Here is a 144,179-nt window from a genome sequence, read left to right on the forward strand (position 1 = left end):
CTTAATGTGCCAGGGACATAGAACTCATTACAACCTAGCTAGTTCTGCCGACCTCTTTGTTCCTCGGCAGAAAGTCAAAGAAAAAAGGAAAAGCCCTGCCAGTTGCCAGCTTTCTGAAATGCTAAAGCATGCGTCATTTTTCACCAGGTCTGGTCTTGATATCCTCAAAAGACAAACTATGAAACCGGCCTCAGCCCTTTCTGGCATTAATTACATTGCTGTCCAGCCGATCTGTTTTTCCTATTATATGCATTTCTCAGCAGGGATTTTTTTTTTTTTTTTTTTGGCAAGACTAATGCAGCTGCGAGTTAAACTATGAATGCATTTTTTATCACTATGGAAAAAAAATGAGTGAAAAGGCTGCAAAGCATACAGCACAAACTTTTGAAAGCATTCTGGTGGGTAGCAGATTTAGGACTGGCCTTGGGAGGGGGCTGCAAGGTCTCCAAATCTGAAGTTGACCAGAGTCTCTGACATTTGCAATGCACTCAGCATCTGTAGTGACACTTATTGTGCCATTTGAAATTCCACTTTGGTAGCCAGATAACTCTTAAAGGTTAAGGCTGTCCAGTAAAATTCTGAAATGGAAGGTCTTACTACATCCAAACAGGAGACACTTCCATGGAATTTTGGGCCAGGATAATGACACAGAGAATCTAAATTTTATGGAGTCTCCTTCGTTTCTTGTAGGGTTGATTGGTTGGTGGGAATGGCTGGCAGCCAGTTCTGGGAAAGATTCCAGACCTGACTCCGATTAACCCTCTCTGGTGAAACTCTGCTGGAAACCAACTCACCAGCAATTGCCATTAATCTACTTACTAATTAAGCCAATTCATTCCTAAAGGAGAAAAATTCCTTTCTTTAGCCAAACTGATGGGAGGAAATTTGAAAGAAGCGCCAAACTGTGTAACTGTAATTCAGCCAAGCACTGCTAAAACAAGGTGTTGATATATAGCAGCAGATTTAAAACAAGTTTCTAGGGCAACACTTCTTTGGAGGCGGTGGTATATAGTGTGTAGGAGATGAGGCTCGAATAATGCTCCACGGCGCCATGCCATCCCAAGCACTAGCTTTCAAAAAACAGGTCTCTCTCCAGTTAAATCTTGTGCCTTTTACGCACAAATAAATCGCCTCTCCAGCTTTCTTTTGGACCAGCCTATGCCAGCTTTATGTGACAGCTACTCTAAATATATCGCTTGCGACTTAAGAAGTAGCCTTAGAGATTTGTTGCCCAGAGCCTAGCATCAGGTACAAGGCAGACAGCCTTGAAGTTCAGGCAATAGAAAGCACAAAGCTGAACGTTACGCATGGAGAGAAGCAGCCTGGCTCTGCGGTAAGTGGCACCTGGCTTGCAGACAGAGCGATTAGACATTGATCTTGGTCTTCATCCTTATCAAGAAGCAAAACTCCAAAGAGTTTCCTTACTAAAGAATCATGCCTTGCCTTTAGGACACAGAGCCCTGTGCGGAAATGAGAGGAAAAGTGCACCTCCCCACAGGAAATGCAAAATACTCTTGCCTCTTCAGGGTTCACGTTCAGGAAGCAGGGTTGATTTGGCTTTGCATAAGAGACTGGATGTATGTGGGGTGGGGCGCGAGGGAAGGATGAGTTAAACAAGTTTAAGGCCTCAATTTTTATTTTATTATTATTATTATTGATATCCATTCTTTCTCACCCCTAGGCACTGGGGCAGGTCTCTAAATCCCAGAAAGGAAGCCCCAGAGTTTCATTCTGGAGGGTTTCAGCAGGGCTTGAGAAAGTGCGCAAAGGAGCGCACAGGTCTGGAGCTCGCTTCCGGTACGCGATGAGGAGAAGCTGAACTGCCAGTTTAAAAACGTCTTGGAGACAGTACTTGTCAAGGGTGGGCAAGTCTTACGCCCGCCAATACGAGGAGGAGCATCTTCATCTGAGGCCAGCTCTGCAGAGCCCAGATTGCTATGTCTTTAATCATGTGGGTCTCCTGGTCATGTGCTGGGGCATGAACTCTTTCTCCAAATAATCTTGCGCAGATGCCCACGACTTTGCTAGAAATGAGGAAAAGATGAACAGACTTGAACTTTCCTTTTACTAGGGGCTCTCCACCCTACCCCCAGTCTCCCTGTAATCCACAGTATTTTGAAATGGCCCTTGCCCAGCTGGGGGCTTCTTAAATCACCAGGATGGTTAAGTTGTGGGGTAGGTAGGCTAGGGGGTCAGATCATCCTTGGGCTTCAAAATAGGCTGTGCCAGCCAAATTTTCCTCAGTGACAGCTTTCCTGCGGCCACAGGCTGTAGAGATAGATGGTCTTAGGTGTCTGTGACCGAGGCCAGGTCTTCTGCTTAGAATTATGAGGCATTATAAAAGAATGGAAAAACGGGGTGGGGGAGGTGGGACAGTTCTCTGGATCTAGAGATTCAGCACTGAAATTTACCTAAAGTAATTTGACATTTGCGCTCCAATCCCCCTCTGTGTGAGATAGAAAGTTAGGAACGGTGAGGAAAGGAAACTAAGGAAAATCCACTGAGGCAGGGAAACTGGAAGATGCCACTCCCTCCCCTAGGCTAGATTCTGCCTTGTAGGGAGGGATGTTCACCTGGTGTGTAAATTGTGAGCCAAGCTCTGGGGGTCTGAAACAGGAAAGCCACAACAGGAGATGTGATGTTGCAGCCTTTGAAGGGGAACAAAGGTCTGGAACTGAGCTCAGTGAAAGCCAGGAGTGTGGAGGAGGCAACAAAGACTTTCAGCCTATGATCACCAGTAGGTGTCAATGTGGACACTTCCAGGCTGGGCAGTAGGAGAGGGGAACAGAGAGCGCAGCTGTCACTCCAAGGCTCAACGTGAACAAAGATAAAAACGTGACAACCTCTATTTTCAATAGTGGTGAGGTTCAAAGTGGAGTGCTTTAGAGTCTGTGTGGGTCAAGTCTCTTCTGGAAAAAAAGGGGGAGGGCTTTCTTTTTCTAGCCACCTACTAAGGAGGGGAGTCCTAAGGCCCTTTCCCAAAGTAACTTTTCTGTCTCAAAGATTTCTTCAAAGGAATTGCACACTCTAAGATGCAAAGATGGAACTCTCTAGATTTGTGAGGACAATATAAAAAGGACCAGGGTCTGCACCCAGAGGCCTCCGGAAGCTGCAATAGTGTTTATGAACTTGAACAACCTATCTATTTTTTCGTTAGCATACTCTGTCACACCCATTACATTTTGTCAAACTATGAGTGGAAGAAGAGGATGAATCTACATGTCTACATCCATGGGTACCACCTCATAGAGAAGACTTAAAATGTTGACAGAATGATGGAAACTGGGAGAGCCAAGCAAACCAGAGATTTCAGCCTCTCTGTTAGAAATCAGCAGTCAAGGCATTTACCCACAATGAATCTCTCCTACTTTCTGTGAAAGATAATTGGGGATTTTTCTCATTAGCAAAGCTTATGTCCTGGGATTAGTAAATGGGCTTGATAAGAAGTCCTGTTTACCCTAAGAACTCCAACACAGACGCATTCCCCCTCCCCCTAAATTCTACTAGTAAGACAAAAATGTAAGTTAAGAAAACCCACAATATTCTGATTTTCTTTAATCAATGCAGGTCTCTCAAATAATAAAAAAAAGGGATGTAAATATCCTTAAAAGACTAATGACATTTCACAGGTAATGCAATTTAGAAAGAAACACTTCCATGTTTTCTTTTCCAACAATGTGCATTTTTGTAAACTGCTATAAATTGCAATTCAAAAGCAGTGATCTCACCATCCCCAATCATTTTTTATACTGATCAAATGAATGCAGATACTCCCATTTGGGAGGGGCGACATGACATTTCACTTGGCAGTTCTAAACAGGTCACAGACCTTTCACAGACCCTAAGGCAGTGGGAGGGAGCTCTTTACTAAACCGTGTAACCAAATCAAACCAATGGTTACCCCTTTTCAAAACCATTGGAATGGTTTGCACAATGCTATTCACATAGCAGCACAGAAACTGAAAGGATAGTCATCCAATGGAGATTTCTTTCCTTTTGTTTAAACTTGCAGAGCTCAAAAAGTGATACTCCAAGGCAGACAATTACATTTGCCATGATAAAAAAATCATATACAGTCCACATGCATTTTTGTTGGAACTGCACAGCACAGCTGGAACTGTCCATACGTATGTATATATATATGCACACGTATGTATATGTATGTCTATTTATTGGAGATGTTGCTTTGTTTGAAACCATAGGCACAAAGACACAACATGGCTGCCCTGGAGATGACCTATTGCTTTCAAGTTGCTTGAACACATCAGAATTTCCATTGTTAAGGTTGATTAATTGAAACTGATAAGTTACCATGGATAAAGATTGTTTTTCTGTTTAATGTGGTGGGCCTGATTTGGTAAATGCCTCATTCATGTAGCTTTGCAGTGGAGCATATGGGCAAGAGTCATTCAGTATCACAAACATATACAATTTATTATGCTTGTATGGACACAACTAAAAGGCCTTTCTGTTTTAATGACAAAGTTTCAATGCGAAATTTCATTTAAAGAGTCACTAGTAACATGAAACATGATTTTATAATTTATTCTTAGAGTTTCTGTGGGTGATTTAAAAGATAATATTTAAACACCACACACACACACACACACACACACACACACACACACACACACACACACTACCTTAGCATTAGTTATTGGGGATAAAGCATCTCCTATCTTAAATGTGACTAGACACATAAGGAGAGGAAATGTTGCCATACCATGGTACCTTGCCTACATAGTGTCGTTAGGGATTGCCGAGGATATGCCCCCAGTGAGAGTTCATGCTGCCCAGTTATCATAGGAAGGGAAATGGTCTGGTGAATAATAAGTCCATGTCAGGAAGCCTGTTTTTCTTATTGAAAAAACAGAAGACATTTTAAAATTCATCCAGAGAGTGGCACATTCAACAGTGAATATATCCATATTTTTATCAACTAATTCCTTCTTGTACTTGAAAACACTTTTTAAAAGAGTTAATTACATAAAAATGTGAATATTTACCACAAAATATAAGGTTGCTATTATTTTTTAACTATTGTACATAAACTTTTTTTTGTCTTTGCCATTTCATTTAGGTTGCTATGTAATTACCAGAAAAGAGTAATAACCAAAACGATGAAAGATATGTTAATGAACGAAAGAACTGATTATACCAAACCATCAAAGAGACAGTTACCATATTTAGCCTTTAATGTTTCATCAAATAAATTCTCTGGTCATTCATGTCCAAGAAGCAGTTCAAGTTCACTCCACATTCCTCATTTACATTAGATGGGTAGCCACAGTGCAGTTCGGAGAGTAATAAACCACATTTGTCACAGTTGACCACCGCTAGTACGCTTTTTTAGAAAGGGCTGGATGTCCATTGCAAAGCTAATCCACAAACCATCACTTGTAAGATTCCCCCCTGCATTTTGAAGTGATAATCTGTATCTAATTTTTAAGGAAAAATTTTCCTTTCCTTTCACTTTTTGAAGCCCGGTTTCTTTGCAGGACCTGAATAGAGATCATGGGGGAAGCAGTGCCCAACAGCTCTGGGGTGTGGATAACAAAAACCCACCTCTTTGTAGAACATAACAAATTATGCAGTGTTCACAGATGCGCTTCACATTGCGCCTTTTGTGAGAAAATGAAGCCCCACTCTGTACCCCCTCCCCCGAAGAGAGGCCAGGCTCCTAATGTGATCTGTCCTCATTGAAGAGAACAAGGAATCTCCTTAATAGGGAGACTTTCCAGGAGTTCTTTTGAGAAGGTTTTCATTGGACTTTTGGTCTATGTAATTTCTGCACGTATGAATTCGAAGTCACAAGCAGCTATTTCTATAAACAAGCGAACAGTTTGGGGGCTTCAGCATTATGTTGTTGCCATTCCCATGGGGGTGGGGTGGGGCTCAGGATCACACTATTGCCATTCCCACCTGGCTCCTACCTTTGACTTTGAGATATTTAGTGGAAATGCTGACATTACATAATTATATGTTTGAACTATATATGAGGAAACAAATGTGATGTTTTCTCCTAGTTAAAATGTTAAAAAATATATTCTTAAAAACTTTTGACTTTTGTCTTCTGTATTTCAGTTCTGGGTTGCTCTTAGGGGGGAGAAGCTATTGATAGGCAATCCTAGGTATCCAGGGATGTTGATAAGCAATCCTGAGCAACCAGAAAGCAACTTCTGTGGAAATGATGCTGAATGCAGAGAATGCTAGCCTACCTCCTGGGACCTTTGTAATCCTGACTTCTACTGAATGTGCTGGTCTTGATGACTGTCACAGAATATAAATTCCAAGCCCCAGAAAATTCTCTGTGTCCTTAGTACCTAGCCACCAGCTTTGATTACAGTAGATGTTCCTAAAGTCTGTGGGATAAAGGAATGAATGAATGAATGAATGAATGAATGAATGAATGGAGAAGGAGAAGGTGAAAGCTAGAAGGTAATGTGGCACCTTAGAACCCACAGCATTGGTGGTTTTCTCCCACATTAACCTTAGTCTTGGCCACATAATCTTATTTGACTGATCTGACAAGAGAGCAAAGGGTGAGGCCAATAGAAATTTGAACAAACCTTTCACGCAGAGTTGACTCTCGCCTGTTCTTGAGAACCCCAAGTCCATCTTGAACAAGCCTGAATTAGCCTACTTGATGATGAGTAGCTCATTAGCTCTGCAGACTGCCTAAGTGAGGCTGCTCATAGTCAACTGAATACTAATGAATTCAGCAGCCATGGAGAAGACCAGCCACTTGGGTAAAGACATCTACAAAAGGTCAGAAGGCCAGCATTGCCCCAAATAGCAGAAAACTGCACATTATTTGCTGGGACCAGCTAGAGAGCCCATGCAGGGGAGAGGCAGGGGCTGTGAATAGCCCTTCCTGCTTAACTAGAACTTGATTTCAGCCTGAAAGCCATAGAGATCTATTAAAGGTTCAAAGAAGAAATAACAAAGTATTAAGTGGGGGAGCCAAAGAGTGAGATCCTTGGTGACTCTGACATCTGATGCTCAACTCAAAGCAAGGGCAGTTCAGAGAGTAATAGGCAGTCCAGAGTCTGTAGGCATGTACACGCTGAGTGAGGGGAGACAGCAGGTATTTCTCCCAGGTTGATTTCCACAGAAAGGAAAGGGGAACATCAGCAGTAGCTTGATGGGAGAGGAGAGAATGGTGCCTGGTCACATTTTCAGGAAGAATCCACCATGGATGCTTTCTTTAGTGAGACGACAGTTAGGGATACTAAGAGAACATAACCTTGCTGTATCAAATAGAACCTCAAGGTAATGAACTTGAGACTCAATTTTCTTGTGTATGTGTGTGTCCTTGTGTGTGGGTACACAGGCAAACAAGTATATACATGTGTTGTTTTTAGTAATGCCACCCACCTACTTTGAGAGGGGTCTGTTTGGAGCTCACCAAGTAGGGTAAGCTGTTTGGCCAGTGAGTCTGAAGATCCTCCCATCTCCATTTCTCCAGCTCTGGGTGGACAAGTGAAAGCCATAATGCCTAACACTTTTTCATGCTTTCTGGGATTAAATCAAGGTGCTCATTCTTGCCAGGCAAGCACTACTAACTGAGCCAACTCCCCAGGCACTGCAGTCCAATTTTGTCAAGCATTTGTTAATGTATTAACTGCCAGGGATGCAGCAAATACATTCACGTTGGAGTCTTACTCCCTTTGAATTCTAATTGCTTAAGAAAGTCTCGAAGCTGGGGATCAGTAGTGTTCTAAGCAAGCAAGAAGCAATTGTTTCATCATGGCAGGTAGCAAATGGTGGGACTCCTTACTATCTCTTTGTGAGGCAAAATGGAAATATTAGATCCCTCACCTTGGTTGGCAGAGTATAATCTATCTAACATGGGTGTCTTACATTGTTATAGAGTTATCCTGGGCTTGTTTCATGTATCTGTTACTTTTCTGTTGTTGTAATACATTCTGACAAAAGAGACTGAAGGAAGAAAGTGTTCATTTTTGCTTAGGGTTCCAGAGGGATGGAGTCCATCTTGGTGGGGAAGGCATGACATTTTCATTCACACACGGGAAGCAGAAAGAGAGAGGAGACAGGGAGAGGGAGGGGGGAAGAGAGAGAGGGGGGGAAGTGAGGAGAGGCTGCAAGCTTCAGCCCCCCACCCAGTTATTTAACTCCTCCAGCAAGATTCTACCTAAGGTTTCTGTAACCTCTCCAATAAACACCTCCAGTGGGGGACCAAGCCAGTAGGGGATGTTTCTCATTCAAACCACCATATTCCACCCCAGGTCCCCAAAGGCTCATGGTCATTGTCATATCATCATATCATACTGCAAAATACATTTAATCTAACTTCAAAAGTTCCCATAGTTTTTAACAGTCTCAATACTATTCAAAAGTTCAAAGTCTCTTCTAAGACTGAAGGTAATTTTTTAACCATGACCCTCCCAGTTAAACAGGACAATTTACATACTCCCAGCATACAATGACATATTAGATACATTAACATTCAAAAAAAAAAAAAAAAAAAGAGGAATGGAAGCATAATGAGGAAAGAGTAGAGCACAGGATGGTGGGCAAACACTGAATCCTGTAGTTCCATGTTCAGCATCTGCGGCTTTGATTTCAAAGGGCTTAGGTGGTTCTCTCCCCCAAGTTTTGCTGCCTGAGATATAAACATCTACCTTGGACTGCTCCCACTCCCTGTATGCAACTCTCCTTGGTAGAGGATGTCTCATGATTCTGGCATCTCCAAAAATTTGAGGTCTCTACCACAAGTATAACAGCTTTGTTCAATGGCTTCTCGGGGTATCTTTGAAAGAACTGTGACCCTGTCACACGTTTCTTGGCTCTAGCAGCTTCCTGAAACTACAGAGGAAGAATCCAGAACTCCCTCAACCGTACATTTTTCTTGTCTCCAAAACTAGTACCTCATGGATAACACTGCTACGTTTGGCTGCCAGCATGGGCTGTACCTGGGCCTTGTAGACCACAGTTGCACCAACACTGGGATACTGAAGCAACTGCTTTCTACGAATAAGCAACCCCCTAGCTCTCTTTCATAAGGTGGAGGCTTAACCAAGTGTTGTTTTTCCTGGAAGGTACTTTCCTATCTTCTCAATGAAGAGCAGAAGGCTTCCCTTTAATTGTGCTAGTCTCCTTAAGAACCACAGCCTCTCTTTAAACACAACTGTAGTTGGAATTTTCTTTGGGCCACCAACCAGCTCCCAAATAAAGACACGGAGACTTATTATTAATTATGAATGCTCACCTTTAGCCTAGGTTTGTCCCACCAGCTCTTTTAACTTAATTTAACCGGTTTCTATTCATCTATATTTTGCCTTGGGGCTTTTTACCTTTCTTTCCTTCTGTATGTCCTACTTTTCTGCTTCCTCTGTGTCTGTCTGTCTGACCCCTAGCATCTCCCTGGTGTCTCCCCCCCCCTCTCTTTCTCTTTCTCCTCTCTTTCCTCCTTCTACTTACTCTCCCTGCCCCAAAGTCTGGCCTATACCTCCTCCCTTGTTATTGGCCATTCAGTTTTTTATTAGATCAATCGGGTGCCATAGGCAGGCAAGGTAAAAGAGCAACGTATCTTTATACAATTAAACAAATGCAACACATCTTTACATAGTTAAACAAATGCAACATATCTTTACACAAATAAATCAACACATCTTTGTATATTTAAACAAATATTCCATAACACACAGCTGTGATTGCAATGCTTCCTAATGTTCTTTTCTTCTCCACACAGCAGTTTTCATTTATTTTTGCCCTGCTTATTGCTCTTTTTCATTGTATGTCTGCGTAAGGTAATCAGTAATAACCACATCACAGACTCAATGCTATGCAGTTGTAAAATTTCTTCCACAAGATAAATTAGTTCATTGTTTTTAAATTTATCTTCAGGTAACTTTTCAGGGCATGGGCAGGAAATAGCCAGATTCTTTGCCAAAATATCACATGAATGGCCTCTATCTCAGTTGCCAATAGAGTTCTTCTGCCCTTCTGAAACCTCATTATCTGAGATTCCTGCAAGTGAATTTGTTGCATCTCTGTGCGTTTGGTCCCAGATTTCTGCACCAAAATGTGAGCTTTGCAACTCTGGGCAAAGGTGTCCTGACTACCTGGGGAGTCAGTTAACACCTTGAGCTGCTTAGGACAGCTCTGATGGCTGAACTGCAAGGAGACCCTGGAAGGTGAGGTGTCCTGGATACCTCGAGCTGCTCAGAACAACAGCTCTGCCCCGAAAGTATCCTGGACTCCTGGAGCTGTTTAGCACAGTTCTGATGGATGAAACTGCAAAGAAGCAGCCCAACCCTGGAAAGGAAATTTTTCTGACTTCTTGGGAAAGTCAGGCCTGGAATTGCTTCAGTAGGGAAGGTTATCCTGACTGTTCGGGAAAGTCAGGGTATACCTGGTGTGATGGGGGATGGTCTCCCTGCAGGATATAGCAATTCTGCTCCTTTCCTGGAGAGCCACTACAGCTGAGCTTTGCTCAGCCCTCACTTAAGGGGGCTTCCTAGCAGAGCTCAGCTTCTCCAGCCTAAGATGCTGCTTCTTTTGCTTCACTCTGCAAAAGGGAAAACCCCTACAGAAATGTAGCAATCTCCTCAGGCTCCGGAGAAAAGTGTTACTTTTTCAGCTCTCTCTTGCTCTGTCCACTGAGAGTCTTCTCAGCAAAGATCTTCTTCTGTTCAGCTCCTCCTTGCTCTGCTCTTTCAGCTTTCCCTTGTTTTGTTTACTGAGGGATGTCTCAGCAAGGATCTTCACACCCAAAACTCTTGAGAAAGAGATTTATTTGGGAAGGAGGAATCCAGGAGAGTAGCTCCCTCTACCAGGGTGGAGAGAACAGCCTTTTTAAACACTGAACTGGTAGGACAGTTTACATAGGATGTCTTGGGGGTGGAGGCAACCAGGGGTGGACTTGGGGCCCAGGGTTTTACTGTCCTTCTCTGTGATTGGTTGGTTTCACAAGTCCATTGACCAGGGGAAGAGATGGCTCTGATCTGACTGAGCCAAACTGTTTTTTTCTGCCCTGATCTGAGCCATCTTTCCCTAGTTCTGGGCTCCAGGGTCAGGGTGGGTTTCTTTAGCCAGCCCCCTTTCCCTACAATTCCACTGTTCACATAGCTCTCAGCATTACAGTCTTCAAGGCTCCTACTAGAATGACCAGGAAAGCTCAGCTCACAACATTCAATGGTTTTCTGGTCCAACATTATAAAGTCTTCTTTGTTTCTAAAGTCTTCCTCATTCCTCTTAAAACTAACATGTCAGATTCTGCACAGTAACTTTACTTTCCTGGTTCCAATTTCTGTCTTAGTCACCTTTCTGTTGCAATAAAATATTCTAAGAGGAGCAACTTAAGGAAGAGTTTATTTTGTTTCATGAGTCCAGAGGAATGGAGTCCATCATGGCGGGGAAGGCCTGAACAGATAGCTGGCTGATCAAAGTTTTATCCGCACACAGGAAGGAGAGGGAGGGATGGAACACAGGAAGGAAAGGGTGAGTCTACAAACCCTCAAGACCTATCCCACCCCCTGTGATGTACATTCTCCAATAGAGCTTCTCCTTCCAAAGGCTCTATAACCTCCCTAAGCTGCCACCAGATGTCTTGTATAATATTAGAAGAACCAGCCTCAATATTATACATCCCAGGGGCTCAGGAGAGAGAACTACTGACGGCGAGGACTATTAATCAAGAAATATAATCGCAGCACACCGAGTTCTATAGTCCACTTGCTTTAATTCCTCTGGCATAACATCCTTTATACACAGCTTCAGTTCTGTTCTCATGTCTAGCTCCTTTCTTGCCTGATTTCTCTCTGTATTTATCTACTGTCCCCTCTAGGTTCTATCTTAATTCCTTCATCTAGTTCTGTCCCTTCTAGGTTCTCATTTATCTAGTTCTTTCCCCCATCCGCTTCTCTCCCATCTCCTTCTCTCGCATCTGGCTCTTCCTCATCTTGTTCTTCCCCATCTGGCTCTTCCTCATCTTCCATCTCGTTCCTCTAGTCCTCTCTTTTTGCTCTTCAATCTAGTTCTTCCCCATCTCAGCTCGTTCCTCTCAAGTTCTTACCCATCTCGTTCTTCCATTCTCTTCTCTTCTCTGTCCTCTCCTGCCCTGGGAGTTCTGGTATATATACACTTACAAGCAGTATTTCCTTAGCAGTGCAGAGCCAGGCTTCCAGGGTCAAATGGAGGGGTGATAAGAATAGGCTTAATTGACACATCCGCCAGCCCTTCTCAAACAGGTAACCTGGATGCTTAAGTCTGTTCTTAGAGAGTACAGAGGTAACTCTGATAAGGTACTTTCCTCCATCCGGTGATGGACCTGGCCGGATGCTACCAATAATGATAATTACAGGGAGACTTGAACTGGGAGTTCTGGCTGAGCATAGCTGTTAGCACAGAAGTTTATCTAAATATTCCTAGAAGTGGTTAGGTAAGTAGCTAGAGGTCTATAAAGTTAGTAAGGCTGTAAGAAAGGAGGGGTCTGAGCTAAATTGTGTAAAGCTGTTACTTAATGTCTACCTGACTTGGGCAGTGTCTCCTTGTGGAATTTACCTTAAGTCAGGAGACTCGCCTGTGGGCTGTTATCACTGTTAATCCTCGGAAATTGGGTGACCACCTGGGTGATGTCTCCTTGTGGAATTTAAGTCAGGAAACTTTCAGGTGGGCTGTTATCATTGTTAGTCCTTGGCAGTTGGGCGTCCACCTGGGTGGTGTTTCCTGTAGTCCTTGAAAGTGGCCAAGGGAGATATCTGATTCCAGAGAAAGCCTTTCCCTGAGGCTGTTCTCCAAATTACCTGGAATGTGTATGTCCAGAGAGTGCTCAGTCTACACTGTTAGTCCTTCTTAGGGAAAAGTCAATTGGGAAAGCTATGAAGGCACACATGATTTTCATAACAGAATACAGCTGATATATAACAAGCCAAGTAACACCAAAAACTCCTTGGGATTTGGCTTCCTCTGGAGGAATTCCATGATCCCTCCAGGTAGTGACTTTGCCATAACCAGCTGAGTTCTTATGATATATTCCTGCGGCCCGCAACACAGATGGGGTACAAAATACTCAATACATGAACCTGTGAAGGATACTTACTAAGACCCCCATATTTCCCAAGTTGGTTGGCTTAATAGAAATGTATTATTTTATAGTTCTATAGACTGTAAGTCTAAAACCCAAGCATCTGATGTCAGAAAGCCATGTTTCCTTTGAGACGGGGTGCATGCCCTCTTTGCCTCTCTACTACTGCTGATGATGGCTACCAACCATGTATTTCTTACTTGCAGTTGAATCATGCCAATCTCCCTCTTCTGACTTCCTTTTCTCTCCCTGCCCCTTCCTTTCTTCCCTTTCTCCACCCTCTCTTTTCTTTCTCTTCTCTCCCTCAGCCCAATTTGTCATAACTCAGTGCTTTCCCTGGGAGTGCTGAGTGTTTATAGAGTGTTTTTCTCTAATACTGACACCAGATATACTGATTTGGTATAACCAGAGATTTTAGGGTAAAAGCCAGAGTCTGGAAGCATCAACAAGCTGGGTTCTATCAGCTGTCTCCTATATACCAATTGAAGGGACAGGTAATTGGGAAAAACAGAGGAAGGAGATTTATTCAATATGGCCACACTGGGAAGAACAAGTAAAGGGGTCGATTGACTCCAAGTTTATCTTCAGGTTATAGACACAACCTTTAAGTTTAAATGGAGGAAAATGTGTGCCAAGGGGCAAGAAGTATACATGATTAAGCAGTCTCGAAAAAGGTGCAGTCTCCTTGAATGCTGTCTTAGTTCTAGTACTTCAGTGTGGTCCAAAGAAGTCATTATTGCTTGAAGGGATAAGGCAGAGGTTCTTAGATGATTACTTCTGCTCCAAGATGCAACCTTGCCCTCACTGCTAATCATTGTCATTGGTTTCAGGGCTCGTTCTGTTCCGTGAAACGTCGCTGTACCTAGATCCAAAGGTCACTCAAGAGGGAAAGTTAAGGGCAGTGACTTAACTCTGTGCCATCAGCTAAAGTAAGACAGACACAAATAAAGGAAGATGTGTTATGCTTTCAATCTGTTTTAGTTGCCTGTGGACCCAAATGAGAGGTCAGCAGCTTTTAGAAAAAGCAGAAAAGTATCGATTTCATTGCTGCCCAGCTAATAACTTCATCTCAACTTGAGTATACGTAGAAGACCCTATTATAGCTAAGAAGATATAATTCACAAGAAACAAGTTTGGAGTTTTATTGGGTTTTGTTGTTTTGTATTGGTGGAGGGGTAGGATTGGGCATAATTCAATCCATACACATGCTCTTTTTGAAATAGGAATCATGTTTCAGACAGAATGGGTACAAAGTCCTTTAAAACTGCAATAGACTAATTGTGAACAGGCGCGGGTTGTGTTTGTCTATGAGTGTGTTTGTGTGTGTGTTCCTGTGTGTATATTGTGTGTGTTCTCTCTCTCTCTCTCTCTCTCTCTCTCTCTCTCTCTCTCTCTCTCTTTCTCTCTCTCTCTGTATATGTGCGTGTGTCTTTGTGGTACTGAGTACTGAACACATACAAGGTGAATGATCTTATACTAACCTATGCTCCCAGCCTGGAAATGTTCATTAAAAAATTCTTTTTAAAAACATATATTCAAGGTATAATTTTGATGCAGAAGACAACAATGACTATGACTATCAACATCCTTAGGACAGACTGTATAAATAAAGCTTAAATCAAATGACGTGCCCTTGGTCTACAATGTAAGGAAAACTAATTTGAATATATAGAATTGTTTTGGGGTGAAGGAGGGAGCTTAATGCTGTAGTGAGACCCCTTGTGTTTGTAAGTTTTTTTCTTACAACACTATATGTTACCTACTGCACAATACCCGAGGAAGCTCACCAAGGAGGAAGGTAAGCTTATTCTGTAATGTGGTTTCAGAGTCACCCCACCATCCACTGACCCTACTCTTTGAAGATATGGCAGTATCAGGAAAAGGTATGTCTAGTGGAGCAAAGCGGCCCTCCTTCTAGTCAGAGTGGATTAAGAATGCTGGAGGCCAGTGGTTCACAATGTCCCCTAAGGACATGTCACCAATAAAGCTAAACCTCCCACTAAGTCTAGTCTCACTTCTCAATACATAATAGGCCTTTAACACTGGACTTTGGGGGACTTTCAAAATCTAAATTATAGCACCCCAGTGCTTCCATGTGACCCTATTGGAGATAGAATCATTGTAGATGATCAAGTTAAAATGAGGTTACTATGGAGAGAGAGAGGAAGATAGAGAAAAAAGGGAGGCTAGAGAGGGATAGGTGGAGAGAGACATTTATAACTACAAACCAAAATTTCAAAATAAACACTGGTTTATAATACAAAACAAGAACAATAGTAAGATAATAGTTGTCAGAACTATATCCACTGCAGATAAATTCAAGGTAATGAAATAGCCTGAAAATGACTTAAAATGTGTATTTATGTTCAATGAGATAATTGATATTGTCCATTAAAAACAAAAACAAAATTATGTCCAAATTATGACACGACAGCATATGAAAGAATAGATACAACAAAAAGCCAATTGAAAATCAAATGTCTTGGAAATATGAAAGTAAAGTTAGGGACTGAAACATGGTTTAAATTGGTACAGCTGAAGAGAGAATTAGAAAACTGGAAAACAGTATTGAAGCATACACTTATGTTTACAATAGTGAAACATAAAAATCATGTGGATTTGGAGACTGGAGAATAGATTGAGAGATGTTTCAGGGTAAAATAACTTAGAGTATGTTGCATGTTGAAAAAGCAATATTTGAAAAACAGCTGAGAATTTTCTATAAGTAAACAAACACATACATCATCTCATCTCAACCCCATTGTCTATAGTGACAGCAACTAATACAGAGCTGAATAGATCGTAGAGGTAATAAACACAGAGAATAATGAGTAAACCATAAAGAAGTGGAGAAAGCCCACAAACTATTGACAAATTGCCACCTAACTTCCCAGAACCCTGTGCAGTGGCTCAAAGGCACTGATAAAATGGCAAAGTATGGAGGGAAAATAGCTGCCTGGGATGGCTAATATCGCTTGTCAACACGAAAGAGTCTAGAGTTTCCTAGGAGATATGCCTCCAAGCACACCTGAGACCGACTGGAGATTTGGTGAACTGAGGTGTGTCACCCCCTCCCCCTTACCTACAGTGATACCATCGCATGGACTGAGTCAAGCGGAAGTGAGCTGATACCATTGTGTGGACCGAGTAAAGCGGAAGTGAGCTGATACCATTGTGTGGACCGAGTAAAGCGGAAGTGAGCCAAACACTGTTAGCACTCCTTTCTCCTTCAGCTCCCGTCAGCCCCGGCTTCCCTGACTTCCTTGCTGTGGTGAACTGTATGCCCAAACTGTGAGCCAAATAAACCCTTTGGCTCTTAAGTTTGCATCTTTCTGGGGGGAGGCATACTTTGTCACAGCAACAAGAGGAAACTAATACATTGCCAACCTAGGATTTCACATCTTGTTAAACTCCCACCAATAATGAGTTAAAAAATGCACATAGAATCTGCCATCACTAGACTCCCACTAAACAGGTTTTGAAGCAATGGCACTTTCAGCAGGCACAGATATTAAAATATACACATATGCCAATGTATTTATTTAAAGAAAATAAAGAGTACCTCAAGTTTTAAAAAGCAGAAAATGTTGTCAATTCAAAGGAAATAGTGAAAAGCACACTAGGAAGTAATATAAATTTCAGGAAATATAAAAGTAAGATGATAGAAGTATATACATGTCTGCTGTGGGATGTCTCTGTATGCTGTGAATACGTGTTGCTCCCATTGACTAATAAATAAAGCTGTTTTGGCCTATGACAAGAAAGCTTACAGTCAGGTAGGAAAATCCAAGAGAGAGAGAGAGAGAGAGAGAGAGAGAGAGAGAGAGAGAGAGAGAGAAAGGCAGAGTGAGAGGAAGACGTGATCCAGCCACCCAAGAAGCAAGATGTGAAAGCACCGCTAATCCACGACGCCACGTGGCAAGACACAGACTAATAGGAATGGGTTGAATTAAGTTGAAAGAGCTAGTTAATAGAAGCCGGAGCCATAGGCCACGTAGTTTGAAATTAATATAAGCCTCTGTGTAATTATTTTATAAGCAGCTATAGGACCACAGGTGGGAGAGATCTGTCCCGACTGTGGGGCCTGGCGGGACCGAGAAACTTCCATCTCCACACGTCTATAAAAAAATCGCACTTCTAAACATAACATTCACCTATTGGAAAGTAGTCCTGAGGGCTGGGAAGACAGCTCATTGGTGGAGTACTTGCCTTATGAGCCCGAGGACAAGAGTTGGATGCAAACAACTCATGTGAGACACTGAGTTTTTTTTTTTTTTTTTTTTTGGTTTTTCGAGACAGGGTTTCTCTGTGTAGCTTTGCGCCTTTTCCTGGAACTCACTTGGTAGTCCAGGCTGGCCTCGAACTCACAGAGATCCACCTGGCTCTGCCTTCCGAGTGCTGGGATTAAAGGCGTGCGCCACCACCGCCCGGCTTAACACTCTAAAGTTTATGGTCTCAAGCAGAAAAGATCTCTCAGAATAAATGCATGAAAAACAAGGAAAATTCTCAAAGAAAGAGAATCCGCTTAAATCTCTAAGACAAAGATGACATGTAATTTACTAATTTAGTGTTTCAATAATCGAGGAAACACTATAAAAGTTGGTAGCATCAACATTGTCAACATTTATAGCCTCTTTGTACTCTAGACCTAGAAAAGTAGGTTAGTACTGGTGTTAATTATAATTCACTGGCTAATTCCATCTAAATTTGTTGTTGCTTGAGACAGGGTCTCACTTTATACCCAAGGCTGTACCTCAAACTCACAGTGATTCTCCCATCTCACCTCCCAAGTGCTGGGATTATAGGTGTGTGCCCTTGCCCAGCCTATATAAACATGATGTTTATAGCCGTTAGTTAGAAACTAAAAGATGTTCTGTATCAGTTTTACATGCAGTTATATTTTAAAATACAAATTTGAGTGTGAATTTGACTAATCTTTAAAATTCTATTAACTATAGTTGAGAGTCTAGAATTGATATGTAAACTAACACCAACTTGCTGGATTTTAATTTTACATAGCTTAAAATTGCTTATCTTTTGTCTTAAGTTCCAATTTTTTTTTGTTCTTTTAAGCACATGTCTGACTTATTTTTATTTTATGTGCATTAGTGTTTTGCCTGCATGTGTGTCTGTGTGAGGGTGTTGAATCTCCTGGAACTAGAGTTACAGACACTTGTGAACTGTTATGTGGGTGCTGGGAATTAAACACAGGTCCTCTGGAAGAGCATAAGTGCTTTTAACTGCTGAGGCATCTCTCCAGCTCTTTGTGTGATTTAAATAACAAACAAACCATTTTTGTATTTAAAACAGATTCAGGTGCAACTAAACTAAACTTTTAATTGACATTTAGTCTTGCCAAGTGGTGGGAAAAAGACTTTGAAGAAACTGTCCTCAGGCCCCAAGTTTTAAAGGGTGAAAAGATCCTAATTTTTTTTTTTTATCAAATATATTATGGTTATTCTACTATTCTTCAAAAGCTTTCAAGAAACCTATTGGGTATTTCTTTCCCAGAAATCCCAGAAAATCAACTCTACAAGGTAATCTAGACTCCAGTATGGGTCTCCCCTGATGCAGATACTGATGTTTGAGCCTTCTCTTCCTGACAAGGTGCGTACACAGCCAGTTACTTTGAGGTTTTATCTATGGGATTCGTGTCTTTTGGGCTCATTAAGAACATTTCCAGAGATTACAATGTCAATAACACCTAATTACTGGGCTGTGAGAAAGGTCTGCTTGAGTACATAAGACCCGGAGGCTGTGTGGGGCACACAATGGGAGACTCACATCCCACATTTTATCACAGGGAAGTAGCAAACAAATTAATAATCTTACTTGTGCTCTCTTGGGATAATTACTACCATGTAAAAAACTGCTTTGAGATTTTGCAGATAGTGTGGTGTCCTGTTTTTTATTCCCCTTCTACTAGTCAGATTTTTTTTTCTCTTAAAACTAGCTATTGCATGACTGAAACCCTGTGGCTCTCTTTAGAACTCTCAGGACTTCATAACAAAGAAGTCACATGCAGCCTGCTTAGGCAGGTCTTCCTTGATCTAACATTGGTTTGATTATATGTTATTATTTTAATTCTCTTTCTCAAAGTCTTGTATGCACTAGCCTCGGTTTTACTTCAGTAAAACTTCAGTTTTACCCATGCCTGATGGAAAACTAGTTATTAGAGAAACAAAGGTGAAATCATTTTAATTTATGCACTTACTGCTTAGAGCCTTGTTCCTTTCACAAGGTAAATTAAAATATGGATCTGCCAGACTTGAGTCTCGGGTCATATCAGAAATGGCTTGTGAAGAGAAGCTAATGGGAGGATCAGCTCCATAGGTCTTCTAGGAGATTATTCTATTTAATCCTCTTAGTGAGTGCACCAGGTAGGGTTGTCTCTGCTCTTACACAGCAGAGGAAAGCCAGAGGAAGCTGCCCAGGGATTAAGGAGCAGAACTGAGATTGGAGCCTGAGTCTGTCAGCCTCCAAAGCACTGGCTCTTCCTGATGCATCACAAAATGTCTCCTGTATCTTGTCAAAACAAGACTGTACCTGGTCCTGTATGCATTTTTGGGTCAGAACCCAGCCTAGGGGTGCCTGGCACATGCTCTTGGGTCCCTTGATTGAATCCCCCAGTTCCACTGTCGGTATAACCATAAGAGTTTGCCAACCTTTGATGTACTCACGTGAGCCACTTGTTAAGTGAAGGAAATTGATAAGGAAAATCCTACCTCTGGGGTGCTTGTGAGAATTAGAGTTAACACCTGAAAAGCATCTAGAATATTACCTCTTCCTACTATATGTCAGCTGTATATACTTTTAACGAGTCTCCTGTGGTGTGAAAGTACAGCCTAGGAACTTAAATCTTTGATGTGGCTTAGAACGCTGTAACGGAGACGGTTATTGTTTTCATGTTCAATGGGGCACTTTAGATCTTAATATTGATTTGAATATTTTGAACAATAACAAAAAATATAAACCAGTGACTTCAAAGAGTCTAATTTCCAGGGGCTGCAGACTTGAGTGACTGGTTAAGAGCCCTTGCTCAGCACACACAAAGATCTGAGTTCAGATCCAAAGCATCAGGCAAAAAACTAGGCATGGCTGCATGTGCCTGTAATGCCAGCATTAGTAGAGACAGGTGGATCCTGAGAAATTACTGACCATCCAGCATAGCCCAAAAGACAAGCCTCCAGTCCCATGAGACACCCTGTCTCACTGCAATAAATCAGAGTGAGAGGGAAAGACATTTGATGCCCTGCTCTGGCCTCTGAGTGTCCATACATATATCATACACTCACGTGCATGCAACACACACACACACACACACACACACACACACACACACACACACACACACAAAGGGAGAGAGGAGAGAGAGAGAGAGAGAGAGAGAGAGAGAGAGAGAGAGAGAGAGAGAGAGGCAGACAGAGAGACAGAGACAGATAGAGACAGAGGGACACAGAGAGAGTTCCATTTATAATCCACTGCCAGATACATGACTGTGAACACCTCTCTTCATGGTATAGAAAGTGATAAAAATTTGCTTATAGTTTAGACACATTAACTTTATATCTAACACCACATTAATATTTGTGAATTAGTGCTTTAAAATACTAGTAACATATTAAATTATTTTCTAGGAGCCACAAAGGTTATTTCCTTAACCCTACAAAGTAGATGGGGAGCTTGGAATGATTTGCTTGGTGGTGACAATGTGGTCCTTTGACATTTTGTCAAGGATACTATCCATCCACAAGCTACTGCCTCTAAAATCTGCATTCTATTGAGGAGACTTATCCACTTCTCAAATTATTAAATTAGTTATTTAGCTTTCTTTCTTACGTTCATTTGTTTGTCTTCATTCATTAAAAGCGGGAATTTTGATTTTAGTAAATTTTGGCTCATCTGGAACTAACTAGCCAGAAATGTTGGTTAACTGAGTTATTTCCCAGCATTATCTTCAGAGAGAGGAAGAGTATAACGTGTGAATGCTTTGTCAGAGATCTGCTTCTTTTCCTTTTGTACAGCGGCATTATGGTGCAAACATTTTTCATGGTGTAGATTAATAGCTAGAATCATCAGCTTTATGGTTATCTGAAAACTGATAGTCATATAAAGCATTTATATTTAGTCTGATTTGTATGACAAAAAGTGAAATAATGACTCTGGAGGACTTGTGGCAGACTAGGTGGAGATAATTCTGCATTTTGCATTTCCAAGATGAGGAAGGCACGGGTCTTTGTTTCAGCTGCTTTACCATGTACAGTCATTTGTGCTATTAATACTTTAAGTGGGCCCTTGAAAAATATTTTTTTTTTTTGGTCTCTGGAAAGTCAATTAAGATTACATAGAGGCTGGGTGGTGGTGGCACACACCTTTAATCCCAGCACTTGGGAGGCAGAGGCAGGCGGATCTCTGTGAGTTCGAGGCCAGCCTGGTCTACCAAGTGAGTTCCAGGAAAGGCGCAAAGCTACACAGAGAAACCCTGTCTTGAAAAACCAAAAAAAAAAAAAAAAAAAGAAAAAGATTACATAGAGATGTGTGTGTGTGTGTGTGTGTGTGTGTGTGTGTGTGTGTGATCTAGCACCTTGAGAATGCAAGGCAGAGGCTCTCTACTGAGCTTTAGCTCCAGACCTGGAAAGTCACTGTGGATGCAATGTCCTCAACTGGATTATTTGGGAATGCACTGCTGAGCCTACAGTTTCCTAATTCAAACTTCAGGTCAACAACAAACTCTAAATTTACCAATCCATATTTTTTTTGATAAGCCACAAGCACATTTAGTTATTTTAGAAATAACTTACCATATAAGGTGGGATTTGCAATTTAACAGATCTAATTCATTATTTAAATTCTGACATCTTTAACCATTGCTGTTTCCTAATCTATGGAGTCCAATCTGAGCATGGCTGTAATCTACTGTCAGTCCTGAGGAGGTGTCCATCACTGTGATTGCTCAAGGATTCCTTTGTCCCTAGGAAGACAACCACTAACCCGATATCAGAGGTGGAAACAACCACAGGAAGCTTCCCCACCGCACAGATGCCCAGGAAAAGACACCCTTCACACTTTCTGCAGAGGCCAGGATTTAAGCTCTAACCACATGCTTTCCCCTTGCAGAAAGTTTCATTAAAGTTTTATAGTCTACTTTTTTTTTTGTGTGTGTGATATGTATTTTTTATTTTACAATACCATTCAATTCTACATATCAGCCATGGGTTCCCCTATTCTCCCCCCTCCCACGCCCTCCCCTTACCCCCAGCCCACCGTCCATTCCCACCTCCTCCAGGACAAGTCCTCCCCCGAGGACTGTGATCAACTTGGTAGACTCAGTCCAGGGAGGTCCAGTCCCTTCCTCCCAGACTAAGCCAAGTGTCCCTGCATAAGTTCCTGGTTTCAAACAGCCAATTCATGCATTGAGCACAGGACTTGGTCCCACTGCCTAGATGCCTCCCAAACTGATCAAGCCAATCAACTGTCTCACCTATTCAGAGGGCCTGATCCAGCTGGGAGCCCCTCAGCCTTTGGTTCATAGTTCATGTGTTTCTATTCATTTGGCTATTTTTTTTCAATAATTGAGTAAAACTGAAATTTATTATAAGCCACAGTCGTCCTAGGGACCTGCATGCTATATATATATATATATATATATATATATATATATATATATATAGCCTTTATGGTTCTATGGGTTGTGGTCTGATTGTTCATTTTATATCTAGAATCCACCAATGAGTGAGTACATACCATAACTGTCTTTCTGGGTTTGGGTTACCTCACTCAGGATGATTTTTTCTAGTTCCATCCATTTGCCTGCAAATTTCATGCTTTCATTGTTTTTCTCTGCTGAGTAGTACTCCATTGTGTATATGTACCACATTTTTTTCATCCATTCTTCCGTTGATGGGCATCTAGGCTGTTTCCAGGTTCTGGCTATTACAAATAGTGCTGCTATGAACATAGATGAGCATGTATCTTTATGGTATGTATCAGCATTCTTTGGGTATATGCCAAGAGTGGTATGGCTGGGTCTTGAGGTAGTTCGATTCCTAATTTTCTGAGAAACCGCCATACTGATTTCCACAGTGGTTGTACAAGTTTACATTCCCACCAACAGTGGAGGAGTGTTCCCTTTGCTCCACATCCTCTCCAACATTGGTTGTCATTGGTGTTTTTGATCTTAGCCATTCTAACAGGTGTAAGGTGGTATCTCAGAGTCGTTTTGATTTGCATTTCTCTGATGATTAAGGATGTTGAGCATTTCTTTAAATGTCTTTCAGCCATTTGTAGTTCTTGTTTTGTGAATTCTCTGTTTAGCTCTTTAGCCCATTTTTTAATTGGACTGTTCAGTGCTTTGATGTCTAGTTTCTTGAGTTCTTTATATATTGTGGAGATCAATCCTCTGTCAGATGTGGGGTTGGTGAAGATCTTTTCCCAATCTGTTGGCTGTCTTTTTGTCTTATTGACTGTGTCTTTTGCCCTGCAAAAGCTTCTCAGTTTTGAGAGGTCCCATTTATTAATGGTTGTGCTCAGGGTCTGTGCTGTCGGTATTTTATTTAGGAAATGGTCTCCAGTGCCAATGCGTTCAAGAGTGCTTCCTATTTTCTTTTCTATTAAGTTTAGTGTAACTGGATTTATGTTTAGGTCTTTGATCCACTTGGACTTGAGTTTTGTGCATGGTGACAGATATGGATCTATTTGTAATCTTTTACATATTGACATCCAGTTATGCCAGCACCATTTGTTGAAGATACTTTCTTTGTTCCATTGTATAGTTTTGGCTCCTTTGTCAAAAACCAGGTGTTCATATGTGCATGGATTAATGTCAGGGTCTTCAATTCGATTCCATTGGTCCGTATGTCTGTTTTTATACCAGTACCAAGCTGTTTTTATTACTATGGCTCTATAGTAGAGTTTGAGGTCCGGGATGGTGATGCCTCCAAGGGTTGCTTTATCATATAGGATTCTTTTAGCTATCCTGGGTCTTTTGTTTTTCCATATAAAGTTGAGTATTTTTCTTTCCAAGTCTGTGAAGAATTGTGTTGGGATTTTGATGGGGATTGCATTGAATCTGTAGATTGCTTTTGGTAAGATTGCCATTTTTACTATGTTAATCCTACCTACCCATGAGCATGGGAGATCCTTCCATTTTCTGATATCTTCTTCAATTTCTTTCTTTAGAGATTTAAAGTTCTTATCAAAAAGGTCTTTCACTTGTTTAGTTAGTGTTATCCCAAGGTATTTTATATTATTTGTGGCTATTGTAAAGGGTGATGTTTCTCTGACTTCTTTCTCAGCCCTTTTATCATTTGTGTATAGGAGGGCTACTGATTTTTTTGAGTTGATCTTGTATCCTGCCACTTTACTGAAGGAGTTTATCAGCTGTAGAAGTTCCCTGGTAGAGTTTTTGGGGTCACTTATGTATACTATCATATCATCTGCAAATAGTGAAAGTTTGACTTCTTCCTTGCCAATTTGTATCCCTTTGATCTCCTTTTCTTGTCTTATTGCTCTAGCTAGAACTTCTAGTACTATATTGAATAAATATGGGGAGAGTGGACAGCCTTGTCTTGTTCCTGAATTTAGTGGTATCGCTTTGAGTTTCTCTCCATTTAATTTGATGTTTGCTGTTGGCTTGCTATAAATTGCTTTTATTATGTTTAGAAATGTTCCTTGTATTCCTATTCTTTCTAAGACCTTTATCATGAAGGGGTGTTGGATTTTGTCAAAGGCTTTTTCAGCATCTAGGGAGATGATCATGTGGTTTTTTTTCTTTCAGTTTGTTTATATGGTGTATTACATTGACTGATTTCCGTATGTTGAACCATCCTTGCATCCCTGGGATGAATCCTACTTGGTCGTGATGGATGATTGTTTTGATGTATTCTTGGATTCGGTTTGCCAATATTTTGTTGAGTATTTTTGCATCAATGTTCATGAGGGAGATTGGTCTGTAGTTCTCTTTCTTTGTTGCATCTTTGTGTGGTTTGGGTATCAGGGTAATTGTAGCCTCATAAAAAGAGTTTGGTAGTGTTCCTTCTGTTTCTATTGTGTGGAACACTTTGAAGAGGATTGGTATTAGTTCTACTTTGAAAGTCTGGTAGAATTTTGCACTGAAACCATCTGGTCCTGGGCTTTTTTTAGTTGGGAGACTTTTGATGACTGTTTCTATTTCTTTAGGGGTTATTGGTCTATTTAAATGGTTTATCTGGTCTTGATTTAATTTTGGTATTTGGTATTTATCCAGAAAATTGTCCATTTCTTCCTGGTTTTCCATTTTTGTGGAGTACAGGTTTTTGAAGTATGATCTGATGATTCTCTGGATTTCCTCATTGTCTGTTGTTATGTCTCCCTTTTCATTTCTGATTTTGTGAATTTGGGTGCTCTCTCTTTGCCTTTTGGTTAATTTGGCTAGTGGTTTGTCTATCTTGTTGATTTTTTCAAAGAACCAACTCTTTGTTTCATTGATTTTTTGTATTGTTCTCTTGTTTTCTATTTCGTTGATTTCAGCCCTCAATTTGATTATTTCCTGGCGTCTATTTCTCCTGGGTGAGTTTGTTTCTTTTTGTTCTAGAGCTTTCAGTTGTGCTGTTAATTCCTTGGTATGGGATTGCTCCATCTTCTTTATGTGTGCATTTAGAGCTATGAATTTTCCTCTTAGCACTGCTTTCATAGTGTCCCATAAGTTTGGGTATGTTGTACTTTCATTTTCATTGAATTCTAGGAACTCTTTAATTTCTGTCTTTATTTCTTCCTTGACCCATTGATGTTTCAGGTGGGCATTATTCAGTTTCCATGAGTTTGTGGGTTTTCTATAATTTTTGTTGTTATTGAGTTCTAATTTTAAGGCATGGTGGTCTGATAAGATACAGGAGGTTATTCCAATTTTTTTGTATCTGTTGAGATTTGTTTTGTGTCCAAGCATGTGGTCAATTTTTGAGAAGGTTCCATGGGGTGCTGAGAAGAAGGTATATTCTTTTGTGTTAGGATGGAATATTCTGTAGATATCTATTAGGTCCATTTGAGTCATAACATCTGTTAGGTCCTTTATTTCTTTGTTAAGTTTCAGTCTGGTAGATCTATCTTTTGGTGAGAGTGGTGTGTTAAAATCTCCCACTACTAATGTGTGGGGTTTGATGTGCGTTTTAAACTTTAGTAGTGTTTCTTTTATGAATGTGGGTGCTTTTGTATTTGGAGCATAAATGTTTAGAATCGAGACTTCATCTTGGTGGATTTTTCCCGTGATGAATATGTAATGTCCATCCTGGTCTCTTTTGATTGATTTTAGTTTGAAGTCTATTTTATTAGATATTAGGATAGCTACACCAGCTTGTTTCTTAGGTCCATTTGCTTGGAAAACATTTTCCCAGCCCTTTACTCGGAGGTAGTGTCTGTCTTTGGAGTTAAGGTGTGTTTCTTGTATGCAGCATATGGATGGGTCCTGTTTTCTTATCCATTCTGTTAGCCTGTGTCTTTTTATAGGTGAGTTGAGACCATTGATATTGATGGATATTAATGACCAGTGATTGTTAATTCCTGTTATTTTTTTGGTTGTGTTGTGTTGTCCTTCTGTGGTGTATGTTGGTGTAGGATTATCTATTGCTTGATTTTTCATGGATGTGTTTAGCTTCTTTGGGTTGAATTTTCCCTTCTAGTGCTTTCTGTAGGGCTGGGTTTGTGGACAGGTATTGATTAAATCTGGTTTTATCCTAGAATATTTTGTTTACTCCGCCTATGGTGATTGAGAGTTTTGCTGGGTATAATAGTCTGGGTTGGCATCTGTGGTCTCTTAGTGTCTGCATGAGGTTTGTCCATGATCTTCTAGCTTTCATAGTCTCTATTGAGTAGTCTGGTGTTATTCTGATGGGTTTGCCTTTATATGTTACTTGGTCCTTTTCCTTTGCAGCTCTTAATATTTTTTCTTTATTCTGTGTGTTTAGTGTTTTGATTATTATGTGGTGAGGGGACTTTTTTTTTGGATCCAGCCTATTCGGTGTTCTGTAAGCTTCTTGTATCTTCATAGGTATTTCTTTCATTAGGTTAGGAAAGTTTTCTTCTATGATTTTGTTGAATATATTTTCTGTGCCTTTGAGTTGGTATTCTTCTCCTTCTTCTATCCCTATTATTCTTAGGTTTGGTCTTTTCATGGTGTCCCAAATTTCCTGGACGTTTTGTGTTAGGACTTTTTTGTCTTTATTGTTTTCTTTGACTGACGAATCTATTTTCTCTATCATGTCTTCAGAGTCAGAGATTCTCTGTTCCATTTCTTGCAATCGGTTGGTTATGCTTGTTTCTGTAGTTCCTGTTCGTTTTGTCAGGGTTTCTATTTCCAGCATTCCCTCAGCATGTGTTTTCTTTATTGTCTCAAATTCATTTTTCAGATCTTGGAATGTTTCTTTCATCTGTTTAATTGCTTTTTCTTGGCTTGATTTGATTTCTTCCCATTTTTTGTTCGTTTTTTCTTCCATTTCTTTAAGGGAGTTTTTTATTTCCTCTTTAATGGAGTTTTTCATTTCCTCTTTAAGGGAAGTTTTTATTTCCTCTTTAAGGGAGTTTTTTATTTCCTCTTTAAGGAAAGTTTTTATTTCCTCTTTAAGGTAGTTTTTCAATTCCTCTTTAAGGAAAGTTTTTATTTCCTCATTGAGGGAATGTTTTATTTCTTCTTTAAGGGCCTCTATCATCTTCTTAATGTCATTTTTAGGGTTGATTTCTTCTGTTTCTTCTGTCATGGTATGTTTAGGTCTTGCAGGTGTAGAATCACTAGGTTCTGATGTTGCCATATAGGTCTTTATGTTGTTGCCTGTATTTTTGCACTGGCGTCTACTCATCTCTTCCTCTGTGAGGTGCAGGTGGTGTCTGTGTCTGAGAGTGCCTCTCTTGTTCTAATTTTTAGTCTTGGTTTAGTAGTGGTTCTTGGTTAAATTGGTGCTATTGGGCTATTTCTTCAGGGGCAGCTGATTTCGATCGGTGAATTATATACTTATGATTCTGGTGATCTGGTTTGGTGTCTGGATAGCGCCTTCTTCTGTGTTCCCAGGTCACGTTTTGTTCATTTGTCAACTCCTCAGCTGATCTTGATTCCTCAGACTTTAAACTGTAGGCATCTGAATCCTCTCCCAGATGGGTTTCAGCTGAGCAGGGTAGTCTCACCAACACCTCCAAATTGTTGGGTTTCATAGGATCAGCAGCTGGGCCCTGGGTTGTTCTCAGACGGAGTGTTCAGATTCGTTCTGGTTCTGACCCACCGAGATAGCTTCTTCCCCAGATGTTGGGGTTAGGGGCGTCCCTGTTCTGCGTCTGCTTGTCTCCGTCCCTGGGCCTGTTTACCTCTGCAGTCCGCCACCGGGCCTGTATGTCCCTGTCAGCTGCCGCTGGGCCTGTCTGCCTCTGGAGGCCGCCACCGGGCCTGAATGTCTCTGCAGGCTGCAGCCGGGACTGAATGTCCCTGTCGGCCGCTGCCGCCGGGACTGAATGTCCCTGTTGGCCGCTGCCACCGGGCCCGTTTACCTCAGCGGGCCGCTGCTGGGCCCGTCTACCTCCACAGGCCGCCACCACAGGCCTACCTGCGTCTGCTTGTCTCTGCCGCTGGGCCTGTCTACCCCTGTGGGCCGCCGCTGGGCCTGAATGTCTCTGCCGGCTGCCGCCGGGCCTGAATGTCCCTGTCGGCCGCTGCCGCCGGGTCCGTTTACCTCAGAGGGCTGCTGCTGGGCCCGTCTACCTCTGTGGGCTGCCGCTGGGCCTGAATGTCTCTGCCGGCTGCCGCCGGGTCTGAGTATCCCTGTCGGCTGCCACCGCTGGGCCCGTCTACCTCCACGGGCCCCCGCCGCAGGCCTACCTGCGTCTGCTTGTCTCTGCTGCCGGGCCTGTCTACCTCTGTGGGCTGCCGCTGGGCCTGAATGTCTCTGCCGGCTGCCGCCGGGCCTGAATATCCCTGTCGGCCGCTGCCGCCGGTCCCGTTTACCTCAGAGGGCTGCTGCTGGGCCCGTCTACCTCCACAGGCCGCCGCAGGCCTACCTGCGTCTGCTTGTCTCTGCCGCCGGGCCTGTCTACCTCTGTGGGCCGCCGCTGGGCCTGAATGTCTCTGCCGGCTGCCGCCGGGCCTGAATGTCCTATAGTCTACTTTTAAAGATGTCCAGATATGCCAAATGAATCACTCATTCAATGATCAGTCATAATCAATGCTCATAATTCAAAAATAACAATGCTATATTTTGTTAATTCTACTTGCTTACTATGCTCCATAAATTTATAAGCTTTAAATAATGAATTATCTTTTCCCAATCCTGGAGATTGAGCCTGGGATCTCATATTCACTAAGAAAGCACTGTACCACTGAGATCCACCATCTGGGTACATATATCTGCCCTCACCCTGAATACTCTTACGTAGATTTATTTTGGTTTCCAAGGTCAGAGAAAAGTTTTACAGATTCATATAGACAAAATAAGTTTTAGTGTAAAAAACACATCTAATTTAGTGTAAAAAAACCCACATCTTTAGGGATCGATCAAAGAGAAATTTGCAAAAAACAGTCTTATTTTTTCTGCTAATTACTAGATTGGATAAATAGACATTTAACTAGAAATTCAGGATTTGGTTTTTAGATTTTTTTCCATTCTTTTTTTTTTTTTTTTTTTTTTTTTTTGCAGTCTAGTTAAAAGAAGTGAAATTTTAACTGAGATAGTTTCTGAGTTTGAAGAAAGACAAAATTCATTTTCAACTAGCAGCAGTCAGAATCCAGAAATGCACAAAGTTTATAAATTGGCTGAAAAGTCCCACTTTCATCCATAATACCAAATACCTTAAGCTAAACAAGAAAAGCAAGATGGAGGGGGGACTTCGGTGAGGTTTTAGGCCAGCCTGGACTACAGATTGAGGCTGAGAAGAGGAGGAGGGAAGAGGGGGAGACATGAAGGTTAATTACTTTTGTGTACTCACTCTCTGTTCAAACATCTTTTCCTTAATAAGGAGTCTTATTGCTTTCCTTCGGTGCTGTGATGGATGCTGGGCCTCAGATATGTTAGGTTGGCATTATGAGAAACACCCCTACTCCCACTCCCCAGATTCTTACCTTTGGGCAAGTGTGCAAGGGACACCTCGTCATTGGACACATCCACATACTTGTGCTCCATCTGCATGTTAATCAAAAGTTTCATTACTGAGCTTCAATAATATTAACTGACTAAATATTTAATGGAGGAAAAACAATTGACCTACCATGGATGAGTGATAAACACTTGTAGGAGATGGTGTCTCTGACAAATTCATTGCAGAGTGTACATACAAAGGCTTCACTCTCTGAAAGACACAAGCAGCAGGTACTGTGGGTCAAGAGGAAATCACAGTCAAAGCAAAGGGATGTGGACGCTCTTTGTATTAGTCAGGTTTCTCTAGAGAAGCAGGACAGATATAGTGAATCTAAGTATATAAAATTTATTTAGTTTTTTTTTTTTTTTAGAGTGGTTTACAGATTATATAGTCTGACTATTCCAACAATGGCTTTCTCCATATGGAAAGTTCAAGAATCCAGTAGTTTTTCAGTCCAAGAGGCTGGATGTCTCAGCTGGTTTTTGGTACATGCTAGAATCCAAAAGAAATAGGCTGTAATGCCAGTGAAGGAATGAGCTTGCTAGCAAGATTGAGAGCAAGCAGGTAAAGAGCAAGCATCCTCTTCTTCCATGTCCTTTATATAGACTGCCATCAGATGGTGTGGTCCAGATTTAAGGTGGATCTTCCCACCTCAGAAGATCCAGATTTAGGGTGGCTCTTTCCACTTCAATGATTCAATCAGGAATCTCACAGGTGTAACCGCTGCTCGGCTTTTCGCTTTTCGTTAATTCCAGATGTAGTCAACTTGACAACCAAGAACAGTCATCACACTCTTTAACACCTCAACTATGACATGAAAACCCTGCTTCTAATTTCTTATTTGTTCAAATACAGATGGAGAAATCCTTTCCCGAATGGTGGTGTACACCTAGAGTCTCAGATACTCAAGTGGCTAAAGCAGGATTGTTTAAACCCAGACGTTTGAGACTAGGCTGGGTAATATAGAGATGCCCCAACTCAACAACATCAGCACCATCATCACCAACAAGTAGGAGCAAAGATTCACTGCTTTACTGAGGCTGTTTTGAAAGACAATTCAAGAAAGATATTCTCCTCAGTGTCTCTTCTGACTCTACTTTCTTTTAATTATCCCTTCATCTTGGGATTTTCTACAAGTTGGCCCTCCATGGACATAGCTCTATGTTTGCAGCTTCAAGTTACAGTCGAGAAAAAAACACTAAAAAAACCCCTTCTAAATTATTTCTGTAATGAACATGTATAGACATCATTTTCCTTGTCATTATTCCCTAAGCAATACAATATGGCAACCATCTACATAATACTAATTATGTAAATTATTCAATGCATAATATATTGCATTAGGTAGTACAAGTAATCTAGAGAGATTTAAAGTCTATGGAGGATTGTAAAACATTGCACTCAAGCACTAAGTCTTTCTAAAAATAATACAGATATTGAGCATCCAAGGACCTTGGTACCTCTGTGTGGTCCTTGAACTAATGCTCTTCAGATATGGAAGGGCATCACACAGTAACAGGTCAGAAGTCACAAGGTCACTTCCAATCCCAAATAGTTGCTGTAAGCTCCAGAAGTTTGCCAAGATCGCTAAGAATGGACTGGCAAAAAGGCAAGAGAAAAAACAAGTGAGAGGCTTTCTTCCAGAATTTCTGAAGCAGAAGCACATCTACATCACTGTGACCTGCTTGTGAGTAAATCAAGATGAGAGGGAGGTGTGGGTGACACAGTGAAAGGCGCCTTATGCATGCTCACCAGAAACAGTTTGAGGTCCACGTGCACTGCTTAGAATTTAGGTTTTTTCCCTCTTATTTCCTTATTCACTTTTGGTGAGTTGAGTATCTTTATTTTTATATTCGTGCACATGTATGTATTTACATGCATTTTTTCCTATACCCATAGCCTAATCTCATAAAGGGGTGTGGGATTAAATGTTTAATGGGGGAAAACCAATTGACCTACTATAGGTGAGTGAAAAACACTTGTTAGAAAACTCTGCCAGGTTTATGGTAGAGTGTACCATAATGGGGTGTGAGACTAGGGGGATAGAAAATGCATGTACAAGGATATGTGACCTCAGGAGATGAAGGCAGAAGACACTGGAAATGAATAGACTGTGAAGAGATCCAAGAGAATCATGAACATGGCGTGGAAAAATTACAACTAGTAAAACATGAGAGAAAATTAAAACCCAAATAAGCCCATCTCTTATATTCCTCAAAGTTGTCATACCAGTGGAAAATATAATCAAGGAGCTGGTAAGATGGCTCAGTGGATAAGAGCACTAGCTACTCTTTCAGAGAACTGAGTTTGGTTCCCAGCCCCCACGTGGCAGCTTACAGTCACCTGTATCTCTAGTTCTAGGTAACTCCACAGCCTTCTTGGGCAGTAGGCACACATATGGTTCATCTACACACATGCAGACAAGGCACTCATACACATAAAATATAAAAAATAAAGTATAATCAAGAATGCTGTCAGATGGAAGTCTAAGAAAAGATGGACACCATGTCTCCCATCCTGCAGCTCCCTTTTGCTTTGGGGACATTTGCCAAACTTAACTAATACATGTAAGAGTAGTCAAAGGCTCCTTTAACCCAGAGGTAGAGGACAAATCTCAGAATCCACTTAAAATGTGTGATTTAGCAAGACCCCTTGCTTGCTGATGACTCTGGAGTCTTAGTAACGCAAAGTGGGTGTATGTATAGGGCTGAGGGGAGAAGATGGCACCATAGATATAATGCATATAAAGCAAAGCTGTAGCAAGCCTGAAGTTTTTCCAGACATCTCTATCTGCTAGCTTGCCACAGGACATAGCACTAAAAGTTAAAGGATTTTTGTCATTGATTTATTTGCAGCAGATGTGATAAACCACTGGCTAAGGTGACTTAAGAAATATGATTTAACAAATAAAAGTTCCAGCGGTACATTTTTAAGGAATAGATACATTGATGCTAAGCGCCCTCAGAAAACACTAAACATGTCTGATGGAATGACACAGCCTTCTTGTGGGACTTTCTGTTCTGTTGGTCCAGCTGGTTAAACACCGAAGATGAGGATGATGCCAAGTGAATTTGCAAACTTCAGTGAGAAGAAGAAGGAGAAAAATACTGTGCATCTTCTTCTCTGTGTAGACTAGTTTGGGAATATTTCAGGAGACAAATCATTTTTTCTTTTTCTTCCTTCCTTCCTTTCTTTTCTTTTCTTTCTTCTTTCTTTTCTTTCTTCTTTCTTTTCTTTCTCTTTCTTTCTTTCTTTCTTTCTTTCTTTCTTTCTTTCTTTCTTTCTTTCTTTCTTTCTTTCATTCTACCTCTCTTTATTTTTTTTTTTTTTTGGTTTTTGAGACAGGGTTTCTCTGTGTAACAACCCTGGATGTCCTGGAACTTGCTTTGTGGACCAGGCTGGCCTCAAACTCACAGAGATCCACCTGCCTCTGCCTCCTGAGTGCTGGGATTAAAGACTTGCACCACCACTGCTCTGCTCAGGAGACAATTCTTAAAACCCTCAGGTTTCTAAATAGGTTTAGTTAAAAAATATTATCTTGACAGAATACTTCAGAATGCTTTGTCACAACTTAGACCTAGAAAATGGTCTTAAAGTGAAAAATGTTGAGAAGAATTGGAAAGAAATTTATTTTAGACTATAAGCCTCCTAAAGCAACACCCTATGGCCTGTTTCTTACACCCTGTTCTAAAAACAAAACAAAAAAAGCTTGACTTATCCAAATAAAACAGCGTGGCATCAGCAGTTTAAAGGGGTATCATGCTGACTGACTGGCTAGTAGAAATGGACCAGATATGTTTCTGCATTGGCCATCTTTCCTCTCATTAGCAGGACTCTCTCATTGAAACAGGATAAGTAAAAGTCTATTTTAGCGTTGGACTTGATCTACAGGTGTGCTATGCTATGGTCTGAATATGGTATATTGGGCCACCAAGGTTCACATCCCTAACATTCCACTAACACATGATGAGGTGGTGCCTCGTGGGAGGTCTTTATGTCACTCTGGGGTGTGCGCTCAGGTTGTTGTTCTTGTGCAACCATTGGGTTTTCACTAGATGGTAGTTGCATGGAGTAAGCCTGGATTCTCTTGTTCTCTCTGCTTCCTGGGTCAGGATGTGACCACTTGACTCTCCTGCCATTGCTGTTTGTCATGAAATGGTGCAGTCCTTGCCACCAGCCTATACAATGTTATCTGGACTTTGAGGCTACAACTGTGAGCTAAGTGAACTGCTTTGCTTCAAAGGTCTTAGTTATTTTGTCCTAGTGATGTAAATCTGGTAAGTACAGTTTTGAGTCTGAAAATGAATGACTTGGTGCTTACCTTCTTCCCTTTAGAAGTGACTGGGGACTTGAACTTGAGCTTTGATATTCCACAACATAGAACTTGTGGTCAAAGATGAACAAATGGGCAGATCCTTCTGCCCAGGAAGAGTATCCCATCCTCTGGGATTTGCACTGACTTCTATCACTGCTCAACCACCATGCTGCTTTGTAACAGCCTTATTTTCACACATCTAACATCTATTTCACACTAACTGAGCTCTTCGGGGCCCTTCACTTTGTTCTATGCCCTCAGTAGCTAGTAGAGTGACTGTTGTGTGTTATCGCTAGAGCCTAAAATGTGATAAGAATTCAATAAATATGTCTTTCATAGACACAGACACATGTATTCAAAGTACTTACAATGTAATTGAAGGAGGTGTCAGCAATCATTGCAAATTGCCGGAAAAGTGTGTGTCTAGTAAACATTTCATCCTTTAGAATATGGAAGCTGCAACAAAAGAAGCAACATAATAAGATGTATGAACATCATAGGATAAGACCAGTACTTATCATGTGGGTAGGGACCACATTAGAAATATTTTAAATGTTGCCAAGTAAAATGTTAATTTTAGCTTATTTCTTCTTCCTTAAAACAAAACAAAACAAAACAAAACAAAACCCTACATTTCCTAGCTCTGAAAAGCATAGCAGTAACAGCAATGACTACCCCTCCAGACTGTAGGTTCTCATGGAAATGAATGAGGGTATTTTTGAGAAATGGCTGTTTCTGGCTCTAAGGCAACAAATACCCAAGGAGAGTCTGAGATATGTTATTCTACTAGAAATCAAGGAAATCATCAAAGATTGGATCAAAACAGTGCGTTCTTCATCTTTGGAAGGCTCTCACCTACTTAAGATTGGAGAAATTAAACATCAGAAATAATAAGAATCACAACTTCTCACGTAGGAAATATTTAGCTTATTTTAATTGTGGATAGTGCAATGAGGAGATTCATTGTTAGTGATACATGAGTTGGGAGTGTGGCTGGATATGATTTTTCTAGTGATTGTAAGTGAATAAAAATATTGGGGCAGTATCTCGGTGATAGAACACTTGCCTAGCATGGGCAAGGCCCTTGGTTCCATCCTCAGCATCAGGGAAAAAAAAACAAAAAACAACAACAAAAACAAAACAGCTAATGACCTTTGAAATTTCTTCCTCTGTCCTCCCTTTTTGAACACGAAGGTTTATTAGTATTATTGACAGCTGTGTCAATACAATGCCCATCTCATTTTGCACTTGGGAGCAAAAGGTCTTGTCCACAGCTTCGGGAGTCCGTAAGAATGAATTTATAGCCAGAACCTCACTGATCCTGAATTTAGACAATGAGAATTGAGATTTGAGATATGAGTCTTAGAAAGTGTTGAGACTTGAGCTGACTCTGTGATGAGTAGGGTGAGGGGAGGAAGAGTTAAAGTGCCCTGGGATAGCACTTTGCATGCAGGACAGGCATGAACATCTGGGGGACAAAAGAGTGACCGTGGTGGACTTAATATTCCTCAACACCAAATGTCTATTCCTTCTCCATTCCCTCTTTGTAATATGTGTAGGTGTGCATGCCCATGTGCTGTGGATATCATTCTGTATAAATAAAACACTGATTGGCCAGTGGCCAGGCAGGAAGTATAGGCAGGACAAGGAGAGAGGAGAAATTCTGGGAAGTGGAAGGCTGAGTGAGAGAGACACTGCCAGCCACCACCATGACAAGCAGCATGTGAAGATGCTGGTAAGCCACGAGCCACGTGGCAAGGTATAGATTTATAGAAATGGGTTAATTTAAGATATAAGAACAGTTAGCAAGAAGCCTGCCACGGCCATACTGTTTGTAAATAATATAAGTGTCTGTGTGTTTATTTTATAAGTGAGCTGTCGGACTGCTGGGACTTGGCGGGACCCAGAGAGAAAACTCCAGCTACACCCATGTGCAGGTGTGCATGCCCATGTGCAAGCCCATGTATAGGTGTGCATGCCCATGTGCAGGTGTGCTCTGCTTCCCCTGCTCACACTTGGTAGCTAGGTACTGCCTGCTCCATTTTTCCATATATTTCAAGTGCAGTACCATTTCTTGTTTTTTTTACTCTCTCTGTGCTTGTGTGTGGACATGCACATGCCACATTGTGTGGAAGTCAGGAGACAACAACTATGGAAGTCATTTCTCTTCTTCCACCAGGAGGACTGCTGTGAGTTCAAGACCTGCCTGGACTTTAGAGTAATACCTTGTATCAGACAGCCAAAAATAAAAAGGATACACATTTCACAGAGCACAAGAGTCACCAGCAGATACATGGAACTGAACAGGAGAACAAAGAAGAATTTTCACCTGAGAAGGAGACTTGTGCTCACCATCTGGAATTGTTTCTGGTATTACGTGAGATCTTGGTTGCTAGCCAGTCCTAACTATTTCGGCATTGGGTGTAGGATTTTTATACATGATGTATATCATGTGTTTATGACATGTAGGGTAAATGTAGTGTTTTATTGCCCTGCAGAGCAAATTGCAATGTATTAATGTCATACATGAGCTTTAAGCTTGGCATATACTGACCCACATCAGTCCATCACTGCCCTTCACTATTAAGTTTCTTGAATGTTATTATGTGATATAATATAATTATGTGACAGCTAAGAAAATGTGGGTGGAAATTAAGTGAGGAAACAAGTGGACAGAAAATGCATTTTTAAATGTTCAGATGATAGGACAAAGGAAAGAAGAAGCATTTACTCTGCATAGCATTTATATTCAATGCAAAAATTAGATACTGTTATTCAGGATTTTAGTTTCTTCTTTCACTCCCTCCTCACTCTCTCCTCCTGGCCTTTCCTTCCATCCTTTCTTGTTCATGTTTTCTTAGACAGTGTTTCACTTATAGAGTAAAGGCTGTCTCTGAACTCCCTATGTAGCCAAGGCTAGCCTCACACTCTTAGCAATCCTCTTGTTCCATTCTTCCAAGTGCTAGGATTACAGGTATGTGTTACAATATCTGGTCCAGAATTTCACAGTTCCACTTTTGCCATTTAAAAAAAAAAGCAAACATAATTTTGGGAGAAGAAATTAAATGATTATGTGAGTAAAGTGTGGGTGAGAGATTAAGGAATTGTGGGTAAAGAACCTAGTATATGAAGCAATTTGTGAAGATGATGTAAACCACTTTTCATGATTATGTGCAAACTGCTGCTGAAGAAGATTCCTGGATAGGTCGAACTACATTCAGGATGGAAACAAAGAACTAGAGAATGGGAGTGTTGAATTCCTCTTTCTTTCTTTCTTTTTTAAGATTTATTTATTTATTATGTATACAGCATGTATGACTGCAGGTCAGAAGAGGGCACCAGATCTCATTACAGATGGTTGTGAGCCACCATATGGTTGCTGGGAATTGAACTCAGGACCTCTGGAAGTGCAGTCAGTGCCCTTAACCTCTGAGCCATCTCTCCAGCACCGAATTCCACTTTCTTTTAAGTGACTATGAATACTTTTCTGTTTTAAACCATGTTGCAGTTCTTACTAAAAGTATGTGAGGTCATTTAACATTAATTAATATAGAACAACAACAAAAAATAACCCACAAGAGTCCCAGTTGTCCCGAAAGATGAGTGGCTGTATTTCTACAAATGGAATTTGTCTATATACCTATATCAACACTGTATACACTATACCTGTTTCTGAGGATGATAAATTTCCTCTCCCAGTTTTTGTTGATCCGATCAGCTTCTTTTCTAAACCTGGAACAAATTTGGATGTGGTTAGATAGTATCTTGGCTACAGACAGACACCATGTGAATCAATAAGCCCAGTACCTCTCCATCTTCTTCTTTTCATTCTCTAATTCAGCTTTTAATCTCTCTATCTGATTCTGTAAAGCTTTTTTGTCTTCATCCTTTTAACAGAAAACACAAAAACCCAGCACAAGCTTAAGGATATTCATGGTACCACTCCTTCCTCCTAAGTGAGAAAAGACTATTTCTGCTAAGTAGTAAGGGAATTCTGATTACCACCAACAGAAAGAAATGTTGATATTCCCTTGAGAGGATAATGAGATTGTTTTGAAAATTCCCAGAAGTCAGAAGGCTTTATGACCATACACTTCTATTTCCTGTAATGATTGACTTTGTTACTTCCTAGGTTAACAGAATCCATAAGCAATAATAAGGTTAATAATGGAGTCCCCAGTGGTCATTTTCATACCTTAAGCGCCTGTAATTTTACCAATAGTTCTTCAGGCACCAGGTGAGGTATTAGAAATGTAACCTGTGAAGAGAATAAATCATAGTAAAGACAAAATATCAGATTAATGCATCAAGACAGTTTTCCTTTCTGTCTTGTCTATCTTTGTTTGAAAAAAGGAAATAGAGACTTGAAATTTTCCAAATGTAGCCCAGAGGTCTTCACTGCCTCATTTAATCCCTAAAATCCAGTGTACAGAACACATGTGTAATTGGTCAATGGCAGCTATAGTAACAGGCCAGACTTTATAATTACACTTTTAAAAACTTAAAAAAATTATTTTTTTATGTATATGACTGTTTTGCTTGTATGTGTACCACCTGTGTGCATGGTGCTAATGGAAGTCAAAAGAAGGCATCAGACCCTGTGGAGCTGAAGTTGCAGATCATTGTGAGCCACCATGTAGATGGTGGGAATTGAACCCAGGTCCTCTGGAAGAGCAGTCAGTGCTCTTAACTACTTGAACCATCTCTTCAGCCCCATTCACCATTACACTTTTTAAAACCATGAAGGAGGAGCAGGATGTTATTTTCCTACAAAGCCATACGTTTTTTTTAAAGTACTTGAAAATTCTAAGTTTCTATTGCTAGACTTTTCTGTAGAAGGGGCAGCAGGTTATTTGGAAGTGAAACTATATTAGGTATAGGATCTTGGGAGGTAGTTGGTAAAGCGCTTGCCTTGCTAGCCCCAGGACCAGAGTTCCATTCCCAGAATCCATTTAAAAAATACAGGGCTTTGTGGCATCAGCTTGTAATCACTGTGCTGGGGAGGAGGAGACAGGTGAATCTTCAGGGCTTACTGTCAAGGCTAGTGAGAGACCCTGTCTGAAGGAGGAGGAAGAAGAAGAGGAGAGGGAAGAATAGAAGGAAAAATGGAGAGGGTGTGTGTCACATGGTTCCAGAAGAGCAATAGTTTAATGAATTCTTATGGGCATGTGCTCATAACCACCTGAATTCATCAATATAAAGTATACACTATGTTAAAACTCTTGGCTGGGCTAGAAATATGGCAGAATACTTAGCTAGTTCACATGAGGTTCCAGTAACATTCCCAGAACCATACACAGACACAGACAGACAGACAGACAGACACACACACACACACACACACACACACACACACACACACACAAATCTTGGTTAATTAACATTAAATTTCTATGCAGAAAAGTTCCTGCTTAACACTACCACCGCATTTTGCAAATAGGTTCTGATTTCTCCATAGCCCCATGGTCCAATGCCCTTCTTGGTAGAGGTGACTGCGATAAAGCAGAAGTTAGAAAGATCTGAGCAGTTCTGCATCCTAAAGAAAAACGAGTTTTTCCTGGCAACCAAAAGTAAAACCTGAGGTGAAGATGGGGCAAACCCAGGAAGTGGGAGGTACCAGTGTTTGGTGGGCAGCTAATGACCAATACCCAGACTGAAAAGTTTGGAATAACCAATTTGGAATAACATCTTGATGATACAAACTCAGTCCCTTACCTATGTAAGCCTTCTCAAACTCACCTACACCAAGGTGTAATATGTGCAGGATGTATATGGAAGTGTGCAGAGAAATTACAGCATCAGATTGCACTCAGCCCTGGATCTTTCTGGTTAATTTATATTTTAATTATTTTGTTGCATGTTATCTAGCTTATTATTATTATTATTATTATTATTATTATTATTATTATTATTTATTATGTGTGTGTAAGCAAACATGGGCTCTGGGCATATGTGGTGATCAGAAAACAGTTTGGGGGGAGTCGGTTCTCTTCCTCTGCCATGTGATCCCAGGGATTGAACCCAGGTGGTCTGGCTCGGCGGACAGCCCTTTACCTACTCCATGCCTTAATCTTGTCATTTTGACTGGATTTAGAAGTGTGTGTGTGTGTGTGTGTGTGTGTGTGTGTGTGTGTGTGTGTGTATAGAGTTCAGAGGTTGATGCTGGGTGTCTCCTTCTATCACTCTCCACCTTGTGTTTTTGAGATAGGCTCTCTCACTGAACCTGGAACTCACTGATAGGCTAGATCATCTGGCCAGTAAGCCCAAAGGATCCTCCTGTCTCTGCCTCCCAGTGCTGGGATTACAGGCACACACTACTATGTCCAGCTTTTTACATGGGTGCCAAGGATCTAAACTCAGGTTCTCATGTGTGCACAGCAAAGAACTACCACTGAGTAATCTACCTACTCCTGCCTATGGGATTGTTAAACACAGTTCTTCGTATATCTGAGAGGGCATTTCCAGAGAGGAATAACTAATTTGCGAGGCCCATCTTGAATGTGTGGCCCCATTCTATAGACCGGGGGCAAGGGCAGCTGTGGAATAAAAGGAGAAAGTGGGGAAACCAGCTAATGTAGGCATTCTCTCTCTGCTTCCAGTCAGCCATGATCGGAGTGGCTTTGATCCAGTCTACCCTCCCTGATAAGATGGACAGAAATGTCTGAAGCCATGGGCAAAACAATTTTTTCCCCTTAAGTTGTTTTCTTGGTAATAGTCATGAAAAGTGTAACAACTACATTGATTAAGCAAAATATGCAAACTAGTGTAAAAAAGCAGTCAGAATGTGATGAGATTCAGAAGTTGACTTAATTCAAGGGTAGGGTATAGCTCCATTGGTGGAGTGCTGATCTAGTATGCGTAAAGCTCTGAATCCAGACTCCAGCACACATAAACCTGGCAGGGTGATGAGTCAGGCAGGCATAGGGAATAGTTTACTGACCTAGGACTCTACTTGGTGTGGGCCCTGTGCATATCCCTCTTCTAACAATGCACTTGGCATTCTGAGACTTTTATTTGCATATACTATGGAAGCAGCTCTTGCACCTAGCAACCTGTTAATAACTGAGGACCCTGATCTGTATGGAGGTATACACCCATTCCTTCTTAATAATGGAGTAAGTTTCTCCTTTCTTTACAAAGCATCAAACTAACAAAGACCTTGTTCATCATTATTTCTGTTGCATGCAGTTGCAGTAAGTTGGAAGCCCCTCTGTCTTGAGTTAGTGTTGGGTATATTCACAATAAGGCAAACTATACCCTAAAATGGCCTTTTAGGAAGAATCCTCTGTTTATCATCTTATTCCTATGCATCATGGAACATGCATATGATTAAATTAGAAGCATTATGGAAAGGGACATGAACAGTAGAGAAAACATTTGTATAACAGTCAGTCAAAATAGAGAACTGCGGGGGTGGGGGTGGGGGTGGGGGGTGCTCCTACCTTTACTCCAGGGTACGCTTGGGGAGTGAGGGATAAGAGATTTAGATAGCAGGATAGAGGGGAGATAAAAAGACAGAAACACAGGATAGCCTCCAGAGGGCCTGGATCCTTATCCACTGGCCCCTTCTGTCTCTTCTAAAGGGCTTTTTAAAGGAATGCCAAGGGGTGGGGCAAAAGACCTCCCCCTAGCACAGCCAAGTGCAGACCCTTCCAAACAACTAGTAACCACACATGTGGTCAATCCATCCCCTTATGCAGCCCTGCTGGGTAAAGCAAGCTCAGATCTCACTAGAAAACCTTTGTGGGCTCCCACAGAGAACCACCCAAATTGCACTCTTTTAAAAACAAACTTATTTTAAACTCCATAAAAGTAAGTCCCAAAAAGTAACTGAGGCTGTTGAGACTTTTGTCCATATGGCCTGCTGTCAATATTGACCGTATATTCCATTCTAATATCTACTACTGCTTTGATTTGAAGAAAGTTGCCTTGCTCCCTTTTAAGATCTATGTGGGCTTTTATCTCAATTCTTTGAATAAGCCAAGAACACAAAACACCTGATCAAACCCTGACCACCAGGAACAGTGGTGCCCAGCACTCAAGATATGGAGGTGAAGAATTAGAAGTTCAAGGTACTTGTTGGGAGTAGGTTTGAGGTCAGCCTGAGATACATGGAGGCTCTGTCTCCGAAAATGAACAGACAAGTAAGACAACAATTAATCAAAATTACAGGTTCCCCATGCCTGGGGGCAGCCTTTTATCCCTGACTTTTAATGCATTTAGATCCTGTGTAACCATTGGAAAAGCTGGGCAAGGATTAAGAAAATGAAAAAGTCACTGAAGTGACCCAAGGCAGACACATTTAAGGATCACGCCATCTATTTGTTCTCAACAGGGACAGTCTACTTGAATGGTCTCTCCGCCAAGGTATGGGGTACAGGGTGAAGTCAGTGCCCTTTGGTCAGCTGTAGGCCATGGAGATCACTGAACAAAAGATCCAAGCACTCCAAGGCTCTCACTATTATGCTAAAGAAAAGGTATCCAAGTTATTTTATTTTATCTTTTTTTTTTTTTTTTTTTTATCTTTTTTGCTTTTCAAGACAGGGTTTCTTTGTGTAGTTCTGGTGCTTGTCCTGGATCTCGCTCTGTAGACCAGGCTGGCCTCGAACTCACAGAGATCCTCCTGGCTCTGCCTCCCAAGTGCTGGGATTAAAGGCGTGCGCCACCGTCACCCAGCCAGGTACCCAAGTTTTAAAAACTCAGACAATTAGGAACACAAGGTGCCATATTGGAAGGCATTGATGTCTTACTTCATACCATCCAAATTCATGTCAGTGATTAATGATTTATTTTAATATCCTGCTTTTGAATATGTAGTGAAATTCAGTATTGATTTCTAAGGTTCTATTTTTCTCATAAGATGATCAGCCATGGAGCTAGAGGTAAGACTGCTGCAGCATATCTTCTATAATGCAAATAATTATTCAGTCTTCCTGGAAGATAGCTCAGTTGTGATAATGGAGATAGCATTTCTTTTTGTCAGAAACAAAACAAAGCAAAGCACCTCATATTGACTACAGTATTTGTTCCTTGTCCCAAGTCAAATCTTTCACCTTGCTCCAGCACATTATTGAATCCTTGCTCTGTCCACATGAAAATGTCATTTTGTTTTACCAGCTGCTGACATTCCACTTTCTCTGGAATACACATGCTGGCCTTTCTGTGGTCACTTCATTGACAGGTGCAAACACTGGACTACCAAACAATGGATGGAAATGAAAATGAATGGTTGTGTTAATAGAACAGCACTTAGCTTCCTGTGTGGGAAAATGCAAATTAAATGACTGTACTTGTACTGCCAAACTGTGATTATGAATAATTTTTACAAGTATGCTTCTTTTTTGGATTTATAACTAAAATTTCCTAACTCAGAATATTTATTTTAGGGACTGGAGAGATGGCTCAGAGTTAAGAGCACTGGCTGCTCTTGGAGAGACCGCAAGTTCCATTTGCAGCATCTAGATGGTGGCTCACAACTATCTGTAATTCCAGTTCCAGGGAATCCAACACTCTCTTCTGGCCTCTGTGAAAACCAGGCACACAAGTGGTTCACAGACAGACACACATGCAAGCAAAACGCCCATACATATAAAATAAAATTAAAAAATAATGAAATAATTTTTGTCTTATAATAGAACTCATGCTTCTTAAATTTCTTAACATTTATATGAAATAATTTCTTAAATTTGGAATCCCTTAAAGTCTGCCCAATAACCCCAGACTATATTCTCTTTCCTGAGCTCCATACTGGGGCCCACAGCACTGGCAGTCTTACAGGAGGCCAGGCTGGTCCTAGGAACCCCAGATAAGACATTGCCCACCACCCACAAAACCTCTTTAAGCCTGCTCAACAACTCCAGACTGCACACCCCATCCCGCCCCCGCCCCCGCCCCCCGCCCCCCCCCCCCCCCCGCCCCCCGCTCTATAGTCTGGTTTAGAACTTCAGAAGAAGACTCCCATGTTACCAGAGTCCAGGTTGGATCTAGAGAGCCCTGGCCTACAACTTCAGAAGCAGACATCAGCTTTCCTGGAGCACAGGCCAGATCTAGGGATCCCAGTCCTGGCAGCTGTACTGGAGGCCAGGCTGGTGCTTGGACCCCAGAGGCCAGACTAGATCTAGGGACCCCAGACTGCAGCCCCCTTCCCATGGGATCCATATCCTGGTCTACATCTTCAGAAGGAGACTTTGGCTCTACCAGAGCCCAGGCCCAATCTAGGGATCCCTGGCCCCAAAAACCCTAGAGAGGACACTGCACTGGACCTGAAAACCTGCTAGTCATCAGAACGCTTAGCCATTTAGCCAGGAGACCAGAAAGGAAAGAGAAACTAAGGAACAAAACTCCCATCCAACAAAGACAAATGCAGGAATCAACACCTAGACCTATAATCACCCCAAATCCAGATGCCTGAACACCAGTGTAAGAACACAATCAATAACAGAAATGGCAATGTGGTATCACCAGAGCCCAGCTATTCTACAACAGCAGGACCTGAACAATCCAACATAGCTGAAGCACAAGAAAACAACCTTGAAAGTGACTTTATGAAGATAATAGATGTCCTTAAAGAAGATATAAAAAATCCATTAGAGAAATTGAGGAAAAGACAAACAAAAAAATGGAAGATATCAATAAATCCTTAAAAGAAAAACAAGAAAAACAAACAGATGAAGGAAAGTCCCCTCACCATATAATAAGCAAAGCATTAAACATACAGAACAAAGAAAGAATATTAAAAATGGCAAGGGGAAAAGGCCAAGTAATAAATAAAGGCAGACCCATTAGAATAACACCCAACTTCTCAACAGACCCTAAAAACCAAAGGGTCTGAACTAATGTCTTGCAGAAGCTAAGAGACCATGGATGCCAGCCCAGACTACTATACTCAGCAAAACTGCCAATCACCATAGATGGATAAAATAAGATATTTCATGACAAAGTCAAATTTAAACACTATCTATACATAAATCTAGCCCTAAAAAGGTACTAAAAGGAAAACTCCAACTGTAGGAAGCTAACTGCACCCACAAAAACACAGGCAATAGATAATCTCACAGCAAAACCCAAAAAAGAGAAACACACACACACACACACACACACACACACACACACACACACACACACAAAATCACCACCACCACCAAAATAACAGGAATTAACAACCATTGGTCATTAATATCCCTCAACATCAATGGACTCAATTTGCCAATAAAGACACAGGCTAATGGAATGGACACAAAGACAGGATCCATCATTCTGCTACATACAAGAAACACATCTCAACACCAAAGGTAGACATTACCTCAGAGTAAACAAAGATTTTCCAATCAAATGGACCTAAGAAGCAAGCTGGTATGCTATCCCAATTACCTAAAAAAATAGACTTCCAACCAAAATTAATTAAAAGAGATGGAGAAGGGCATTTCATATTCATCAAAGGAAAAATTCACCAAGATGATGTCTCAATTCTGAATATCTATGCCCAAAATCTAAGGGCACCCACATTCCTAAAAAAAAAATTCTAAAGCTTAAATTATGCATTGAACCCCACACATTAATAGTGGGAGACTTCAACACCACACTCTCATCAATGGACAGGTCATCTGGATAGAAACTTAACAAAGAAATAATGGAACTAACAGATGTTATGACTCAAATGGATCTAACAGATATCTACAGAATATTTCACCCAAACACAAAGGGATATACCTTCCTCTTAGCATCACATGGAACCTTCTCCAAAATTGACCACATACTCAGTCACAAAGCAAGTCTCAACAGATACAAAAAATTTTTTTGAAATAACCCCCTGTATCTTATTAGACCACCAATAATTAAAGCTGGATTTCAACAACAACAGAAACAATAGAAAGCCTACAAATTTATGGAAAATGAACAGCTCTCTACTGAGTCACCAGTGGGTCAAGGAAGAAATAAAGAAGTTAAAGAATTCCTAGAATTTAATGAAAATGAATGCACAACATACCCAAAGTTATGGGACACAATGAAAGTGGTGCTAAGAGGAAAGTTTATAACACTAAGTGCCTTGGAGATATCTCATACTAGTGACTTAACAGCAATCCTGAAAGCTCTAGAACAAAAAGAAGCAGATACACCTAAGAGGAGAAGATGGCTGGAGATAATCAAACTGAGGGCTGAAATTGATAAAATAGAAACAAAAAGGACAATACAAAGAAGCAACAAAGAGTTGGTTCTTTGAGAAGATCAACAAAATAGATTAAATCCTTATCCAAACTAGCTAAAAGGCAGAGAGAGAATATCCAAATCAACAAAATCAGAAATGATAAGGGGGACATAACAACAGACTCCGAGGAAATCCAGAGAATCATTAGGTCATACTTCAAAAACCTGTACTCCATAAAATTGGAAAATCTGAAAGAAATGAACAAATTTCTTGACAGATACCACTTACCAAAGTTAAATCAAGATCAGATAAACAATTTAAATAGACTGATAACCCCTAAGGAAATAGAAGCAGTAACTAAAAGTCTGGCAACCAAAAAAAGCCCAGGCTAGATAGTTGTTTTTTTTTTTTTTTTTTTGTTTGTTTTTGTTTTTTTTGTTTTGTTTTTTTTTTTGGAGACAGGGTTTCTCTTGTGTAGCTTTGCGCCTTTCCTGGAGCTCACTTGGTAGCCCAGGCTGGCCTCGAACTCACAGAGATCCGCCTGGCTCTGCCTCCCGAGTGCTGGGATTAAAGGCGTGCGCCACCAACGCCCGGCTTAGATAGTTTTTAAAACAGAATTGTACCAGACTTTCAAAGAACAGCTAATAAAAATATTCCTCAAATTATTCCACAAAATAGAAACAAAAGGAACAGTGATAAATTCTTTCCATGAGGCCACAGTCACTCTGATACACAAACCACACAAAGACTCAACAAACAAAAAGAATTATAGACCAATTTCACTCATGAACATTGATGTAAAAATACTCAATAAAATACTGACAAACAAAATCCAAGAACAAATCAAAAAGATCATCCACCATGACCAAGTAGGCTTCATCCCAGAGATGCAGGGATGGTTCAACATACAAAAATCTGTCAGTGTAATCCATCATATAAACAAACTGAAAAAAAACCCCACATGATCATCTCATTAGACGTTGAAAAAGCCATTGACAAAATACAACATCCCTTCATGATATAAGTCTTGGAGAGATCAGGGATACCAGGGGCATAACTAAACACAATAAAAGCAATATACAACAAACCTATTGTCCACATCAAATTAAGTGGAGAGGAACTCAAAAATTCCACTAAAATCAGGAGTAAGAAAAGGTTGTCCACTCTCTCCATACCTATTCTATATAGTAATTGAAGTTATAGCTAGAGCAATAAGATAACTGAAGGAGATCTAGGGGATACAAATTGGAAAGGAAGAAGTAAAAGTATCATTATTTGTAGATGATATGATAATATATATAATTGACCCACCAAATTGTGGAATATTTGTTTAACTATGCAAAGATGTGTTGCATTTGCTTAACTATGTAAAGATGTGTTGTATATGTTTAATTATGTAAAGATGTGTTGCTCTTTTACCTTGTCTGCCTAAGGCACCTGATTGATCTAATAAAAAGCTGAATGGCCAATAGCGGGAGGAGGGATAGATGGGACTTCAGGGCAGGGAGAGTAAGTAGGAGGAAGAATTTAGGCTTGGGAAAGGGAGAAAAAGACACACCAGGGAGATTCCAGGGGCCAGCCAGACACACAGACATGAAGGAAGCAGGAAAGTAGGACATACAGAATGAAGGAAATGTAAAAAGCTCTGAGGCAAAATGTAGATGAATAGAAACAGATTAAATTAAGATAAAAGAGCTAGTGGGACAAGCCTAAACTAAGGCTGGCATTCATAATTAGTAAGTCTCTGTGTCTTTATTTGGGAGCTGGTAGGTGGTCCAAAGAAAATTCCAACTACAAAAAGGCCTATCAGGGAATTCCTACAGCTGATAAACACCTTTAGTCAAGTGGCTAGATACAAAATTAACTAAAAAAAAAATCAGTAGCCCCCCTACATACAAATGATAAATGGGCTGAAAAGAAATCAGAGAATCAACTCCCTTTACCTAAGGCTCAAATGACATAAAATATAATGGTGTAGCTCTAACTAAGCAAGTGAAAGACCTGTATGACAAGAACTTCAAATCTCCAATGAGAGAAACTGAGGAAGATATGAGAAGATGGAAAGATTTCCCATGCTCATGGCTCAGTAGGATTAACATAGTAAAAATGGCCATCTTACCAAAATCAATCTACAGATTCAATGCAATCCCCATTAAAATCCCAAAACAATTCATTACAGACTTTGGAAGAACAATACTCAACTTTATATGGAAAAACAAAAAACCCAGGATAGCTAAACCAATCCTGTACAATGAAAGAACCTCAGGAGGTATCACTATCCCTTATTTCAAGCTCTACTACAGGGCTATAGTAATAAAACTCCCATGTTATTGGTATAAAAACAGACAGGTGCATCAATGGAATAGAACTGAAGACCCAGATGTTAATCCACACACCTATGGAAACCTGCTTTTTGACAATGAAGCCAAAACTATACAATGGAAAAAAGGAGGCGTCTTCAACAAAGGGTGCTGGCCCAACTGGATGTTGGCATGTAGAAAAATGCAAATAGATCCACATTTATCACACTGCACAAAACTCAAGTCTAAGTAGATCAAAGACTTCAGCATAAATCCAGATAACTGAACCTGATAGAAGAGAAAGTGGAAAATAATCTTGAATGCATTGGCATAAGAGACAACTTCCTGAATAGAACACCAGTAACACAAACACTGAGATCGACAATTAATAAATGGGACCTCATGAATTGAAAAGTTTCTGTAAGGCAAAGGACACTGTCTACAGAATGAGAAAAGATATTCACCAACTCCACATCTGACAGAGGGCTGGTTTCCAAAATATATAAAGAATTCTATAAACCAGACATCAACAAACCAAATAATACAATTAAAAAAGGGGATACAGATATAAACAGAGAAGTCTCAACAGAAAAATCTCAGATGGCTGAGAAACACTTAAGAAGATATTCAACATCCTTAGCCACCAGGGAAATACAAATCAAAACAACTCTGAGATGCCAACTTACACCTGTCAGAATGGCTAAGATTAAAAATACAAGTGATAGCTCATGCTGGAGAGGATGTGGAGCAAGGGGAACACTCCTCCAATGCTGGTGGGAGTGCAAACTTGTATAGCCACTATGGAAGTCAGTGTGGTGGTTTCTCAGAAAATTGGAGGTCAATCTATCACAAGACCCAGCTATCCCACTCTTGGGCATATACCCAAAGGATGCTCAATCATACCACAAGGACACTTGCTCAACTATGTTTATAGTAGCTTCATTTGTAATAGCCAGAACCTGGAAACAATCTACATGTCCCTCAACTGAGGAATGGATAAAGAAAATGGGGTACATTTACACAATGGAGTATTACCCAGCTGTTAAAAAGAAGGACACCAGGAAATTTGCAGGCAAATGGATGGAACTAGAAAAAATCATCCTAAGTGAGGTAACCCAGAGCAAGAAGGACAAACATGGTATGTACTCACTAATAAGTGGATATTAGCTGTAAGATAAAGGATAACTCTGCTATAATCCACAGACCCAGAGAGACTAGGTAACAAAGAGGGTTCATGGAGGATGCTGGCTTTCCCTCTGAGAGGGAAATAGAAGAGGTTTCAAGAGTAGACTGAGGGCAGGTGAGGATGAGAACATGAGTAATCAGGTTGGGGTGGTGGAGGGGGAGAGTACTGAAAGAGACTACTGAAAAGGGCGAGTATTTCAGGGTCATCTAAAAGCCTGGTACAAGGGCATCTTCCAGGAATCACAAGGACGACTCCAGCTAAGACTCCTAGTAATAGCAGATACATAGCCTGAACTGAACATCTCCTGTGACCAGACTGGTGCCTAGCCCAATTGTCTTCAGGGAGGCTTCATCCAGCAAATGAGGGAAACAGATGCGGACCCACAGCTAAACATTAGAAGGAGTTAGGGGAATCCTGCAGAAGAAAGGGAGAAAGGATTTCAGGAGCCAGAGGGGTTAGGGACACCCCAAGAAAACTCACAGAATCAACTTACTTGGGCTCATCAGGGCTCCCAGAGACTGAACTGATGACCAGGGAGCCTGCGTGGGACTGACCTAGGCCCTCTACATATATGTTACAGTTGTATAGCTTGGTTCTTTTGTGGGACTCCTAACAGTGGGAACAGGGGCTGTCTCTGACTCTTTTAATGGCTTTTGGGACCCTACTCCTCATACTGGGTCTCCCTGCCCACCCAGCCTTAATACATGGGAAGGTGCTTAGTCTTACTGCAACTTGATATGCTATGTTTTGCTGATACTCATGGGGGACCTGCCCTTTCCTAAACAGAAATGGAGGAGGAGTGGATTGAGGGGTTGGAATGGGGAGCAGGGCTGGAAGAAGAGGGAGGGAGGGAAAACTGAGGCTGGATTGTAAAATAAATAAATAAATAAATTTATTTTATTAAAAAAAATTGGATCCAATAAGGTTTGTAACAGAAGAAACATTATTATACTTATTAACTGCCATAAAGTTTACCATATTTCTTATAATATTCACATATTCCAATTTTCTTTTTTCTTGTCAAAAGTTCTTTTTTGATGGACAGTGGTGGTGCACACCTTTAATCCCAGTAGCCAAGAGGCAGAGGAAGGTGGAGCTCAGTGAGTCTGAGGCGAGCCTGATCTACAGAACTAGTTTCAGAACAGAACAGCCAGGGCTACAGAGAGGAACCCTGTATCAAAAAAAGCAAATATATATTTATATCTTTGGCTACTCTTACTGGACTTAGGGAAAGGCATTTCTCCCTTATTGCTTTTTTTCAAACACTTAAATATATCACTGCCAAAATCATCTTCTAACTCACTGTGATGGTTAATCTCAATTATCAACTTGAAAAGTCATAGAGCTACTGAGAAAACACACACACCTCTGAGGGATGATTTACCCTCTGGGCAAGTCTGTGAAGGATCATCTTGGTGAGGAAGATTGAGACAGGAAGGTCTACCTTGAAAGTGAGTGGTATCATTATATACTTTTGGATCTTGGACTACATGAGAAGGAGGAGGCTAGCTGAGCACCAGTGTTCACTAGTCTCAACTTCCTGGCAGTGCATGTAAAGGGACTGGCTGCCTCAAGCTCCTGATGCTCCGATTCCAGGATGGACAGGAACCAGGAACTGTGAACCAGAAGAAACCCTCCTTACCCCAAGTTGCTTTTGTCAGGGCATTTTATCACAGCAACAGGAAAGGAAACCAGCGTTTCGGAAGAAATGAATCATTTTCTATCTAAACCTTTACTAAAGGATTAATTGGCTTTTATGTCAATATTACTTATATCTTCCTAACAAACAACTACCTCCAGACACCAGTAATGCACCAGGGGGGTGGGAGCCATGGGTCAGGCAAAGGAAGAGGGTTAGGAGCACATGGAAAAGTTCAGTATTCATGGGCAGAGCATACTAGGGATCCAGAGCAGTTCAGATGGTCAAACGGACCTGTACTTAGGTGCTGCTTAACAGTTTTGTTAATGGTGGGCTGCATCTAACACACATCAAGTCATAAATCTAAGAAACCGTATAGAGGTAAATATAAATATAGAAATGAAGAGACTGCATGAGGGTTGAACAACAAACACCCAAAGGCATGTAACCTCTCCGTTGAAATGCAAAGTAAAAGGGAAACTTTTAGGGGTTCAGGATGCTGGGTATGGAACCAAGGGCCTTGCACATAGATGGTAAGCACTCTATTCTGACCTGCACTGCAGCCCAAGAAATTTATAGTAGGTTTCTCATCAGAAGCTGTAGGCCAAAGACAATGGATTCATATCTTCAGAACAATAAAAGAGAATAAAACTGTCAACCTGGTATTCCAGACTCAGGAAAGAAGGTAAAAAAAATCAAGATTTCTTCTCAACACAAACACAAACTGAGACTTCATTATCAACTGACCAAAAGAGAAAATATGATCATGGACCAAAACTTAGATCCACACAAGAAACTGAAAGCTCCAAAAATGGTGTAAATGTTGGCATCATGTGGAAATCTCATTAAGAACAATTATATAAAATTCTACATGAAAATATTTATATTAAAATATAAGGGTCAGAGAGATAGCTCAGCAGGTAAGGGTGCTTGCTACCAAGGCTCCTGGACGGACTGATCTCCAGAACCCACAGGATGGAAGGAGAGAATTGACTCCTGAAAGTTGTCCTCTGATGGCCACACACATGCTATGGAGTATGCCACCCCCCGACACACACACACACACACACACACACACACACACACACACACACACACAATGTAAGAAAAGAAAAAACAGCAACATCTTTGTCTTTTTGTAGTCTATCATATTAAGATCACTAGAAAAATTAGGCCTTCAGTGGAAAACTGGAAATGAACACCCAGAGACATTTAGAGTATGGCACCCGGACTACAGCACCCAGACAGACAGGTTCTTGGTAGCTTCCTGGAATATTATTGGCAGCACTGGCTCTAAGCTGAAGACTTAGCTATTTAATGAGAGAGCTCCTGACATTTCTACCACAGTGGCTTTTCATTAGAGTCTGGGTTCCTCTGAAATCTTTTTGTTGCTTTCTTAATTCTCCTAACCTTTTCAATGCTTTTGTAGGACCTAAATGAATTGAAATCTAATTTTAACATTAAATGTATCGAAATATACTTTTAATTTTTAACAATTATCTTTAAATATGCATCTAATCTATTCAATGTAACCAGATATAGAAATGTTATATAATTTAATCAGGACTTACATAGTTTCACTTAGAGAAAGAGATCACCAGAATTACACCCAGGTTCTGGTTCCTGCTCAATGATTCTAAAAATGTTTAGTGTGGGTTCAGTCATTGGAGTTATTGGAGTTTATAATATTCATGGTAGTTGCTGCTGTGACTGAGTTATTGATTGAGGTATGCACATACACACATATGTATACATAATATATAATATTAGCTATATATTATACATAGTATGTGTATATATAATTTATATTAACTATTGTTATATAGTTAATTATTATAATATAGTATATCTATTATGGTATAGTGTAAATATAGTTATAATATAACTATACCAATTACATGCTATACATTATATAATATATGTATGCATATGTATATATATATGTGTGTACATACATACATATACACATAAACACATGGCCCCAGTAAACTCATGGCTCCAGTTCATTCAATGACTGGAAAGATATATGTATTTATGTATGGATGAATACATATTACCAACAGAGAAATGATTCCTTTTAAGATTAGTAAAGTGGGGTTGCAAGCACTTGTAAAAAAATTTTAAAGATATTTACCCCCACCCTGTGGTGTGTGTGTGTGTGTGTGTGTGTGTGTGTGTGTGTGTGTGTGCACGTTCTCCTGGAGCTGCAGTTACAGACAGTTGTGATTCACCTAATGTGCGTGCTGGGAACCTAACTCAGATCTAACTCAGACCCTCTGCAGGAGTAGCAAGCACTCTTTCAACTGCTGACCTATCCCTCCAGCCCTCATTTTAAAAAGATTTTTTTAACCTTAAACAAAATGCTTCTTTTTGCTAGGCATAGTGGTACACATCTGCAATCTTAGCACCCAGGAGACTAAGGCAGGAGCATTGTGAGGTCAATACTAACCTCAACTACATGGTGAGACCCTGTCTCAACAACAGCGAATCAGCCTCTGGTCCCTATTTAAGCTACATAGGCTAACAAAACTAATAAAGACAATGGATTTGCCTAGCATCAAATCAATTTAGTGGAATATTACTGGCTACCTGAAGTTGTTTGGAATGAAAGTTGGAAGTAAAATGCAAGAATGGAGGAATAAACAACTTCCCTTTTTATAATTTCAGTTTTCTTTCTCCTTTAAAAACTGTTTTGTTTAGAGATGGTATTGTCTAGTAGAAACTGGCCTCACAGCTTGTGACCCTCTTGCCTCATCCTCTAAGTGCTGGAACTACACTGTGCATTCGCCTGATTAATAAGCAGATTACATTAAGGAGAAGAAAACAAAAGGCATTAATCTTAAAGAAACAAAGCTACAAAATTAAAGTCAGAGAGATGGCTAGGTAAATATACCTTCTGCACAAGCCTGAAAGCCTGAGTTCAATCCCCAGAACCAGATGTGGAGGTGCACATCTGTACCCTCAGCACTGCTAAAACAAGAGGGAGGTTGAAACAGGAGAACCTCTTGGTAGCTCCTGAGTCAACTTGCCTGGGGTAGCTCAAAAAGGCCTTACCTCACAAGGTGGAAGGTAAGAACCAGTTCCCCTAAGTTATCCTTTGATCTCCACATGAGCATTGCAGCATGCACGTGCACACACACACACACACACACACACACACACACACACACACACATACACACACACACCACACATACATACACAGCACACATGCACACACATAATAAAAATATACAGCATACATGCACACACACATACACACGTGCATAAACACACACAGCACACACACACATGCATGCACACACACCATAATAAATCAGTATCAGTGAAATCCTTTTCCATCAACATAATTATCAAAAGAGAGTTAATATCCTTTGACAGCCTGCAAGGACCACACATGTCACATCCAGGATCTCTCTCTCTGTATAACCCAGTTCTCTGGCATTCCCAGATCAATAACCAGCGAAGTTCTGGCTTCCCTCTGCTCTCTGATTTACCAGGCTCAGCCAAGGCGGAAATAAATGAAATACTGCACTATGAACAGGTATATCTCTTTCTTCCACTGTATAGTTTGTTTTAAACTTCATGCGTAATTTTGCCAAACAAAAAAGTTTAATGGTGGAGATAGCATAATTTGGTAGACAACAATAATTTGGTAACATACAATCATATTTTAAAAATTACTAGGATATTTGCAGGATGATTATAGTCCTAACCTATTAAATGTTAAATGTTAAGTATAGTATAGTTTTTATTCCTTTGTTTTGGGGAGTTTTTTTTTTTTTTTTTTTTTTTTTTGCCTATAGAAATTGCTTTGCATTGTGAGGAGAACAAGAACAAGATTGGCCTTGTCCCTTGTCCTATTTCCCACACAGAAGGGCCCTGAGCAGACCAAAGCACATGCCATATGGCTTGTCAGCATAGACCAGGCTACCCCAAAGGAGGCTCAGAAGTCTTCCAAAGAAGCATTGACTGGGTGTGACCTTAATTAACTAATTACTTGGGGTGGGGTGAGGGGGACGGGAAACCTAGGAATCCAGTTTAACCTTGATACATAAAACCTGAGTATTTAAACTGTTTTACAGCTATCAAAAAAAATAAACTTTACATAAGTATCCTGTGCAAATACAAATGTTATGTTATGAAATCGTTTTTAAACTGCTATCTGAAGGCAATGCGTGTGTCATGGTTTTTCAGACTGGCTAAACACTGCCCTTATCGCTGTGTGCCTCCCCCAGGCAGCATGTGCACCGTTCCCACCAAATGACACACATTTCAAAAATAAGTATGATTAATTAGGAAGTGAAAGGACCGCTGCAAAAGTTCCGGCAGCCAGCTTTCCATGCGGTCATTTGCACGTCGTGGGTATTAGAAAGCCTTTTAAAGGTCGTTTAAGGCGGTCCAGCGACCCTCTGAATGAAACGTTTAAAGGTAGTCCTAAGCAGAGTGGCTTTGATGGAGTTAATGTGCACTGCAAAAGGAATCCCACCGGAGGATGACCACGGGATTATGACGACTAACACAGGGGACGGCAATAACTGCAAAGCAGAAAATGTATTTAAAAATTGAATCAATGACTGTGACATCGAGGACCAGCTTAGGTCGCCATGCCTCACTCTTGTCCAATTTGTGCTTATTGTTAAACATTAACTTGAGAGTCTCACCACTTGACAGAATGTTCCCTGAAGCTCTGGAAACCTCTAGATAACAGTCATTCCGATCAGAAGAGAGTGTGATACCAGGAGAAAAGCCAACTGAAAGTGTCCTTGTCAGAGACCCTAAGTGGCCTTTCCTCTCTCTTTTTGTGTCTTCTCAGTGGGAAAGTGCTGGGGGTTGGGGGTCTTCGCCTCTCTTCACGTTGAAAGCTCAGCGTGTATCTATATTGAGGGCACAGGAGCTTCTGAGCCCGATATCTGGGATTCAGTTCCAGCCTTGGGGTCATGAAGGGGGGCAGGGAGGCTGCTAGTGCAGCTGCCCCCTGCTGCTGGGACCTCGGGATGGGAGCTCAGCTGCTGGGCCTGGCCGTGGACGCTGCTCTGCTGCCCTATAGCCAGAATCTAGGACCTCAGACCCCAGACACTTCCGAAAGGCACCCCTCCCCTGTCCTCTGACACCTTCTGGAACAAGTTGCCCAGCACCAGCTTACTGAGGAAGCCAAAGACTTGTACGAGGGCCCCTTGAATTCAGCTAAATGGCCATAAATCCTTTAAGTAACAATTTGCTTAAGTTCATTCTATGAAAAAAAAACCTCCAGAATCTACCTAAAGATGGTTCAAAACCTACTTTTCAGGGATGGAAATTCACAAAGTAAAGTTTACAAGTCAGTGGCCTTCTGAGGCCACAAGATGGTCCCTCCTTGCCATGTTAAAAACTCCAACAGTTAAAAGTAGGGAGGCATCATGGCAGCCAGAGCCTACCCCTCAAGACCCTAACACCTCCTCCCTTCATGGTCCAATAGAGCAGTCTCTCTTCTCTCCCCACAATGCTAGAGGAGGAGACAGATCTGTCCTCCTAAAAGTCTGTCTCTTCGATGTGAGCCTTCAGGGAAAAACTTCTTTGGGGAGTGCTGGGGGTGGAATCTGTGGGTCTGCGCATGGTAGGCAAGTACTCTACCACTGAGCTACATCTGCAGATGTTCCTAAAACTCTTGTTTCAGAAAAACTAGGCGGCATAGCATTGTCCCCATGATCCTCGGGCAAGAAGCCTTTGCTCTTCTATCACAGTCACCCAGGGTGGCTGACTGGTCTCTCTTCTCCTGTCACAGGTGGGTGGCACTGACCACTCAGACCAGTGCTTTAGTTATTGATTGTCAGCATGTGTGTGTGTGTGTGTGTGTGTGTGTGTGTGTGTGTGTGTGAGAGAGAGAGAGAGAGAGAGAGAGACAGACAGACAGACAGACAGACAGACAGACAGACAGACATGTGAGCCCAAGTAGTCAGAGCCCAGAGGAGGGCCTCAGATGTCTTACTCTACTCTGCCTTATTCCTTTAAAACAGGGTCCCTTACGGAGCAAGACACCTTGTTTGGCTAGGCTGGCTGGCTGGCCTGTCTCACCTGGGAATGGTGAGGGCTATGGGCATAAGAAGCCACACCTGGCTTTTTACATGAGTTCTGGGCACTCCAACTCAGAACCTCATGCGTGTACTGCAAGCATTCTTAACCAGTTATCCATCTTCCTAGCCCTTTGATCAGTTTTTGTTTGGTGGAAACTTAAAAACACCCTTCTCAATATCTGGATTATAAAATAGTCACTTTAGAATCGAGCTACTGGTCAGTCACGTGCAAAGTCTCTTCCTTGGAGGTTCATATAGCCTTCCACCTGACTCTACCTCCTAACTTTTACACTGGAAACATTTATCTTTCCTTCCTTACTTCTTTTTCTGTCTCTCTCCACCCCCCCAATCCCTTTTTTCTCTTGGCTTTCCTCTTTTTAAGGCAAGACTTGCAGTGTAGTCCTTGCTGGCCTCAGACTTACTGCTGTAGTGTGTAGTAGAATATTATTTCAAGGTGTGCTACTTTCGTTTAACTCTGCGAAGCTGTGATACTTTGCCTGTCTAACACACCTGATGGTCCAATAGCTAGGCAGGAGAAAGGATTGATGGGGCTGGCAGGCAGAGAGAATATATAGAAGGAGAAATCTGGGAGGAGGGATCAAAGAGGGAGCCAGAGAAGGAGGAGGACTCCAGGGGCCAGCCGCCCAGCTACACAGCAAGCCATGGAGTAGGAGTAAGATTTATAGAAGTAAGAGAACAGGAAAAGCCCAGAGGCAAAAGACAGATGTGTTAAGGAAAGCTGGCTAGCAACAAACCAAGCTAAGGCTGGACATTCATCAATGAGAATAAGTCTCTGTGTGTGATCTATTAGAGAGCTGGGTGGCAGGCTCCCCAAAGAACAAATGAGAAAAAACACCAGCAATAGTAGTGATCCTCCTGCCTCTGCCTCCTGAGTGCTGGGATCACACGGGCAAGCAACACTATACCTGTTGCGAATGATTTTCCTCACCTCTTGGTGCTTCCTTCCCTAGTAGACTGACTCCCTGCTAGAGCAACACCCAGTCTCCCTCTTTCTCTGTCCTTCACTTGAGAAGGGATTGATCTGTGTCTCTGCTTAAATGACTTAAGAGGCCTGTGTTCTTTCCCATCCCTTTTCAGAAGCAAGATGCACACGACTGTATAACTCTGCTCTGTTCTTACGAGTCCTGAAGATAGATAGGCAGATTCTGCCACCTGGAGGGGAGGAAGAACCCAGGAGATCTAAACATCCAAGTGGACACACTAATGTGAAGGGCTCTCCATCGGCCCAGTGAGTTACCAGTTGGATCTAAGCTCCTTGAAAGTCAGCCCAGAAAAGAATCTTGTCTGGTTACACAGTGTGTGGTGCCTGCAGACCATGTGCACCAACAACCATCAATATCTGCACAGCGAAGCACAAAGAAAATTCTCCCCGGGACCATCACAAAGGGCAGTCTTGGAGAGTACACTACCCAGTAATAAGCCGGGCCCATCTGCAACTTGTTGCTGTTGTTCAATAACCTTACAAGAGAAACTTGGGGGAGAGAGGGCTTCTTGTTTTGGCTCTTAGTTCCAGGGTATGGCCCGTCATGAAGTCAAAGCAACAAGAGGTCTCCTCATACTGTATCGACAGCCAGGAAGCAGAAGGAGAGGAATGCTTGTACTCAGCTAGCTTTCTCCTTTGTATGCAGTCTAGAACCCACGCCTAGGGAATGGTGCCGCCATAGCTGTCATAAGTCACCAATTAGCTGAGCACCAGAGGACTTGATAATAAGCTAAGAAGAGCAACAGTTTACAGCTGGTGTAGATCTGTTCCCAATAGTGTTATTTAATCTAGCTGTGAGGTATAGACACTTGTGTGACCAAGGGGACCAGATCCTTCCATGTACTTCAGGGAGACATCCGTAATATAATACTATACAGAAAGGAGTTAGAGATATGTGCCCTAACAAGCACTTAGAATCTAGCTTCTCAGTAGAGATTTACTACAGCTTACTAACTAACCTACACAATGCAGCCAGCTGTGGGTAACAGAAATATCATTCTGAGAAAACCAAGGACCCCTGGTTAGCTGCCAGAACCCTTGTCCCTGCATGAGAGTCAGGTGTGTTAGACAGTGAGCCTGGATGATGCTGGCAGGAAGTGGGAGGCGTGAGGCTGCGGCTGGAAAAGGCTAACAAGTCAGGAGCCCTGTGCACATGGAATCCGTGAAGTGCAGGCAGAGGGAGGTGAGGTACATGGTTCTTACATGTTTTTCCTTCTCGGACTTTCCAGTGAAATCGGTAACAATAGAACCAACAGGCGTGGTGACAAGAGAGACAGGGACAGCGGCTGTACCAGGAGCTGCACCAGGAATTGGAACAGCAGCAGCAGCAGCAGCTGCCTCAGGAGCAGTAGGTGCTTCAGGAGCAGGAGCGCTAGGAACGAAGGCTGCACCAACATATTTCTTTGAAATCTTCTTTTTTAGCTTCGGTGATACACTGAGGGAAGCAGAAGGTGGCCTTATAACATGTCCGTCTTCAGATAACGCCACGCTCTTGGATTGACGACTTGAAGGCCGTGAGTAAAAAGCAGAATCTCTTCCCTTGGTTGTTTTCTGCCCAAAAAGAGTCAAGAATTACTCTTATTTCACCCCTTAGAATTGCCTACCACTTGCCCTCCCCCAAGCAAGAATCCCAGAGTGAGCAGGTTCATTCTCAGCGGATGTGAATCTGCCCTTGTTCCTAGTTCCACAGCCTACCCTTGCCTGCCTTGATTAGCAGCTGGGATTGAATGTCCCTCTAACCCATTGTTCTAGGAGAAAAAAAACAACAACATAGAAACAGGTGGACATTCCCTGGCAGCACCTGTAAAGATACAGGCCTTTTGAAGCTGGTGAGGTGGCAGGCTGAGCTTTGTGTCGAGGTGGGAAAAGGGCAAGGAGGAAATGGGGAAGAAAGAAGGAGGAACTTGGGCCCTAGGGTTTGGAGCAGCCTCTCTGAGGGATGGCTTTCTGGTTCCACGGTTCAGCTTCTTCTTCCCCTCCCTACTTTCTTCATTTTCTATCTTCCACATTTCCACATACCCATCTTGTTTAACTTGCAGATGAGTCGTTTTTTTTTTTTTTTTTTTTTTTTTTTTTTTTTCCGAGACAGGGTTTCTCTGTGTAGCTTTGCGCCTTTCCTGGAACTCACTTGGTAGCCCAGGCTGGCCTCGAACTCACAGAGATCCGCCTGCCTCTGCCTCCCGAGTGCTGGGATTAAAGGCATGTGCCACCACCGCCCGGCCAGATGAGTCGTTTTTAAAGAATTATTTAAGTGTGTGTGTGTGTGTGTGTGTGTGTGTGTGTGTGTGTGTGTGTGTGTGGTATGGTGTCCTCAGAGTTCAGAAGAAGATGCTGGATCCTCTGGAGCTGGAGTTTGACATCACTGTGTGCTAGGGACCAGGCTCTTCTGCAACAAAAGTGTTGCCTACTCTTGATATCCAGCATTCTTTTAAACTCATGTATGAGAAAGCAGTGGCATGCACAGCATCTTGAATGTAGAGAGACAGCCCAATAGTAGAGATAGATAGATGATGATAGAGTCCATACAACCTTGGTGCTGATGCTGGCATACTTCCTTCTTATTTCCATGTCTTCTTTCTGCCTATTGATCTGTAAAAAACAAGGGCCATACCATCTGTTATCATTTGCAAAGATTAAAATGGAGAAATCATTATAAAACATCTTAAACAGATTATATGCTGAATGATAATTAGAAAACAAACTTGTACCTTAAAATAAGAACAGAAATACGTATAAGTGTGGCTATTTCAATTAGCATCTATTTACTGCTTTTTGTTGTTGTTGTTTGTTTTTTTGAGACAGGGTTTCTCTGTGTAGTTTTGTGTCTTTCCTGGAACTCACTTTGTAGACCAGGCTGGCCTGGAACTCACAGAGATCCGCCTGCCTCTGCCTCTGGAGTGCTGGGATTAAAGGCCTGTGCCACCACTGCCTGGCTTATTGGGCTGGAGAGATGGCTCAGCCATTAAAGGCTAGGCTCACAACCAAAAAAATTTACTGCTTTTATGTATAATTGATTATATAGATTCATGTGTTGTTTGCTTATGAAGTGATATTTTTATACATCATTATAAGCCTTGTAATTAAAAAAACAAGATAATTTAACAGCTAAATCTCAACAATATAAAGGACAAAATTTTACTTTAAAAGTTAATACTGATTTCCAGGTATAAAAATAATTGTATCAAAATATTATATTAATGCATGCTTCAATAAAACTAAAATTCATATGAATTTTAAGTAATGCCAATGATTCCAATTATGACTAAACTTATTTGAAATTAAAAGGTGATGGGAAATACATGTGACCATTTATCTCATTATATATGAAGCCTTCTCACTTTAAGCAGTAATTAGAACTCGATAGGAATGTGTCTTCTAACATCTTGGTCTCTGAGAGGACAGTCACTAGTGACTGTGAAGGTATATGTCAAGTAGTAGCCGTGGATGTGAAGTTAAACCTAATATTATAGGTAAGCCCTATTGCAACAGTGTAAGAATTGTTTTGTCCACAATCTTCAACATAGCCATTGTCAAATTCAATCCAGTTTCAAGGAATTCAAAAATTCCCTGGCATTCTTAAATAGCATTCATTCTGCTATACACAATGTGACCACGTCACAGTGGACTGCACCAGCCATTCATGATTAAGAAAATAGCTCTCAGGAAACTAGTAATAAAAGAAACAGACGGCTGCAGCTGCCGCCGCAATGACCAGAGAGGCTGCAGCCGCCGCCATGACCAGCAGCATGTGAAGACGCCAGTAAGCCACCAGCCACGTGGCAAGGTATAGACTTATGGAAATGGATTAATTTAAGCTATAAGAAGAGTTAGCAAGAAGCCTGCCACGGCCATACAGTTTGAAAGCAATATAAGTCTCTGTGTTTACTTGGTTGGGTCTGAGCGGCTGTGGGACTGGCGGGTGGCAGAGATTTGTCCTGACTGTGGGCAAGGCAGAAAAACTCGAGCTACAAATGGCGCCCGAACGTGGGGCTAAAGAAAAAAAGGGCTAAAGAAAAAAAGGGAAGGAAAAAAAAATAAAAGAGGGACTAAAGAAAAAGGACAAATGAACAGGGATAAAGGCCAGTGTTATGAAAAAAAAAATACTAAAGACAAAGTCCCTTAACCAAGAGGCGCTCCAATAAAGTGTGATCTGAGAAGAATCCTCGCGTGGTGGTAAAGAGGATTCAGAACTCAACACATGGAGCGGTGACGTCGGTAAGTTCTCCAGGAACGGTGACGTCGGTAAACGCCCCACAGTTCCTAATTCTCTCTCTCAAATGAGCGGCAGCCGCCGGTTTGAGTTACTGGCGGGTTCCTGGCATGTGTGCTTGACCTGCAGTATGGCGGGAATGAGGCCTCTGCAAGTGGCACATTAAGCTGCGTGGTGGATTTAGCCTTTGCTAGTTACAAAACAAAAAAGGTTTCTGGGCTACATGCTGCTTGGATAAAAGCATAGATTCATGATAGCTCCCAGAGCTGGCGGTAAACGTACCACCGCCATGTTGGGAAGCTGAAGGGGGCGGAGCCAGCAGCCACAGAGCTGTTTCAGGCTTAGAAGGCTACAGTTTAAAGCAATAAGTTTGCAATAAGACAGATTCAGATGGAACAAGACTTTAAATGCTTTACAATGTGTGTAAAAATGTACATAGGCTTGGAAGAGAGAGGAAAAGGAACATAGACAGTTATATAAAGAAATAGAAAGTTTAAAAAAATAAAGTCTTTAAAGAGAAAGTAAAAGTAATATAAAAAATAAGCCATGTAAAGATGGATATCACACAGAGAGTTTGGATTATATTGTCTTTGGGATTTTTAACTGCAGAAAAACATTTGATCGTAAAAGATGTTGAGTTAAACCAATATGTATATATTAAAGATACTTTGACTTTAAAATTTGGATATAAGGATGTGTTACTTTGGAAAGGAGACTCTGCTTTTGTTTCCACAGAAAGCCAGAGGCTATGGATTTGTTCCAGATTAAGACACATCAGGTTTGACCAGCCAAGACCCCCTGAAGGTCTCTGATGACACCATGGCCCAGATGATCCAACATCCAGAATCGTTTCAAGGCAACTGGCTCAGACGATACGGTCTCACGGACTACTCCATGATCCTAAAATTTTCTTTGCGTCCCCATAAGATACAGCGCCCCCCCTCCAGCAGGAAGTAGTTAAGAGAAGCTACGCCCAAATTCCAAAATATACCAAGCTGGCTTTGGAGATGTGTAAAAGTTAAAACCTTCCTTTTTAAAAAAAAAGAAAAGGGGAAGTGCTGTGGGATGTTCTGTATGTCCTGTGGGAGCCCTTCTTGGGTTCCTTGTGGCGTTACCCAGCAGGTCCGTATAGAGGATGATTAGGACCATGGGCCTGAGTGCAGGTGTTTGAGATGGTCTGCACTTGGCTGTGCTGGGGGATGGTCTGTATGTCAAGTTGCTCTGATTGGTCAATAAATAAAACCTGATCGGCCGTGGCTAGGCAGGAAAGATAGGTGGGAACTAACAGAGAGGAGAAATAAAAGGACAGAAAGGCAGAAGGAGATGCTGCAGCCGCCGCCATGACCAGAGACGCTGCAGCCGCCGCCATGACCAGCAGCATGTGAAGACGCCAGTAAGCCACCAGCCACGTGGCAAGGTATAGACTTATGGAAATGGATTAATTTAAGCTATAAGAAGAGTTAGCAAGAAGCCTGCCACGGCCATACAGTTTGAAAGAAAAAAAAAAAAAAAAAAAAAGAAACAGACAAGCTATATACTTATTGATGAAGTAATGGCCTATTCTTCCACAAATCTAGGAACAAGACATAATTGCTATTGAATGTCATACTGGCAGTCTTACCTATTGTAATAAGGTAACACTATAAGGAAAATAAAAAAGCACAAAGATAAGGACTTATAAACTTTGTTAACATACCAAAATCCAAAAGAATCTACAAAACTATGACTGTGACTAATAAATTAATCCATCAAGGCTTCAAGATACAACATTAATATAAAAGTAAACTGTACTTTTATTTTATTTGTTTATTTATTTATTTATTTTGAGATAGGATTTCTGTGTTTAGCCCTGGCTGTCCTGGAACTTGGTCTTGTAGACTAGGCTGGCTTTGAGCTGATAGAGTCCATACAACCTTGGTGCTGATGCTGGCATACTTCCTTCTTATTTCCATGTCTTCTTTCATCTCGGGGCTGGAGAGAAGGCTCAGTGTTTAAGAGCGCTTCCAGTGGACCCAGGTTCAATTCCCAGCACCCACATGGCAGCTCACAACTGTTTGTAACTCCAGTTCCAGGGGACCCGACACTCTTACACAGCAAAACACTACTAATGCAAATTAAAAAGAAAGTTTAGTCACCAAACATATTATTGGTTCCCCAGTATCCGTATTAGTTAGTGGCTCACAACTGCCTGTAACTGCAGCTCCAGAAAATTTCAGCGCCCTCTTCTGGCCTCCTTGGGCACCTGCACTCGAATGAACTCCCCCATTACAACTTATTAAAATTTTAAATAGTTTTTTTTAAAATGAATGAAAAAGTACAACTGGGTAGAAAATATCTAGATCTATATATTAGAAAGGTTGCCATTTAGGAAACAGTTTATTGGTTGTGTTGTAGTGATATGTTTGGCTTTTTATCAACTACCAGATTTTGTATGGTTATTTAGTTTGCCAGCATTTCCTCACCAATGGCCAGCTCAGTGCTTTAAAATGGACAGTCATTCTGAAATAAATTTGAAAAAAATTAGAGATTCATATGCAATATAATAAATAAGTGTGAGATCTTCTAATATGTTTTACCTAATTTCCCCAATAGAAACATTTTGCAAAGTATAGATAGTATAATATCCCTATCAGAAATTTGATGTGAACACAGTGGATATAGGCATCACTGTCCCTTCTCTGACCTGCAGATAGGGTAAAGCCAAATGCTTGAGACTCCTGATTCTCAGACCATCTGTTTCCTAATTCTCAAGTGAATGTCAACAAGGCATGAATCCACACTAGCCAAGTGGCCCACACTCCTCTGACCTTATTTAGATGTTGTGTGTGTGTGTGTGTGTGTTTACTTCTATGAAATTTGATCCCATGCATAGGTTTGGATATCCTCTACTACAGTCAACAGTACAAAACAATCCCATGATCCTGGGTTACCTTTTTAGAGCCATACCCACCTCTACCACACCCAGCCCCTCCCTCCCCCTCATCTTTAACCCTGACAAACACTGTTGTAATTTGTACTCAATTTCTAAACTGTATCTTTTCAAAATGTTATAAAAAATGGAATCGTGCAAAGGGTGTGTGCGTTACCCTAGTGGCCCTGCCTTTCTATTTAGCAGGACCCTCGTGAGGTTAATCCAAGTTGTTGCCTGTGTGACAAGTTTATTTCTGTTTTTTGTGCAATTGTCCCGTGTGATGTAGAGAGCTCACAGTTCAATCGTTCAACTGCCGAAGGGTGTAAGGGCTGCTTCCAGCCCTGAACTACTACGAGTAAAGTTAATGAATATTTTTGTGCATCAACGTAGGTGTTCATTTTCCTCTGTGGAAAATTCACGAGTATGATTTCTTGGATGGTGTAATTACATGTTTAGTTCTTAAGAAATGGCCAAACTTTCCCTTATGTTATGGAGTTTTACTTTATTCTTGCCAACTTATTTACAGTTATTGCTATTTTCCTTTCTTTTTAAAAACAAACTATTGAATAGGATTGTAGTAGTGTCTTCCTGTGTATTTAGCACAGCTTTCCCTCCTGGTTAACGAGATTGGCCATCCTTTCAAGGGAATATCTATTTATGTCTTTTGACTACCTTCTAATTGGATTTACTACTGGGTTTTGAGAAATCTTTATGTATTCTAGATCCTACACTTTTGGTGGATATATGGTTTGAGAATATTTTCTCTCTCAAGTGTACAGTTTTTCTTTCCATCTGCTTCATGTGTTCTTTCACAGAGCAAAAGCTGCTAACTGTACTGACTTGGACTTGAGCGTTATGTATTCCTAGAAAGCTGTGTTTTGATGCAGTACCAATATGGTATTGCACAAAGTGGAGACTTTAAGAGGTTACTCTCTCTCTCTCTCTCTCTCTCTCTCTCTCTCTCTCTCTCTCTCTCTCACTCACTACATATTTTAAGATTTATTAGAATGGCTTATGGGCTATCCTCCAGCTAGTCCAACAATGGCTGTCTACCAATGGAGAGTCCAAAAAATCCAGTAGTTGTTCACACCAGACTGGATGTCTCAGCTAGTCTTCAGAATACGACAGAATCCTGAAGAAGTAGGCTTTAATGCCAATGAAGAAATGGACTTGCCAGTGAAAGCTAGAGCAAACAGGCAAAGAGAGTAAGCTTCCTTCTTCCATGTCCTTTATATAGGCTGCCAGCAGAGGGTGTGACCCAGATAAAAGTGGATCTTCCCTCCTTAAAAGATCCAGATGAAAAAGGGATCTTCCCAATTCCAAAGATTTAATTAAGAAAAAAATACCTCAGGTGTACTCAGACACTCAGGTTTTAGTTAATTCCAGATGTAGTTAAATTGACAACCAAGAATAGCCACCATAATTATTTTGTAAAAGTTGAACTAGCTTACACACTAAAAATAAACCTTATTTAACCACAACTCATAAATCCTCTTATATGCAACAAATTTCCATTTACCAGTATTTGTTACCGTCTCAATTTAGATTTGTTATCGTGGGGAAACTAATCTCATAAACTCATTGGGAAGTGCTATTTCCTTTTCTGGAACACACCATGAGAAGCTACAAACGTTTGATAGAAATTTCTGGTGAAAACATTGAAACCTGGAGTTTTCTTTACACAGGAATTGCTTCAGGTTTTGTGGGTGGTGGCTTGTTTGTTGTTGATGTTGGTTTTCTTTTCTTTTGTTGTTTTGAAACAGTGTTTCACTGTGTAACCCTGACCTGACTCATTGGTCTGGAACTTCCTGTGTAGATCAAAACGGACTCAAGTTCACAGAAAACTGCCTGCCTTGGTCTCTCTATTGCTTCAGTTCTTAACATCGACAAATCTATGAACATAAAATTGTATGTTGTTGTTTTTCCTGATTGTCTTTAAAAAAACTTAGTTCTTCAAGAATTTTCTACAGTTTATTTTGATCATATTCACCCTTCTCCCCTTTTCTATCCACCCAATTTTGTGTCCCCCTTTTTTCTCCACCTATCAAGTCCAGTTTGTGCTGGTCATATTTTCTTAAAGGTGTGGCCTTCCACTGGAGCATGGTTGACTTACCAGGGTCCATATTCTTAAAGGTAACTGACTCTTCCTGTGCTAATACTTCAGCTCCTCACTTCCGGATAGGACTTCATGTCTACCTGCCCTTTCCATGCTGAGATCTGTACTGGCTTCAGTTTGCACTGGACTTGTGAATGCTATCACAATTACTGAGTTCACACGGACAGTGGCCCTTTGTTGCCTAGTCTGGAAGACACTGCTTCCTTTTACTCATCCACTGCCTCTGTCTCTTTCACTGTCTGCCTCCTCTTTTGCAGTGACTCCTGAGCCTTGGGAAGAGGGGATGTGATACAGATGTCCTGTTTTCTTGAAGGTTGCACTTATCTTGATATCTCATTTCATCCTCATTTTGGAGTTTCACCCATCTCTTTATACATGTGTTAGTCTTGGTACAGATTTATCAATTGTATTGATTTCATTGAAAGACTCATCTCTTTGTTGATTGACTTCTGTTATTTTCAGTTTTAATGATCTCCGCTATGATCTTTGTTATTTGCTTTTTTTGTGTTGATTTGAGTCTATTTTGTTCTTTTTTGAATTTCTTGGGGTAGGCAGATGATTGCTTTCTGACTTCTTTTGTCTCAGTGCTATATTCCTTTTAGTACTACTCTATCTATATGTTACATATTTGGTATGTCTTACATTTAATTCTGTTTTAAAACATTTACATCAAGTCATATTTGGAGATGTGTTGTTTAATGGCCAAGTCTTTGGAAATTTTCATCTTTTCATTGGGTTGGTAGATTAGACTCATTATGACTATAGAACATGTTGTTTTGAACACATTCTGGATGCCACAAACTCTTGAGAAAATACGTATTCTACTGTAGCTATACAGTGTCTTCTATAGAGCAATTAAACCTTTGATAGCTTGTATTTTACATGTCTCAGTTTAGCTATATTCATGGTGATTTCATCTATTAGTTCAATCATTTGCTGAGAGTTTTAAAATTTTCCCAGTCGTAGTGTGGATTTATCTATTTGCTTGCTCAGCTCTTCAGCTCCACAAATACCTCCTCCTTATGCTGTCTTATACCCCCTTTGCTTTTGGGATCATTATGTCCTCTTGGCAGACTAATATTTTTTTAAATCACTTTCCTTTACAGTAATTATTTTTTTCTCCCCTAGTCTACTTTGTCTGAAGTTGTTGAGGTCAATCTTGTTTTGTTTTTAAATTGTTTACAGACTATTTTTTCTACTTCCTTTCAACTTACTTGTGCAATTGGGTTAGTGAATTTCTTGTATACAGTATACTATTGGATTGTAATTTTTTTCCTTGATGCCCTTGGCTCTTTACACTTACAGAATTATAAATATAGAACTCCTTCTGCCATTTTATTGTTTTTTTCCTTTTGGTTTCCACCCTGTTTCTTTTCTCTTACTCTCTATGGGCTACTGAGATGATTTGAAAGATTTTACTTATTTTTTAAAACTTATTTCTTGTTTTTACTTATTTCTAGTTTTTTTTAATTGTAGTACTTTGTACAGTTTTCTTGGTGTTACAACAGGTATCCAAATCTACATATAGAATTTATAACAACATTGAGAGAAGTGTGAATTTTTTTTCTTTTTTCTTTTTTTTAGGAGGATGACCAGTCAGCCAGCCTGCTGCTCAGGCATCACACTTGCCCCTTTAAAGTATATTTGTTTTCAACATTTCTTCTGCATAGATGGAGGATAGAACATTAGATGGTATGACAATGTCTTAACAACCATGAAAGCTGTCTTCAACAACTTACAGACCAGTCTGCAGTCATGCTCACCCACACTTTTGCTCTCACACACTCTCTTAATGTTCTCCTGTTTCTGTCGTCATTATTTCTGGGTGATAACTTCCTTTAAATAAGAAATGTTATTGAATCTGTGCTCTATTATAATAAAATTCATTCAAAGTCCTATCACTTTCTTCTGGCTAAGATTCTTTTCCTCTGGCCTTTTGTCTGTAATTATAGTTATAATGTGACCCACAGTGGGTTTATTTATATATATTCTACTTTGATTTTTCTTGGTTTCTTAAAGCAGTTTATGACTCTCATCAAAGTTAGAATGGGATCACCCATTATGTGACAGGATACAAAATTAACATAATAGAAATCAATAGCCATCCAATATGTCAAAGGCAAACATATTGAGAAAGAAATCAAAGAAACAATCCCATTCACAATGGCACCATCTCCCCCAATACCTTGGAATAAAATGAACCAAGAAGTGAGAGACTTCTACAATGAAAACTTTGAAATGAAATTGGGGAAGACAGTAGAAAATGGAGAGACTTCCTATTATCCCAGATTGGTAGGGTTAACATTGTGAAAATGGCCATCCTACCAAGAGCAATCTACAGAGTTATTGTAATATACATCAACATTCTAGCTCTATTCTTCACAGAAATAGACAAAAAAAACCCAATATTAAAATTCATATAGAAGCCGGGCACACACCTTTAGTCCTAGCACTCCGGAAGCAGAGGCAGACAGATCTCTGAGTTCAAGGCCAGCCTGGTCTACAGAGTGAGTTCCAGAATAACCAGGACTGTTACATCGGGAAACTCTGCCTCAAAAAACAAAACAAAAACCAAAAAAACAAATTAAAAATTTCATATGGAAGCACAAATGACTCTAGATAGTAAAAAACAATCAGAGTAAAAGAATAATGCTAGAGATAATACCATATCTGATTTCAAGTTATACTAGAAAGCTATTGTGAAACAAATAGCATGGTCCTGTCTTAACGCGGACATATAAACCAGTGGAGTAGAACAGAGGATTGAAGTCCATGAAACTCCAGCTCCACAGTTTTTGACAAAGATGCCAAAGTACACATTGAAGAAGACATAGCGTCTTCAACAAATAGTGCCAAGGAAACTGGGTACTCACGGGAAGGATTGTGAACCTTGATCATAGGGGACAACAACAAAACCCAACTTCATAAAAGTAATCTTATACTATTTAATAGACACTAACAGGAAGGGGTGAAAAGAGGGCATTCAGGTATGAGACATAGCATAAGGTATTTGATTTCACCAATAGTTAATGAAACAGGTTAAAATCATAAACTTAAATATTATACATACCAGACTGACTGGTTAAAAAGAAAATCTTCAAAAAAATTCAAAAATACTAATTGTTTGCAAAATTGGGAGGCCATGGAACTTTCCTATGGTGATCTCAGTACTATACGTCAGTAGAGTTAATTCTGAAAATTATTTAGCAACCAAGGAATTAACATTAAATTACAATGCGTAGACTCATACAAGGGACATGGTACCAGGATACAAGCACAAAAAGGCTCAGGATAGCAAGGGCCATGAGGTGGAAACCTTCAGGATGCCTCTTCACTCTAGGAAAAATGGCATCCATTGTTGTGGGAATTGTTCTGGAATAGGCATCCTGATGACACCAATGAGAGTAGAAGAGAAGAGATGTCACCAGTGTGCAGGCCCTCATGCTTGTACAGCAAGTGCTTTACCTGCTGAGCCTTCTCTCTAGCCCCATATGTGGACCTTTCTGCCCGAGCCTAACATTAACAGCACAGTCCATTGAGGTATAGTAATGTAGCTGGGCATGATAGAACACTGTGGTCCTTTGACTTGGGAGACTGAGACGGGAGGATCACACGTTTCAGGCCCGACTGAGCTACATGGCAGGATCCTGCCTCAAAAAAACATAATAAAGAATAATGAAAAGAAGAGAGAGAGAGAGAGAGAGAGAGAGAGAGAGAGAGAGAGAGAGAGAAATGTACTAATGTAACATTCTAACAACAGTATGCTGAGGAAAAGTTATTAGTGAAAGGTTACTAGTTATTAATTAATTAGGAAAAGAAGATCAAAAGCATAAAAGAGCAGACATTTCCTTCACAACTGGCTAGGCATATTTTCAACTTATGATTAAATAGTATAGCAGATATCAAAGTATGGTCCAAGGATCCTCAGAGTCCCTGAAGCCATTTGGAAGTCTGTAAATCATAAATTATTTTTGTGACAATACGGTGCTAATTACCTTAAATCTTTCATAGCGCTCCTGAGTGTACAGTGCAGAGTTTTAGAGGCTATGTGAACACTAATTAATGGAGGGAGTTCTTCCTGTCATCGGCTTTGCCCTCTGTCCTTTTGACTGTATAATTAGATGGTACAGGGGGATCAGGACTTTCAGCTGTCTAGGATTGCAGGGGACACACTGGATTGACAAGTGGGCAGTGAGAATGTGAGAGCAGAACTCCTTTGGCAGCCTGGCATGCAGTGACCAGTCACTCACCCCCCCACCCCCCCAACCCCCCTGCTCATTTGGTGCTGGTCTTCCCAGAATGTTGGGATCACTGAGGTTTTGCTCAGATCACAGGAAACATCCATTTCCCATCTGGTTGGCCAAACACTGCCATATCACACACATAGGACTGGGGTGACTTGAAGCATGCATGAAAAGGAATTTGGACACCTGGGGCCCAGTTACAGAAGCAAGTGGACCTCAGGAGTCTGCTAGGGCTGTGTCCCCCGAATGGTGCTGGGGGACCATCTGTCTTGACTCTAGGCAGCACTGAGAAGGCAGAGAGAGATGAAGCATGTGGGTAGCAGCCTAGGGAGGGAGTTCAATCAAGTTCTTTTCTGATGGGGAACCCTCTCCTTTGCACATTCCAAGACGAATAAAAAGCATTCACTTAGGAGCTGCAGGAAGATGCAGAACTATTTCTGGAGTTTTCCCCAAGCCCCTTCTAGGGATACAATTTCTCCATATGTTACTGCAGGGATATGAAATGCCCCCCCCCCTCCAAAAAACTTGTGTGTTAAAGGCTAGGTCTGTAGAAAATGGACCCAATCATGGAGAAGCTATTGGGTCATGAGTACTCTGACCTAATCAATGGATTTGTATACTAAGGGATTAATAAGTAACCAGCATTATTAGGAGGTAGTTGAAACTTCAAGGTAACACATTCGCTAGAGAAAACATGAAGCATGCCCTCAGGGATCCTATCTTGTCCTGGGTCTCCCTGTTGGCCTCTTCCTGACATCTGAAGCTCCACCATTTCTGCCTCCCGACGTTCTACCTCATCACGGGTTTAGGAACAATGAACCCCGAGGGCCACAGTCTGGAACCTCGGAAACTGTGGGCCAAAATGAGTCTTTTCTACTTCGAGTTCTCAAATATTGGTCTTGTGACAATTCTAACATACATGTGATTGCCTGCCTGTGCTTATTGTGGTGGTGTTTTTTAAATACTCACTGACTTTTTACATGAGACTCTTAATAGGCCAGAAAAATATTTTGGGAAACAGTCACAGAAAACCAGAGAACAGAAGACCTTCCGGGAGAAATTCGATGTTTATATAATAACGGACAGTTCCTCTTTCCTCCACTCCTTTTCAACATACTCCTATACTCTGTCTGGACAAACAACAGAGCATGAAACAACAGTGCCCGAGACCCCAAAAGTCACCTCCCTCTAATGCAGCGTCAGTGCCTAGGGGAGATGGAGGGAAGCAAGTCCAACATGGCAACCTTGGTCCGGAGGACCACGCCCCTACTGAAAACCGGAACCCCCCAAACTAGTTCTAAGCATACTAAAAACTCTAGTATTGTCCTTTTTTTTTTTTTTTTTCTAGGCAGGCTCTTGCTGCTTGGCAACAAGCTTGGGGCTCAACAAACTCCTAAACAACAAAATAAAACGGGATTGGTTCCCCTATGGGTGATACAATAGCACCCGCTGAACACTTACAGTTTTTAAAAAAGAAAGGGGCACGGGGTCTACTCCCAGTACAGGCACAGATTCACTGCTGGAGGGCTGCAGGTCTTCTCCACTGCGGCTGACAAACTAACAATGTCACATTTACTTCCCACCCAATAAAAACACTCCCCTTTAATCACTATGTGTATATTTAACTTTGGGAGGCAGAGCCTGGACTTCGCTAGAAGAGCAGAGAAGACAGGCTGTGGGAATACCAGAAATCTACCAAGTGGACTCCAAGGAGGGAGGCTTTTTATATGCAGGTATTTAAAATTAAAGGACCAAGCAACTCATTTGCTAACGCGTGGTGTTTGTGAAAAGCGGGTCTTAACTTTTTCCCCCCTCGCCTGCATTCCCAAGTTGGTTTCATAGAAGGCTTCATTGTAATCCAGGACCATTGTTTTGCATTAATTTCTATGACAAGGAACCCAAAACACAGGGTGCCCGGGAGTAACAAAACAGAGTTGGGAGACAGTCACAACTTGGCACAAGTGTGACAAGCTTTGAAAAAGCAAATGTTTCACTATCTGAAGTGGTGTGGCTTTCCTGGAGCAACCTTGTCTCCTGCAGACAGAGTCATATTCTTTCCAAGCACATTGGAGACTCAAGTCAAGCTGTGTTTTATTTTTTATTATAATAAACACAGTTTACTGTAACAAAGACATACTAGTGGCGATCAGCTGACAGCCAGTACAGCACCAGGGGCTGGTGGCGAGGGCCTGGGGGTGGGGAGTCAACTGATAAAAGACCAGCCGTCTGGAAAGTTCCCTTTAAAGAACTTGAAAAGGCAGTCTTGTCTTATGAGACCACCGCAGAATGCCAAACTATCTAGCTGGGCTCCTTTCTGGTTGTCACTTACTGCAATTTGTAACTAAAAATAGCAACTTCTTCAAAATCCTGAGCTCTCAGACTTCATTTTGCTTTCAGATTTCCAGAATAAAATGAAAATACTTTATACACTGTTTTAAGTGGTCATACTGTTTCTTACCCAGAGTTTACTTCCAGCTTAACATACCATCATTCAAATTTTTCCTTCAAACGCTTACGTAAAAGTCTCTACAGTTATCTGTAAACTTAGGATTTTGGTGAAGGAGAAACAAATTGTTCACAGCAAAGTTGCAAGTGAAGCACCTAACACATTCAAGTTATTAAAGTCTCAAATTCAGATTCCTTAGGGGGGGATATAAATCATCTTACCAAATCTTGCATGGCAAGTTTTTCACAATCCAGCTCATATCTCAATCTGTCTCTACTGTCCATTAACTGTAAGAGAGAGAAATGAGGCATTTTGATTAAAGATAAGAACACAACACCTAAAATGTTTTCCTCAGTAGAATGTGCTAAAAACACATTTTAATATAGGAGAAAAATGGATTCCAATGTGATCAAAGGAAAAATTAATTTCCTACAGATTATTATGTTCTGGTAATATTATATAGCCAAGCTAATATACAAAAACAATGCTAATGTACTTACAACTTTCCTGGCTACCCTCAGATATGACATCATCATATAATGCAGTGAATCAATCTATCCCCTATAACAACTTGCTAAACTTTCTGTATGGCAATTCTCTTGCTTCAGATTTTTGTGTTATATTTATTTGCATTCTAACTATATTCATATTGGCTGAAAATACTGCTTAAAATCACACATTTTACCTCTGTCCTTATGTAGCTTTTGTTTTCTACTTTTTTTGGGGGGAGGTGGTTTCAAGCAATCTCTGTTTATATCGGTAAAATTCAAACCTTAATTTAGACCTTTGTTAAAGTCAATCAATTAATTGTGTTTACTAATCTGATAGCTGTCTCTAGAGTCACTCTTCAAGACTCTATATTGTCTTCTGTTTATCCAAGTATTGACTTGTCACCTTGGCTCAGATCCCCTCTCCCCACTTCCTATTCATCTTGATGAAACACAAGTCTGAGACGAGCGAGCACACTGTCCGTTTCTCCAGGGACTCAGGAGGCATCCAACCCCTTGGCATGAGCGACCCTTTCCTGTGTGCCTGACCTTTGCCACCCCTTCCTCTGTGTACAGTCCAAGTGAAACCACACAACTTAACCCTGAAGAAATGGCTTCTGACCATCCTTAGGATTCCCTTCTGGACTCTCGTTTTTTCCTGCCCAGCTCTGTCTGGCTTCTGGGAGGCAGCTCAATGCCTTGCCTTCAGCCAGCTTTGATCTCCTACCACCCACGCCAGGCACGCTTGCTGCAGCTTCCCAGCTTGCTGGGCATCACGTTTGGACAGTCCCCTCTGCCTCCTGGTGTGCCACCCACTAGTATGAAGTTTCAAGCAGGGACTGTGAGGTGGCAGCGGATGGAGAACAGGCTTCAAGACTCTGTTGTTGGATCACTTGAATTAAAACACAGAGGCTACTGAATTCCATACTGTAGGATGCTTATCCTGGGCAAAGGCGAAGTCGGTGTACCCAAACTCAGACCCATTTGCAACTTTTTTTTCAGTTGCATCTACCAATTAAAGAAGGGAACTTGTGCCTTAGCTGAAGCGTTTGAGCTTGTGTTTTCCACTGGTTCTTGTTCTGTCTGCCTCTTCCCCATGCTCTAGGTTCCTCTTTGTGCTGCACAATGGATTCTCACTTTGGCATCTCAACAGGTCCCTGTTACATGAGCCAGCCAAGTCACGTTTCAGAAAGTTCTGGAATACACTTCACACCACGCAGCAACACACTTGGCCGCCAGCTTCTGAGCCTTCTTGTCCTCTGGGAAATAATAACAGCTCAGGCAGCCCTCCCAAGAGGACTCCAAGAGAAAGAGCATGGGAATGTCTGTGAAGGTTTTCTAGAACCCTCCAGATAGAGATAGCTTCTCCTCTCCATGGATCACCCACACATTTAAAATTTTTCTAGCAGTAGTGGAGTGTGTGACATTCAAAAACACCCCATAAACACCACTGAATTAATTTACTGAAGGGTATTGGGAACAAACTTCAAAGATCTGTTCTTTCTTGTTCAACAAGGTCTGACCTGCTTCCAGTCGGCAAACCACTTCCACCTCCATTATGATCTCTCGTAGATACACAGTAAGCCTGGGAGAAGGAAGAAGTCGGGGGACAGGAACTAGCTCACAGGGAGAAGTCAGAAACCAAACAGGAACCCAGGGAGCTAGATTCTTTCTTCTCAATAAGCGAGTCTACGTTTTGTGTCTGTATTAAGTTGCAGTGATTGGAAGGAAAAGCAAAAGAGAAACACAGAACTGTCAGAGGATGACTGAGCCGAAAGAGATCTGCTGTACTATAGCAGATCATATCAAGGCCAAATGACCCTTTCATAGGGGGCTGCAGATCAGAGATCCTGCACATCATATGTTTACATTGTAATTCATAACAGTACAAGATTACAGTTATGAAGTAGCAATAAAAGTAATTTTATGGTTAGGGGTCACCACAATATGAGGAACTATATTAAAGGGTTGCAGCATTAGGAAGGTTGAGAACCGTTGTCCTATAGCTATCCAAAATAGAGCTGGCAAACAGAAATACATAAATTCAATTTTAGAGTAGCCTTGTTAAAAAGTAAACCATGATATTAAAACTATATTTTTATCTATCCTTACATATACACTCTGAAGACTAATAAATATTAGAATTCTAAGGGAACTATCTCTTATTTTATATAATTAAAAAATACATGTATATATATATATATATATCTTTTTCAATTATAGTATAAATTGGAGAACTAAATTCTTATCTATGTGGATTTCAGAAAACTTTCAAATAAGAAGGCAGATTCATTATCTACATTATTGAAAACATGAAGGTGTTTTTTCCATTCACTGAAATAAGCATTGGGTTTTTTTCCATTTAAATTTAAAACTGTTCAGAATGAATCCCCTCAGTTGCATTGGCCACATTGCAAATGTCCCGTGGTCACATGTGGCCAGGAGGCAGCCCAGGGCAGCGCAAATCGAGACTCTGAGGCAGCCTGTGACTGAGCGATTTCAGCTTGCACAGGGCGGAGTGTGCATCCTTGAGGACTGCAGCGACACTTTCGGCTCTAACCACATCTTGTATTCCATATAGACTAGGAAGCCTCTGTAACTCATTCTCACCAGAGGGAGTGAGGCCGAGTGGCCTGGGAGCTTTTTCAATGAATAGCGTGCTTCCCTTGTAGGCAAAGTGAAACCAGAATCCAGGTATTTCATTTTTACTCTAACGAAGCCGATTCTGAGGAACTTGGACTGTCTGTCCACAGATGCCATTGCTACTTTGTAATAGTGGGTTTTACAGTGCTGCTGTAGACCAGGTGAAGGCCAAGAAAATGAAATCATTGCATGGAAATCTACCCAGCAGAGGAAAACATGGCCTGACTCTTGACCTATCAGTGTTAACTACGGATCTTGAAACTAGTTTTATCTAAACTCCATGAATATCCTGTGCTGCAAAGTCAGACCTGGTTGGAATCTGACCCTAAATTACTTGGGTCTATGTGACCACCATGCTTTGAAATGTGACTTGTGTAATTGAAGAACAAAGTGGTGTGTGTGTGTGTGTACATAGATATGTGTGTATGTATGTGTATAAGTATATATATTTATATTCTCTCTTTTTTAATATTTATTTTTATATGTATGGTTGTGTTGCTTGCATGTATGTCTGTATACCAAGTGCATGCCCTGTACGTAGAGGCCATCAGATCCTCTGCAACTGGAGTTATAGCTGGGTGGGTCCTGGGAACAGAACCCAGGTCTTTGGAAGTGCAGCCAATGCCCTTAACCACTGAGCCTTCTCTCCAGCTCCAAGATCCATGCTTTTAATTTTGCTTAATTTAACTTAAAAATTCATAGTTGGTTGAGTTACTGAAAAATACACACATTTCTTGGACTAGTTTAGGGATGTGGGTATGCCTTTTCACCTGCAAATTTTATGAACTCTAAATGTATCTTTATTCTATGTATCCCTACAGGGAGGGGTGTATTTTAGGGTTCCAGGCATGGCTGTCAGCACAGATGAGATCGTGTGCTGTCTGCACCGAGGATCACAGTCCAGGGAGACTGATTGACTGCACATGGGAGGAGCATTGCTCAGAAGACTCAAAGCAGGGTGGCTCACCAGCAGGGGCTAGGGGCGAGGATGCACCTGGGATTCTTGATTTTCATGATACTGAAATTTTTCTTGCTTTAAATCAAGACTGACCTAGCATAATAAGCCAATTCATTCTCAATCAGAAAAGAAGTGTCAACCAATGTCCAGCCTGCAAACAGCATGTGGCAGTGTGGTCTCATTCTTAGTAACAGATGCTTGCAAGCAAAGGTTGGAAACTCTCAACGATATATAACTTGTCAGTTCCTTACAACCAACAAGATATATATGCTGATAGATCTCTGTTAAATAAGTGATTATCAATATTCCAGTGGGTTTTTCAGTTAGAATTCTTATTTATTACTAGCTACTTTATTCCAGATAAGAAGGAAATATGTTGCTAAAATGACATAATGGGGAAATGTATAAGCCAACTTTCTTTACATTTGAAGACACCCTGGACACGATGTCATTTCCCCAATGGTGCTGATATTTCAATTTAAAAAGAGTCATTTATCAATGTAAAAGATGTTTGTACCTTTTGAATATTTCGCTGATCCTGGTCTGCCATCTCTTTCAGATTCATAATTTCATCCTCTGTAAACAAAAGGAGAGAGAGGCTGACCATGAAATTACGCACATATGCCCCTGTATTCAAACTGCCTGCTTTGGGGCAGGCTGTAGAGGCAGCGGCAGGCATGGTGTTCACAAAGTCCTAGCAGAATTGTGACCTTCACAAATGCCCTTGACATTCACAGCCTTTTTCCTGCTGTTAGGTTGGCCGGTTGGATAGGGAGTAAGAAGTAAGTTCAAGATCCCAGTGTGGCTGAGGGCTAGATGCTTTTCATCAATAGTAGCAGTAGACAATTTTTTTTTTGCTGTTAGTTACAGCCAATACTAAGTGCTTTAGCAGTGGCACTTTATGATTTGCCAAGAAAGACCCCAACCTGGGAAAGCATTGTCATGCCGCATCAGAAGAGAAATGGAGTCACAGTGGCATGACGTCATCCTGCACTCAAAGGACCCTGCGCTACAACTCATTTCACCGATGCTCACACCCACGTTCTTAATCTTTGCTCTGCTTTCATACTGTAGATTACCGGAGCGTCATATTAAACACACCAATACAGCAGCAACAGTTAACATTTAAAGGCACTCGAAAGCAGTGTGCTTCTGGTGATAAACATGCAGTTTTTATCGGCGTGTATGGTCTGAACAAAAGGGGATCTGAAGTGTCAAAAGGAAAATTTGCATTTAAAATTTGGATCAAAATTGAGTGCTAGTGAGTCTCAGTTATTTTGCTCTGAAAGGCTAAGCCTGCTTTTCCACAAGCATATCCCGTCATGTTCTCGTATGTCTGTTATAGTTTAAGAAAATCAGCATGTGTCTGTCGACAGCACTTCTAAGTGAAGTAGAATCAACTGATTAGCCCCCCTCTTTTTTTTTTTTGCTAAGACTAAAGTGTATTTTTGTTTGTTTTGTTTTGTTTAGAAACAAACACTCTGAGTTCACCTGGCCTAGCTCGGTAGCACAAATACAGATAAATCCTATGTTTCAAGCAAGAAAAGCTATCTTAAAAGAAACACAAAGACACCTATCAAACTGATTTCTTTTAGGTGTAAATAACTAAACACATACAGGAGGAAAAGCCAAAGAGTACTGGATTTTAGGACATGTCCCACGCTTCACAAGGAAGGGGTTAGGAGCATGAGCTAAGATCGCGTTTTCTTTTATGTTCACAAGGAAAGGGTTAGCAGCGTTACCTAACATTGCGTTTTCTTTCAGGTTCATTTGTGCTTCCTCTTCCAAGACTGCGATCACTTGCTGCAGCCTCTCATTCTCCATCTTGTATTCCATCATTTCCTTTTCTGAGAATGTCTTTGGAGAGCCCGTCTCCCCGGCAAAAGTTTCCTGCGAAGACAGGGAATTCCACATGCAACTCCAGGACAATGCAGATACAGAGTCGCTATCATATAATTTTCTGAATTCTATTACACACTTATGAATAGCAAAAAGCAAGGGGACTAAATAGGACTGGCTAGAAGAAAGGCCGCAGTACATTCTGTACAAAGACCCCCGCACATGGGGACATTTTATTGACAGGAATAATGCATATCATACTGTTTGTGTGCCCTCCTCATTCAGGTCAATTCATTATGGAGGCTGTGTCCAGGGAGGCAGCTGGGGCCCCTCCACCCACACTTGTGAGTATCTGAAGCGCTGTCCCCTGTAACTAGGCAGGCTGGGGAGACCGTGGACGGGCAGCGCCAGGGGGTGGCAAAGTGCAAGGCTAAGGAGGGGGGCTTGTTGCCTTTGTGGCATTTCTCAGTGTCAGCATTGCCAGTGTCGCGAGGAGCCCATCACATGTCAAAGGGGTGATGTGTGCAGGCTGGGAGCCGCATGGAGCCCATCAGGCGCACAGATAGCCACACAGTTGGTCTTCTGCTGGGTGGAGGAGCCACCCAGAGGCAATTCATATTCTGAACATTAACGTGGCTTTGCATGCCTGTCACGGGGGGCTGTGCAGGCAGCCAACGCTATTGAAGGCTAGGGTTTAAATCTCTATGCAAAGTGATTACCTTGTAAGAAGGTTTCAGGATAACTTACAACAAAAGACTTTAAAGTTATAGTTTTAGTAAAGCAAACTCATTTACATTTTTATTATGTGTGTCTTTTGTTTAAATCTTGCCATGTCCATTATGACGGAGGCTTTTTCCTATGCCACAGAAGTTTATTTGGGAAGGCTACTCTTTTTTTTTCTTCTTCTTCCTCTTGTCTGTTTCAAAGCTATTGAAAACATCTGAATATACTCGCCTATGGTTGTCTACATTTTATGGACACACTTAAAAAAATTAAGATGTCATGGACCAGGGAGGCTGGTGCAGAATTTTATACTCCATCACGGATCATGCAATTTCAAAATAAGGGTTGTATTATTATGCTAAAATAGGAAAACAATTCTACATGTCTTGCTTTGAAATTCCCATGGACTTGAAAATAACTTTTGAACTTCAAAGTAATCTTAGCTGAATTATGAGTTGTTCCTTTTACAGTAATTCCATGATTGCAAATAAATAAGAATAAACAGACACTCAAAAATAAAGTGATCTTTCCAATACACCAATTTCCTTCTGAACTGTACCCTGACTTAGCTTTTGAGAGACCAGAGAGTAAATTATTAAAATGCTTCTCTCTGTGATTATAATGTTTTAAAAGAAAAACAAGTATTGAAATTTTTTGTAGTATATTAATAAAACCCTTTAAAATTAGTGGCTTACTGATGGGATTATAATCATATATATTGGATTTAATATCATTTGAATATGTTGTTGAGTTTTATACTAAGCTTGGGTATAAATCTTTGAGCTGTTGACTCTTCATTCTATTTAAATTATCCCAGCATAATTAATTTCTAATTTTATTTATTGTCATTGAGACAGGCTAGCCTTATATAGCCCAGCCTGGCTATCCCTGTGAGATTTACTCACTTACTTACTTACGTGTTTGAGTATTTTGCCTGCACATATGTGTGCGCCACATGTACACCTGGTGCTATTGGAGGTCAGAAGAGGATGTGAGAGCCCTGGAACTGGAGTTACATATGGTTGTGAGCTGCCATGTGTGTGCAGGGACTTGAACCTGGGTCCTCTGGAAGAGTAACCCGTGCGGTGAAGCACCGAGGCATCTCTCAAGCCCTTAGTCTTGAACTCTTCACCCTCCTAACCAGGCAACCATAGCGCTTGGACTCTAGCAAGCAGAACTAAAGGAGCACTAACTGGTCTAATGAGCAGTTAAGAAACAGCATGTTTTTCTCAGAAAAATAAAGGGAAACTCGGCGTTTCTTTGTCTCCCATTGCTGAAGTTGAGACTATTACAGAATGTATTTATGGTCTAAGAGGACTTTTTAATCCATAGAGGATTACATGGGTACCTGTTATCATTCGTCATCTGAGAACTATTTGAACAATCAGGCAGAGATGAAAGCTAATATGTTTTCTGAGGCTCTGTGAGGGCAAGCAGGAACCCAGGAAAAGAGGTTCTGAGGCGCTTTTCCTCCCTTCATCCGCAGCCCCGATATCCAGAGGTTAGCCTTTAGCGCGGTCCCCACCATCTGTCAGCTGCAGGAACTGCAAGTAATTAACTATTCAGACACCCAGGGCAATGAGGACACTTCATTAGCAAAGGGAACAAAGCCTTCATCCTGGCTGCTGCCGTCCTCTCTCCCACTCAAGTGGCAAGTTTTGTGGTGATGTTCCTTCGGCCATCTGCCCCACATTGCTAGCTCCAGCTTGCTTAAACCATGAATCTCCTTAAAAATAAGCTGCATTCATAAAACAAGGTTAAGGAAAGTGGAGATCATTTGAGGAAAGTTAGCCTGGTACTTAAAGGCACACAGTATAAGCCAAGAGCGTGTCGTCCACAATCATCCTGGGATTTTAAATTCATAAAGGTACTTCCCCCGCTCTTGTTTTGCTATCATTTCATGAAAATGAGGCCTTTAATCGGTGGGATAAATGCAGTTTCTCTTGTGAATATGCATAAGGCTCACAATATATCTGATTGCAGGTCTCAGAACTCTAAGCGGAATCTGGAAAGAAGTGCTTCCCAAAGCAGGACCATGCGGAACCTTCCTTCTCTCAATGTGCTCTTGACCAGGTGCCTAGGCATCAGTTGGGAACTTGTTGGAGAGGTGGCATCTCAGGCTCCAGCCCAGACCGCCCATGTCAGTCAGTCTCTCTCTCTCGGCAAGTGACACATATGAACTAGGGTCTGAGAAGTTCCTGCCTCAGAGCTCTCTGTGTGCCTTCTCAGCAGTTCTCAATTCTGCAGACTCCGTGGATGGCACTCAGACATCTCAATTTGTGGATGGCAGGGGGCAGGAGGGGGACAAGCAGGATTCTGATGCATGCCCTTGCCTCGTGACAGCCACATAGAAGAGCAGGTGCTTCCCCAATGAGTGACAACCAGGAAAGTGGCACCCTAGGGCAGCGCAGCCCCGCAGAGTAGTCGCTCTTGAATGACAGCCCTGTCGCAGTGTTGTTAGCAACAAGCAGATCTGTTCATCAGTGGAGGGCGGGTAATGATGGTAGCGCAGCTTGGCCACATTGGGGGGAAAGAAGGAAACATAAAAAGCCAGCAGAAATTAAAGTCAAGGTATGGTGTGCACAGGCAGGCATGAGTGTGCACATACACAGGAATGGTACACACAGGCACACAAACATACTCGAATGGGGTAGCTTTCTCTACAGTTCTCAGAGAGAGTGCTCAACAGACAGCATGGCAAGCCAGAACCCACGCACGTCTGTAGCTAAGTCACACTGATTTCTCACAGAATGAATACTGGAATGAAGTTGTTCTTAGGAAAACTGACATCAAGATTGTCATTGGGAAGCTCAGGTTTCTTCAACTTGAAAACCTCCCTTTCTGCCACACATGTAATTGAGGCTACTCGTTTAGTGAACTTGTCCCTTTCTAGCCAATCTCATGAGATTTCTCTCAGAACCAAGCCAGGAGAGATAGCATGACGATTAACATAAATAAGTTACTGATGCAATTTGATTATCAGAAGAATCAATCAAGTCTTGTACAGACTAAGCAAAGCTGGTTTATTTCACGTTTTCAAAAATATTCCTCTCGAGATTTCCGCTAAATATTTACTCATTAGTAATGTGCGTATGGGTATATATGGTGAGGGTGGGGTGAGAGCGCCACAGCATGCCTGTGGAGGGCAGACAACTTTATGGAGTCGGTTCGCTCTTTAAGCTCTGACGTTGGAACTGCAGTCATCAGATTTGTGTGACAAGCACTCTTAGCTGCTGAGGCACTTTCTGGTCCTCCCCTTAACTGCTTCCCTACGTTCTGTACTCCAAATCCAGTTGTAGGTTAGCACCGTGAGACATCGCAGGGGGATTTTTGAGCCACTAGAGGGGGCAGCTGTCTATGATGAAACTTCAAATAGAAAGCTCCAGTTGAGAACTTACACAGCAGGAGTTTTTCGGGAAGTTTGATCCTAGAGAACTTTGTAAAATGTTTTTCACAGGTCGACTGAAATGCAACTACTCTGAAATTCAAAATAAAAGTCTGAAATCTGAAACCTTTCCAGTTGTAGGTATTTTTGGACAAGGGAGACTCAACCTGGATTGGTGGTCAGTGTGTTGTGCGTGCGTGCGTGCGTGCGTGCGTGCGTGCGTGCGCCTTGAGCTTCACCTATTCATCCTCAGTCCTGCAACTCCAATTCAGTCATCTCTTGCTCTTAGAGGGTCATGATAAAATCCTGTCCTGCTTTGGACAGCCAGTGGGGGAATGAGAAGGAACCTGCCTTTCTCGCACATTCTTCCCAGACAGAAAGAACTTCAAGCTCTTCTCTCTGCTGTCCTCTCTTCCCATTTGTGTCCCCACTGGTCTGGGCCTAAGTAGGAAGGCGGTGACTGGCTCTTCTTGTCTGAAAATCCGAGATGTTCCTTCTAAACATCTTGATTTAGAAGTCGTTCTGTCAGCTGTGATAGGGCAAAGACACTGTTGCACAGCACTGTGGGTAACGTCCTGGAGACTTCCCGTATCCTTCAGAGCTTCCACCGTGTAAAGCCATATCCTGGACTAGGCCGTAGGAAAGATTTCCAGAACGATCTAATTTGCAGCAGAGCTGGAGTTCATTCAGAGAAAAAAGTTAACCTGCATTTAAGCATGGGTTTTTCGTTTTTTTTTTTTTTTTTTTTTTTTTTTTTTTTTTTTTTTTTTTTTAACAGAAGGAAGCATTCAGGGAAAGAGTAAGAAACACCCAAGTGTCATAGTTCATTCACATGTAGTTGTTGAAAATATGGCTTTATGGGTTCTTTATCTTCAAATGGTTGCTAAGGAATGTGAATGAGACCACAGGGTGATTCTTGAGATGTATTGAACAGGATTACAATTGATAACTTAAAACTTTAGAAGTTAGGATATCTTGTTTGTGAGATTCCCAGAGAAGAGTAAGATCACAAAGGTCAGATACTCACAGGCCTGATGCCTGGCTTATTGATATTTTAACATTCTTACTTGAAAATACTATCTCCTTTCTTTAAAGAAAGAGGGGGGAGGGAGGAAAGAGAGAGAGAGAAAAAAGAAAAGGAGGAGGAAGAAGAAGAGGAAGAAGAGGAGGAGGAGGAAGAGGAGGAGGAGGAGGAGGAGGAGGAGGAGGAAGAAGAAGAAGGAGAAGAAGAAGAAGAAGAAGAAGAAGAAGAAGAAGAAGAAGAAGAAGAAGAAGAAGAAGAAGAAGAAGCAGCCTCCAGAGGCATCTGGTCCCCTGATGCTGGAGTAAAAACTGGTTGTGAATGGCCCAACATGGGTACTAGGCACAGAACACAGGTCCTCTGGAAGAGCAACCAGCACTCAACTTCTGAGCTATCCCTCCAGGACCCCAAAGTGTGTCTTTATCGAAGAGATATTGTTGGTAACCTTTATAACTATTGCTAACTTGTGTTAGAACTCTTGATTCTTAGCTAGAAAGAAGCTTCTACCCAATGCCAGAGATAAAGGCTCCTTGTCCTTCCCACATCCCCATCATTCCTCATCTTTCTATCCTGCCTCAATTCTGTTCAATCCCAGTTGGCTTGTTGGAAGCCTCTGACTTGGGGAGATTGGCTTTGTCTCTTTTCAGGTATCTTGACTACAAAGAGAATGGAAGTCTTAGAAATTACAATAAAAACTCATGGTGTTATTCTCTAGAATGGAATTTTTCTTGGCACTGGCAAATGGGTTATTTCATTTCCATTATAAATTAAAATTTAAGGACAGTTAAAGTGCTCCTCTTTATAATTACTATGGATTTTCTAGAATGTGTCAGAATAGCAAAGTGATGGACTAGTCCATATTGTGGAGATATTAACAAGACACACACAATCAACTCTTTCATTCTTTCTTTTGAGTGGGTATGTGTGTGTACATGTGTTTACATCTTTATGGGGGTGTGTGGGTTTGTGTGCCTGTGCACACTTGTTGTGAAAACCAAAGCCAGGAGGTAACATCAGGGGTCTTTCTCATTTACTCTCTACCTTTTTTTTGGGACAGAATCTCTCACTGAGCCCGGGGGGCCACTGATTTGTCTAGACAGTTTGGCCAGTAAGTCCTAGGGATCCCCTTGGCTCAGCTCCTGCTCACAATGCCATGGTTATAGGTACATGCCACCATGCCCAGCTTTTATGTGGGTCCTGGGTCCTGAACTCAGGTCCTCATGCTTACACTTTGGTCATCTCCTCAGCCCAGTTCTATTCATTTTTAACCCAGGATTATTGCTCTCTACAATCCTATTTACATGATTTAATATTAACTATAATTAATTTATTATAAAAGTGAATGAAACTTACACTCTTGCTAAGTCCAATCTCTTCATATTGTTCTAGTTCATCCCTCAAGCCCTTAAGAATTTCTTCTTTCTCCTTCAGTTTTCTTGCTAAAACATTCATTTTGATGTTTGTTGCATCCTGTAGTGCAGCTTTTTCTGCTTCTATTTCAAAGAATTTCTGGAAGGTAGAGAGAACATTATCTGATCAGAAATTGCTTTATTTTAATTTGATTTCTTGTCTTGTAAACCTATTTTATTTTTGTAATTTCCCTACATTTCTTTGTAAATAACTCTAAATGAAAATACACAATAAATCAATGCAGTACCACATTATCTGATAAAATACAAAGCATGGTGCATTGTTTTAATTTTATTTCCCTACAAATAAGAGTGAAGAAGAGGGAGATGACTGATTAGGAGGTTTCCCACAGGCATCCCTCCCACAGCCACAAGAATTTGTTAGCCATTTGTCAAGTTAAGTGTCTACCCAGCTAAAGTACCCAAAGAGAACTTTTTTGGGAGGTCTGTACCAAGTGGCAGGTTCAACAATAGCAGTTTGACAACAGAGTCATAAATAGACTCATTGTGCTGTGGACTTAGTTATAAACTTTTGGTTTTGGACCCACCACTGACACCAGCTGCTGAGAAATCCAAGAGGAAGCATGCCCACTCATGTTTCTGGTAGGTAACAGGACCACTGGCCTGTGAGGGTTGCAGACCCTGAACTGGTCTTGAAATCCACCTAATGCCCATCTCAGCTGTGATTTGAGAGCAGTTTCACTTCCCAGGAACTGAGTAGCAATCATACTAGTCCATGCCCTTGAATCATTGTTTTTAGCCACATAGCAAATCCTGAAGTTCCCTGGAACAACCCTGGCTGTCATTTTATAGTGGCAGCCTACCCAGGGACCTTCAGGGAAGTATGTGTATTCATGCCTTCAGAGGATGCTCTACTGATTCACATCTCATTGCATGAGTAGCCCTGCAAGCCATTTCCATCTCATCCCAGCCCCAGTACAGAAGCAGCTCTGCCCATCCGGAGACACATCCGGAGACATGCTCACACAGGCCTCCTAATGTAAGCCTACAGGCATTGGTGCAGTTTCCTATTCCAGGGAAGCACAGTAGCCCAGCTTCAGCCCCACAAAAGCCATGATCCAGGGGTACCTCTGAATCTCCAGTGTCCAGCAGAATGTAGCTTTATCTATGTCCCTGGTACATGTCTGTAGTGTTCAGACACAAATACTAAAAGTAACTATAGCTACAATAAGCAGGTGATGAAACAATTTTAAAAGATAGAAAGTGTGACATCAACAGTATAAAATATTGGATGAATGAAAATATTGAAGTGTGCAGGGTTGTATGTCATTGAAATTAAGTTACTATTAGTTTAAAATTGTCCCTCCCTCTTCCCCCGTGCCTCCCCCATCCCTTAGCTTTTTGAAACAGAGTTTTCCAGGTAGCATAGGTTGGCCTAGAACTTAAGATCTCCCTACCTCAGCCTCTTGAGAACTGGGATGCTGGCATGGCCACCATGCCTGGAAACAGGCTCTTTTAACTATGAGGTATCTTATATATGCTTCTTGTTAAGCACAGATGGAAGTTTCAAAAGTCCTCTAGGAGGCAGACAAAGATAAAGAGAAAACAAAACAAAGCATGGACTACAAAGGAGGTGACGGAGCACAGGGCAGTAAGAAAGGAAAGGGGGAGTGGAAGAATCACAAAGCAGGATAAGCAACAGAATGGCAGCAGTAAGTCCTTACCCTGCAGCAGTCACTGTAACGTGTAAATGAATGAAAGTGTCTAACCAAGGGTAGAGCAGTGAATGAATGCAAGAGATACAAGATTCAACAATGCACTGCCTGTAAAAGACTCACGTTGGCCTGAAGGACACACACGGACTGAAAGCTTAAGATACTACAAGATTTTTCCTGTACTTAGAAACCCAAAGAGAACAGGACAGCCACACTAATATCAGACAATACAAATCTGGATTCAATTGTTTTCGCAAGAGACAAAGGTCACTGCATCGTAATAAAAGAATCAATTTACGTAAAGGATGTAACAGTCTGTAAACATAGAGGCACTCAGCATTGGAAACTGAAGTATATAAAATAGATATTAACAACTTAAGAAAGAAATAGCAATATTGTAATTGTAAGGGGATTTTGATAACCCATTAATTTTTTTTAATCAACCCTTGGGGCTGAACCTAGGGCTCTACACATGCTAAGTAAACACTCTACCACTGAGCTGCACTCCCAGCCCAATATTCCACTTTTAATAATAGATCAAACATAAAAGTTCAGTAAGAAAACTCTAGACTTGAATATATGAGAAATAGAAAAGAGGACTAATGTGTGAAAATTCCAGGGAGGTGGCTGTTAACTTGAGGTGTGCAGAGGAAGGCAAATGACTGCAAATAGGTTGGTATTGTTAGATACCAAGTTTTGGATAAGATATTAATGATGGAAGTATGGAGCGGTGGTGACCCGTCTCATGCCAGGGAGCTTAGAGCATCCTACATGTATGAAACACTGCTTGGACAATGGGATTAGTTAGACAATTTGGGATAAGGAATAAAAGAAGGAGAAAAAAAAAACCCAAAGCAAATGCATTAACAAACCAGGAGCTCATCCCCACGGAGCCTCCTTGTGAAGACACATGCTTTTCCCCTTGACAAGGCAAGGGGACAGCGGGAAGTGGAACTAATGGATTCAGGTGTAGTGAAGTCTTCTGAAGTTCAATTGTGGTGCTGGCTGCACACCACCCTCAAGTCGTACGTTCTTGGTGGGTACACCTTATGCTATGTCAGGCACATTCAACAAACTGCTAAGTGATTTCAGTGTACCAATGTTTTCAACAGACACCAGGAGTAAGCCATAAAAATGTGACTGAGAAGATGACACTTTCTAAAGAAATAAACCATTGCACTTGGGAATAACTTGGCTGCATAAAACATCTACAATGTATATAAATAAAATTATAAAACCCTTTTGAAATATAGAAGGCAGAAATGAATCAATAATCCAAGATAACATTCTTGGATGGGGAAATTGAATGCTATAAATGATAAAACCTCCTCCACAATTCATGAGTAAACATCTTACCTTGAACCAAGCTTCAAAACAAGTGCAAACGGGGAAGTTTTCTTGAAGATTAAATAACCCTCCAAATTATTTTAGTTTATTTGAAATAATTTTTTTAAAAAAGCTAAGAAAATCACAAAGAAGAGATAGAAAAATAAAACAAACTTGCTATACATTGATAGAACACTTGTCTAGCCATAGGCCCTGGATTCCACCCCCAGCAACACGCACGCACACACGCACACACACACACACACACACACACACACACACACACACACACACGCACACACACACACACACACACACACACACACGCACGCACACGCACGCACACACGCACACACGCACAGAATTAATTCAAAGAGCAGCACAATCCCACAATTCAAGAGTAAATAGATTGTTTCGTTGGTAAGTTTGAGATAGTGTCTCATTAGGTAGTCCTGTCTAACCTGGAACTAGCCATGCAGACCTGGCTGGCTTCAAACTCACAGAGATTGCTTGCCTCCCAAATCTGGGATCAAAGGCTTATACCACCACACCAGACTAGCTGTATGTACACACACACACACACACACACACACACACACACACACACACACACAGCCATAAAATATCTAGACAGACTTGAAGTGAGTCTAAAGCTATCAATAAAGAAAAGATCAAAAACCAAGGGGAAAGGAAGCTATCCAGTAAATGGTATTATAAAATGATGCTTATCAGTTTGAAGGCTGTTAATGGCACTCTGTTATCTCTGTTCTATAGGTTTTATGAATACCTAAGTTCTTGTATTAAAATCCCATTTGAAATACTGAGAATGGTTTTTTTTTAATCAGAAGTATAGATAAACAGTACCTTTCTGAAAATGAAAACTATAAGGATGATATTACTTTTTAATGTTTTCTCTCTCTCTCTCTCTCTCTCTCTTTTTTTTTTTTTTGCAAGTAAAACAGTATAATATCTCACACAAATTACTTAAAAGTTAAGTTTAGAGCCACACTCCAGAGCTGGGAGAAATAACTACATCCTTAACTGGCCTCTAGGAGGCAGCAGAGAGCCAGTTACGCTTGTCTGCAGCCAAGAAACACAGACCTGCGGCGGTTGTATTTTCAAGGCTCAACTGTTCTCTTTGGACTAATCCTGAGCTGAGCGAAGTGGGTGGCCAAGATTAGCAAGGCTTGGAAGGTCATAAGTCAAATCAAAGCGAACAAGCCCAAGAGAAGATTCAAATGATGACTTTAATTTAACCTAGTAGAAACAAACTTTTTAATCTAACAAAGCAACTAACCAACTAACCACAACTAATATGAGCTTGGTTAAACATGTTGCACTAGCACATGCTTATCAAAACTTGGTAACAGGCAGAATTTGTCCATTTCTGCTTTCTACTCCCAGAAATAGAAACTGTGACACTCATTGAACATTTGATGTATATTAAAAACAGTATTCCAGGAATTATTGAAAACATGAATGATGATTAAAACCTGTTCTAATAAACCATAGATTTTTAATTTACTCTCTTACTGTAAATAAAAATTCTGGAGAATTCTGTGTGTGTGTGTGTGTGTGTGTGTGTGTGTGTGTGTGTGTAGATGCCAAAGAAGGACATCCTATGGTCTACTCTATCACTCTCTGCTTTGTTGCGTTGAGACAGTCTCTCACTGAACCTGGTGGCCCACAAGCCTCAGCAATCCTCCTGCCTCCACTCCCAACTGCTGGGGTTACAGGAAGACACAGCCACTTTGTATGTTTGTTTGTTTGGTTTTTCAAGACAGGGTTTCTCTGTGTAACAGTCCTGGCTGTCCTGGAACTGGCTTTGTAGACCAGGCTGGCCTCGAACTCACTGAGATCTGCCTGCCTCTGTCTCCCAAGTGCTGGAATTATAGGTTTGCGCCACCACCGTCCAGCCTGCACACAGCTACTCTTTTTACAGATTTGCTGGGATCTCCACTCAGGTTCCCGGACATGTATTCTTACCTATTACAATATTTGTCAAGCCCTGGAGATGAATTCTATTGAGTCGGTTTCCAGCTCTCTACAGGCCACAGAGAAAATACAAGTAGGTCTTTGTCAGAGTATCCTCTAAGAGGTAGGACAACACAGGATGCCGGGCGAGCCTTTCACTGTAGGAAATGCCCCACCTTGAACTCTGTACCCAATCCCATTACACTGTGCTAAAGTCAGAGCCTGCCTGGAAACTGCCTGTAAGAATAGGGTGGGCAAAGAATGGGGGCAGGGGAAACCCCCTGAGAAATTTTCTCCCCATGTTCACACATCTGGGTAGTCTAAAACATTTCAGCTGAGAATTGCATTACAGTCACCATAGACCCACAGAGACTCACAGAAGCAATTGCAAAAGTTCTTTGAAGAAACCTCCCTCTCTCTTGGTGCTCAAAGAACTCAGAAGAACATCAGTTCGTAGCTAAAAACTGTAAAACTCAAAAGCAAATGTCATCTCATGAGTGAGGGCTAGGACTTGCGAGAGACAATTGCCAGAACCTCAAAAATGGAAGACATGTAAATTATGAAGCACAAACTATATGTGTATGTAAATGTGCTAATACATATTAAAAGGTAATGTGAGCACTGGAAAGACAACTCTGTAAGAGCTGCACAAGCCTGAGGACCTGAGTTCAGATCCCCAGCACCCACGTAAAAGCCAGACACAGTTGCATGCATGCCCCAGGACTGAGGCACAGACAGGCACATTTCTAGAACAGCTGGCCAGCCCACAAAGCTGGGGGGAAAAAAGGCAAATTCCAGGTTCAGTGAGAAGAGATCTGTCTCAAGGAATTAAGCAGAGAATGATAAAAGTTGAACTCTTAACACCCTTCTCTGTCCTCTGCATGGGCACACACACTCATGTTCACACAAACATACAAAATAAGTAGATAAAAATTAGAAAGTGTTAATTTGACTTCCAAGAATGCCTATTTGTTTTCTGGTGCAAAGTTTTGTACATCAACCAAAATAGTGAGAATAATAGTTTGCTGTCCACTTATCTACTCGTGTGTTTGAGTATTCCCGAGGGAATCCTACCCAGCATTATTGAGCTTGAAAGACTTCAGATTGCCTGTATAAGAGCTAGGGATGTTTCTTTACACAGCCACAATGCCACCATCATACCTTTCAATCAATGAACAGTTCATTAATATTTAACACCCAATCCACCATTCCTTACCCCTTCTCTCCCCATCCCCATCTCCATCCCCATCCCTGACTATTTAACTGAGAACATAACCCGCTGTATGCATTGTATCTGAGGAACGTCTGTAATTCTTTCCATTTAAAGCAGAACTTTTCTCCCTCCTACTTACCCCTCCAATCACCACTGAAGCTGCTACAGATCATGTACATCTTCCCTTTATTCTTTTCTGTTCCTCTTTCTCTGATTTTTCCAATATTTTCCTCCAAAAATATTCACTAAAAAATTATATTGTGCTGAGCAATATACTAGGTCCTAAGGGACTTTTGTGAACAAAAGCTTGGGGCGTCCCCCTTTGGAGGTTGCACCTGCCTTCTTTTGTCCAGTATCTTGTGGGAAATAATTACGGAAGTGACCATCTTAAAAGATAAGGCACCCCCTCTTTCTCCTGCTTAGGAAATCTTGTGGTCTAGAGAATGACTGTAAAGACATAATAAAAATTGACTCCCAGCTCCAACCCTATCCACTCCTACGACCGTGAGCATTTTCCTTAACAGACTTTGTGTCTCGTATTCTTCGGCTACAAAATGAAAATGCTAACAATACCTTTTGAACACTTACATTCCACGAGGTGAAAATGACTAGAAGATACTTCATCCCAACATTGAAGGTAAGACAACCAGGACAGGTGCAGCTCCAGATGCCTAGACATGACTGAGCTAAGCATCTAGCCAACAAGAACACTAACTTAGGATGTAAGGTTGTGAGGTAAATCCCTTCTATTCTTAATAGCACCACTTTGAGAGACATATCAGGAGTTACAGAGATATAAGTAACAGACTGAATTATTCATTTCCATCTCAGAAGCTATAGGTGACCAGCAGCTACCATCTGGGCCAATGCCACATTGAACGACAGTGACAATGTACAGGTCTCTGATCAGGTCCCATCTTCTCTTTCACATGCCATTGTGTGGGGGGCCATTTTGCTCAACCACTTTGACTTAACCAGACCCCTTCTTCTGGGTTGGCCTCTCCTTTACATTATGTCCTGGGTTGGGTATGGTTCTGGATTGGCTTGAGGAAGAGATTAGTACTAAGTAAATTAGACTTCTATCACTTGCCAACAAAAAATATTCCAATATATGCTAGTATAACTGTCTGCCTAGACTCCCGCTAGATTTTTGTCCACCCGCTCTGAGCATTTCATACCAGCACAAGTATTACCTCTTCAGTGACATCTTCACAAAGTTCACTAGCAGAAATAACTGTTCTTTATGGCATTCCCATAAATACTACCATATATGCTTATCTCTGCATATACCTGCTTATATTTTGTGATTTATTTATGATCTCTCTCTGCTTACCCCTACCCCATCTCCATAATGTCAGTATCCAGCATATCATACCATAGAGCATTCTTTTGAAGATATTGTATGCCAAGTTTTTTTTTTTTTTGGTTAAAGATACATTTCTCATGTTATTTATTGCTTTGCTTTAGATTTATTAAAATAACTATAATTATTTAAGCTAGGTATCACGTAAAAGAGTTACTTGACTTTTTAACTCCCAAAGCGGAATCTCATATGATTCAACATAACAAATATGAATAGTAGTTACTGAGGCTTTAAGGTCATTTTATTTATTCTCAGTCAGTAGGCAGAAGGCCGTGAGCCTCTACGTTATGATAGGATCATGAGAAGCAGAAAAGCACAGCAACACTAAGAGAGGAGGCCCATGAGTATGTTCAGCTATCTATTTAACACTTAGCGTTTACCTGCGGTGATCTAGGTACCATTCTAAATGTTTTGTAAAGGTAAATCTGTCTTACTCTTGGAGCACATCTGTCTGTCTGGTATGGACTATTATTATCCTCATGTCACAGCAGAGAAAAGCAAAGCAGAGAGATTACATATTTTACCTCGAGTCACATAGCCATGAAGTGGCAAAGACAAGATTTGAACCTAGGCTGTTTGCCTTTGTAGCGCTTGCTCTCAAACATACACTATGCTGACTTTTGACTAATCCATGCAAGTAAAAAACCACCAGAAAAGCAATCTTTCTGACAAATATAATCAAGAAATTGCATGTTGCTGTGAGCAGAAGGATCCTATCCTATTTACCAACTAATGCGTAACACACCTTCCCAAAGGTAGCAATATAAAACACAGCTGTTTATTGTGCTGATTGACGTTCTGGGGTAGGGAATTGGGGCAGCAATGACTACACAGATCGATAACTTAACAGGGAAGAATTCTAACTGCTGGCAGCTGATATCATCCGGAAGTTTCTCTACCCACACGTGTGATGCCGGAGTTTAGATGACTAAAAAGCTGCCTCCGATGACCCAGTACCCAGAGCCAGACTCTCTATACGGGTTGGACTTCTTTCAGCATGGCAGCTGGGCTCAGGAGGAACAGTGCAGAGAGCCCACCTTCTGAGAGTCTGAAGGTAACTTTCAAGATTTCTTCTGGCCTTGCCTCAGAAGTCCAGCACTTTCTCTTCCGCTCATATATCAAGGCACTAAGGCCACCTCTGACTACAGGGAGGGGAACCAGGCAGGCCCTGCCTCTGGTCATGTTGCAGAAGAGCAGGTGAGTGGGACATAGCAGCATGACCTCATCTAGAAACACCATTTGGCACAGAGGCACGAAGACTGTTTACAGAGCAGGTGGTCTCGCGATGTTTTTACCTGCAATTAACTGAACAGTCAACTAGCAGTGGCTTAAAGACCGAGGGTGATTATCTCAAGCAAAAGGGCAAGTTACCTCAATTGCGCAGCAGCATCACTGGGGAACTTCTGTCTTTCTGCCTTGCCCCTTCAGCACTTATAATAAATCCCAGTCCTCTGGTTGCTGTAACCATTCTACATATCAGAAAGTGACATAGTAATATTAAACAAAGAAAAAGGAGGACACGGGCCAGGGAAGATGGGTTAAGGACTACAGAAGCATGAAGACCTGTGTTTGGACCCTCAGCATGCTCAGGAAAGCTGAGTATGGCTGCATGTCTGTAATACCCCCAGCCCTTGGGAGAGTGGAGACCAGCAGATCCTAGGAGCTTGCTGCCAATCCAGTCTAGTGAGGTCCAGGTTTAGGAGAGGCTCTGCCTCAAAATTAAGATGGAGAGGCTGGCAACATGGCTCTGTAGGTAAAGGTTCTTGCCCCCCCGCCCCGAAGTTGGATGCCCTGAGTTTGATTTTTAGAACTCACATGAAGGTGGAAGGACAGAACCACCTCCAAAAAGTTGTCCTATGACTGCCACACATAAACAAACAAACAGATGAATGTGAAAAAGAACAAGGGTGACAGGATTCTGTGCAGATTTTTTCTAACTTAACACAAGCTAGAGTCATCTGGGAAGAGGCTATCTCAACTGAAAAGAAAATGCCTCCATCAGACTGACCTACAGGCATGTCTGTGGGGCATTTTCCTGATTCATGATTGATACGAGAGAGACAAGACCTGTAGGGTCTGAGAGTCCTGCTCCCAGCCCCTACACAGAGTTCCATAAGAGAAATGTTTCTCAGGAGTGGGGGAAATGAAAGATTTTTATAATAACTTCACACCCACAGGCAAATGCTCTTCATTCTATATGCTCTTTATTCATCTTATTTTCTTCTGGTTTCTTTCACCTGTTACAAATTCCCAAGCATATATATACATAATACATACATACATACATATATATATATGCATATATATATATATCCATTCATTAGCAACTTGTTAGTAATAAAAAAAACTACAAGGCAAACTCTCAGGGATAAGCATTCTTTGCAGAGTCATGCTTGGCAAAAGCTTGGTCACCTTAATTGATGTCTGGTTACGGCTGCAGTTGTAAAAAGTTCTGGCTTATTTCTTATATTTTTGGTTGTGAGCCTAGCCTTTAACGGCTGAGCCATCTTTCCAGCCCACTGGCTTATTTCTTAAAGGGATAGCTACAAGGGTTACAAGGGAAAAGCCAAACCAATGAGAGGCCTGAGAAAGAGGCAAAGAATACGTGTACTATATAACATTTCTTAAGTGTGATTAATAATATCCAGACATGGTTAGTCAGTTAATAGCTTTTTTTCTGTTAATCACCTGAATCTTGGGACCTAAACATAGTCTATTGAGCCTAAATCTTGCATTAAAATTGGTGTAGAAATAAATACAAAGTGTTAACTGCTTTTTTAATCAGAGCAGGGAGGTATTGATGAGGCAGGGCCGGTGGAGAAAGCTTAGGGCAGTGTAGGTGCTATGGATCTCTTGAAGGACTATGATATAACAAGACCAGACACCTGCAATATCACTCTAGTTTGCCATAAATCTTTTGAAAGGCTTTGATCCAATAAGGCCAAACATCTGCAGTTTTGCACATGAATAAAATCTGTGAAAGTTCTGCCTGTAATCTCTCCCAAGGACACTTTCTTTGGCCGTCTTGCCCTGTCACTAAGTCAAGGATGGAGAACAAGACCTCTAAGTGTCTACAGTCCACATGGAACAATAGCTCTAGCTATGAAGCATATTTTAGTATGTTTCTTTTCATCAAGATTATACAGTTAAATGAGAAGTTGTCTTCCTGACCATCCACAAATATGTGTCCATAAGATTGAGATGTAATCTTGAGATTACATGCACACATTACATAAAAATGCATGGTAAATGGGGAGATATCATAGCTGTTATTGCACAAGTGAAATTACAGATGAAAGCAACAGTTTTCAGAGTCAGTGATCCATAAGCCTTGCTGACCAGTTATCCCATTCCTCTGGTGGGTTGACATCTGAATTATCAATTTCTATGAGCTGTAATTGCCTCATAGCCCATAATAGCTCATGATAATTGCTCCCAACAAAGACCACTGAGTGTTACTGGATTGTATAAAAAAAGCAAGCTGAGCACACCATGAAGAGCAAAATAGTAATCAGCATTCTTCTATGATCTCTGCTTCAGCTCCTGCCTCCAGCCTCCTGCCTTGAGTTCCTGTCCTGACCTCCTTGATGATGGACTGTAAGCTATAAGACTGAATAAATCCTTTCCTCCCAGGTTGCTTTGATTCTGGTATTTATCACCACAAGAGAAAGCAAACTAAGGCATGCTTCTTCAATCAGCACCAATCTTTTCCCCTAGGCCTTACAGTACATCACCTACTGTTCCATTGGCCAGGCCTGACTTCCAGTGCACAGGCCTGAAAAAAAGGAAAGTCTATAAACTTGGAAACGCTGATGAGAATGGGTGAGAAGCAAGCACCACCAACATCCACAACAGGCTCTGGGAAGTATCCACTCACAGTTACCAGCTGATGGTCAACGATGAGTCATGCATAGAGCTAAGAGAAGGGCCACACCAATGAGAAAGGCACTATCCTTATCTTCTAGCACAGAACATGCAGTTACATAGTTAAATACAGACATGCCAAATGCCATGCAGTAATCACTTTGTCAATCAGACATAAATATAAATAATTATTTATTGAAATATATGGAAATGAAAGATGAGACTGTAGCTGTAAATACAAAGGGAGGCATAAGGTACTTACTAAATCTAAAAATCATCTTCGAAAGTATGCATTTTCCCACTGTGTGAGAGAGTGAAGTACCATATTGAGCACACAGCAACACCCTCGCATTAGGGAGATTACTGTGTATTTATGACGTGCCTTTTGAACTCTAGTCTTATGACTGTCTGATTTTCTTCTATCCAGCTGCATCTTCACCACAGAAATTTGGATGATTTGGTTACTTGCTGAGGAAATGAGTGTCATTTTCCAGTCTCTAGAAAGTATGTCTGTCATCATATAGTGTTATTTTGGTACACTTAATGTGGGTGTGAATAGTCGAAGCCCCAATTCTCTGAGATGACTTCAAATTTGAGGAAACATACCTTCAAAACTAAAAGTGTAGACTGGGAACTCAAAGTGAGCTCCACTCCCTGTCCACGCAAGCATCAAAGCTTGTCCTTGATGGCACTCAGAACCCACCTTGTACATTCCTTTGACAACAGCTATGGCATCACTCAGCTGCTGTTGAAAGCTTTTTCTCAGGACATCTTCAGCCTGCAAACCAAAAATAAATGCAGTAAGCACCACTGCACGCCTGAATACAGTCCATACTCCTCGGGGAGAGGGCATGGCAGTGATGCCTTGACTCAAGGCAGTCACCATCTTGAGAATTTCAATCGATCATCATTTCTTCTCTACCAAAGCTATTGTAGCATGTTTAATTTTTATTTGTGATTACCCAAGAGCAATACAAAGATGCTGTGGATAAAATACAGATAACTTAACAATGTTTCATTGTATACATCAACTAAAGTCTTAGAGACTATTCCTAGAACATGTTCATATAGTCTGTATACTTCTTTTGTTCTTTAATTTTAACTTTGTGTGTGTGTGTGTGTGTGTGTGTGTGTGTGTGTGTGTTTCCTGCATCTATATCTGTATACAACTTGTGTGCCTGGAGCCCAGAGAAACTAGAAGAGATAGTTAGATCCCATTGACTGGAGCTACAGATGGTTGTGAACTGCCATGTGGGTGCTGGGACTCAAATCCTAGTCCTCTAAAAGAACACTCAAGTACTATCAACCACTGACCCATCTTTCCATCCCCTAGTATTTCTGCTTTTCAATGGTATAGGCCCATAAAAAGGATAGCTTTGTTGACCTATAGGCTATTATAACTTTGTTATTTAAATAACTTTGATTATATCTGCTTAGGGTAAAAATGAACATTATTTTAAAAAATACTCTTGGTTCTCATATTCATTCTGATTCTAGCATGGTGTACAAACAACAAATAGGTGTTAGAGTCAGAAAGGACTGAATTTAAATACTGTGCCCCACTATGGTTTGAACTGATATAAGGTATTAAACTTGGCAAGCTTAGTTTCTGAAATTTGTATTTCAAGACCAACAGGATTTCCATTTGGGGATTTGGAGAGACTAGGATATTACATAAATGCATTCAAAATGCTTAGCAAAGCATTTACTATGATGTGGTTACTGAAATATGAGTCTTCTTTTATATCACAGAAATAATACCAATCTTTTATATTTTATTTTATTTTAGGTGGAGTCTTATTGTGTAGATCAGGCTGGCCTAAAACTCCCAGAGGTCCTAGAAAAAGTCAGCAGATAGAGATAAATCATAAAGATCAAGGCAGACATTAATGATGTAGCAAACAACAGCAAAGCCAATGCAAAGAACCCATGAAACAAAGAGTTGGTTCTTTGAAAAGAAAACTGGGATCAACAAACCCTTAGCCAAACTAATCAAAGAGGGCAGGCAAGATGGCTCACTGGGTAAAGGGACTCTCTACCAAACCTGATGACCTGAGTTTGATTCCCTGAACCCACACAGTGGAAGGAGAGGACCTCTGACCTCCACATGGGTATCAAGGTGCTTGCATGTTTATCCCAATACATACACACCAACTAGCCAAAAGAAAGAGAGAGAAAACCCATTTTAACAAAATTGGAGGTTAAAATGGAGCCATTGCAACAGATAACAATGAAATTCAGAAAAATCATTAATTATTATCTTAAAAACGTGTATTTCAATAAATTTGAAAATCTAACAGCAATGGATGGATTTCTAGGTGAAGGTAACCAAAATTAAACCAAGATGAGACAAACAACTTAAACAGATCTACTTAATATAATCAGAATATTTTAAATAGTGAAAAACTCAAAGCATTTTCAGTGAAATCAGGAACAAGACCAGGGTACCTGCTTTTCTCATTCTTATTTAATTAGTACTAGAAGTCTATCTATAGCAATAAGAAAAGAGAAGCAATTAAAAGAGACATAAGGGCTGGAGATACGACTTAGTGGTTAAGAGCACTTGTTGAGCTATGAGCATCAGAGTTCAGATTGCAGCACCCACATCAGTCGGTTTGCTGCAACTCCAACTCTGAAGACTATGACGCCATCTTCTGGCTTCTGTAGGTACCCACCCTCACATACATGTGCACGTACATTCACACAGATGCATACACACATAATAATAATAATAATATATTTGTAAAAAGGGTACAAACAGAAAAGATAAAGAAGTTGAAATATCCTTATGTGCAGATGATATGGTTATATACCTAAGGGACACTAAAGATTTCACCAGAAAATTCCTAGAATCATCATACAAAAATGAGTAGCCTTCCTATATTCTAATGAGAAAAATACTGAGAAGAAATCAGAGAAGTAATTCCAGTAACAATGGCCTCAAAAAAAAGAAAAAAGAAAAAAGAAAGGAAGGAAGGAAGAGAGAGAGAGAGAGAGAAGAAAGAATGAAAGAAAGAACAAAAGAAAGAAAAAGAAAAAAGGACCCATCTTGTAATAACCCTAACTTAGGAAGTCACTTCTATATTGAAAACTTCCAAGCCCTGAAGAGGGAAATTGAGGAAGACAGTAGAAGATGAAAATACTCTCATGCTCATGGGTCAGAAGAATCAACATGACAAAAATGGCTGTCTGACAGTTGTGTAGCTTGAACTGTTTAGGGGCCCCAGGCAGTGGGATCGGGACCCATCCCTGGTGCATGAGCCGGCTTTCTGGAGCCCAGGCCTATGGTGGGACACTTTGTGCAGCCTTGGTGCAGGAAGGAGGGGCTTGGACCTGCCTCAACTGAATATACCAGGCTCTTCTGACTCCCCATGGGAGGCCTTGCCTTGGAGGAGGTGGAAATGGGGGGGTGGGCTAGGGGGGAGGCTGGGGGAATCTGTGGTTGGTATGTCAAATGAATAGAAAATCTTGTAATAATAAAAAAGTGCATTAAAATAATGGCTGTCCAAGTCATTTGGCTTGATCTGTTTGGGAGGCAGCTGGGCGGTGGTGCCGGGTCCTGGGCGCGTTGCATGAGTTGGCTGTTTGAATCCTGGGACTTATGCAGGGACGCTTGGCTCGGTCTGGGAGGGGGGGGACTGGACCTGCCTGGACTGAGTCTATCAGGTCGATCCCGGTCCTCGGGGGAGACCTTGATCTGGAGGAGGTGAGAATGGGGGGTGGGCTGGGGGAGGGAGAGGGGGGTGGGGGGGAGAGCATGGGAATCTGTGGCTATTATGTGGAACTGAATGGTATTGTAAAATAAAAAATAAATAAATAAAAATGGCTGTCCAAATGAAAGCATACTCAGTCACTGAAATCCCAACCAAAGTTCCAGCATTGTTCTTCACAGTCATACCAAAAACTATCTTAATATTCATATGGAAGCAGAAAAACCCCTGGGTAACCAAAGCAATCCTGAACAGAAAGAGTACAATTGGAGGTATTACTCTGTCTGGTTTTAATTTAATCCAAACAGCATGGTACTGGACGAAAACAGATTTGTGTATCAGTAGACTGGATAGAAAACTGAGATATAACTTCATGCAATTACAGCTGCCTGGCTTTTGATGAAAGCACTAAAAATACTCATTGGAGAAAGGGCAGCATCTTCAACAAGTGATTCTGGAAACAGGGACATCAACACAAAGATGCTCACAGAATCTCTGTAACTCCAGTTCCAGTGGATCCAACACCCTCTCCTGTATAGACACCAGACGCTACACTCAGGGAGCAGACATACCCATAGGAAAACACCCATATACACAAAAAGTTAAATTTTGAGTATAAAAAAAACCACATGGCTCAGGATGTCATAGGCCCTAGAAGTGGGTAACCTACTACTACTGTAAGACATTTTTAAAAGCCCCAATGACCTAACAAATAAGGCCTTCTAAATATTTATTTATTCTAAATATTTGTATAGTCCAAATTAGTGATGCTCTCAGCCTTGGTCAGAGGTTTCTTTTCTTAGTGGCAGCAGTCAGTGCAGAGACTCACAAGTGGTTGAAGTGATGATAATAAGTAAATGTTCAGCCCTAAATAAGATATCTATATTACCCCCTCCCTAGAAAGCACAGGGAACCTGCAGAAGAGGGAGCTGAAAGAGTGTAAGCACTGGAGAATGGAGAAGGGCTGCTGTGAGATGCTTTCTTCTGGTTGAGACGTGGCCACCATGTCATGGATCTTTAGTAGCTATGGTTACCTAAACAAGACCTGTGTTATTTCAAGCCAGTCAAAAATTCCAACGTGGAATGGGAGGGGTTCATGAGGTTTCACCCCTAGCTGAGGAGCTGTTGATAACTGGTGGATGCTGGGGGAAGGAAGCCATTTTTATTTGGCTCTATGACCACTGCACATGTTCATGCAGGCTGCACTAGGTGAACTGAGTGGATTATTAAAAAAAGACATGAAAGTAGGGTAGCTGGGTATGTGTTGGGAGAAGGTCTGGGGGAGTTGGAGGAAGGAGTTGGGATAGATATGATTAAACACATTGTATATATGCATGAAATTATTGAAAACTAAACAAAAGTACTGTTTTAAAAAAATGTTCAAGAGCAAGCATCTGGCAGAGAATCTAAAGTTCTGCTGCCTGACCGGTAATTGTGAGCAAATTAACCTGTTTCCCTATAACTAATAATCATGCCGACTGTACAAGGTAAGTGTGAGGATTACTGAGGTCACACGTGAAGTGCTCACCCAAGTTCCTGACAGTATTAGCTCCTGAGACAAATCTTACAAAACTGCAGTTGCCCTGATAAGTGACTGCATTCAAACCCATACACATCCAATACAGGATCAGTTCACACGGCAGAGCAAAAGAGAGGGCACCTACCTGTCGATAATATTTTTTCATTTCTAAAATCCTGTCATTAAGCACACTGACGATTTTCCAAGACTCCTCTTTAAGTCGGTCCTCGAACTTCAGCTGAACCAAATCTTTGAGGAATCCAAAATCCACCTGAAGTGATGTAATCATCTACAAAATAAAAAATCGTTCATCACTGTAGAGAATAGGATCTTGGGTACCAATATTCCAGCACATTCCTTGGTGCAGGGCATTTGACCTGGCACTTGGTTTACCTTTGAAGATTATCTCTCTGATATGGTTTATTAGAGAAGTCCAGTAATTCTCTCTCACTGTGTCTAGGTTTTCAAAATGATGTCTGATTTCAAAACTAAGGTATGTGAGTGGAGTGGTATGGTTTGTGTATGGCCTGTTCCTTTCCAAACTTATGCTGGAATTTAATCTCCATCATGAAACATTAAGAAAATGAAACCTTAGTGTGACTATGCTGTTTACAGGTGAGAACTTGGGGATGTGACTAGGATGAGATAAAATCCTGGGGCAGAAGACAGGGAGGGGTGTGGGAAGGAGGAAGTAGAAGAGGAGGCAAGAGGAGGCAAGCCAGGGCTTGTGAACTGTGTCTCAAAGAAGGTTCCCAAAGCTCCCACACCACTGCCATCTAAATCCTCCTGACTAAAACTTAGTTTGGGCACACCTCGCTACCGAGGAAGAACATTATAAAGATACTGCCGGAAAATGTCATTCTAAAAGAAGACAATAAATTGACAAGCATGTGGCAAGGCGGCATCTTCAAAGCTCTTAGCAATGTAAATTGGTACAGCCTTTCAGCAGGGCAACTTGGCAATGCCCTTCAACGTGACTCATGTACATACCCTCTGACTCACAAGCTCCCTTTTAAGAATTTACGCCACAGATTTACTGGCACTTGAGTCCATGCAGGATTATTCATCACAGAGAAAGATTAGAAACTACCAAAATGTCTATCAATACAGGAATAGCAAATATATGATGTACATCTTGTGCCATAGCTATGGGATAAAGCAGACACTGGGTATTGAACCCAGGACCTTGCACAAGCTGGACAAGCACACTATCTCACTACACTTTCTCCCCAGTTGATTTTGGTTTTGTTTTTTATTCCCATTTTTTTTTTTTAAATTTTGAATTTGATTTTTGACAGAGTGTTTCATGAAGTTGCCCAGGCTGGCCTCAAACAAGCAATCCTCCTGTCTCAGCTTCCTGATTAGCTTGGATTCCAGTCATGTGTTACTGTATTCAACTATGTGGAAGATTTTTATGTATAGATTTGGAATGATTTTCAAATAGGTGAAAAATAAAAGGCACCTGAGACAATATGTAGTAGTATTTCAATTCATGTAGTAGTCTTAATAACTCAGTATCTTATTTATGAAATATTATTCTTTTTCAATCTCAAAAGATCCAAGGGAAATGATATGCTTTGACCAAGCTATACCGTTAGAAAGTTATTTAGTATCTCATTGTCTTCATTTATCTATTGTAGTGGGTAGCCATTCCAGCTTGGATCTGGAAGTTCCAACCCCCTTTGAGACTCTGGCAACTGTCACGCCTACGAGGCGGGGCCAGGGGAGGCGCCTGGAGACCAGAGAGCTGGATGGGCCAGCGCTCTCTCTGTGCACTCTCTCTGTGCCAGGACCCTGAACGTTGGAGGTGGACCGAGCAGAGCTCCAGAGAACACCGCTGGACTGCGATACACCTTCCCCAGACCCTGCGACCTACCTTTCCCTTGTTGTAAGTTGCCCACTAAATAAATCTTCCTTTTAACTAAGTGGAGTGGCCAAAATAATTTCACCAATAATCTATATGTAAAATACTTTCTACTTTTCTTAATGTATCATAAGCAGAAAATATTCACAGATGTAAAAAGAATAGATATTATAAAGTACAGCTGGGGGCCGGGGCATAGGCTCAGTGGTTAAGAACACCTATTGCTCTTGCAGAGGACTGGATTCAGGTCTCAGCACCCACATGGTAACTTACAACCATCTGTAACTGCAGTTCCAGAGCATCTTATCCCTTCTTCTGACCTTTGGGAGCACCAGGCACACATGTGGTACACAGACAAAACACACACGTACACAAAGTTACAATTCAATCTTTAAGAATTAAAAAGAATACAGCGGTCATTCTGCTCAGTTTCCCAAAGACCTTACTATTTTGAGACACTCTCAATTGAGAAAATCTCAATCACTTCAGTTTTGCCAATAAAAGACATATAAAACCACATGTGTAGGGATGTTGTTCAGCGATAAGTGCTTTTTATAACATTCATGAAACACTGAGTTTGATCTCTAGTACACTAACTCCTCCCCAAACAAAAAATTACCCTATAAAGACAAACAACACACAAAATTATTTTAGAAGTTACACCCAGATTTACCTGTATTAACTTTTCTGTTGATTGAGTCAAATCTTTCAATGGCAAAATTTCACTGCAATCTGTCTGAGTAGCATGATCTGAGGTGAAAAAGCCAACCTTTAAATCTTCTGAAATAGTAAGTCTAGAAAGAGAATAGATTAAGTTTCCTTAGAAAAAGGCAAGCACACATATTTGGAGGTAAATTCAATTATATTTACAATACTTCAAGAGACTACTCAATAAAGAAACTTCTGGAATATCTGGTCATGCATGACTTGGATTTGGCCTGGTTGTCAGATTCCCTACACTGTGGCACCCTAGTCTTTGTGTGTTTTTTCCATTTTTTCTGATGTACTTAAGTCTATTATCTTAGTATCTTATCTTGTTAGAGATTATTATAATTTATGTATGGGCATATCTAACAGAAGCACATCAAGATGGAGATTCTCCTGGTGTGATCTGAGAATCCTTGGGGCTCCAGAACACTCTGTGGGGTAATCTGCAGGAGGAAACTTAGTTTTTCATAGTAATAGTAGGAATTTTTCATTTTCCCTAGGATTCTCTCACAAAAGTTCACTGGTGTGTTCCACGGCTGTGTGACTGCTGGAACACAGAATTGACTGGGATGAATCCACTGCCTGCCTTCAAGCCAGGCATAAAAAAGATTTGAAAAAACAGTGACACCTTCCACCTTAAAATTGGGGTTCTGAAAAATATGGTTACATTTTCTTTAAAGTTTGTTATTTATATTGACACATGATTTTTTATCACTATACTAAAGGAGTTATAAAAATGCATTTAATTTCTACTTTTTAATTTTGACTACGACAACTATCAATAGATACAATGAATGTAAACCAAAGTTCGTTGAAGTAGTCAACACTTTGAAGAAACTCTAAGAGGCTCTGAAGCCAGAAAGCTTGAGCTCTACTTTAGATAATCAACATCCTGTAACTGACTGTCAAACTCAACCCCTGAAGCATCTGGGAGCCAGGGGCCAGCCTTTGCACACTCCTTCACAGCTCTATAATGACTAGCATCTTCAAAAGCTAGAAATAAGCTCATTTTCTGCATGTACCCATCAATTTGATCAAACTTATCACAACCTTTTGTTTCTAAAATGTCAGCTGAGGGGTGGGGGGAGGAAGGGAGGGAAGAAAGGATGGATGCAAGCATGCAAACGAGCCAAGAAAGTCCAATAGAAGCAGAGGCTGTGATGTAGACATTTTTCTTACTCTTCTGCTGAGCAGCAGGGGCAGACCTGCTAGGGGTACAGTGGCAGAGCTGTAGAGGCCTCTGCCAGAGAACTAGCTAGTTCTGAAACCTGCCACACCTCTGTTCTTTCTGTTTTTATCACATAATGTGTGTCTCCGGTTGGCAGTTTCTGCCAATCCTAGTGGAAGCATCCTAATGGGCACTGTAACCATGTGACTTCAGGGAAATTAGTTAACTTTTCCTTGCCTCAATTTCCTCTTGTATTTTTTTTTTAGTGTTATGTGTATGAGTGTTTTGCCTTCATGTATATTTGTGTACTGTGTTCCTACTTAGTTCTGAAAGAGACGGGAAAAGGATGTCTGGTCCCTTGTAACTGGAGTTACAGTTGTGAGCCTATTCATGGATACTGGCAATCAAACCCAGTCCTCTGGAAGAGCAGCCAGTTCTCTTAATCTCTGCAGCATGCCCCAGTTTCTTCTTATGGGTAACAACAGCACAGTGTCCGTAGGATCATTGATAGACGAGTGTATTCATCGTAGAATCACTTTGGTGTGGTGCTTGATGCACACGCAATAAACTCTCAACAGTGCTGGTATTGCCACCGAGGGGGGGTTGTGATGATAACGCCAGCATCATCATGCTTCTTTCCTTCTTCAGTCCTCTCTCTCTCTCTCTGTCTCAGAAAGGGTCTTTCTGTTATGTAGTTCTGGCTGTTCTAGAACTTACTATGTAGACTGGGGTGACCTCTATCTCAAAAAGATCCACCTGTTTCTGGCCCCCACGTGCTGGGATTAAAGGCATGCACCACCATGCATGGCCGACGGTCAGGTTTTCAAATATCACAATTTGTCCATCATATTTGAAGAAAACTATGAAAGCATGGTCGTATTCAACTATGAAAAGCTAATTTGAGATTTAAAACTTAATACTCAAAATAATGATTTTCAATGAATTTCACTAAATTTTCAATTGTGCATCCATATTATGATGGCAAACTTTATCTTCAGCAGCAGCAGCTAGGTAGAAAGAAGCATCTGATGCTAATTAAGATTTCTGATTTTTTTTTCTCCAGAAGAAACTGTGTTTTAGATTTAGTTTAGTTCAGTTTAGGAGCTTGTGTGTTTTTCTCACTGACACGGTGTTCTGGAAACATGCACAGGTCCTCCTCATCCCTGCACAATCTTTTAGAGATGTTGAAAAGGAGAAGTCTTTCTGCAGGCCCCTTCTAAGTTATGTTTTCAGAGTAACCTTGAAGAATGAGGTAACATCTTGCCCCTAGTAGGAAGCAATGGTGGCCAGGCTGGAGAGATGCTTGATAGATAAAAACGCTGGATGGTCTTGCTGAGGACCCTGGTGTGGTTCCCAGGATCCATGTGGCTACTAAAACCGATTAGTAACTTTAGCTCCAGGGGAGTTGGTTGTATCTGCTGACCTCCCTAGGTACCAGGTACACACACAGTACACTTACATACATGAAGGTAAAACACTCCTATACGCACATACACAAAATTAATAAATTAATCTTTAAAAAAAAAAAAGTGGCTCACAATCCCTGGGAACCTCTCCTTGAGTGTAACTCCCTGCATGTAGATATCTACCATGGGTCTTTCACAACACCTCTGTGGGAATGGGAGGTGAGATGGGGCACTCAATACAAATGCAAATGAGGCACAGGATGCTGCCTTGATGGAATCACTTGTTTCTCACCCTGGTACTGTATGTTGTCCACCAAGGAGCAGGAGCAGTGACATGAAAACCTGTTAGTGACTGAGCAGGGTGACGTTTCAAACAGTCCCTGACAAGCGCTTGACCCAGAAAGACCCAGAAAGAGTGTGGTCGCACCCACCTGCAATCCCAGCACCGAGGACTAAAATACAGCAATAGCACATTTGAGACCAGCCAGTATTGAATGTTCTCCTTAAGAGCAACTTACGGAGATCAGTAAAATAATAATCAATATTTAAGTCTCTGCCCCTATGAAATCTATAGCCAACTCTGAAAAATAATTCATGAAAAACACCAATAAAGTATCCTGACAATGTAAGATTAGCTATGGTATTGCCCTACACTGTAGAAATGAATAAGTTAGACAATCAAAATTAAACATATTTTTAAATGCTTTACAAAAATGTAGGAGAAAAGCAACTCTTAGAAATGATGACAGAATTTCAGGAAAATATTCCTTGTACTTCAAAGATGGCAACTATTGATGATGAATTGTTTTTCTAAGAAAAATGTATTTTAGAAACTTACAAGTTCTCTCACAATATATGAGACAATTTTATGACATAAAACAAAAAGTTATGACATTTTTAAATGTGTACCTTGAAATTTAGATAACAGTGTAGAGTTTTTCTAATATCACCATCAATCTCTAAACCTAGCAATTTTAATAATTTTAAATTTATATTTATTTACCTATTTATGCACATGTATATGTACTTGCCATCACCTACATGTCAAGGTCAGAGGACAATCTGTAGGTGTGGGTTTTCTCCTACCATGTAGGTCCTAGTGATTAAGCTCAGGTCTTCAGGCCGGCTAGTAAGTGCCTTAACTTGCTAAGCTATCTCTCTAGCCCTAAACTATTATTTTTGAATCTATCATTTTCATTGTCTCCCAAGGTATCTTGCTAAAACCTATACTGTGTCCCTATCTTTTCATGAAGGACTTGGATATTCCTCCTCATCAAAAAAGAATTAAATTCAGTCTTCATTTTCTAACCTCAAAAATCTGGGTCCAAACTAATGATTTGAGCATCCTGTGTTTTGTACTCTGTATATGAGTGCCAGGTGCTCGAGTTGGCACCAAGAATAGTCACAGTGGACAAGGAGAGGCCCTTGCTCTTGTGGCATCTATATTCTAGTGGACCACATACACAGTGAACAAAAATGCAGTACATATTCTGAAGTCGTAGGCCACATCTCTCAGAAACCCCAGGTGCTCTTCTCATCTGCCAGTTGAGCAGTCTGAGACTCTTCTCCACTCCAGCTACATGCTCATTCTGGGCTTAAGTCTGCCCACAGTTCTAGCCACTAAATCGTCGGCACTCACCTTCTTTCCCTCTTAGTTTTCCATCTAGTCTCTCTTAACTTCTCATTGTGGGTGAGTCAAAAAGGTAGACAATGACACGGGGATGATTAAAAAAAATATTGAGAGAAGGTCAGTGGGCCCAGCAGCTAAGGATGTGGATCTGATGAGGAGGAGTGAGAAGAGATAGGGAGACAATCATGATGACTACAAGATTGGGAATACTGAATGAACAAGTAAGTGTATTTAAGATGATAGAGTGAAGGTTTTCCAGTCTCTGAAAAAAATATTTATAAGTGTAGAAAAGGAATAGGCTGGAATGTGCCCTGAGACAGGGAAAGGAAATTAGAAAAACTGGCATAAGCTCATGGTTTCACAAATACATGGATGTATAAATACATATATACACTTAGGTCTACAAATAGTTACAGGTGAATGTATGTGCATATGTTGTGTGAACATATATTATTTAGGTACATATATATTTGGTTCTATTTATACCTGACGAGGGGACCTACAAGAGTAGAGTGGTACACCAGTAGCAATGAGCATCCCCTAAGTCCAGGGACTACTTAAATGCCATCCTCCGCTGAATGTAACCAGGTCCCTTTGGAAAGAGAGTGATTTGAGGGGGATATAAAAGTATAAAATTATGCACAAACAGAAGTGTAAAATGAACCCATAACATTTTCATATGATGGAAAATGAACAAATACTTAATAAATGATGATGACAGTTACATGAGAGTTATGAGAGAATGAAGAAGAATCTGAATTGAAAAGAGTCCCACCGGCCATATTGAGGACACTATGAGCATCAAAATAAAAAATGGAAGTACTAACTTATAATGCACTGAATAAATATAGCCCACTGAAGGTATCCAATTATAGCAACTGAATAGTTAAGGAGCTTTGTATTGATGTGATGAAGAAAAATTGAGTGGAGTGCATAGGAGACCCTTACAAGTACACAAACAGGGCAAAAACAGAACCAGGACTTCCCAACCTCTGCAAGGGTGAGCAAGTGAATCCATCCACAGCGGCTGAGGCCAGTCAGGATAAATTCACTTAGGTAGAGGAAGTCTTCAACCCACCAACCAGACCAAATCAGTACAAGAGGGAGAATGGCACATTTAAGTTAGAGAGCCTTGGAAGACACTAACCTAGCAAGATCAGAGGTTTTTGTTTGTTTGCTTTTGCAGATGGGGTTTCTCCTGGAACTCACCATGTAGACCAGGCTGGCCTTGAACTCACAGAGATCTGCCTGCCTCTGCCTCCCAAGTGCTGAGATTAAATGCCTGTGCCTCCATGCTCAGCTCAAGGTCATTGTTATTAATAGTGGCCAATTGAACAGCTTTGCCAACTTTGAATCCCTAAAGCGATTACAGCTCCTCTTGGTGGCATTTCTGCTGTATAAAAATGACCTGAGTCTTATAACAACATAAGAGACGGAGTCACAGCTAGTTACTCTACAGGATGTGAACTTCATATTTTGTGATAGTGTCACACACACACAAAGCTGGGAAAGGCTGAGGAACTCTTAGAGTAAATGTATCCTATATCCTTGTGGGACATTATGGCTAGCTGACTGAAGAAGAAAAACTCAAGCCTAATTAACAGGTGGACCTGTCATCACACGGTAGGCTCATAGAGTTTCATAAGCCCATCTGGAAGTGATCACGAATGAGCACCAAGAAGGAAGACCCTCCCATTGTTAACACTTGGAGCAATACTTTGTATGTGTGCTTCTTTCTGGGTGAAGGGCCTGGAGTAGATATCTAGATTAATTCATGGACCATCACTAAAAAGCTCTATGAATGGACAGGAAGGCAAAAGATTGGTGGCGAGAGCATCTAGGGAAGAGTTGTATGGATGAACTTTGAAGAACAGAGACTGGCTATAAACATCCCTGTAAGAAATGCTGACTACATTGAGAGCCACGAAACCTGGCTGGCTGTTCTGTGACCCTTAGGCCACGGAACCAAAGGCATAAGAAAGGGATTACTCTACTGCATGATGTGATTGGAATCTGACTATCAAGGGATGCTTGGGCAATTGCCAGAGTGGAGAGTCAGGGATTACTCTCTGTGCAACCCATGGGTTCTGCGAAATGCTTCTTAGTATTCTCGTGCCCAGTGGTAAAGATCAACTGAAAAACACAGCAGCCAAAACAACAAAAGGATCTGCTGGCTCAGTGAGGAGCTTTGCCTGGCTGTACCTTTTAGTGTTCCTTAGCCACTGGGCAAGCTGTCCCTGCAGACCAGTGCTGCCTGCGACCTCTGCCAAGACTCTCTGCCACTAACAGCCAGGACCTTTTAGTGTCTCCCATGCTGTCTCCAAACCGGTATTTATTGCAGTCTTCAGCATTTGGGGGCATTCTAAATTGTCTAAACCTTGGGTGCTATACCAACATAACAGATAGAACCCATCATCTTAACGTACCCTGTTTCTCTGTAGTCTGCACACTGTATGTTTAGACCTCTGTTTATTCCTCCAGTCCAGAGCTGTAATTCTTTACCCTCCCCCAGTGCTAAGTGGTTTTTTTTTTTTTTTCTCTATTCAACTTCATTTTCCATTAGGCTTGAACATTTATGTTCTTTCATTCCTTCCTATTTTAGGCAAAAAAAAACAACAAAAAACAAAAACAAACAAAAAAAAACAAAACAAAAACCAAAACCCCACAACACTTTATTTGAGCAGTAGGTTTATAGAATGTGGACAATTTTATGTGTGAATAATTTTTATTATCAATATATTTTTCAGGTTATTATTTAGAAACATCATAGTATGTTTGGTTATTCCTTCTGTTACTATATCAGGACAATGATAAAATATATAATTTAAAAATAAACCCTCCAAAGTGTTTAAAAACAATACACCTATTTATAGAGTAACTTGCCGCAGAGGCTTTGTTAAAATATATGCTTCAATCTACACTTTTTCTTCTTCCAGTCATTTTCCAACATCTTGTTTCAAAGATGTGGAAACTGAAGTCAACAAAGGTAAATAACTCATCTAAAATTGCAAGCCAGGGGTGGGGGACAGATCTGGGATTGTAAGGTCCCCCCACCCCAGCCTTAACTTCCTATGTGATTGATTTAGAAAGATCTGGCTCACCCAGAATCTAAATAAAATATGAAGGTTCATTCTTCAGCTTTTCTTCAAGTTTGAAGTAGCTCTAATTTTAGATGCTAACTGCTCTGCCTGGAACGGAAGCCCATATCCCAAGACCTTAGCGAAGTGGTTCCTACACAGTCCTTATTTATAGTCTGTGCAATCCTCCCAAATAATAGGTTGCTCGTTATGCATAAAGCATGGTTTTGGGAGATAACAATTATGTTTAATAAATTATACATAAAATTAATATGCTAACTTATACAAAACAGAGCCATGAATATTTATTAATAGACTGCAGCAACACATCCCACTGAGCCCTAGAATAGTCCGTGCTAACAAATGCTGGCTAATGAATTACTCAATGAAGATGACATTAGAGGTGCTAAATTTTCACTGTGGTGAATGGCTCAATGTTATTTAAGGAAAATATCCTTTTATTGTTTTCTGTTTCAAAGTAATACATATACACTTCCTGGCTGATATCATGAAATCTCATAGTTTACTTAACACAGCATCCTTTTACAAATTATTTCCAAGTTGATATACCAAGCTGGACCCCTCTTCCCACCTTCAGACCTTACTACTAAACTGCTTAAATAGATGTTTAACAGTCATTGCTGACATTGTTTCCCAAGGTGAGCTTATCACATTACCCCCATCCTGTTCCCCACATGCCCTTTCCCAACAAAGTTAATGGCAACCTCATTTTTTCCAACTCCTCAGGTCAGAAACCTCAGAAACACCTGTCTTATGTGTGGGCAGTCCCTCAGTAAACTCTCGACCAATCCCTTTTTTTAACCAGTAGGAAGACTCTGATCACATCTTCAGCTTCTCCAAGGACTGCCTCCTGGTCCCCCATAACCATCCTCCTCGCTGACCACCACTTCCACAGGCAGTGGTATCTGCTTGTGTGTGAACATGGGAACGGGGGCACCTGTGCCCTCGTCTGCAAGTGTGTGTACGTGGAAGCCGGAAGTCAGTATTCAGTGTCTTCCTCCTTATTTTGGGGGGATGGAACCACTTGTGGAATTTAGGCTTCTAGCTGCATCAGCTAGACTGGCTGGCAGTGAGCACCTGGGACTCACCTGCTCCCCTTCCCCTGTGCTGTGCTTACAGATTGCCTTACATGGCTGGAGATACAAACTCAGGCCCTCATAGCAAGCGCTTTACCCAGGCCCCGTGGCCATCCTCCTTGACAGATATTCTAAAAGTCCCCTAACTGGTTTCCCCACTTGTGGCCTTGTCCCTGTTAGAGTCCAGTATCAAAACAGCAGAACAATCCCATAGATAGGTAAGTCAGACACAGGACTCTGTGTCAATACCCTCTTGGCTTCCCATCTCTTTTGAAAGAGAAGCTGAAGTCTTTATGGTGATCTAAGACCCCTGAAATGTGGCCATCTCTCTTGTGCCTCACCCCATTTCTCTATGTTAGAGTCCCACTGGCCTCCTTGCTAGTCTAGACCCAGACTCCGTGCTTTGCATTTCTTGTTCTTCCAGTCAGGATTTTGTCTCTCGGTATGTCAGCCTGGCTTATCCTGCAGCTTTCTTCTTAGTGTCCTCACAGTGAGGCCTTTCCTGACAGTCATATCTAAAATCACAATTCCCCCCTTTCCACTTGGTGACTGGGCGGGGGGGGGGGGGGTAGCCTGCACACTCAATTTCCTCTGCTACCCTTCGCTTCTCTTTCTTCTTTCACGTGTAAGGGCTGTCTGACTTATTATGTGGTTACCGATGAACTAGTTTGGGGTTGGTTCCTAATTAGAATGTCTACTTCCCCAAGGCTGAGCTGTCTTCATGTGAACTGCTGGCTTCCTGGGGCCTAACCCGGCTGTGCTCAGATCCCTGGGTGTCAGACACTGTTCAGCCTCTCCCTCCCACTCATTTCAGAGCTCCAACCCAGTTCCCTGAGCCTTTGGGTGAAGACAAATGGTTACGGGCATTAGCAGTTCCTTGGTTCAATCAATGCATGTTAGTACTGTGCTTGGCAGAGGTCAGCCAGTCCCTTGAATCTGGCTGGAATGTTTTGTTGGGGACTTATTCTATTGTGGAATGTCAAGGAATCCGGAAGAGAAAGGGACTCTTAGGAACAGATTAGACACAGCATTCTCCTGATGTCTGCCAAGAGCTGCCTGTGATATGTGCTTTTGGCAGCTTTATCAGGGTCTCTGTGTACCCTGACTCGGTTTGACCAACATACCTATTATTTAATACAGTTGCACTAGGGAGGCTGGGCCCAGGAGGACTGTGTCACTGGGTCAGGCCTATTATTGGGCTGGTCCAGCTATAGTCAATCCTCTCCCACTGCCCCCACCACAACCTGGAGCAATCTGGGTGTTGGCCTTGCCTGGAACCAATTGTCTGTCTCCCTGAGGCCTCTACATGGAATTGCATCTTGTAGTAGTTAACCCAGGGCTATGTGCTTACTACTTTGAAAAAGTGTTTAAAAAAAAAAAAAAAAAAAAAAAAAACTTTCCCCCAGAAACGTCAACTCTCCATTATCCAAATAACAACAGTAGGGCTGAGGTCAAAGGATCCCAAGAGGAAGGAATGAAACCCAAGGACCCTGAAATAATGACTCCACTAGCAAAGGCATATGGCTCGTTGTCTCCGTGTTTTGGGGGATGCTCCGGTTCTAAGAAAACCCATGTCAATGTCCTACTTTCCAAAGTGACAGCTTCCAGAGGCAAGGTCAAGAGAGAGGATGGGTCATGATGTGGGAACCTCGGTAATAGGACTGTATCTTTATTAAAAGCCAGGGTGGTGGGAAGTTGGGAGACAGACCCCTGCTGGTCCCACCACCAGATACCAAATCAATGCTCAGTTCTTGGACTTCCAGCTTCCAGAATCCCCAAAGAAACCTGTGTTTAAAAGCTGGAGTCTCTGGTATTTTCTGAACGCAGCCTCGTAACATTTCTGTATGGCTCTCTTCTAGACTGTACCTAGGTGAACACATTTAACACGCCCTATTGTCTGTGACGAGTAGGCACAATTGGCCACTGTCCTGTTTCCCAGCTCAGGTATAATAGAGGCATAGAGAAGTAAACGGGCTAAGTCAGGGCCTGGTGAGAAGCTGAGCAGGACTGGAATCCAGACCTGAGTCTGAGCTTTTAACCTATGATTTACTTAGGAAATCAAAGGCCACGAGGCTGTGGGCCTGCTCCGGGGGGACGTGGGCGCAGTGGGCAGGTCACCTGGGGTTGTATTGGAATTGTTCAATAGCCACTTCGAGGGTCTCGAGAATCTTCCGGCATCCTTGGGTCTTCAACCTTGGGTCCTCCGTTTCCTCAGGCTCAGCCTCGGCCATGCCTGCTGGGCTGTGCCTGCGGCCACCACCTAACTACTGGCTCCAAGCTCTGAGAATCTTGAGTTCCAAAGCCAGCGTCCGTTGCCATGGCGACTCCCAGAGAAACCTGAGAAGGGTGGGTGGGGACGGGGGCGGGGCGGAGAACGGAAGGGGATGGGGTGGGTGAGGTGCAGAGCGGGGCTCTGGAGGTGCCCCTCTGCCCTGCCACGCCACCTGCCCCACCAAACATACACCTTGCGACAATGCACCTTCTTCCCCGGACGACCACAACCCAACCCGCTCCTAAAATGTCTCCAAGCAAAGCTGCACCCTGTAAATAATTGCTACGGCCCACACGCCTCCGAACCTCTCTGCTTCCTTCACCTTCAAGGCTCTGAGCTCTGGCTCCTTCAAATTTCCTCCGTCAACGCCCCTCCCACGTGCCTCTTTTGCTTGGCCTGCTGGTGACCCTATCTATTGGCTATGCTCCTGATATAAAGAGGCCTGGCTCTCGGCAGTATCACAAGAGAGCAGGTGGTCTGATAAAATACTGACACCTTCACCTGACCACACACACTAGGAGTGCTGCTGAGTAAAGATTTTCTTTGCGGAGATTAAATGGGCCTACATCCTTATTTAATAGAAAGGTCAGAATGTAAAAGACATGACATTTTACACTATAGTATGTAGTGTGGAATTCAATTCGCCATCTACCATGATTAAGAGAAACTATTTTTAGTGGTGACACTCTCAGTAACGACAGCTGACAAGGGACACCTAAGCTCAGGGTGTCATCACTTTGGTTTAGAACTAAGTGTTCTTCGTCTTCATTTTACTATGTCCACAGAAGACACTGGGGTTTTCCCCCTTCTCTCTCTTTTAATTAGCTTGCTGTTAAGAGTATAAAACAGAGAAAGAAATTCACTGGAGCATTACCACTATCTTTAAATTTTAAAAGTGTGTGTGTGTGTGTGTGTGTGACAATGCCCTGGGAGACCAGGAGAGGGCGATGGATCCCCCGGAGCTGGAGTTTCAGACCATCGTGATTTGCCTTTTGGCTACTGGGGACCAAACCCCTGGCTCTCTGCAAAAGCAACAAGTACTCTTAACAAGCCGAGCCTTCGCCCCAGCCCCATTACTATTTTATGTTTACACACAAAGACAGTAGTGTGTGGTAGCTCAGGATCATGATCCCAACATTCTGGATACAGGCAGAAGGCAAGGAGATACAAAGTTCAGAGTCCTGTTAAACTGTATCTTAGTCCCTGTCTCAAAAAGACAAGGGAAAACTACAAGAAAAGAAAAGAGGGAGGGAAGGATATAAAATTGTAACAATAACAAAATAATCTTTAAGAGTTTGTTTCCCTTGGGGGACAGGGTTACTTTTACTCTACTGAGATTTTTATTTTTTTATTTTCACACTAACTTCTAGGCCTGGGCATGTAGTTCAGTGGCAGAGTGCTTAGCATGCACAAGTTCATGAGTTCAAGCCCTGACACCATATAAACTGGGTATTGTGGTACAGGCCCATAATTCCAGCACTCTAGGGGCAAGAGGATCAGAAGTTCAAGGTCATCCTTCCTACATAGGGGGTTTGAGGTCAGCCTGGCTAGAGATCCTATGTTTTTTTTTTTGTTTTTTTTTTGTTTTTTTTTTTTTTTTAAATCTAACTTCAAAACACTTCAACATTAACTTAGGAAACTTTTATTATATAAAAGTATTTTTAATGTAGATACCCACAATACATTGTCTTTTTCTTCACCATACACATTCATTTTCTTAAAAAAAAAAAAGATAAAATTAGAACATTGCCAAGATAGTATAATGAGTTGTGATAAGCCCTTGACTGTTTGGCTCAGGTAATTATAAATGATATTTTGAAACTGACGCAAGATCTCACAGTTGAGCCCATGAGTCATCGGTCAGGGCTGTGTGGCATTTGTTGGTCAGGCTGCATAGTTACGCCATCCCCAGGAACACGGACCAAACAAAACATCTTTATTGGAACTTTGCAACACCCTGTCAAGGAGATTCAGTTTCCAGCATCCAGGGCCCTAAGGAACCAGTGTGTAGCATAACGTTCCTTGTCAGCCACCCGAGTTTGATTCGAGTGTCCTGGCTTATACAGCTGTCCGTTTCACGTCACAATCTCACCTACAGTAAGAGGTCTGACACAGTCAGAGTTTGTCATGTTGAAACCAGTCTTCTTTCATCAGATGTGGAGTTCATTGGTGGTTTTGCGTGGAGAAAGTTTGTGGACTCGAGGGTAAACATTAGAAATGCAGGCTCTAAAACTCACTTTTGAATACTGGGCTCATTTATCTAACATTCCCAAGCTTCTGATGTTTTATAAGCAAAATCTGGATAACAACAGACATAATCTATAAAGTGGGAAGAACTTGTGGCCCATTTAGCACACTCCAAAGCAGACCCCAGCCAGGCTATTGAAACAGTGTCTTCCCTCTCCCCAAGCCACCCCCCGAGGAGTGCAACTGGAGCAGCCAAAGTTTTCAGCTTTCTAAAAGTTGAACATTTCAAAAGGTAGAATGATTCTTCACTTCTTCAGTCAACAGGACAGAGGGCACCGCTTAAACACATATGTGTATAAATATACCGTGAAGGCCTATGAAAATGTCACCTGCCAATTATCAAGAATGATTGCACCTTAGATTAAGTAGCGGGAGGGTTTGATTAAAAGTCAAGTGGTGGCTCTGAACATGGTAATTTATATATCCCAGTTGGACATTATCAGTTCTGTCACTCCAGTAAAAGCCAAGAGGTTTCAGCTTAGGTTTGTAATTTAAATTCTTTTGAGAGAGTCATGCTATGTGAAGTGCTTATTTTTTCTTTATCACCAACCATAATATGTGATTATGTGGTACGGGGGCTGTTATGTAAACTTGTTTTATGTAACGCTTTATCCCTCACTGAAGATCTGAAGGAAAACGTTGGGAAAGGAAACAGTGAAGCCCCATCCGGGACAATTTTATGCCCTAAATCCTTTAGAGGTAAAACTAAAGAGACTAGATATGTCTCAAACTGTGTTGCAGCAAGTTACCATCTCCACTGTAAGTCTCCATTAATGACTATTTGGCACCTGGCTGAAGTGAGAGGCGCAATGATAAGCCGAGTTTGGGCCAGTGTGGGCTGCGTTAAAATTGGGATGCTGGCTGTCAGATGTCCTTGAGCGCTCGGTAGGCTGTCTCCTCTGGTTGGAGCTGACTTTAAGTCAGGGCTCTTGAGAAAGGAACAGGAGCCAAGCGAGTGAATAATGGTGGAGCTTTCGGAAGGAAGCTCCCTTGAGAGGCATGTGAGCTCACTGCCAAAAGTAAGGTAGAGTGGATCCTCCGTCCTGGCTATGACCTCACACCACTGTCATGTGCTGCCATTGCAGTACAGAGGGAGGTGACTGGGACAAGTTGAAATCTGGATGGAGAATAATATAGGGACAATCATCATATTTAATGTCATGGAAGACTTAATCCTTTGTAAGATGCATCTTTATTTTACTAGATGCTAAGAAAAAAATACCACTACAATACTACCTTAATGTTGATTAGCAAAAGAAGAACATCAAAGCTCCTTACTGAGAACCCTATTTCATCAGACCCAGAGGGGTTCTCCTCTCCTGAGAAGCAGGGCAACCCAGGTTTTCCCATAGCTTGAATAAATCATCCCATGGGACCACCATGCTCTTTCCTACCATCACAAGGCAGTGGGCCAATGACCAATTCATGTTATCTGGTACAGACATTTAATAAAGACTTACCTGGGCAGCGAACGTGATTTTGGACAGAGCAAGTACTGAAGACGATTAATCTGTGATTTTTACTTTCTGTGGCTTAAGTTACCATTCTCTCCAAAGATAGCAGCAACCCCAAATATCATACAGAGCAGGGTATTCTGAGCTACTACACTCATAGAACCTGCATTGTAGTAAACTGATATAACTGCTCTGTTTTAGCAGGATGTGGTGGAGCACACTTTTTATCCTAGCACTGAGGAGGCAGAGGCAGGCGGATCTCTGAGTTTAATGCCAGCCTAGTCTATAGAGTGAGTTCCAGAACAACTAAGGCTACACAGAAAAATCCGTCTTGGAAAAAAAAAAAAAGGAAAGAAAGAAAAAACTTGTTTTAGTAAGTTATCACTGTCTCTAGTTTATAAATTATCAGCTATATACTTTATACACACACAGAGAAAGAGAGAGATTAAATTAATTGCTAAAACATAGCTTAGACTCCCTACATTGGCCTAGACTCAGAATCAAGAGGTTCCCTCCGGTGTATCAACTGAGATTTTATCTGACAGGCAGCTGGGATCTCCCATTAATACTGCATGTGAAATATACTTTCTATCTCTCTCTCTCCCCTCTATATGTGTGTGTGTGTGTGTGTGTGTGTGTATGTGTGTGTGTGTGTAGATAGAGATATGGATAGAGATAGAGATAAATACATAGATACATAGATATAAAGATCTCAGACAAGGTCTGACTGTATAGCCTTGTTTGTAGAGGATAGACTGGGCTGACCTCAGACTCACAGAGATCCCTGCCTCTGCCTCCTGAGTGCTAGGATTAAAGATGTGTCCCACTTTGACCATAATGGCCTGGCCTAGCTTTAAACTCTTAACACAGAAATATATTTCCGTGCCCAAACTCACATTTAGCAATTTTGAGTACTTAGAGGGGAAGGTACATGGCAGTCATGGGAGTGTGAGAGGCAGGCTTGCTGCTGTTGTGATGCTGCCTTTATTGCTTGGAAACACTTCACTGCGCATTGAGAGTGTTGTGGGTGAACTGCGCAGCTGGTGCTATCACCACCAGGTCTGCCAGGAATCAACAGTCTGGGCATGACGGCCCCTCGCAGCAGGCCCCCACTGTAAAAAGGACTGGTTTTTTGTTTTGTTTGTATAGCCGTGTCCTGCAGATTGAAACATTCCCTCCTAATGTTTTTTATCCCAGCACTGAGGAGGCAGAGGCAGGCCGATCTCTGAGTTTAATGCCAGCCTGGTCTACAGAGTGAGTTCCAGGACAGCTCAGGAAGGAGGTGGACAAGACCCAGGAAATTGACTCAAGGCTGATGAGCTCCCTGAGTTTCCCTCAAATAACCTGATTTCATTGTGGGATTTTTTTCCCTCCATGGTTCTCTGAGACTTGTATTTATTGTTACCTGAGTTCAAAGTTACAATATAAATTAGTAACTTATAAATGGAAGATTGCTTTCCCAATATTCTTTTCCCCAAATTACTAATCAGGCTTCAAACGATAACAAGAGAACTCATGCCAAGACCTTGTAGCACTCACAAAGTACTCAGGTGACAAAGGAACATGCTTCCTTGGGACTCTTTGTTTCCCCATTACCTGGGGAAATAGTTAATCTTTACCTTCATCAAAGTTCTTCAGAAGACAAAACATCCATCCCAACTCAAGAAATCTGAGTTTCCCATGACCAAATTAGGTGAGTTTTCTGAGAAGCCACAAGAGATAATAAAAATTTTCTCAGTGGAACTGATTTTGCGGTACAGTACAGGTCTTGTTGATCCTTCTGTTTGCAGGGATCTGCCTCCCACATGGTGAGTGTGCAGTAAACACTGGTTAAATGAATAAGTAAGTAACTCAGTGAGTCTTTCAAAGAGAATCCAGGCTGGAGATGGAGCTCAGAGCGGAGTGCTTACCTACAAAGGTCTTTGTCTGATGTTAGTGCCTCATAAACTAGGCCCAGCACATGTTTACAACCCAGAACTCAGAGGTGGAGGCAAGAACAGCACAAGTTTAGAGTCATTCTTGGCTGTATAGCAAGTTCAAAGCCAAGCTTCAATACACAAGCCTGTCTCAAATAAGTAAGACTGAACAAACTACCAAGAGCAATTTCCACAGTCCAAAGCCCCAATTGCCGATGTCAGAAAACCAGGCAGGGGAACCCTGGGGATTGCTTTCAAGTTAATTAATTAGGAAGACAAAACTAATTCATGTCAAATGACAGATTCATGCAAAACAATCTGTAATAACGTGCTGCTTTGTCAAGAAAACTCCAAATAATGATGAGAAGCAGAAGGAAAATGACATCTTAAGAAAGGAGATTCCCTCCAACTGATAGCCACTTGCAAATGAAAGTTGTTCCCTCCAAGGGAGTCTTATTGGGGAAACTAAGGACTCTTAAGGGCAGGCTGTGTGCCCAGGAGCAGATGAACAACAGAAAATGGACTCAAGGGCATCTTTGGAGGTTCCTTGGCCCATAATGTCCTGTCAGGACTTTTCTTTTTTAAAATTTTATCTTATTTCTCATTCCCTATTTTATATATATATATATATACACACACACACAAATGAATGGGTCTCTGTTTCTTGTGCCTTTTCTTGGCTCTTTTCTTTCTGTTTGTTTTGTCCAGGTCTTAGTTTTTGTTTTATTTTATTATAATTTATTATTATCCCACAGAAGCCTGTTTGTTTTTTTCTGAAGAGAAACAGAAAGGGGTGGATCCAGATGGGAGGGAAAGGGAGGAGAAGCTGGGAGGAGCAGAGGGAGGAGAAACCATAAACAGAATGTATTATGTGACAGAAAAAAAAAATCAATCCTCAATAAAGGGGGAAAATGAAAGAAAGGAGGGAAAGGAAGGGAGAGGGAGAGGGAGAGGGAGAGGGAGAGAGAGAGAGAGATTGCTTCATGGGAAACATCTAAGGAATCTTCTGTAAAAAGTTGATACAGAGTCAAGGCAAAGACTGCACACGGTATGGACAGGTAGAATCCTTGAGACATGCAGTGTTCTTTGTTACAGCTGTACTGGAAATGGGCAAATGGGCAGAGACAAGAAACTGGACAAGAAACTGGAGAACAGTATCTCTATTACCACCACCACCACCACCACCACCACCACCACCCACCCACCCACACACACACACACACACACACACACACACACTTTAATCACACACAGAGAAATACTAGGATGCAGACACAAACTGCTAGATTACTGGTGTCTTGAGGAAAGGGCTTTGTTTTTCTGCATGTAAATGGAGAGGCAGTGCATTTACACCATACAAGATGTTTAAAATTCTTTAATTGATGTGGCTTACCATTTTGCTTAAGATCATTAAAGAGGAATTCCCCTGTGTACCTCAAACTTTTCATGAACCTGTTTATTAGTAACTTGTAAATGGAAGAGTACCTTCCTAATGTTCTTTTCCCCAAATTACTAATCAGGCTTCAGACTATAACAGGAGAACTCATACCAAGGTCTTTTAACACTCACAAAGTACTCAGGTGACAAAGGAACATGCTTCTTTGGGACTCTTTGTTACCCTGTTCCCTGAGGAGAAAATGTGAACTATGCCCGAACTGTTGCCAAGCCCAGAGAGGATTCCCTCATTCAGCTCCTTTCACCTTGAGTCATTCACTGGCACAGTCCCTTTTTGCCTGCAACAAGCCCAAACTACAGCTTCTTAGTGTGTCTTAATGAATTGTACCCCTCCCTATCTCTGCATCCACAGTGCCTCCTTCGATACTATGTCTTAAAACTTGTTGGTACTAATTCTTCAGACGCCAAAGCTTGATACAGCCTGTGGTTTTAGATTTTGTTTTCATTGTTATCCCAGACAGCTTAGCTGAAGCCAAATTAGTATGTTCAAGGTCATGGGCTTGGTCTCTGATGTAATCATACTTCCTCTTCCAAAGGCTGCCCTTCTGATCCCACCCCCAGCAACTCCATCTCTCAAATGTCCTTATATAATCATGGTCTGATTTGGGGGTGGGGTGGTAAACTACAGTGACACTCTGTGACACTGACCTGCCTTCCTGATAAAGGGCCATTAGTCCTTAACTGCTGATTAAGACAACAATCAGACTCTCCCTTACAAAAAGAAGATGGGAGTTAATACGGATAAATATGAAAATCATGCACCACCTTGTAAAACAAGACACAAAATTACTTGAACCCTATGAGTAAGATCATAAAACCTCACGGAAAGTTATAATGGGCAAAGAATTTTTAAAAAGCCCAGGACATAAAAACAAAAGAAAATGAATATTACAGAGGTGAGGTATAATGGGTTTATTCTTTCCTCTACATTTTCTCACAGTGTTGTTTACATTAGTAGACAAGAGTGTCAAAAATTCTTCTATCTGGTTCTGCTTTACCCTTCATGTCTAAATAAATAAAATCATTTAATATTAATCATAGTAGTCGATTCCTTTGATTAAAAACTATTTCAACAGGGCAAGGGGTTTAGCTCAGTGTTGGAGCACTGGACCTAACATGCAGAAAGCCCTGGATTCCATCCTTACCACAACAAAATGAAGGAAACAAAACGAAATGGAATTCCTAGCACACACGCAGGGATGGAGACTTGATTCCTCTGTCCCTTTGCCACTGTCACCAAGCTTCCCCATGAGCATGGAAGAGCCTTTTCCATCCAACATCACCTTGAACTGAGACAACAGCATCCGCCTTCCACTTACGGTCATCTCTGCTCCAGGGATTCCTCACTGGCCCTTTCCTCTCCCCTGCTCTCAAGCTGTGCCCATCCACACTCTCTCCTGGGGATTATTAGGCACTTGCCCTGGAGAAGGCATCGCCAGAGCTGAGGTTCAGAGACTGTGTTAAGAGTTAGCCTGGTGAGCAATTATGGAAAAACCATTCAAGGCACTGGAAGACTGACCTAAGGACAAGGGGTGGGGTTGAGGGGGACCACAGGACAGGGACACAGGAAGAGAGGAAGTGCATCTATTCAGGGAACTGCAGAGGTTACCATTGACAGCTAGTAAGTGTATTTGCAAAGGAAGGGTCAGATACTTCCTTCCAGCACTTTCACTCTGGAGCCTTCTATCTGCAGCGGAGAGAACCGGCTGAACTGTGGTGAGTTTGGAATGACAGCGACTTCAAGTGCTGCCTTGAGTCCAGATAGGAAACAGAGAGGGAGGGACCTGGGGAAGGGCGCGCAGAAACAGAAAGGTGGCAGGGTCCATCCCGCAACTGCACTGAAGCCATGGTAGAGGGTGTGAACAAGACACAAACATACTAAGCTTAGGGGAACAGGGTGGAGTCAGTATCAGTCAGATACTGGAAACTGGGAAACAGAAGGATGGGGGACAGGATCGGTGGGAACCTACTCAGCAGACAGGACAGAAACCATGTAGCTTGTTCAGAACAAGATGGATAGTGTTTTTCAGAGGAAGAGAGATACCACACTCCTCACTCAGGTCCATGTTGATCAGATGCTAAAATTTCTATATTTTGGCAGAAACTAGGGGTTTATTCTTGGTGATAGGGGTCTGGACTAGGGGACCCAAGACATGGTGGAGATGATGCCTGTATTTCCAAAAGGGCAGTCTCCATCATGACTGGTGAGATCTCCAGTATGGCCCCTGGCAGAGCTCTGAGAACAAAAATGGAAGACCTAAGAACACAGGTTGTGCTGGCTAGTTTTATGTCAACTTGACACAAACTAGAGTCATCAGAGAGGGGGCCTCAACTGAGAAAATGCCTTCATAAGATGGGGCTGCAGGCTGTAGGCAAGCCTGTAAGGCATTTTCTTAACTAGTGGTTGGTGTGGGAAGCCCACTGTGGGTGCCACCCCTGGCTGGTAGTCCTGGGTTCTTCTATAAGAAAGCAGGCTGAGCACGCCATGTTGAGCAAGCCAGTGAGCAGCATCCCTCCATGGCCTGTGCAGCATCTCCTGCCTCTAGGTGCCTGTGCTGTTTGAATTCCTGTTCTGACTTCCTCCAACGGTGGACTATGGTGTGGAAGCGTAAGCCAAGTAAACCCTTTCCTTTCCCACTTGGTTTTGTTCATGGTATTTTATCATGGCAATAGTAACTGTATTTAAGACACAAGACACGGGCTTGAGTTTTCCCCAATACAAGGAATGGCCTCATGGGTCTTTGTCCAGAAGGCTTCCATATACCCCTTCTCTCTTTCAGCATAAGAACACACTGTGTAAGATGAATTGCTAAACTGTCTTATTTGTAAACAAACAAACAAACAAACAAAGAAAATGGAGCCAGATACTGGGGTAAATTCTGAAAGATCAGAGAGACAGAACAAGCCACAGCTAACCTCACCTTGCCAACTTTTCAGCCGATTCTGTCCTCACTCGAATTGAGTCCTCACCCGAATTGATCTCAGCTGAACTGCTGCTAAAAGTTTAAAAGCCCCCAGTTCCTGGTCCTCAAGCCTTATATACCTTTCTGCTTCTTACCATCACTTCCTAGAATTAAAGTCGTGTGTCTTTCCCAAGCAAGGCATGAGATCTCAAGTGCTGGGATTAAAGGTGTGTGCCACCATGCCTGGCTCTGTTCACAGTGTGGCCTTGAACTCACAGAGATCCGAATGGATCTCTGCATCTGGAATGCTCCGAATTAAGGGTTTGTGTGCCACCACTGTCTGGCCTCTATGTCTAATCTAGTGGCTGTTCTGTTCTCTGACCCCAGATAAGTTTTATTAGGGTACACCATATATTGGGGGATGCAATATATCACCACAACACTGTGACATATAAACCAATTGCTGAGAATCAACAAAATATTTAGGGAAAGTTAAACAGAAAATAGAAACAAACCAACACAAAGTAAAAAGAAAAACAATTTGGAAGAAAAAAGACTATTCACAAATGAAAACTTGAAAAATACCCATCATTAGTGACCCCCGATACTCTGCACAGGATGAGAAGTCATGCCCTTAGCCAGTGCCATGGGAACTGGAGCTGAGAGCCGGCATCTGCTGCTGCAGCCTACCAGCTGGAGGTACAGGATGAAGTCTGAGATCCCTATGTTCATTAATTTAACCAACCTTTATGGACAGCTGCTCAGTGCCTGCCCCTGTGCTGTCCACAGGGGACCCGGCAGTGATGAGGCAGACAGAGAGCTCATTGTCTAGACCACCACTCACTCTGAATTCCCACAGCACAGTTCATTCCCCGCACCCTCATGACCGCTACAGCTTCATTCTGCATCTTGGAAATTCACACTGTATGTTTCATACAGGAGCTCTGAGAAGTCGTAGATAAAAATTTTTGAATATGTGCAATTTTTAGTGCTGCCTGTAGAGAAGCACAGAATTGTCCTTTGCCCTACATGATGCTCGTTAGCACCTATAGAACTGAGTCGGGCCAAAGGTAGAGCACTGCGTAAGTACCAGAGTAAGCCCCATGGACACTTGGATGGTCATATTAGGCTGGTTTTAGCCATTTGGAACAGCCAATCCTTTCCTACCTCTGTACTGGAACTAACATCTTACGACTAATAGATAAAATTCCTTTTAGAATCTGTTAACTTAGCAGACAGCCAGCTTCCACCAACCATAAAGCTAAGAATGCCATCATATAACATCTTGGACCTATAGAAAAGCTTCCATCTTGTACCCACCAATGTATTTTAAACTTGCCTTGATTTATTACTTTTTAAAAAACTACTATAAAACTTCATGAAACTGCTTCAGTGTTGGAACATAGAATTTAGAGTAACTTAAATCTGTATTCATAGACTATGGTCACTCAAAAGGACTCCAGAATAAACTATCGTTTGTGTCCTTTAACATGGAAGCCAGGGTTTTTGTGTCAGCACAGGAGAGACCTAAGGGCCAGATAAAATGACAGGTCCTGCAGAGAGAACGGATGCCATGCCCAGAACAACCAATCATAAAGCTTCAGTGGTATAAGGGGTGGACAATCGCTGTATCCACCTTCAGGAACACATATTGAACAAATGCTACACTTAGTACTTTCAAATAAAGACTGTGTTTTTGCATGCAAGTCCCCTTTAAAATCCCCCTTTTCTTCTGTTACCACCCAGAATTGAGGTCTGGCCCTGGCATTCTAAGCTCTGTGTACTTATCAAGCCGCCTCATTGCTCCAAGAATACAGTATATGAAAAAATACTTCTCAAGCAGCGGTGTGCGGTGTACGTATGGATTCTTAGTATCACGAATACAAGGGGACTGGCCTGAAATTCCATCCAACTCTTCATCGAACGTGGGATGATAGTGTACAGTCTTCTGTGCGGGCAGTTCTCAGGCCCAGGCCTGGCAAGTGGAGTCCCTGGGAAAAGAGGAATTCCATCTATGTTTTCTTCTCTGTAGTGTCTGCCTTATAGCCTGGCTGGACTCCAGGCTGAGGCACCTGTTAAGTCCTCTACAGCCTGAGACGGGCCAAGAATGAACAACTGTCCCTCCTTCCACCTCTCTCCTCCAGGCGCCATTTATTCATCTCTCAGGACCCTTCCTCTCTCCAGTTCCTCCCCCTTTTGTTTGTTTACAGTGCTGGGATAGAACTGAGGCCCCTGAGTACACCAGGCAAATGCTCTGCTGGTGGCCACGTCGGAGGAGCAGCAGGTGGCACCTGAGCTTCAGGAGTCTGGCCACCAGCATGCAAGGCACTGATGGGTGAATCTCAGATAGGCAAGGCCTCCCAGGGCTTCGGCTCCAGAATGTCTCTTGCTACTGCTGCACCTTTACAGGTTTGCCACGGCCCTTTTTTTCCTCTGGTATCTGGCATGGTGTGAATGGGTGTGTTGGGGGGGGAGCTCCCCACTGTCTTTAATGTAGTGCGATTATCTGATGGAAATATCCTGTTCTACTGGGCCTTTCCCCCTGTGGATTATTATGAAGATGATTTCCTCTTAAGCTGTATTGTTTAACTGAGATAACGATTTTATACAATAATAGTACTAGTTTAAATAGAACTCTGATAATTAAGGCTTTCTAACAAATAGAGTAAGGGATTATGATAGATGTTAGTTTACCGGTAAATTAACATAGGTAAAGGAAGGCTATAGTGTTGCCCCCACCCCTGATAAAGCAGGGGCTGCAGAGGATAGAAAACAGGAACAAGGAAATGTCACATAGCCAGGACTTAATGAGTGTCTCTTGAAGCCACATAGACTTTTGATTAATGGTTAAGGAAAACAATTGAGTCCCAGGAGTCAGCTCAAGTTCTTTTTGACAATGGGAAATGTGTTGACAGGTTTCAGTGTGCATCATAGCTAAAACAAAGCTTTAAACAATTGGTTTCATGTAACTAGAAAGCAAAGAATTAGACGATTAGTTAAGATAATTTGACTGGCCTCTAAAATATAGAAAGTGAAACTAGTAACCTGTTTTTCTGGCAATCATAAAAATTATTGCCTATATAAACAGTTATAGCAGAAAGGTTCCTAAAAGATAAATGTTTAATTATATGTGGGTTCTTGGGGATAATTGTTTTTTACCTGTAATACATAAAATGTTTAATCATGTAAAGGAAATGGGAAACATTGTTTTTTTTTAAACTTGTACATTGTAATCATTCACTTAGAAAATAGAATGTAACCACATTGTAATCTTTATATTGCTTGAAAGATTTTGCTGTGTTATATAAGCTGTAAAGAAAAAATAAAAAAGGAAAAGGAAGTCATCAGGAAAGAGAAAGAAGGGAAACATCAGGGTAGAACAGAACAGAAAAAGAAGAGAGTAGAACTAGCAACAGAAAGAAGAATAAATGAAAGAGAAGCTTTTTTCTCTCAGAAAAGAAGTCTTTGTGTTTTTTCTTGCCAACTCTGCATCTCTTTCCAAGTCTCTCTGAATTGCAGAAGGCTGAACCCTTCCTCCAGCCGTTCCAATAATTCTTAATCCAATATCCTACACATCACTTCCAGATGATCCTGTCCCTGTCTCCATGAATCTTGCTAGTGTCTAGCTGAGTATTCTTAAGCTTGTATCTAATGTCCTCCTAGGATAAAGCCTTAGTAATCCCTTGTGCAGAACATGGCACATTTGAGATGTAGCTGAGAGAGTCCTGCTACAAAGGTTGACCCTTGGCTAGCTCTGACAGCTTGGATTTAGGAAGGTCCCCATCATTTCTGAATTGGTAAGAGTTTCTCAGTGTGTTTCAACTGTGTAAAACAGTGTAGTTTATGCTGAATACCTCTTCTTCCTGGAGTCTAAGATTTGTACATTGTTAAGGAAAAGATGACTATGAAAAAATCCTTCTGTAAAAGCCTTCAGCATTGACTGTGCACTTCTAAGTGACATCTTACTGTGCTGTTATCTTTTGCTTCAGGGGGAATTAAACACATCCTAAAGCTTCTAAGAAGCCCTACAAGCTTGTCTTGTTTCTTCCAGACATCTCTCTCTGTATCTATCCCTTGGCTGATTTTCTCCTGCATCCTTTTGCTCATAGCCTAAGTTTTACGAGTCCATCCAGTAAATCATTCATTGATTCTAGAGATGGTTGGGTGTCCCTGTTGTACCTCTCTGTGTTTTCTTTATTCCTGTCCATGGACTCTAGTTAATCCAGTTCACTCCAAACACTCCTTGGGCATGCCTGGTCCTATAGCCTTACTCAGCCTCCCCACCTGAACTACCTCCAGCTCTGTCAGGCTTAAAGGCTCCCTCCTTCAAGGCCTGTGCCAAGCCCGATCTCCTCCACCAATTCCCAAAGGATAGGGTAGCCTTCGAGAATGCTTCTTTCTCTGAACATCATTTGGCATTTTGCACACAGTCTTGATCGTTGTAAATTAAAACTTACATATTTCTGATCTGCCGTCTCAAGTCAAGTATTAAGTCCTCCAGGGAAGGAAATGTGTTTTGTCTAACTTTCCCAGGCCAAGTCTCCTACTCATTGTAACTCTTTGGGGGGAATATTTAGAAGCCCTCAGATGCTGTCTGACCTGTTCTGGGCTCACTGATTCAAGTGTCTCGCTCTTTTACATGCCGAGTGTTAGCTTGCAGGTCCTTCCCACCCCTCCACCTTTGACAGCAGAGCCTCCAGTAAAGTAACCCTTCCACCATCTCCAGATCCTTGTCTTTTCCTTTCTTCCTCCATTAATATTGAAATTTTCTGCATTATTATTTCAATACTGATAATTTAGTCATGGACTTGACTCTTCATGGTATATACAGTTAGCTGACTCCTAATTCATTCATTGCTTCCACATAGGCATAACACAGTTGTGAGAGTTACAGCCTGAGGCTTGTTGATTTCACCATGGACTGTGAAGCCACCTCAGGGCTTGCCCCAGCCAGGGGCTATTGTGCCAGACCGAACAAAGCAGTCCAGTTCCTTGGTACTTGTTGACAATTTTAAATGGCTAAGAGTCTCGACTCAAATGACAAAGACAGTTCCTGAGTTAGTCAGTTTACTACAACAGACACAAAAGCAGAATAAGCAAAATTAACAAAATATATACTATATTAAATTTAACAACATATTCAAATATAGACAAAAATAAGTAAAAGAATCTGGTGGTTTCATATCTGCAATCCTGGGAGGCTGACACAAGAAAATCACAAGTTCAAGGCCAGCATGAACTGCATAGCAAGATCCTGTCTCAAAACGAAACAAACAAAAAAATCTAACCCCCCACCCCATATAATGCAAGGTAGTGTTTAGGATACAGATCCGTGCTAGAACATTTGCCAAGCTAACCGTCTGCTAGGCCCTGGGTTCATCAACCAGGGCTGCAATAAGAAAGGCATCCAAGCACTGAACACCCATAATGAGCCAAACAATTTGTGTCTCTCTCTGTGGAAGAAGTTGTCCAAATGTGAGATGTGTCTTAAATGGCAGTCTGAGGTTCCCTGGTATTCTGCTGTTAAGGAGGCGGCGTATTATCTTAACTTCCAGATGTCAGCCTTGGACAAAAAAAGTCCAAGACACTGGCTCTCCTGTTGGTGTGTCAGTTCATGTCTCTTGAGGTGACTCTTAGACTGTCCTTGGCTCTGTTACAGCGTGGGTTATATGGAAAAGCTTAAAATGGGATTAGTGCTATCAAATCATAGTTACATTAATCATGATTAAAATGCCAATATACTTAGAGTCACAAAAGTCCTAACGTAGCAAAACATACATCCCAACAGGGCCCAACAGGAAGCAGATGAGTCACTTCAAAGGAGCTAAGGAGGGCTGATGAAGGGAAGACTTAGCAAGGTGTGGTCCTGGTTATGGAAATCCAACCAGAGTGCATCCCTTCACCCACAGGAACATCAGAGGCATGCCAGAACCCAGCTGTGGCTGGAGCTGCAGAATTCAGAAGGGTAGTGCCAATCACTGCGAAGCAGGTATTCAGCTTGTCTGCCCATCCTCACTCTTCTGCTGATACCTCAGGATTACCAGATGAGATGTAGCTGGAGGAGAAGTGAATCTGACTGAAAAAATCAGCTCTTGCAGCCAGACCTGGGTAGAGGAGAGTGGAGAGTGGTCTGGAGACCAGAGACAAACCAGATATACTGCTTATTTCCACGGCTATTTTCAGCTTCCCTCTAACCACCAAACCCACTGGCTCAGTGGAATAAGTTTGTCTCTGAGGAATAATCATCCAAACAAGGGTATCTAAGGCACAATGGAGGTCTCCTGGCCTTTTTTCTAGAAGTTGGCAATCGTGGGTCGTGAGGTGGCTCTGTTCCACCAAACCCAGCTTCCTTCTGTGCCTTGACTCATGGGATGCGGTCACCTTATTTCTCAAAGGGTTTCAGTCCTGGCCATTACATCTGCATAATAGCCAGAGGCAAGGAGGAAGAAATGAGAATGTGCCAAGAGGCAGAAAAATTGCCCTTGCAGGAGCTCCCAGAAGACAGCAGTACCTCCATTGGACTTTATTAGCAGAGTGCAGGCTCATGGCCCCTACCAATTAAACAGTGGCTGTAGTTCATTCTGATTGGCTAGGTGACTACTTTAAAATCAATAGGTCCTAGTATTACAGAAATGAAGCAAATCGGATGGGGGAAGTAGGTAGCTAACTTTTCTTGGCATAGCCACCTATCTAGGTATGCACCCTACTATTGGACTTGTTTGCTCTACCTTGTAGGGAAGGCATGAAGATGATCACTTCAAGTGACTGCTCCTATTGTGTCCGCACCAAGCAGAGAGAGAGAGAGAGAGAGAGAGAGAGAGAGAGAGAGAGAGAGAGAGAGAGAGAGAGAGAGAGAATGCTAGCCCTCGGGGTACTTTTCACCTTACTCTTTCCATTCTGTCTGGAATCCCAGCCTGTGGGAAGGTGCTGCCCACGTTCAGGGTAGACCTTCCCAAATTGCAGTCATACCTGCCTGGAAACACAAGCCCAGAAGTGTGTCTCCTGAGGGATTCCAAACACAGTCCAGTTGACAATGCAGACCAACCCTCACAGGGACCAAGCTTTCTACACAAAAAGAGGGACATTTAAGATCCAATCTTTAGGGGCTGGAGATGGCCCAGCAGTTACGAGCACTTGCTGCTCTTGCAGAGGACTTGGGTTCAGTTTTCAGCACCCAAACAGTGGCTCACAACTGTCTGTAACTCCAGTTCCACAATATCTAACGCCTTCTTTTGGCCTCTGCAGGCACTACACAGGTGTGATGCACAGATATACATGCCAGCAAAACATCTGCAGACATAATTAAGTTTAATTAAAAACAAGACGCAAACTTGTTTTAGTAAATATGACCACAGAAGGCTTTTCTAGAACAATGATTTCCCATAGTTGAGGATGAAGTCTAACAGGAGATAAACAGGTGATGGGAGAAACAGCTTCCCATTCATTTAAGACTCAATTAAAAGGACAAAAGCAGACTGTGAAGGAGGTGAAAGGTATTCTGGCAAGTTACTTAACCCAACACCGCAATGGCCAGACAGCTCGGGGTAATTGGGGTCAGTTGATCCCAAAGCATCCATCCTGCCTGAAGTTGCTACTGTGTCTCTGGCTGACTGGCATCAGTGGCCCTCGTACACAGTCCTGACAAAGCTTCTGATCTCTCTAAGGTGAATGTCACTCAGTAGATGTCACAGGAAGCAGTGACAAGAGAAATAGCCCCTCTGCCTTATTCATAAACAAGTAAACTGTAAATACTTCTGTGCCTCCCCATGAGCTGTGAGCTTGCTAGCCACACACTCTGCAAGGAACATGAGCTTTGGTGGGGTTCTGGGTCAGATCCACCAAGGGACACTGCCTGGCAATTTCACACATTTTCCTAGGTTTTCCCACAGATCCCTGGTAAGCTGCCCCGTAAGCCCCAGAACCATCGTCACAATGCTGTCTAAAAGGAAAGTCTTGAGAACACGATACCTAGCCCTTGTTACTAAATCTTTGTGAGAAATGGGCTGGGAAAGACCAACAGAATAGTTTTGGTGAGAATGATCAGGCGTATTGATTCTGCAAGCGAAAGAGTTCTCTTTTAAGAAAAACAAAATCGAGTAGGTGTTGAGTGGCCCTCCCATCCCCAGGCTTTCCAAATGCGGGTGAAATTCAGCCGTGCTGCATTGGATCACTTCACTGCAATCCCTCTGTCCACACCCGGCCTGCTTTTGCTCTTTCTTTCTTTTTTTCCCTTTAGAATTCATTCAGTGTCTGTACACAGACCCGCCAAGCCACATTCAGGACAGCTGGTTAACTGATATACTTTGAGGTTTCTGAAAACAGAATAGCAGAACGGCTTGTTTGAGCCAAAGGAGAGGAAGTGGAGGTTGGCCAGTACTCTGTGCCTCATTCAGAAACCTACTTAGTCAGAATGATTTCCTGGCTGGGAAGGTCAGTTTTCTATTCGGTCTTTGCCCTATTGATCTGCCCAAAGACCATTCAAATAGAGATTCAATCCAAAAATGGATGCAGAGATAGACATTTAATAAACTAATGTTCAATTAATAATGCAGTGGCAACTTCTACAAACTGCTTCTTCTAGGAGGTCATCTACATCTCTGCTCCCTTCGTGTAAAGATGATACAAATCCCAACTCCGTTTAGGTTTGGATGAAGTTCTAGATGCTCTTGGCATCATTCAAGGTTAGTCCTTGAACTCTGTGATTCTGTTTGACTGGAAGGAAAGGGTCAAAATGTCTTCTTCCACAGGCTGTCTTTGGCACCTGATTTATTTAAGATTCTTTTAGCAAAAGGGCATTGAACATGACGATTAATCAATAAGTAAGCATATTGACTCATGAACCTGAGGAGAGTCCAGAGACGAGCTGGAAAGTTCTTCCGGAGATTGGCTCAATGCAGCGCTTACAACTATAGCCCCTTGCATCCTCCTGGCTCATTTTCAGGCCTTTGTTAAGATGTCTGCCTCTAATCCAGGCCTCAGTCACCATCACTGTCCGAAGGAGGAAGAGAGTTACTTCCAAATGTGTTCTCGAAAGAGCACAGAGGAGGAGAAATGCTCTCTCACACAACAACAAACACCTTCGTTCTCCTCGGACTCTTCATTTTTCAGAGCTTCCCACATCACGTAAAACTTGGTTAAATAAATTTGCCAAATGTTCCATTTTTTAAAAGGTTTATTGTATATTTTAATTATGTACACATACACACACACACACACACACACACACACACGCACACGCACACGCACACACACAGGTCTGCACCTGAGTGTAGGTGTCTGAGGACATCAGAAGAGGGCATCAGATCCCCCAGACCTAGAGTTACAGGCGGTAGTGGCCCACTCAGCATGGGCCTCTGATGCTTAGTGCAAGCTGTTGATCATATAGCTCCCTCCAGCCCCTGTAAAAGCTGTTGATCATATAGCTCCCTCCAGCCCCTGTAAAAGTTGTTTTTATTCATCTGTCATTTGGGATGAGGATGCAGCCATGACCCTTGCAAAGGGTAAGAAAATGGTATTACTTTGTCTCCTCTACATTCTTTTGATACCACTTTTGGAATTGACCCCCTAACTTTTTCTGAATAAACCCTGTACATATGACACTAACTGAAAGAATCCAGATTGAAAATAAAATCTGTATTTTATGATTCCATATGCATAAACTATCAGAACAGGCAAATTCATAAAAGGACATAAAAGAGGAGGAGGAGAGGAGGAGGAGAAGGAGGAGGATGTGGTGGTGATGATGGTGGTGAATAATGGTTTACTGGGGGGGGGGGCTAGAGGAAGCAAGGTTATATAGGGAAGCTTCTTTTGAGAAGTGTGCTGGAATTTAACAGGGGTGATGGTTATACTTTGTGAATATGCTAAAATTACTAGAACGATGTCATGTTTTGCCTTCTGGGACCATGATAGGAACCATGGCCTAAAGCAATTTGGAGAGAGATTTCATCTTACACCTCCAGGTCATACTGCATCACTGAGGGAAGTCAGGGAAGGAACTCAGGCAGGAACCATGAAGAAATGCTGCTTACTTTTTTCCTCTCGGGCTTGCCCCACGACTCATGTGCAGCTAGCTTTGTTATACAGTCCAGACCTTCCTGCCTAGGGATGGCATCACCCACCGTGGACTGTGCCCTTGGACAGCAACTAGCAATCAAGACAATGACCCACAGACATGCCCATAGGCCAATATGATCTGGGCAATTCCTCAACTGAGGGTCCCTCTTCACTCTGGTTCATGTCAGGTTGATTTAAAAATCAACCACTGAAGATGTATGCTGTGGATATTGCTCTGTATAAATAAAATGCTGATTGGCCAGTAGTCAGGCAGGAAGTATAGGTGGGACAAGCAGAGAATAGAATTCTGGGAACAGGAAGGCTGAGTCAGGAGATGCTGCCAGCCGCTGCCATGAGTATCAACATGTAAGATACTGGTAAGCCACGAGCCATGTGATAAGGTATAGATTAATAGAAATGGGTTAATTTAAGATAGAAGAACTAGATAACAAGAAGCTTGCCACCGCGATACAGTTTGTAAGCAATATAAGTCTCTGTGTGTTTACTTGGTTGGGTCTGAGCGGCTGCGGGACTGGCAGATTTGTCTTGACTGTGGGCCAGGCAGAAAAACTCTAGCTACAGATGTACACTTTGAAAGGCTAAATATTATGGGGTGTGTGTGTGTGTGTGTGTGTGTGTGTGTGTGTGTGCGCGTGCGCGCGAGCGCCTTTTTTCTTTGGGGAGGGATAAACATTTTACCATGGAACTGCTTCTTCAGCCCTGGATTATGTTTGAGTTTCTAAGAACTGAGAGCAAGAGTACTGGAACTGAAAATGGGAACAGAAAAGATGGCTTAATATTAAGGGCACTGATGTCAGGCCTGATGATCTGAGTTGGATTCCCCAGAACCCACATACTGGAAAGAGAACCAACGGCCACAAAGTGGTCCTCTGATCTCTATATACAATAACTAGGTAAATCAAATCAAAACAAAACAACAGCAACAAAACCTTGCATACAGGGCTACCATAAGACCCACCTGTGCCACTCTTGGGTCTATACATGAAGAAATCCCAAGTCAGCACAGCACAGAGACATTTGCATTATTTGTAATGGCCAGGGAATGTAAGCAGCCTAGACGTCCACTCACAGATGATAGATAAAGGAAATGTAATACAGAATGGGACTTTCAGTATCCACAAAGAAACCTGAAATCCTGACATTTGTAATTGGAAATCATTACGTTAGGTAAAATAAGCCAGACAAAGAAGACAAATATTGCATATTGTCTTTCCAATGCTAGATTTTATGTGTTTGTGTCTCTATGTGTATTTGTAGGTTCTGCAACTAGAAAGGAGATCACAGAGATGGAAGAAAGAGGTATTATGGGAAGTAGGAAATGAAGAAGTTAATTAAATACAAGCAATGGGAAGGCAGAAGGGGGACTGAGGGAAGAGAAGGAACCAGCTGGAGGAAAGGACTTGACAATGAGGGAGTGATGAAGAACAGTATAGAAACACATATATGTGGAGATGCTCTAATGAAACTCATTACTTTGTATATTAACCTAAGATAAATAATAAAATAATAAAAAAATTAGCATGGACAGAAGTCCTCAGAACACCTCTGTTCACCTGACCATGGCCTGAACTGAGACACGGAGAGCAAGAGCCAGCAGCCAGAGGGAGACGCAGTGCCTGTCTCTAGACCTGAGATGAACCCTACCACCTTATGATTGCTTCACAGAAAAGGGAAGACAAAGAATCCTAATTTCCTGACTCACATTCTTCTTCCAATGTTGTGGGATGTTTTGCATGCTGTGAATATGTGATTGGTTGATAAATAAAATGCTGATTGGCCAGTGGCCAGGTAGGAAGTATAGGTGGGACAAGGAGATGAGGAGAAATCTGGGGGAGGAAGGCTGAGTCAGAAAGATGCCAGCCCACCGACCAGGGAGCAACATGTAATGGCACACAGGTAACGCTGTGGAACACATGGTGACATATAGATTAACAGAAATAGGTTGAGTTTAAGTGTAAGAGCTAGTCAGTTAGCTTGACCCATGGCCATGCAGTTATAATTAATATAAGCCTCTGTGTGTTCATTTGGGTCTGAGCAGCTGTGGGTCTGCAGAACTTCAGGAGCCAGGTGGGGAAACTTCAGCTACATCCCAACACCTGTATCACAAGCATATGGTCAGTCCCACTCTCACTCTATCAGAATGTACTACCGTTACTTATCTTTTTGCTATTAAATCACAGTGTCCTTGCTAATGGTCAGTATAATGTCTTACCATATAGGGTCATCAATAAATGCCTGTGAAGTAGATGACTAAGATGAAATTCACACAAAGCCCGTTCTGGTGGATAGTCAACATTCCTGATATCAGCAACTTATTGTTTGTATGAAGTCATGCCTTCTGCTACAACCTCCCCAACAGAGAGATACTGGGTTACTCACAGCTCTATGTGAGTTTGTTTGTTTAGCTCCCCCAGACCCAAGAATAAGAAGAATAAGAACTAGCCTGTGCTTCTCAGAGATAGAAATACCAAAGAGGAATTCCATACTTCAGTGTGGGGCTGTTAACCAGACCCAAGTCCATTTGCTTATAGCTTAAAAAACAGTGCTTGGGATGCCGGGCGTTGGTGGTGCACGCCTTTAATCCCAGCACTTGGGAGGCAGAACCAGGTGGATCTCTGTGAGTTCGAGGCCAGCCTGGGCTACCAAGTGAGCTCCAGGAAAGGCGCAAAGCTACACAGAGAAACCCTGTCTCGAAAAACCAAAAAAAAAAAAAAAAAACCAAAAAAAAAAAAAAACAAAAAAAAAAAACAAAAACAGTGCTTGGGGTGTGAGACCTGATGGAAAGTAAGTCAGGTTTACTGGAGGGCTGGCAACCTAAGAAAGTGGGGAGGGAGCTGTTGTCTCACTCAAAAGACCATCTTAGGGAACTTCAGTGTGGGGAAGTGCTTTTATAGGGTACAAAAGGGGAGAGGATGATAAACAGATAGTGGATGATGATGGAGGTGGAGGCTTCATCATCCAGGGCCTGTCTCCTGTTCTCCATTTTTCCTCTTTCCTCTGACTAGAACATATTGACCTTGACCCAAGGCATGCGTTCTTGAAGTTCTTTAATTAAACAGCACAGTAACTGATACACTTTGCATTGATGGATAGATTTATAAAACAAGGAGAGGCCTTATACATTCTGACATTATTTAAAGGTCACCTTAGATTCTGTTAGGCAAACAGTAAAGAAAAAGTAAAGACATACTACTCAGCAGTTAACATCTTAATCATTCAAGCTGCCTCTTAGAATTTAGGGTGCTTATAGGTGGGGGTTAGGGTATAGTTCAGTGGTAAAGCACTTCCTTAGTACCCCTAAGAACTTGGATTCACTCACACAGACAAGAATGAATGAATGCCTGGCCTATGGAGGGAATGAAAAGAACTCTCAAAATGCTGGCCCCTGTTTAGGGCTAGTATGCATGATGAGCTCACGGCATAGTCTTCTGGTGAATATTTTTTAAACAGGAATTTCTAATTGTTTAAGAAATAACAACACTATATTAAGTCAAAGGCACACTACACATACTACACCCCTCACAAGCCACTCATACAAACGCAACTACTTCCTCAGAGGTGACTCTACTCTTTCTGACAGGGGCAACAGGCATTTGACCTCTGGAAGGGAAGATGCGAAGGAGATCTGATCTTACTAATAAAAGCAGTCACTGGGGTAAGTAAGTGTGGACAACGACTAGAGATGATTATCTATTGTTTGACTCCCTGCGTGCCTGGGGAGCTCTAGATAAGATCTATAAAGATCTTCAGTTGTAAGCCTTCTCTTAGGATTTCTTCACAGAACACTTTGTTTTATAGAGGGCTTAACGAGGGCCACAGAAAATAATGTGCAGTTATTCTTAAACTAACTGATTTGAAAGAGCAAGCACACGGTGAAGTCCAAAGCTGCTGCATGTAGAAGCTCACTAAATAGAGCATTAAAAAAACCAATAATGAGAACCGATTTCCAGAGCACACTGTGGTAAGAAAAGGTACACAGGAGTTACATTAAGGGAAAATGTCAAATAAATGCAACCAAAATAAAGCAACCCAAGGTATGCCTATTGTTAGGGCTCAACCCAGGACAAGTCTCACTCAGCACTTTTTACCCAGCTGCCTACTCTCCTGAACTTCTCCCTCCCAGGGGCTGGGCTTCAACTGCCCTCCCCCAGCCTGATCTCTGTGTAACTCATTTTGGTCTCTTGGCCAGGCTGCCTCTCTTGGTCAGTGGCTCCTCTCTTGCTCTCCTCTCAAGGCCTGGTTTAGACTGCTGGCCATGTTCAGCCTGGACTCTTCCCTCTGCCTGCTTTCTCTCTTATGTCTACAATAAAAATCTCCCTACTTTAGGAGTAGTCCTGTCCTCCTCCTTTTATTTCATTTTTTTATTCACTAATGAATTGACACTTTCTGAGATATCAAATATAAAAGACTAACCATTATCATCGTCATTGAATTCATGATGACATCTGAGTTACAAAACCCCAACAAAGTTCCAATGATGTTCTTCACAGAACAAGAAAAAGGCAGCCCTAAAATTCATCTGGAAGCACAAATAGCCTTGAATAACCAAAGCAACTATAGGCAGGAAGAGCAGTTCTGGAGGTATCACAACAAATTATATTATAGAGTTACAAAGCCAGCATGTCTTAAGAACAGACACATAGACCAGTGGACTAGAACAGAGGACCTAATCACCTAATTTTAGACAAAGATTCCAAAAACACACATTAGGAAAAAAGCACTTCTTCAATCAATGGTGATGGGAAAACCAGATGACCACGTGTAAAAGAAACTAGATCCTTCTTTCACTTTGTACAAAATAAAGCAGGTCAAAATGAATGAAAGATTTTGATGGGAGACCTGGCACTTGGGAGCTGCTAGAGGAAAACACAGGCAAAACACTGCGAGATACAGACACTGGCAAGACTTCCTGAAAATAACCCCGGTAGGTCAGGAAATAATTCCAAGAGTAGACAAATGGGATTGTGTGAAATTAAAGTTCCTGAACAGGAAAGGAAACCAGCAGTGGTGTGAAGAGATGGTCTGCAGGATGGACATAAAGCCTATGTCAATTGTACATGTCATGAAGGATTAATATCTAGAAGGTATTGCAAAAATCAAACATATAACAATCAACTCACAGTCGAGGGGCAGATGAACCAAGTAGATAGTTCTCAAAAGAGAAATGCAAATAGCTAATAAATATATGAAAAACATATTCAACATTTTTAACTATCAAGAGAACAAAAATTAAGTTACATTGCGGTTCCATTTCAGCCCAGTCAGGAGTATTATCAAGAAACCAAGCAACAACAAATGCTAGCTGGGAGGCAATGGGGAAAAGAAACCTGTATGCATTGCTGGTGGGAATGTAAACTAGTGCCGCCATTATAGAAATCAATATAGGACAGTGATTCTCAACCTGGGGGTCAAACGACCCTTGCTCAGGGGTCGCCAAAGACCATCAGAAAACAAATATTTACATTACAATTCAAAACAATAGCAAAATTAGTTATGAAGTAGAAACAAAAATAATTTTATGGTTGGGGGTCATCACAATAAGAGGAACTGTATTAAAGGCCACAGCATTAGGAAGGTTGGGAACCACTGGTATAGAGGTTCCTTATAAAGCTAAAACCAGACCTACCATATGATCCAGCTAAGCCATTCCTGGCTCAGTGGAAGGAATATGTCAGCAAACTACATAGATACTTGTAAATCTGTATTTATTGCTGCATTATTCACAACAGCCAAGATACAGCCTAAATACCCATTAGCAAATGAATAGATAAAGCAAATGTGGTTTATATACACAGTGGAGTTTGATTAAGTTGTAAAGAAGGAAATAATGCCATTGGCAGGCAAATGGATGGAACTGGAAATCATGTTAAGCAAAATAAACCAAATTTAGAAAGACAAATATCTCATGTCTTCTCTCATGTGCAGACTCTAAACAGCATTCTAAGAAACATGAAGGATGCAGAACCACGACTGTCTTCTTTCTTATTCATATTATTTCTCTATATTAGTCAACCACTCGCAGCAAAAAAAAAAAAAAGATATATATATGCAGGAAAGGAAAGACAGGCAATTCCTAGCTCCTTTCTAGTCTTTAATCACCTGCTGTGGATATCACTCTATATAAATAAAACACTGATGGCCAGTGACCAGGCAGGAAGTATAGGCGGGACAAAGAGAGAGGAGAATTGGGGAAACAGGAAGAAGGAGGGGGAGACACTGCAGCCACCTGGAGGAGAAGCAACATGTAAAGATGCCGGTAAGCCACCAGCCATGTGGCTAGGTATAGATTTATAGAAATGGGTTAATTTAAGATATAAGAACAGTTAGCAAGAAGCCTGCCACGGCCATACAGTTTATAAGTAATATAAGCGTCTGAGTGATTATTTTATATGTGGATTGTGGGACTGCGGGGCTTAATGGAACCTGGAGAGAAACTCTCCAGCAACAATCACCAGTAAGCTGAAGGTAGAGTATTGGCAGAGCTTATAAATGCTGAGACAAGACATATAGATGATCAACTTAGATGAAAGAACAAATGTGCAGGCATGGGTGGGGGTGGTATGTTGACTGTGCAGTTTCAGGGTCTCCACATTGCCAGCTCATGTTCTGGTATTTTTCTTTAACCTTGGCAATGCATTACAGCACATGAATCTGATCTCTTTATATCACAAGTTAAAAAAAAAGTACCCATAACCAAATGCAAGCGAGGGTGGGGAGTTGCTTTCCTATTGTTTTACTTCTCAGGAAAAAAAAAATGATTGACTAAGAATATTCCTCTGTGTTAGAGTACTTGGCAAGTATGTGCAAATTTCAGTTTCACCTTTTATCACTACAAAATCCATTAATTCATTCACTAATTGATTCAAATTTATTTTTATTTAAAAAATAAGACTAGAAGCAATTGCTCTCTGTAGGAAATTTGGAAAACTAGATAAATATTAAATGGGAGCTTTACAAAGCGATATCCTTCTGGCATCAACATTCCCCGCTGAAAGAAGGAAGGCTGGCGTGGCAAAACATGAACTGCAAACGATGTGCTAGTGTACTTTTAAAAATCTCATTTTATTTTAGGTGAATGGGTGTTTCGCTT

General features: G+C 41.6%; 1 protein-coding gene across 1 annotated transcript; it reads right to left on the reverse strand.

The window, feature by feature from the left end:
• Positions 1-1,632: 1,632 nt before the first annotated feature.
• C5H10orf67 (chromosome 5 C10orf67 homolog) lies at positions 1,633-117,096 on the reverse strand. The gene is made up of 17 exons (XM_037206000.1): positions 116,884-117,096; positions 106,353-106,473; positions 103,961-104,104; positions 99,290-99,364; positions 87,115-87,270; positions 80,536-80,683; positions 79,311-79,369; positions 74,926-74,991; positions 61,307-61,366; positions 59,981-60,328; positions 38,647-38,709; positions 38,259-38,338; positions 38,118-38,183; positions 34,820-34,907; positions 30,266-30,346; positions 30,120-30,180; positions 1,633-2,024 (listed from the first exon to the last, which is right to left on the reverse strand). Exons 1-17 carry the CDS (start codon positions 116,994-116,996, stop codon positions 1,948-1,950), a joined length of 1,806 nt encoding a protein of 601 aa, XP_037061895.1. The 5' UTR covers positions 116,997-117,096; the 3' UTR covers positions 1,633-1,947.
• Between the last annotated feature and the right edge of the window lie 27,083 nt (positions 117,097-144,179).

The sequence above is a fragment of the Peromyscus leucopus genome, chromosome 5 (assembly GCF_004664715.2).
Source record: "Peromyscus leucopus breed LL Stock chromosome 5, UCI_PerLeu_2.1, whole genome shotgun sequence".
NCBI classification, from domain to species: Eukaryota; Metazoa; Chordata; class Mammalia; order Rodentia; family Cricetidae; genus Peromyscus; species Peromyscus leucopus.

What these genes read in the sequence shown, in the direction of transcription:
- C5H10orf67 (XM_037206000.1), bottom strand. Translation starts at nt 116,996, where the DNA reads ATGGCCGAGGCTGAGCCTGAGGAAACGGAGGACCCAAGGTTGAAGACC. An exon ending in TTGTCAAAGGAATGTACAAG is followed by an intron (nt 87,271 to 99,289) that starts GTGGGTTCTGAG and finishes TCTACCTTCCAG; the next exon opens with AAATTCTTTGAAATAGAAGC. An exon ending in GTGTTTATCACTCATCCATG is followed by an intron (nt 30,181 to 30,265) that starts GTAGGTCAATTG and finishes ATTAACATGCAG; the next exon opens with ATGGAGCACAAGTATGTGGA.